At 42.1% G+C, this 122,731-nt stretch overlaps 1 protein-coding gene, 1 long non-coding RNA gene and 1 pseudogene across 5 annotated transcripts; 1 reads left to right on the forward strand and 2 right to left on the reverse strand.

Moving 5' to 3' along the window:
• Positions 1-2,644: 2,644 nt before the first annotated feature.
• Positions 2,645-3,654, reverse strand: LOC144313373 (transcription factor BTF3 pseudogene; annotated as a pseudogene).
• A 9,039-nt stretch (positions 3,655-12,693) lies between these two features.
• On the reverse strand, positions 12,694-87,267 carry LOC144313891 (uncharacterized). 3 transcript variants are annotated; one of them, XR_013379543.1, is made up of 6 exons: positions 87,053-87,267; positions 45,847-46,097; positions 27,115-27,186; positions 19,901-20,042; positions 14,722-14,806; positions 12,694-12,979 (listed from the first exon to the last, which is right to left on the reverse strand). It is a non-coding gene; the product is annotated as an uncharacterized LOC144313891 (long non-coding RNA). The 3 variants fall into 3 exon arrangements; XR_013379542.1 differs by lacking the exons at positions 45,847-46,097; positions 87,053-87,267 and adding an exon at positions 30,049-33,153; XR_013379541.1 differs by lacking the exons at positions 27,115-27,186; positions 45,847-46,097; positions 87,053-87,267 and adding an exon at positions 20,912-23,571.
• Positions 36,244-90,370, forward strand: IL2RA (interleukin 2 receptor subunit alpha). 2 transcript variants are annotated; one of them, XM_077897307.1, is made up of 8 exons: positions 36,244-36,639; positions 74,919-75,101; positions 77,233-77,343; positions 79,502-79,708; positions 81,449-81,529; positions 81,974-82,045; positions 83,119-83,185; positions 90,246-90,370. In XM_077897307.1, exons 1-8 carry the CDS (start codon positions 36,576-36,578, stop codon positions 90,319-90,321), a joined length of 861 nt encoding a protein of 286 aa, XP_077753433.1. In that variant the 5' UTR covers positions 36,244-36,575; the 3' UTR covers positions 90,322-90,370. The 2 variants fall into 2 exon arrangements, with proteins under 2 accessions (XP_077753433.1, XP_077753434.1); XM_077897308.1 differs by lacking the exon at positions 90,246-90,370 and adding an exon at positions 86,829-88,729 and having other exon boundaries at positions 36,251-36,639.
• The last annotated feature ends 32,361 nt before the right edge of the window (positions 90,371-122,731 follow it).

Consider the following 122,731-nt stretch of genomic DNA (forward strand, 5'->3'; position numbering starts at 1 on the left):
CGTGGGGAACCCAACGTGGGACTCGATCCTGGGACTCCAGGATCACGCCCTGAGCTGAAGGCAGATGCTCAACCACTGAGCCCCCCAGGAGTCCTGAGAAAACCAAATGTTATTAAGAAAATCATAAAGGGGGCGCCTGGCTGGCTCAGTCAGTAGGCATGTGACTCTTAATCTCAGGGTTATGAGTCTGAGCCCCACGTTGGGTGTAGAGATTACTTTTAATGACTAAATAAGTAAATAAGGAATAGAAAATAAATTTACAGCACTGTATTTATCAAAAAAAAAAGAACCCACGTGTACGTGGACCCCCGCAGTTCAAATCCGTGTTGTTTGAGATCAGGTGTATTAGCTCTTTTCCAGGGGACCCCTCATGAGGTGAAATGACTTTGTCATGAGCACAGTTAGCAGGTGGCACAGCCAGGAGGGGAGCATACACACCTGACTGCAAAGTGGGTGCTCCGTCTCAGTGGCACCAAGGGGAGAGGGAGGCTTGGCCAAGCTTTCAGGCCCACTCACGATGTGGTTCCTGGAAAACAGGAGGGGAAGTCGTTGATGAGACAGGATATGTTCATTGAACACTGAAGAAAGAACATGGCCTTATACCGAGTGCCTCTGATAGCGTCCGGCTCTCCCGCAAGCTGAGTGGGGAAGGGTCCTGAGAACAAAGACAGAGCCTGGGCTGGGTCTCTCCACCCCCAATCAAAGCAGGAGTGGGTGTGCAAAAGCCTGGGGCCTGCGGTGTAGACCCTCAGGACCCTCGGAGGGGAATCTGCTGTCTTCCAAGCCTCTATGTGCCACTCTGGTTTGTGGGCTGCGCGCTACACCCCCCCTTCTGCTTGGATCCTGCACATTGCCCAATCACTGCAACACGCATTGACAAGACAGCGTTGTGGTTTAAAGGCCACAGACATAATCCCCTCCCCTGGTTGAGAGTTTTCTAGTTTAATTCCAGGAGGAAATCTTTTTTTCCCTCATTGTCGAGTGTATTAGAAACTTCATTCTTCCTCCCGCTTCCTGTCAAAGGAAGCCAGTGTTACCTTTATTTCACAAACTGAGAATCAGAGGCTTCATGGGATGGAGGAGTACAGCTGGGGCCATGCAGCCAGCAGGCAGGATAAACGAATCATGGAGATTGGGAAGAGGGACGACACAAGAGGCTTGTGTTAGGGTGGAAGGTAGGGGCAGGGTTGGGAGGGCAGTCCAGGCTGGGGAGCAAACGTACCCAGTGACACCTGGTTTTTCTCCAGCAGTGCTCAGCAGGCAGGAGGGCAGAAAGTGGATGGTAGAGGAAACCTGCAGGGCAGGTGTTCTAGAAAGACAGGAGACAAGGGAGATGTTGGGCTGGCAGGGAATGCAGTAGCACACGGGACAAGAGAGATGGGGGAGGCCAAGACATGAGGAAATGGGGTGCTGGGTACACCAGAGGGAAACCAGCTGGTAAAATGGAAGTTTGATTGGAATTTTAATTTGATCAAAAATAATAATTCCTGGGGGGTGCCTGGGTAGTGCAGCTGGTTAAGCACCCCAATCTTGGTTTCTGCTCTGGTCATGATCTCGGGGTTGTGAGATGGAGCCCTGCATGGAGGGGGCTCCACGATGGGCAGGGAGTCTGCTTGAGGATTCTCTCCCTCTCCGCTCCCTCAACTTGAGCGCATGTGCATGTGGGCTTGCTCTCTCCTGCTCTCTCTTTCTCTCTAAAAAACATTAAAATAATAATAATCCCAGGGACTGGGTGTGTAGTGATCCTTTTGATCTACCACGGAGGGTGGTTTCTGTTGAAGCTTATATACCTCTAAGCAGTTTTGCCCATTTTGTAGAATTTTTTTCCCCCATACATTTTTTCCCCTCAAATCTCTACAGCGATTTCTGCTCTGCAAAATTTGTAACAGCAAAAATATAGAAACAAACTACATAGTCAATAATGAAGACTCAATAAATTCAATTATGTGGGGTGAAAATTTATATGGAAGGATCCCATTTTTGTCTTAAAAATAAGTATATTTGGAGAAAGCATCTAAGGGTTATTTGCCAATTTGAGTTTCTCCAGATATGCAGGGTCACAGCAGTTTGTTCTTTCTTTCTTTCTTTCTTTCTTTCTTTCTTTCTTTCTTTCTTTCTTTCTTTATTCTTTCTTTCTTTCTTTTTTCTTTTTCTCTTTCTCTCTTTTCATCTTCCTTTGCCATTTAAAATCTTTAATCAAATTTCATCAAAGATTACCAGCCATATTACATGCCACGATTAGCTTTCTATAAACAACTTTGCTTTCTGTGTACAAATCAATGTGCCAATGAAATAAAAGATAAAACCATGAGAGACTCCTAACTCTGGGAAAAGAACAAGGGGTAGTGGAAGGGGAGGTGGGTGGGGGGACGGGGTGACTGGGCGACGGGCACTGAGGGGGCACTTGACAGGATGAGCACTGGGGGTTATATTATATGTTGGTAAATCAAATTCCAATAAAAATATATTTTAAAAAGAAAAAGAAAAAATAAAAAGAATGATAGACGCGCGCGCGCGCACACACACACACACGCACACACACACAAGAACCTACCACTTCAGTTACACTCTCTGCCTTTAATCTACTTCTGCTTTTTCTCTCTGTTTTGTTGGTGGTGGTGGTTTATTTTGTTTCATCCTTACAACTACCTTTAATCTAAACATCTTTTGTGGGAGGATGTTTTTCCAGAGCAAGTGAAGAGAAAATATTCAAACTAGAACATTCAACGCCCCATGGAAAGTCATGCCCATGAATCTGGTTGGCTTGGTGAAGAACAAAGCTGAGGATGAGGGAAATCATTGCAGCTGGATAGAAAAGGCTTAGCCCTTACTTCCTGAAATGTTTGTTCTGCATATTTGGCTCTCAATAAGTGTATGTTGCATTGGATTTCCCTTCAATCAATCAATCAATCAATCAATCTGTATTCTAGGCAAAGAACTATACTAACCTTGTTCCAAACTTTATTCCCAGGTTTCTTTAGCATAGTTAGCTGCAAAGAATGTATTGTGAAGAAGCAAAAATTGGAAAGAGCTGCAGTGTCTCAGGGGCTTGGGCTTAAAAATATCAGAGATCTAGATTTCATCAGATCCATGAACAAAATTTTAAAAAGCAGTCATAACATAAAACAGCAGCTCCCAGTAACTTCTTCACGTTTTATCTTCTTCAGAAGTTGCGTCAATTCAGTTTGCTCCATTCTTGGAAGCTTCATCAAAATTCTCCACAAGATCTGGAACTCCATCCTCCTCCTCCTCGTCTCCAGTAGCAAGTGGTGCTTTTCCATCCATGGATTGTTTGGGCAGAGCTTCAGCGAAACTTCTGAGACCAGTCGGACCATCTGTACCAAGATGGTTTGAGATACTGGGTAGCATTTCTCAGGGTGGCCTGAGATGGTGAAAGTGTTCTCAGCCAGCGATGCCTCAACGTTAGCGTTGTTACCTTGGGTCACTGTCCCTTGGTTTGTGAACATATTCACCTCTTCAATACCAGAGATACTGTGTAACCCTACCTTCTTTAAGGGGAACTGAAGTTTTTCATCACCCACTGTAGCCAGTTCTGTGAACCACCTTCTTTTGGGGAGCAGTTCCTTTCCCAACACTGAGCACTTGTGCTTGCAGTTTGGCAAGTTTCTCCTGGTTCAGGGTAGTTTCTTTCATCTTGGTGGAGAGGAAATGGGATAGGGTGGCGGGGTGGGGAGGAGGGTTGGAGCTCCGGGTTCTCAGGGTGGACCCCCCTGAGATTAGGTGCACAGACGTGGGGATGTAAAATCAGTTCTTTATATTTTTTGCTAGTTTGTATGTTTTCCCAGTAAAAGATTTTACAGGTTTGTAGGACTTTCTGAGTTTAAAAACCATTTAAAAATATTTTTTATATATTTATTTATTTGAGAGAGATAGAAAGAGATCGCGCAGGGGGAGGAGCAGAGGAAGAGGGATAAGCAGACTCCTCACTGAGCAGGGAGCCCGAGGTGGGGCTGAGATCATGACCTGAGCCGAAACCAAGAATCAGGCGTTTAACAGCCTGGACCACCCAGGCAACCCTAAAAAAGCAATTTTAAATTCATTTTCTACCCACAGTTGTCCATTCTGCTTGTTTGACCAGATTTTCCAAAAACTTTTAATTGGGTTGATTAGTTGAAAACTAACCTTTTCAATAAGAAATTTACTATTTATTTATTTATTTGTAAATATTTTATATATTTATTCAAGAGAGACACACAGAGAGAGGCAAAGACACAGGCAGAGGGAGAAGCAGGTTCCCCACAGCGAGCCTGATGGGGGACTCGATCCCGGGACCCTGGAATCATGACCTGAGCTGAGGGCAGATGCTCAACCACTGAGCCACCCAGATGCCCCAAGAAATTTATTTTTTAAAAAAACATAGTTTTTGTGCATGTTTTATAACTTTCATGTGGATTTTTTTTTTGATACATATGCATTCATCTAAAACAGTCAATAAAACTATGACCTGTCAGGGTGCCTGGGTGGTTAAATCAGTTTATCTTTCGATTCTTGATTTTGGCTCAGGTCATGATCTCAGGGTTGTGGGATCAAGCTCCCCTCGTGTTCTATGCTCAGCATAGAGTCTGTTTGTCCTTCTCTTCCTCTCCTTCTCTCTCCCTCTCTCTAGCTCTAAAATAAATATAAATAAATACATTAAATAAATAAATAAATAAATAAATAAATAAAATCTTTAAAACAACAACAACAACCCAACTGTGAACTGTCGTTATCAGTTTCCAGCACTGAGTTTCCCACTCTTCAAGCAGCCAGAGCAAGAGCTTGATCTGTGAGCAAATGACTCCGTGGGGGTCTGTTATCTTTTCCATCATGTCGCTTGGTGCCATCCCCACAGTGCGTGGGCGGGAGCAAGGCTTGCTCCAGAACTTTGATCATGAGTACAGCTTTGACTGACAACCTTAATGTGGTCCTCAATGTGTGATCAGGTCATCAAAACCAGATCAGTGGCTTACGTGGCAGGATCGGGAAATGAATTTATCTGTGATCAGAGGGTTTCGAGGGATTAGTAACCCTTTCAAGTTATGCTCTTCCTCCGTGGAGAAAAGCAGTGCACAGAGGAGTGATGACAGCCCAGCACAGAGGTCAGACATCCACAGAACCATAGAGAGCCAGTCCTGACCTATGCTGGGAATTTTAACATAAATCATCTTTCTTTGATCTTGAAATACCGCTTGAGATGGGTGTTATGATGAACCTCCCAAAGAGGTCAAGTAATGTGCTCAAGTTATACAGTTAGTAGCTGGCTGCACTGTGGTGAGAGACCAGGTCTGTAGGACTCTGTTAGCATGCTTTTTATTAGAGCAAGCTGCCTCCTGACCAGGAGGCAATTTAACGAAGAACTGGACAGTGATGCTACACCAGATATGCCTCCGGTACTCTACAGTTTGTTACTCTACAGTTTAATCTCCACATTCCATTGGAACTTTCCCATTCTTCCCACTCTGACAGATGATGCCATTTATCAAGCGCTTTGTATGTAGGAGGCTCTGGGCTGAGTGATTTGCATATATCATCTAAATTTATTCTTCATAAGAGCCCTAGAAGGTCGCTATCATCAACCCCATTTACAGATGAAGAAATGGGAGCTGAGAGAAATTATTTGCCCGAGGTTCTAAATATAGGAACCCAGAGCTCCCTGATTCCAGAATCTGTTCTCTGAACCTCTATGCCTTACTCCACTAATCAAACATGCACAGAGCTCAAACTCACTCCAACATACCATGTCCATATAGAGAAAAATATTTTTAAGTCTGAGGTAACATTTTATTTCTAACTCTGCAGTAGGACTTAAAATTCTTGGATGCCTCCTTAGATTTTATTAAATCCCATCTTGGAATTTCTGAGCCCAGTTTCTTAGAAACTCATCCGAGATCAGTATTATGGTTCAGAAACTAGGAACTTTACCTAACTTTGAACATCAAAGCCAAGGCTGAATGAGCCCTCCAGTTTTAAAGGGAAAGGTGGAGTTGGCACTGCTTTTTGTCTTCTCAGATGTTTACCTAAAGCCGCAGATAGGATCAGAAGTAGAAGCAGAAGCTCCATCTTTAAGAAGAATGTATCTCTCTGACTCTGGACTCTGGGCAAGGGTTGCCAGATGGCAGGGAAAGAAAAACTGCACAAGATAAAGCTCCCTGCTGCCCAGTATGTCAAAAGAACACAGCTCTCGAGAGTAAGTGGCTTACACCAGTGAGTAACCCCAATATTTCTTTGTTTGAACCAGTAGAAATGAAATGCAGGAGCAGCAGAGGAAGTGGGGTGGCTGAGGAAAAGCCCTCTTGGAGGAAGCTTTCTGTAACTGAGGCAGGGTGGAGGGAAGAAACCACAACTGTGACTATCCTTGCAGCTGCCGACTGAGAGAAATAAAGTCAAAGAAAAGAACAGGCTCCAACGCGTACTCTCCATGCCTCAGAAGTTCTGCTACTCTGGACCATGACCCCAGCATCTTCCCTACCTGGGCCCCCTGCAAATGCCTTGTTTAAAAAGGACTCGACTCATCGAAATTTCGATAAAAATGGAAAATGTTCCCAGCACAGATCAATATAAAGTTAAACCAAGAAAAAAGGGAAGAAAAAATTACCCACAATAAATATTGTGACATCACAGGCGAGTCCTGGGACCAAATATATTACCATGAATTTTTAAAGCGTAACAAAGCACTGACCTCTGTAAATAAGAACCCAGAGCAGAGATTTCAGGGAAGATAGGATGGGGAAACGAGATATGAAACCTAGGCTGCTTGTGCTCAGGAAATTAGTGCAAAGGTTTCAGTGGAAATGGGACATCTGATAATAGGCCCAGCTGAAAACACAGCAAGCTGAGAAAAGGTAGCCAACCTGAGTGGATGCTAATGGAGTTGCAATTCTAATGTGCTCTCTGGGCGGATAGGAGTGGGACACCAGTGGAAGGGAATGTACTAGTTGCCGTGAGGGAGCAGGTGCTTGAGAAGTTCCAGGAAATAGGAGCTGTAACCACAGAGAGATGGGTGTGTCTAAGCCCATTTGAGCTACCAGCACAAAATACCCTACACTACTGCCTTACAGAGAACAGGAATTTATTTCCTATAGCTCTGGAGATTTCTAAGTCCAGGGTCAAGGTGCTGGCAGATTCGGAGTCTGATGGGGCCACTTCCTGGTTCATAGATGGCCATCTTCTCACTGGGTTCTCTCACGCAGAAGGGGTGAGTTTAGCTTTCTGGGGTCTTCTTTATGAGGACACTATCTCATTCATGAGGGCTCCACCCTTGTGACTCAGTCACCTCCTGAAGGCCCCACCTCCTAATATCATCACCTTTGGGGTTAGGATTCTAACATACGAATTTGGGGGTATGGAGGATACAAATCTCCAGACCATAGCAAATGGCTATTCCTGGGTTCCATTGATATTTTACAAAAAACAAATAAAAGTCCGGGGCATTTAATAAAGCCAAGCTTGAAAGCCAGGGAAATTCCCCACTAGCTTACAAAGGGGCTCTCCTTGTCTTCTGGTGACTAAGAGCGGGCACCTGGCTCTATTACAGGGCCCCCCATTGCTGTGAGGAAGCCTAGCTGGGCAGCCAGCAAGGGTACTACTCAGTTTGTACAATCAGAAAAAATGAAGGATGATTGACCAGGTGGCTGAGTGAAGTTTGTCCTCATAACAATTCATCATCCCTTGCCCAATTGCCAGACCTGAGCCACTTAGCCGACCCAGAACCCATCAACAGACGAGGAGGCTCATTCCTCAGGAAGAAGAGGACGCCTCTGCAAGTACACATAATAATAACTCTCCTGGGGATCCCTGGGTGGCGCAGCGGTTTGGCGCCTGCCTTTGGCCCAGGGCGCAATCCTGGAGACCCGGGATCGAATCCCACGTCGGGCTCCCGGTGCATGGAGCCTGCTTCTCCCTCTGCCTGTGTCTCTGCCTCTCTCTCTCTCTCTCTCTCTCCTGTGACTATCATAAATAAATAAAAATAAAAAAAAATAATTCTCCTGTCCTTCACCCAAGCGACCTGTGGCCCTTTTTAAAGCAACTGTACTAAGGAAAGAGAAATAACAAAAAACAAAACAAAACAAAACAAAACAACAATGTGACAATTGCTGTTGACGTGGATACCTGGATACCTGAAGGGTTACTACGGCTCCCTTGTGCAAGCTGGGGTATAAGAGAACAGACAATAAATGGAGTCCTGGCCAAAGTCCTCCTACATGGACCCACCTAGTGACACATTTTCCCAGTTTCTGAATGTGCAATTGACATTGACGTACTTCAGAACTGGCACAGTCTCCACCTTGGTTCCTTGGCCTATGCATAAGGGCAAGTATAGTGGGAAAGGTGGAAAGAATTTTCTGAAGCTCCCTCCTCTGGGGTCAAGATAGAATATAATACCATGCCCCAGAGAATGGGAAGGACAGCAAAGATGAGTGCCACGTTTAAGGATCTAAAGCAGGAGTTGATGAATATTTTTGGCTTTGCAGGCCATACGGTCTCTATCTAGCACAACCATTTGTCTTTGCTATAGTAGCACAAAGCAGCTTGGAAAATATGTCAACGAAATAATGTTTCTGAGTTTGAATAATGATTTACTTATAGACACTGAAACTTGTGTATCATATAATTTCCATGTGTCATAAAATATTATTCTTTTGATTTTTCCCCCAGCCATTTAAAAATGTAAAAACCATTCTTCTTCCTCTCTCTCTGCTATTTGCACTCTCTCTCTCTAAAAATAAATAAATAAAATCTTTTAAAAAAATAAATAAAAACCATTCTTAGCTTGCAGGGTGTACAAAACAGGCGGTAGGTCAGATTCTGCCCATAGGCCAAAATTTGGGGACCGCTGATCTAAATGATGCAGAGCAGTGGTCCTCATCATATTTCTATTAAATTCACCAGTCCGACTTCTGAAAACATCATACAGAGCCTGAAGAATAATAGTAAACTACCGTAAAGTCAACCGCATATAAGTTCCAGTTGCTGCTACCACAGTAAATATGGGATTTTTGCCAGAGCAGATTAAGGTGGCCTCAGGTACATAGCATGTGGCATTATGATTCGGCCAATGGGTTCTTTTCCATTCCAATCAGAACTAGTTATAGGAGACAACAATCTACATTCACAGTTTTGCCCTAGGGCCATGTTAACTCTCCCGCTTTCTGTTATAATTCATGGAGAGATCTGGATGGTTGAGACATCCTGCAGAACATCACATGGATATTTTGCTCATCAGGCCAGATGAGCAAGAAATGGCTAGCTTGCTGGAAGCCTTTGTAAGACACGTGAGCCACAGAGAGTGGGAGATAAACCCTAAAAATATTCTGGGGCATTCTATAGGTTTGGATGAATGTATAAGAACATCTATCTACCATTATGGTATCATACAGAGTGGGTTCACTGCCCTAAGGATCCTCTGTACCCTGCCGGTTTCATCCTGTTCCCCACCCCAACACCTGGCAACCACTGATGGTCCATTCGTTGCGCCTTTTCCAGAATGTTGTATTCCCAGAATCATACAGGATGGAGCCTTTTCATATTGGCCTTTTTCATTTAGTAATATGCATGTATAGGTTCTTCTATGTCTCTTCATGACTTATTAGCTCATTTCTTTTTAGTGCTGAATAATATATTCCATCGTCTGGATGCACTGCAGTTTGTCCATCTACCTATTGGAGAACATTTTTTTTGGTGGCTTCTAAGTTTTGGTGATTATGAATGAAGCTGCTATAAATATATTTTGTGTGCAGGTATTTGTGTGCACTTAGCTTTTCAACTCTTGTGGGTAATACCAAGGAATGCAATTGCTGCTTTGTATGACAAAAGTATACCTACATTTGTAAGTGTGGGTTTTGGCAGGCTGTGTCTTCCAAGGACGCGGTCCATTTTATCTAGGCTATAAAATTTGTGGGCATAGATTTTTTAATAGTACTCCTTTATCATCTGTTTAATGTTCATGTTGGTAGTCGTGTCTCCTTTCATTTCTGATATTAATATTTTTTTATCTTCTCTCTTTCTTTCTTAGTCTGGTTAGAGGCTTATTGATTTTATTGATCTTTTCAAAGAACCGTCTTTTGGTTTCACTGATTTCCTGTTTTCAACTTCATTGATTTCTGCTCTAATTCTTATCATTTTTTTTCCTTTCTGCTTATGTTAGTCTTAAGTCGCTCTTCTTTCTCGAGCGAAACTCTTACGTTTCGAAGGACTGCTTTCTTTGCATTTGCATTCCACAAATTTTGATAGGTTGTGTTTTCATTTTTATTTGGTTCAAAATATTTTGAAATTCCTCCTTTCAGCTATGTGCCATTTAGAAGTGTGTGGTTTAATCTCCACATATTTCGGGGAATTTCCAGTTATCTTTCTGTTATTGGTTTCTAGCTTAATTCCATTGTGGTGTAAGAGCAGCATTGTATGATTTCTTCTTTTTTTTTTTAATTTGCTAAGATGTATTTTATGCCTATCACATGATCTAACTTGAATGTTTTGTGTTAAGCTTGAGAAAATGGGTATTCTGCTCATGTTGAATGGTCTACATTACACCCAATTAATTGAAAGTGTTGCTAAGTTCAGCTGGGTGCCTGCTGAATTGGTCGATTTCTGAGAAAGGGGTGTGGAAGTCTATAACTGTCATAGTGGTTTCATCTATAAACCTTGTAGTTCTATTAATTTTTGGCTCACAGAGTTATGATGCTATGCTGTTGTTAGGGGCATACACGATAAAAATTGTTACATCTTCTTGAAGAATGGCCTCTTTCTCACCGTGTAATGCCTTTCTTTATGCTGATAACTTTCCTTACTTTGGAGTCTGCTCTGTCTGAATTAATACAGCTACTCCTGCTTTCTTTCGAATAGTGTTAGTGCATTTTTCTCCATCCATTGACTTCCAATCTGTATGTGTCCTTATATTTAAAGTGGGTTTCTGGGTGTTACGCTTTATGTTGACAAATTGAACTCCAATAAAAAAATAAAATAAAATAATGAAAAAATGAAAAAAAATAAATTCCATTAAAGTGACTAATTTGACAGCATATTTCACTGCTGTATAACTGATAAATAATTTGATGTAGTAATAGATGCTCCACCAATAATTGTTGAATAATAAAGAAATTAGTGATCAAGGTGAAAAAAATAAAGTGGGTTTCTTATAGGCAATATGAAGTTGGAAGACTTGATCTAATTTTTAAAACTTCAAAGACAGAGGTATCAGAAATATCTAGGAAGTAATAGAAGAGAGCTGAGTACTCTCACTTTTGAGTGCTCCTGGTGGGCAGGCAGTGAGTCCTTAAATTGCTTCTGGCGCTATTCAAATGGCCTGTACTGTTATTGCCATTTGAAGACAACGTGCACACATTACAACTATCCAGGATTTCATCATCATCAGTAGTACCTTATTTGCACTGTGTACATGACTCAGCTCTGGGCTGAATACAGAGAGGGAACTTGCAAGTGGATATAATGTATACAAAGGGGACAAAGGGATAGAGGAAGCCCAGGTGCATCACAAGGGTCACTGAGGTGGATATGCCATGACACACACAATACACCAAAATATACTCCAGACAGACTTCAGAGTTGCAGGAATGGGAACTAGCTGTGCTTTCATTTACTTTTCTGTCAAAAGAAAAGCCATATTTAGGTCAGTCAAAGTGAAGTTCTAAGGAGAACTGTGTCTAATTTAGGAAATACCACCATTTCAGATCATAACCTTGATGACCGTAAGACCTCTTCTACTTATAAGGATCTGCTTCTCTTTCCTTTTAAGGGACACAAAATGAGAGAAGGATCTATAAGAGAGACATTTGGAACGTAGGAGGATAAAGGCAAGGCCAACTAGTGGCCAGGCTACCTCCAGATGATTCCTCCAGTACCATCTGTAACCATCCTCATGCACAAAGGAGGCATGTGTTTTGGGCGGATAAAGCACTCTCCTCGGATAACAAAGTCTTGTTCTGTGGGGTCCCTTTAGGAAACTCTGAAGAGGGTCTTCCTTCTGGTACCACACTCTTTCAACAAGCAACCAAAAATTTATCAGACTGAATTTTTAAAAAATTCCATTCAAGTGAATTCCACTCAATTCTTACCCACACATTATCTTCATTGGGCACATGTTCCCAGGTTTCCCAGAGATTCATGGCAATTATGATGGTTTTACTTCTATGGGGGCTTGCATTCCCTTGTTAATATTCATTTCAAAAAGTAATTTATTTCCCTGCTCTAGGGATTTGTGTACTGGCCACATGCATACTATTTAGTATCTTACATAAAAATGTCTTTTGCAATAAAGATTTCAAGAAATTATCGCCTATTATATCTTGTATGTTTAATTACAAACTTGATGATAGATTATTGATTCTTTTCAGTGGTGTATTAATGATTTAAATTCTTTTTCTAGTCTAATAACTCCAAATAATGATTCCCCCTGTTACACTCTCATATTCTAAAGTGCATATTCTTAAGTCAGAGGATTGTTTCCAACAGCGAGCATGAAAATCAAGATGCAAAGTACAGAGGACACATTCAGGTGTGGTTAGAAAAATTATGAAAAAAAAAAGGAAAAAAATGATGAAGATGGTCTTGGGGAAAATGAAAAACCTTTTCTTCTGTTTCCCCAACCTCCTACCTTCTGCTACATTTCAAGGTAAGGTGACAGCTCTGAATAAACAGCGCAAACTGTATTTTCCCCATCATGTGAAAAGACCACAAGCATTAAAGAGGATGTCTTTATCAAAATATCTGTAATTGTGACCTTCAGAGAAACAGAACAAGAAGTACTGGTGAATTTCTTGTTTTTTTCATGGGTATCCCTCCTCCCTTCCTTTCATTTCCTTCATATCTAAGACTTCTTCCTGAAGCAAAAACATAGTTTCTATTACCAAAAAAAGTTGAAAAACAGAATTTAATCCATGTCCATCCACTGACTTCTCTCTTCTGTGATGGTTGGTCTTCCCTGCTCTAAGAAGAGACATTTTGTTTGCTGGACCTGAATATTATCCTAGAGAGAGAGAGAGAAAAAAAAAAGCAAATCTGAACCATATTTTTCAAACCTGATTGGGGTCATTCTCCTGTCAAAGGCCACAAATGACTCCTACACAACTCTGCTTTCTCATGTGAGAGAAGGGAATGAAATTGAACAGTCGTTACAGAGTCATACAGTCAGAGGGCTGAAAGAAACTATAGGCCCCATCGCCATATTCAATGCTTGGATCTTTTCTATGGTACCCACAACATCGAGATTTCACGGTGCTAATCAATTTACTCTCTTTCCCCTCCGGGTTCTGAACCTGTTGAGAAATAAAAGAAGTGTGATTTTGTGACTTAGGGTAAGAAATATATATCTGGTCTTCATCCCTATTTCTGGTATAGAGTTTCTAAAGCCTTTGGAATCTCCTAAGTGATGAGAGTGATCCGTCAATGCTGTTACATTAATGAGGTGTCTTTCTGAAAGCACCTGTTGATGGAGACTGGTAACCAGGGGAACCAACCATGTGATCTGAGGGTGGAAATTTTCAGTTCCCACTCCTCCCCTTGACCTCTAGAGAGAAGAGAGGGCCTGCAGGTTGAATTCAATCACCGATGGCTAATGATTTAACAACCACACCTCTGTAATGGAACTTTCATAAAAACCCAAAAGGACAGGGTTAAGAGAGCTCCCAGTTTGTGAACAGGTGGAGATTCAGGGAGAGGGGCACGCTCAGAGAGCATGTTAGCTCCACGCCCTTTCCCCATACCTTGCTCCGTGCATCTCTTCAATCTGCCTGTTTCTAAGTGTACATCCTTTAATAATAAATTGGTGATCTAGTAAGTAAAATATTTCCCTGGGTCCTGTGAGCCACTCTAGCAAATTAAACAAACTCAAGAAAGGCATCTTTGGAACCTGTGATCTATAGCCAGTCAGTCAGAAGTATAGGTAACAGCCTCGACTTGTAATGGGTATCCTGAGGTGGAGGGGGTTGTCAGAACCTCCAGTTTGTAGCCAGTTGGTCTGAAGTATAGGTAGCAGCCTGGGTTTGTGGTTGGTGTGTACAAGGCAGGGACGGGGGGTGGGGTCAGTCTCGCAGGACTGAACATTTAACCTGCCGGAGCTGACACTATCTCTGGGTTGGCAGGATCAGAATTGAGTTGAATTTGTAGGACACCCACCAGGTATCAGAGAATTGCTTATTGATGGAGAGAACCACCTAGCCCCATGCCCTCTGCATCGAAATTGATGACCAGAACACCTATAAGAAGGAACACAGGGACCAAAATATTAGCTTTACTAAGGTATAACTAGGTTGTAGTGGGTGGTAGGTCTAGGCCTAGGCCTTGTGATACACATGGGGAGGATTGGGTGTGTAAAACAGACTCCTGCCCAACCCTGTGAGGGAGAGGCCTGCCATGTACTGTTGAAGACAACATGCTACCTATTTTACACAGAAATATAGAACATAAACAGCCTCTACTAGACTCTTGACATTTGGCCAATCAGGAAATCATACCGCTCTCTTGAGGAAAAGGCAGTGACGTGGGGAGGAAAGAGAGTAATTTCCACCCAGTACTTCCAGGAGCCAGAAACAATATCCAGAAACTGTCTATACCTGGACAGTAGTGACTTCTAGAAAAATTCTTATGTGCAACAAAAATCCATATTGTTTTTTGCTTCTGCTTTATAGCACTTGTTCTATCTGAGAGTCTTTTTAGAATAAGACTAATTCCTCTTCCATGTAATAGCCCTTAGAAAGCTTTGAGACGTACCTTTAGACAGCATCATAGCTCATCTTCTCAGTTGAGCATTTCATTCAAATGAAAAACCGTTGGTTCACTCAGGCACCGTCTAGGTCTGCATATTAGATGTTTAAAGGTCACAATCATTTACAATGGACAAAAAGTAGACCAAATGGTAAAAAATAACTGAATATGCAAAGAAAACTTACTAAAAATAATAAACTATTATATTGAATGATGAAATACTAAAAATCTCTCATCAAAATCTAGGAATTGGACAGGTATGCCCACTCTTATCACTGTTGTTGATATCACTGTTGTTGATTGTCTTGGGAAATACTGACTACGCAGTCAGATGAGAAAATGAAATAAATGGTATGAATCTAGGAAATAAGACACAATAATTTTAATCTGCCCATGACATCATATCTTGCTAGTGAAATAACCATGACTTGTTAAAGATTTGTGAAACTGCTTTGCAATTTTCTTTATTAGCTCTTGCTGGATTCCAGAAAATGTTACTGTGTTAAGAGATGTTAGGTGTTATCCAACAATCTCTTCCTCTTAAAAATACAAAAAGCTATGTTCATGAACAACAACAACAACGACAACGACAACAACAACAATAACAAAACGAAAGCAAGGAGAATTAGGCTCTCTGTAGTCTCTGTACTATTAACTGTTCATGGCAAAGCTGTTGTGGCTGTACTTTGTCTTTTCTTTCAAATTTCAGCTCCATTTGGATTTTAGCTTTACTATGCTATTAAAAGGACCCGTGGCTCATCTTGCATTCACCGTTGCTTTTACCTTTCTATCATGCACTTTTGAAATCCTAGTTTTTCAGAATCTCATTTAAGTTATTTAATTTCCTCTCTCACTGGCATCATTACTTGCAATTATACTAGCAGAAATGAAATGTCTTGGCTTTCCATCTTTCTCAGGCCATCTTTCTACTCCAAGTCTTATGTTGCCTGATGCTGCCCGCCTTTTTGTGAACTCCTGCAACATTCTTTTCTAAAGGTAAATGTATGTGTCTGATTGCTTCCAGGCTTTCCCTTTATGGTTATCACAAATTCCAGGAAAATAAATAGGAATATGGTTATGCCCCCCCCACTCCAAATTCCTTCTATGTCTACTATTACTCATTTCTTTCTTCTTCTCCATTAGAATAATGTAGAGCCAAGATTCTCTAAGTGTAGTTCCCAGGATAATGCAAATTCTCCAGTCCTTGGACTGGAGATGAGGCCCATCGATCTGTGTTGTAACAAGCCCTCCAGGTGATTCTGATGCATTCTAAAGTTTGCAAATTGCTGACATAAAGGACCTAATTACATCATTTATCTCATTGAGCTTTTCTTTTTTTTGAATTGTGGAAACTCTAAAAGATATTCCTTTATCAGAATTATCTAACTTGGGACACCTGGGTGGCTCAGTGGTTGAGCGCCTTCTTTCAGCCCAGGGTGTGATCCTGGAGTCCCAGGATCGAGTCCCACATCAGGCTCCCTGCATGGAGCCTGCCTCTCTCTCTCTGTGTCTCTCATGAATACATAAATAGAATCTTTATTTTTTATTTTTTTTAGAATCTTTTAAAAAAAAGAATTATCTAAACTCCACATTCTGCAATTTATGTTAGGAATGTGGTTTTCTTAAATCTTCTCTCAAATTACTTCTTGGCTGCTTCTGTTTTCAAGGTGATAAATGTTCATGCAGATCTCTAACCTCTTGACATGTTATACTAGTCCTTCTCATCTCTCCAGAAGCCTGCTTCTTTGAATCAAGCATTTGATTCAATATTATTTTGAATGTTATATTCTAATCCTAAGTACCTATCAGTTGATCTTCAACAGTTGCTTCTGCATTCTTTACCAAGCCAACCAACTGTGTTAGATTTTCAAAAGGTCCTACTGTACACAGGGTTCCATGATGACATCTCGAGGCCCTGGGCCTACTGGGGAGTGGGGAGCTAGGGAAAGGCCTAGTGGGAGGCCTTGGGGTCCCCCACCTCCACTTCAACCAGAGTGACTCTGATTTTGTCAGTTTTATCATTGGCTTTACTCATTTAATACATTTGTTTCAAAAAGAGAGGAAAGTTTTCATGCTTTACAAAATATTTGACAGCGACTGGGTTAAATAAGTAGAATACTACATGCCTATCTAGAAATGCATAGATAGGGTACAGAGATGGGACAGATATCAAATGTCTGAAGTGACACCTGTCCTGTCATCACCATCATTATCAATCAGAAGGCACTCTCATTGCCATTCTTGATCTATAGCCACACGTAAAGAACTGCAGAGCAATATGGCTGTCATTAGTCTCATTCTTGGCCCTCTACTTTTCACTCCATCAGCCCAAGGAGTTAAATATTCCGATAAACATTTATTCCAATAATTTACTTATTTCAATAAGCATTTATTGAACAGTGACCACCCCCTTAAGTTAATCGCAGTCCCTGCAACTTGAGAAAGGGGCTCCAGACTTTGCTTTGCTTTCCACTAACATGATGCAACCAGTGTCCATTCTCTTCTTTCAAACTTCCCTCTGCAACAGTGTCAGAGCCTTGAAACAGGTTATGTGTATGAATGCCTCTTTTATTCAACAAAAATGTAGATCTTACGTTTCATACTGATGGGCTAGAGTGAGGAAGAAGTGTGCATAAACGAACAGGGGAACAAGTAATACAAAACAGGAAACAAATCATCACAGTGGGTTTTTGATGTATGTATAAATATATTATTTTGCAGCAGTTTGAATTCTCATCTATGTTTTTATCACAGTTATTCGGTTAGTTTAGGTTTTCTCTGCTCAAAATAATTGAAAGAAATATAGGCTTAGAGAAGTATGCTTTAAGACAGAAAGAAGCTAAGTTGAGATTGTAAAATTTCAGTAAAAATTCATCAAACAGACTCAAGAGTTGCTGATAACACCACATATGCTAATTATTTCATTCTTTCCATCCATATTCTTCCTTTTATATTTCTGGGTTGTCCTTATTCTTTTTTGCATGCCTACTCAGCCCAGACTCACTATCTTTGGGAACTATGCCCCCAACACACACACACACACACACACACACACACACACACACACACAAATGAATTCCTGTAGCCATAACCATATTATATGGCCATGGCGCTTTGGCACAGTTGGTTGGACCAGGAATGGACCTTTGCCCTTAAGGAAATTCAATTCATTGGCTGTGTATGGCCAGTCAGATGATCTCTGGTGGATGTGAATCAATGGATGAGAAGACTGAGTACTGATGGGCAGTCCTCTAATTCTGGACCATTAGACCGACAGTCCATACTTTCCTACAAAGTCACCAGTTCTTGAGGCTTAGTTCAGCTTTCCTTGGATTCTGTGATGTACCCAATATCTTTCCATAAATACTCTCCTTCTCTCTCTCTGTCTGTCTCTCTCTCTCTCCTCTTTCTGCTTACTTGACTGGATTTCTGTTATATGAAACTAAATATTCCATAAGACACTCTATCTTTGAGAAGGCCCCTACTGTTACTCTCAAACATCAAACCATATGCCCCCACTACTTCCAAAACTGTTTTTAAAAAAAGATTTACTTATTTTAGGGGAGAGAGAGAGCATATGTGAGTAGGAGGAGGGACAGAGGGACAGGAAGAGGGAAAGAGAATCCACAGGCAGACTCCCCACAGAGTGTGAGGCCCCACACAGGGCTTGATCCAAGAGTCATCTGCTTTAAGTGAATGAATCACCCAGGCGCCTCCTCTACTACCAAACTCTTAATCTCAAATCTTAGTAACCATTTAAACCATGCTTCTCAATGCAGGCTACAATTGAAAATTACTTGGAAATTTTATAAAACCTATCAGTGCCCCAGCCACATCCTACACTGGTTGAGTCTGAAACTCCAAGTGCAGGGCCTTGATATTAAAAATGACTTTAAGATTCCCCAGATAATTCTAAGAACCACCCAAGACGGCAAAACACTGGAATATGACAATAACCACCCATTCTGCCGATGTATCCAGTGAAGGTCATACTCACTGTAAACTTTATCTGGCTGTGATGTCTGTGCTAAGAAAATCAGATATAGAAACATCATTAAAAAAAACAACAGACAGGGAGCCTGGGTGGCTCAGTCAGTTGGGCATCTGCCTTCAGCTTGGGTCATGATCCCAGGGTCCCAGGATCAAGCCTCTCTTCAGGCTCCCTGCTCGGTGGGGAGTCTGCTTCTCCTTCTCTCTCTGCCTCCTCCCCCCGCTCATGCTTTGTCTCTCTCTCTCTCTCTCTCTCTCAAGTAAATAAATAAAATCTTCTTTAAAAATTATCAAGGTAATTCTTCCCTTTAAAGGAGATTTATTTCTCTTTCCAATATGGTATTTTTTACTGTTTTCTTAAATAACTGTTCTCTCTCAATTAAAAACATGTTTCAATTTATTCAGCAACCATTTAGAAAGTGAAAGCCACAGACTGGGAAAAATATTTGCCACCAGTATCTATATACCTGACATATATACATCTAACATAGATATATATCTGAGATATATATATATATATATATCAAATGATTCATTATTATGCAGAATATATAAAGAATTCATAATAATTATTTTTTTAAAAAAATACAAAACACCCAACTTTAAAAAATGGGCTAAAGATTTTAGACACCTGACAAAAGATATCCAAATAGCCAATAAATATATGAAAATATCCTCAATATTATTATTGCATTAGGAAAATGTAAATCAAAGCCACAATGAAATGTGAAATTAATAAAGTGATATGTGAAAGAATGAAGTAATTAGAATAGATGTTATTATTAACAATCATTAAATGCAAATTAAGCCCAGCAGAATATCTAAAATTAAAAAAGGCAGGGGTGCCTGGATGACTCAATCAGTTGAATGGCCTACTCTTGGTTTCATCTCAAGTCATGATCTCAATGTAGTGAGACTGAAGTGCATTTTGGGGCTCTGTTTGAAGCTTCTCTCCCTCTGTCCCTTCCTCCACTCATGTCCCTCTCTCTCTCTCTCTCTCAAATGAATAAATGAATCTTTAAAAATTAATAAAGTTGAAAAAGACAGACAGTACTGGGTGTTGGTGAGTATATGAGTATACAACCATTGCTAGCAGGAGTATAAAACAGTCAATTTGGAAAAGTGTTTGGCAGTTTCAAATAAAGGTAACATACACCTACCACATGACTTAATTATTCCACTTGCATGTACATACCCAAGATAATTGTATGTGTATCCACAAAAAGCTGTATACAAAGATGTTCCTAGGGGCTTTACTCATACTTCCTGGCAGTATTCAATTGTTTGGCAGTTTCATACAGTCAACATACACCAACCAACGACCCAGGAATTCACTCCTGCATATACCAGAGAGAACTGAGTGTAGGTGTTTACAAAAAAAAAAAAGTACAACAATTTTCACAGGAGATTTATTCATATAATCAAAACCTGAAAATAACCCCAAATGCTCATCAATAGAAGAGTGAATAAACATTTTGGTATATTTATATGATGGAATACTACACAGTAATACAAAAAGAAAAACCTACTGATATATGGGATGACATAAATGAATCTCAAAAACATCATGCTGAGTGAAAGAAGCCAATTCCCCTTCCTGCCAAAAAAATACACACTATATGGTTCCAGTTACATGAAGTGAAAAAACAAACAAAATTAGGGTATGGTTAATGAAATCAGAAAAGTGTTTTTTTTTTCTAGCAGAAAGGAGACATTGATTGGCAATAAGCAGAAGGACATTTCCTAGAGGGATGGAAATTCTATAACAATTGGGGTAGTGGTTACCAGAGTGTGTATGTGGCTTGAAATTCATCAGGCTACACATTTAAGACTTAACGAATTTTAATGTTACATGCACTGAAATTATACTCCAGTAAATACGTATTTAACAAATATTTACCAAGGTTCTGTTATGTGCCTGGACATGTACAAGGCATTTAGAATTCAAAGAGGAATGAGATAGGAAGGGTACTTCTCCCTAGAAGGGATGTTGGCATTTTAGGCAATGTATTGATAATAACCTTCTCTTTCTCTCCTGGGCTCACAATTAAAGAAAGTAAGGAAGGTAGGAAGGAAGAGAGAGAGAGACAGAAAGAGGGAGAGAGAAAGAAAGGAGAAAGAAAAAAGGAAGGAAGAAAGGAAAAAAAAGAGAAGGAAGAAGGAAGAAAGGAAAAAAGGAAAACAAAAAAGAAGGACAGGGACTTACCGGTATCAGAATGTCAACATTGTTACTGACATAAGGACTGGAGAAAATGCCTCTAGACTTATCATCCAAATTTACACATGAGTTGGCAGTCCTTGGACTCCCAAGAGTCCATCCAAGGAGAAGTTTGTGTCCAGAGATCAGACTTCCCAAGATTGCTAGCTTCACATCCTGACATTGTGACATGGATGGACTTTGAGGACATTGTGCCAAGGGAAGTAAGTCAGCCAGAGAAAGAAAAATATACTGAGTGATCTCACTTATATGTGAAATCTCAGAAACCTGAACTCCTAGAAACAGCAGAGCGGTGGTAACCAGAGGCTTGGGGGAAGGGGAAGTGGGGAGTTTTTTGGCCAAAGGGCACACACTTCTAGTCATAAGATGAATAAGTTTTGCGGATCCAATGAACAGCATGGTGATTATAGTTAATAATACTGTATTACATACTCAAAAGTTGCTACGTGAGAGATCTTAAGTGTTCTCACCACAGGGGGAAAAAAAAGGTAATTATGTGACACGATGAAGGTATTAGCTAACCGCACAGTGGTAATCATTTTTACAATATTTAAGTGCACCAAATTAACACGTTGTATGCCTTAAACTTACACAATGTGTATGTCAATTATATCTCAATAAAGCTGGGGGTAAAAAAAAAAAAAAAGATTCCTGGCTTCTCAAGATGGCTGCAGAGTAGACCCACTTCCCAAGACTGTTGGCTCAGGGAATGGTAATAGAACAAGAGTGAATCTCTAGTGCTTTTGAACTTGCAGTAGATTAGCTCCACTCAATTGAGAAACAGAGGCCAGTGGATGTCACCCACCAATCAGGTAGGTCAGTCCTCCTCCATGGAGAGGAGTAAGTCAGGAGTGGGAAGAGAGGCTGACTGCACAGTCCAGCAGAAGATCCTCCAAGTGAAAACATGAGGCCAGAGAAGGGCAGGATCACCCAACAACCCCCCAAAACAAGGAGATAGACATATAAACAAGCAAGCACAAAATGTTTTATAGATGATAACAACAAGTTCACAACACGTACGGAAGAGAATGGTGTACTCTATTGGGAGTGAAAGTCATAAAAACTTCAAAGAAGGAGAAAGACAAGCTGACTTTGAAAGACAAGAGGTGGAGGGCCTTCTCAGGCAGAGTTCTTCCAGAACATGAGAAGAGTCATGAAGATATGGCGTGGTGTGACACACCCAAAGAACTTTGGGGACTAGGTAGTTGGTGTAGCTGCTTGCTGAGAAGAGTGTGGCAAGAAATGAGGCTACATGACAAATGTCTTTGGAGGCTGGGCTAAGGATTTGGGGATTTATTTCCAAGTAATAGAGATGATCCTATAATGAGATTCCTATTTTTAGATGGTTGCATACAAGATGGAAGGTAAGTCTGAAGCTCAGGATTATAGTCAAGGAGAGAGACGCTGAGGATCTGACATCTCTGAAGGAGATGGAGAATCCAGGGAAATGACTGAAGGGAAAGATAGAGTTCAGCTTGCGAAGTGTTGAGTTTGAGAGATTTATAGGACCTGGGCAAGTCTCTCAAAGGCAGCCTGATGTATCGCTCTGTAGCTAAGGGGGAACACTGAGGCTGAATGTATAGATTTACAAGTGGTCCAAATGGCTACCGCTATGCCTAGACAGAGTGAAAATAGAAAGGCACTCCCCATCCAGGTGGAGGGTTCTCTATTTCTACCTGCCCTCTGTCTCATGAGTTGTGTTGTCTCTTGTGGGAAGACTTTACCTTCCCATCCCACTGGTGTCATGCTGGGCCATGTGACTTGCTTTGGCTGATGGAATGGAATGCATGCTGCACTCAGAAAGCTCTAGAAACTACTCTATGTTTCTGTAAACTCTCTTGCTTGATTCCTTGTGTCACAAGGTTGACACCTGCCAAACAGGGGCTGATTTTCTAATTGACATCTGCAAATGAAGAGGAACAAGACTGAGAAGAGTTCTAGTCTCCTCGCTGTCTGGAGTAGAGCAGACAGTGAGGCAGAGGTGTGCATGACCCTCAGCTAACATTTGGCATGGGTGAGATTTAAACTGTTTTTGTTGTAAGCCGTTGAAGATTTGGGTCATTTATTATTGCAGCAAAACTGGCTAATACCCATTCTCACCTCTCACATCTTCTTGAATCTACTACAATGTAAGTTCTAAGAAGGCACAGACATGATTTTGTTCACTATTGCTTTCCCTGAGCCCCCAAATGGTGACTGGCACATAGTAGTTGCTCAATAAAACCTGTTGACTGAGCTGTCTCCTCTAACATTCCTTGACTTCCCCTTTTTCTCAAGTGACAACCTTGTTTCTTTCATTTCACTGAGAAAATTAAGAAATCAGAAGACTCATCTTACCTCTCACCACTATATTTATCAGCAGACCTACCTCTGCCCCATTATTCACTATTTCCTACTTGTTATGGAAGCACTATCTATGCTGATATCTCAGGCTGGTTTTTTTTGTCAAAACATCAAATCCTCTGGTCTTTCTCTTACTCGAAAACATTGTGCCTACAATTCTCTCTCTCTTTCTCTCTCTCTCTCCCACATTTTCATCAGCATACTACTATACTATAATGACTTTCTTCTTAGAAAACAAAATCATTTTTAAAAAGTCAATAATTGCCAGGGTCTAGGGGGAAGGAAGGCATGAATAGGCAGAGCATAGGATTTTTAGGGCAGTGACACTACCCTGTATGATATTTTAATGGTATATACATATCATTATACATTTGTCCAAATCCCCAGAATTTACAACCCTGACAGTGAACCCTAATATTAACTATGGACTCTGAGTGAGGATGACATGTCATTGTAAGTTCATCAGTTGTAACAAATGTACCACTCTAGTGGAGGATGTTGATAGTGGAGGAGGTTGTGTGGGGGGGAAGTGGGCAAGGGGTAAATAGGACATCTCTGTACCTACTACTCAAGTTTTCTGTGAACCTAAAACCACTTCAAGAAATAAAATCCACAAAAAAATCAACTCACTAGCCCCCACAATGCCTTCCAGCTACTGGTTTATTCTTTGTTTTCCTTTAGAGCATGATTTTTCAAATGAGTTATCTATCAATAGATCTATGACAAAGGAAGCTAAAGCATACAATGAGGACAAGAAGTCTCTTCAAAAAATATTGTTGGGAAAACTGGTCAGGTACATACAAAAGAATGAAACTGGACCACTTTCTTACACCATACACAAAAATAAACTCAAATGGATTAAAGACCTAAACATAATACCTGAAATCATAAAACTCCTAAAAGAAAACACTTGGTTATCAGCCTTTGCAATATTTTTTTCTGGACCTGTCTCCTCAGGCAAAGAAACAAATCCAAAACTAAACATTTGGGACTATATCAACTAAAAACCTTTTGCACAGCAAAGGAGACCATCAATAAAATGAAAAGGCAACTTACTGAGAAAATATTTGGAAATGGTATATCCAATAAGAGGTTGATATCCAAAATATAAAAAGAACTCATACATTTCAACACCACAACAAAACAAAAACTAAATAATCTGATTAAAAATTAAAAGACCCAAATAGAAATTTTTCAAGGAAGACATACAAATGGCTAACAGACACATGAAAAGATGCTCAACATCACCAATCATCATGGAAATGCAAATTAAACCACAATGAAATATCACCTCACACTAGTCACTAGTATCAAAAGAAAGAGAACGAAAGAAAGAAAGAAAAGAAAAGAAAAGAAGGAAGGAAGGAAGGAAGGAAGGAAGGAAGGAAGGAAAGAAAGAAAGAAAGAAAGAAAGAAAGAAAGAAAGAAAGAAAGAAAGAAAGAACAAGCGTTGGTGAGGATATAGAGAAAAGAGAATCCTAAAAAAAAAAAAAAAGAGAGAGAATCCTTGTGCATTGTTAATGGGAATGTAACCTGGTGCAGTCACTGTGGAAAACAGTATTGAAGTCCCTCAAAAACTTAAAGATAGAAATATCATATAATCCAGTAATTCTACTTCTGGATAGTTACTCAAAGAAAACAAAAACACTAATTTGAAGGGATATATACACCCTCATGTGTATTGTAGTATTATTTACAATAGAAAGATACGGAAGCAACCTAAATATCCATCTATAGATGAATGGATAAAGAAGATACAGGGTGTGTGTGAGTGTGTGTGTGTGTTACATTTAATGGAACATTGCTCAGCCATTAAAAAGAATGACATCTTGCTGTTCACAAATGGATGGGCCTAGAGGATATTAAGTGAAATAAGTCACACAGAGAAAGAAAAACACCATATGATCCCACTCATAGGTGGAATCTAAAAAAAAATACAAAAACAAAAACAAAAGAAATGAACAAACAAACCAATGGGGGTGGGGAACAGAAACAGACTCACAAATATAGAGACCAAACTGGTGGTTGCCAGAGGGGAGGAGGTGGGGATAGGTGAAATAGGTGAAGGGGACTAAGAGGTACAAACTTCAAGTTACAAAAATAGTTATGGGGATGGAAAGCATGGCATAGGGAATACAGTCAATAATACTGCACTAACCTTGTACGATGGCAGATGGTGACCACGGTTATAGTAGTGAGCATTTTGTAATGTATAGAATTGTTGAATCACTATATTGTATGCCTCAAACTAATACAATATTGTATGCCAACTACAGTTCAAATTTTTTATCAAAAGTTGTTTATCTCTCACCTACACAACATTCACTTCAACACCAATTACCATGGCCAGAATAGAATTCTTGGCTTCACCCGTCCCTCATAACCCAGAGCCATCTTCCACTCATCTTGCCTCTCTTAGTAAATGGCGACATCTTTCACTGAGTATTCAAGCCAAAGATCTGAGTCATACTTGATTCTTCTATTTTCCTTATGTCCCTGACCCAATCTATCAAGCAAGTTCTGTGAGTGCTCCTTTGAAAATAGATACCCCAAATGGACACTTCTCACCAGTTCCACCGCTATCATGTCAGGCCAAGCCACCACAGTCTGTCCACTTGGACAACTGCAATAATCTGATCACTTTGCTCCTTCACTCTCGGCTTTCTCATAGCTTCCATCAATTCAGAATAATATCCCCAACTCCTGACCTGGTCTACAAATCCTTAAATGGTTCAGCCCCTCCCTACTTTTTTAATCTGCATCTCTTTCCTCTGTCCTCTGGCTTGTTCACTCACACTAGCCAGATTGTTGATCCTAGAACACCAAGCTCATGCTGCCACTGGGATCCTGTTCTTCTGAATATCTACATGGCTGTTCCCTTCACTTACCCAGGACTCTGGACAAGTGTCGCCTCTTCAGATGGGCTTTTCTTGACCTCCCCACCTCAAGTAGCATCCTGTCCAGTGCCATTCTGGCGTACTTTACTTACCTGTATTAGTTTTCTTTGTAACACCTACCCCATGAAACACTACACTATCTATTCGTTTGCTTGCTTATTGTCTATCTGCTTCACCAGAACTTAAGCACCACAATAACAGCAAAGATTTTCTGCTTTGTTTCTGCTATAATGCCAGTGCCATGTGGCTGGCACATAAATTGTAGTGGAAACAGAGTACCAAAAATGAGCTCATCAGAAGATGAAGAATTTCTTTCTTTGTATAAAACAGATAAGTTACCAACATGAGGAAATATTGGTAATAACAGGAGATGTGAGTTTTATCAGAAAAAGACAGAGAAGTGAGAAAAGTAGGATTTAGTCCTTGTTTACAGCATGGATGAAATCAACCTAATCTCAACAGATCTCAATATCTTCATTTATCAACAAGAAACAGAATATTCCACAACAGATTGGGGAGAAAAAAAAAGGAAATAACTCAAACAAAAAGTTTTGAGCTTTTTCAAGAAGAAATGTATTTCACCAATTCGAGGTATTGTTAATACCCCATCTGGTCATGACTGATGGAATAGATTTTTGGATTTCACGAATTTAACAACTTGCTAATGTCACTTCTATGTTTTTTCTTTGTTCTGTTTTAATCCTCCAGGTTCATATTGAATACAAAATTTGCCTATCATAAAATAATCCTCTTGCCCCCATGACCCAGAATGTCTTTGGTTTTGATTTTGCTTACCATTTTTCTTTATTTTTTGTTTTGTTTCATTTCCTTTTCTCAAGCTCTGAAACTAGAAGTTGCTAGAAATAATTGTAGGGAAAGTTGTGAGTTTTCATGAAAGGGTAAAGTTGCTCAGAACATTAAGTAAGCAAAATATTATTTCTCCATTCTTACCCGCTCAGTTTCTGGAGATCCATTGGCTCTTAAGGAGAGCAGGTCTAGAGCCAAAGAGAACACACTCTGTTCCTAAAACAAAGGAGCTTACATCAGAGGGCTAATTGCAACCAATTCTCTGGATTCATGCCTAAGGGATACTGACCATCTTTCTTACTAAAACTGAAGGTGTGAGTACCATCAAACCCTTTGTAGCCTATTGCATAATTGTGGACTCAGATACACACAATCAAATGATTTCTCCTCAAATCTAGTTCCTTAAAGTAAAACCTCTAATGAAAACCAGTTAAGGCTAATACCATATTGATCTTGTCTCCCAAACCAGAGCTCTAAAAGGACTCTCCACGTAATCATTCATTCAGCAGATACTTACTGAATACCTGTTATGCACAAAGTAGTACATGAGGCACTAGGAATAAAAAGGTGACTTAGAGGCATTTCCTGTCTTTAGAAACACGTAGAGGGGTGCCTGGGTGGCTCAATCGGTTAAGCATCTGGCTCTTGGTTTTAGCTCAGGTCATCATTTGGCAGTTGTAGGATCAAGCCCTGCATTGAGCTCTGTGCTCAGTGCGGAGTCTGCTTCAGATTCTCTCTCACTCTCCCTCTCTCTCTCTCTCTCAAAAAAAAATGAAATCTTTTTTTTAAAAAAGATAAAAAAAGGAACACATAGAGTCTGGTTGGAATGATCAGATGTTTCCAGAGACATGTAACACATTATAAATTTGGAAATGCCCTGAGAGTGATGGAATAGTGACACTATTTAAGGTATCTAGACATGACACCATCCCTAATTAATCGTGTGACTGTGGGTGTTTCATAGCTGCAACGATACTCAATGTCTTCATCTGTAAACTGGAAATTATGATAATGCACTGGCCTTATCCAGGTGCTGTGAAAAGGCAACGAATGAGATAATACATATGAAATTCTTAACACAGTGCTTGCCATGTAGTGTGTGTTTAATCAATGGCAGTGATTATCATGGCCACTGAGATGCAAAGGAGAGATGAGGATACATCTAGGATACAGGGAAAAGGTGAGATTTCCATTAGGAGGTAACATTTGAGCTGTATCTTAAAGAATCAGTTAGATTTGGACTTGGGCATTTAGCAGAGAGAACTAAGGAAAGAGGAAGTCGTGTTGCAGTAAGGTTAGTGAGCAGTTGATGATTTTTGTTTATTGCTCATTTGTCTGTAGCAAAGCCAGCAGGAAGGAGAATAGTGGAGAATTCCTGTTGAAGAGCTAGGTTAGGGCAGATTAGGAAGGATCTTGAAAGCCAGGCTGATGAATCTGGGCTTAATCCAAAGACATTATGGATTCCGAAGACTCTAGGTTTGGGGTAAAGGAAGGGAAAAATGACTACACTTCAAGAAAACTAAACTGGAAGCAATGGAGAAGAATGATGGAGGAGACAGCATGCCTCCTTCACATAAATCCCGACAGTCCCCTAGTTCTAATACAGCCCCAGGATCTGCTCCAGGCAGCCGTTAGTAATTGAGCAATGCTGGCGTGAAGGATGAGATGGAGGATTATCCATCCCTGAACTAGAGCCACGATGGAAGAGATGAGGGAGCTTTTGCTGGTATCCAGCTAGCAAATACACGTCTCAAATGGAAAGAGGGAAAAGGCACCTAACTTTCTGGCCATCTCTGTGAGATCCAACAGGACTAGTCCTCTGAAGCTGCAAAATGATGGCAGGGTCAACTTTCACCTGTTACAGATGGAGGGCTCAGTTTTTGATTCATTCAAACCAACTGTTCCCTCCCAGTATCTTAGAGGCAGGGCAATTCACAATAGTCAAATGGCTCCTTGGAAACCAGACATATGAGGAGGGTAGTTATTCGATTCACAGTGGATTTAGTTTTTCCATGGTGCCCCTGTGCCCCATCTAGTAAAATCTGGTGGAAATTACAAACTGTAGAAATTCAGCCCTCTATCACAATAACAGGATGCACCTGTAGATTTCATAGAATTAGCAGCAGCATTCTCTCAACACCAGTTTGAGAGAAATAAGACTTTGCATAGCACCAACTGGGGCAAAATCTGAAGTAGTATGACATACCTCTCAACGATGAAAGGTGTCACAGCAGAGCAGACTCCACATCTACCACCCACTCAACAAACGTGTGCTGAAGACCTCCACCCCCGGCTTCCCTTGTGTTGGTTGATTTGCTATTTGGGGGATTATCAATTTAACAAATGTGTTTGCAATTGGTTGGGGGCCTTTCTGCTCCCAACCCTATAATTACATTGTGGGCTCTTGGTGAGCAGGAACCCTAGTTTTCTTGGTCTTTGCATCTTTCCCTGGACTGAGTGCTTTGTTCCTGGGTTCTCAATCTGATTCCTTGAATTAAACCTTATTGAAGGATGCCCCCAAGAGCACGTATGCTGTATGGAAAAAACTAAATGGCGGGACCTTGAATGGAGATTTCAGGCCCGTATCTAGAAGATGAAGGTCAGAAAGGCCTGGGGCACCACAGACTTAGGAAAACAGCCTCTTCCTGAACCTAACAAAAACATGAGCTATGTAAACAATCGGCTCTCTGCAGCACCCCTGGTCATTTGACTGCCTAGAGTCCTCCTCTCTCTGGATTCTGACTCTGAGGCCACAGCTCTGCAAGCGTGCTCTGCTAGGAGTGTGAGATGAGAGAGTGGGGCCGCTTTCATGTGGTGCAGCTGGCAAAGGCAGGGCAGGCCTGCATGCTCAAAGGATCCCTGCAGAACCCCAGTCATTTCTCTTGTCAAGAGCTCATTTCTTTCTTTCTCTGAGTAGATTGTGAGCATCCTCAGAGCGAGTCTGAATTTCTTAGATTGTCCCCAGATCCTAGCACCATACTTTAATCGCAGGTTTGCAGGCAACATTTGCTGAGGGGTGACTTGACAGAAATGAAATTCCTTTATCTGAGTTTTGCCCTCTCCCTTCCTGAGACTCACCTGTTGACGTTAGTCCACTACGAAATGGTGAAGAGGAGAGCAGCAGGGGAGAAGAGGGAGAAATCCTGGGATTCCTGAGCTCATGGGCCTTCTCTCTTGCCCCTGGTTCACAGAGGAAGCTGTGTTCAGCATTTTAACACACCCTCAAAGTGAAGTTAACTCCAAAAGGCAGGAGCAAGAAATGGGAATTTTATTTATTTATTTATTTATTTATTTATTTATTTATTTATTTTTTTTTTTTTTTACTCAAGACTTTTGTGGAAGTGTTGGGGGAAGGGGTTAACATTGCAGAGCAAATTGCAAACTATTATTTGCCAATGATCTTAAAAATCCCTTTAAGCTCTCTATTATTTCCCCCAAAGTTCCCCTTAGTTTTTCCCTCTCTCCTCACCCCTTCTCTGTGCTCTCTGTCATCTCTACTTCTCCATTGCCAATTCACCATCTCTTTTTCCACTATAAAGCAATTTTTCTCACCCTTGACATGTCTAATGTGCATGCTCATGCCCACCCTATTGACTCTGCCTATTCTCTGTGGAGAACTGGTGACACCATCCTCCACAAATAGGAGTCAGCAAGCTGTGGTACCTCGTCCACCTATGAAGTTTACCATCCCTCACTGTTGTCACTTCTTTCTTATCTCTTTCTTCCTTATCTCATCCTTTCCCCTTACTTTTTATTTCTGCTCTCAAGCATTCAAGATGCAGCTCTTTTATCTCCTTTCAAAGGAGAATCTGTGCCACTTGGGACAAGGGTCTTTGTTGAAAGGACCAGCAAAATGACAAGCCATAATGGTAAATGAGGGGAAAATGAAAGAAGGTGACAGATTTCTCACCACATCTTTTCCCTTCACCTGCTCTTCCTTTACCCCCTTTCTCTGCATCGAGACTCTTAGAAATAGTTTCTGCTATAAGCTAACTATTCATTAGTAGGGTGATGGAAGAGATGCGGGAACCAAGGGTTTAGGATAGTCTGGATGATAAATGCCAAAAACAGAGTTCCTGTCTTCAAGGACCACCCAATATAGTGGGAATGAGAGAACAACCAAAAGTGAAGGACTAGCTCTTGTCCATTAATGGCACCACCTTTCTGCCCCTCACCTCATCTTAGCCTCAGGCACCTGGATTTAACCACCTGTTGTCTCCTCCCATCTGCCCTTGCTGGCCTCTTCATTCTGTGTCCACTAGCGTCTTCACCAGGGAACGTTCAAGGAAGGGAAAAGATGAGATCTAAATCAGTGAGTTTTTACTCTACCAAAGTTTACAACCGCCATTCTTTACTTCTTGCCCCTGTATACCAGGTAATAAAACTGCATTTTTCCTTTGCAAGATATCCTGACATCGTTCCTCCTTGCCATTCCTGTTTGTATCAGTTCATTCAGGTCCTTATTATTTCATGCCTGGGGAATATCATAGCATCTCGGTACACCCAGTCTCCCCTGCACCTTTAATCTCTCCTGTTTGCTGCCCCAGCTCAGGCATCGCTTGGATTGTGCCTGCCCTTGCTTTGATATCTTTAGGGATTAAAATTCAGATATCTTATATTGTCCATCATGGTCCACCTCAGTTTGAATCCAACTGATATTTCTACCCACAGCTTCCACTATCTGTCTACCTGGCTCTGCTTCTGGCCAACTGCAGACCATCCCTTGTTACCTAGGCATGTCCACCTACCAAGGCTGCACTTATTCCTCAAGGACCATTTTTAGACCTTTCTCCATCATAACAACCCACTAAATTTTCCCTTCCTGGCTTTCTGTTTTTCTTCTTATCATGACCATTTGTATTTATCATTTTTTACCATTAGAAAACCATCTCTCAAGCCTAAGATAAGGCAGACTGGATCAGAAATTTGCTGTCTGATGTAAGGAACAGTTTCTTCTGGGAAGTACCAAGCTTTTCTGGTAACAGGGTTGAGCAATTTCCTGATAAACTGAGACTCAACTTGCACAGTTGACCGTCTGTCCTGTGAGGAACTTAGCTGCCTTTAACCAAATGTTCCTTTCTTGGGCTGAATCTATCAATGTTATCTACACTTTCTTAAAAAGAAAAAAAAAAAGCAAAACAAAACCCTCTAGTAGAACAAAAATCTTTGAACTGGACTCACTGGAAATTACCTCCTTGCAGCAGGCTTGAGACAAAATTTTGACATGTACTCACAAAGAATTTATCTGTAATTGCTTTACCATATGCTAGTTATATTTTATGCATAATTGTCTTCACAAATAGCAGTATAACAGCATTTAAACAGTGCATTACAATACAGCATGGCAGGTACTATGACAGTGGTAGATAGGATTAGAAACGGCCTCCTGGAGGAAGTGATACTCAAGTGTCTTTCCGTCTCAATTATAAATTCATCAAGCACAACAGCTTTGGTATATAGAGCGTCAGTGTGAGATTATGTATAATTCATGACAAAATGGTTCTGTGACCTTCGCCTATCCCTGGATCTTCAGTCTCTGCATACTGCAGTGTGACATCAACTAGAAAGCTCAAGGTCAGGAAACAAGGGCTGAAAGTTCACTCAGTGCAAATTGTAAAAGTCAACTAAGTTCTTTGTTTTATATTAGTCCATCTAAATACTGAGAGTTGGTTGTCTTACTTTGTCAGAAAAATTGTGGGGGCTTTGTGATATAGTATTATCTTGAAACTTTCCGTTAACATGAATTTAAATATTTTATAAATACAATCAATTACTTAAAGGTATCTTTTTTTGTACTGCTTTTCTAGTGGACCTACTTGTTCCTTTGCTACTTGACCTTCACCATCTTGTTTCAAATGTCAAGATATGTTTATATGAAACTTTAACATTAGGAAGAAACTTCAAATTATGTCAGACAATGGAATCATTTAGCTAGACTTATGGTTTAAAGCAAAATGGCAGAACCTCCATATTTGGAAAAGATAAGGTAAAAGCATTTTTGCTTAGAAGCTCATAAAATGCTGTTTTTTCCCATTGGTGAGTTATGGTTGTTCTTACATGATTCGAAAATTGTTGAGCCATTCCTAAGCAAGCCTGCTGTCCAATGGGAAATCACTAATGCAGGAATGTGTGACGTTTGCTCTGTCCATTGAGCACAATTATATTAGTCAGGGTAAGTCAAGCTGCTGTAACAAAAGACCCCACAATGATGTGGCTTAATGTGAAAAAATGTTTACTTATATATAGCAGTTTGAGGTACATACACCTGGTCATATGTAGCTGTGTCCAGGCATTCAGTAGCCTGGTTGGAGCACAGTACTGGCATTTTCAATACCCAGCTTCCAAGATTACTCTGGTCACATCATTCCAGTCAGCAGGAAAGAAGAAATGCCAGGGTTTCCAGTAAAACTAATGAGGTGGAAGTCCAAAACATCATTTCCACTAACGTTTCTTGGCAAGAACTTCATCATAGAATCATAGCTATATGGGATGCTACGGAGTGTACTCTATTCATTTGCCCAAGAAGAAAGGAATAATGATTCTGGTGAACTGCTAGAGGTTTCCATCACACTGTCATGTTGTGGTTGTCAATTTAGTGGTCTCTGGTCTGTCATGTAACTTGAATTTTAATTTTATCATGTGTTTCTGATATTACTCAGTTTGGTGAATACCCAATATTTATACTGCAGAGTCAGTTCTGTGACTAAAATAATTTTACATGGTTTTCCAACTGGGACTGACATGAGCAAGTAACGAGTCCTAACATTCCCAAGAGAAAGTGAAAAAATGCAACCTGAAATTTCCTGAAAATGGAGAAGTGAGCTTCTAAAGGCAAATCAGCTGATAATTTTTTTCTGAGCAGTGTGTAATTTCGATGCTTCTCTCTCTCTGCCAACATACCAATGTAAGATAGGGTATAAGGATTGTCAAATGTGGCCTCTGATAGAGGATCTACCTAAGATCATGATTCCAACACTCCTCATAAAAATTACTATTATATGGTTTAAAAGACCCCCTGAATCGCTATTTTCATTTTAATAATTTGTATACCAGGCGCCTGGGTGGCTCAGTCGGTTGAGCAGCCGAGTTTTGGTTTCAGCTCGGGTCATGATCTTCATGATGAAGTTCTTGCCAAGAAACATTAGTGGAAATGATGTTTCGGACTTCCACCTCATTAGTTTTACTGGAAACCCTGGCATTTCTTCAGCTCCTGAGATCAAGCCCCACATCTGGCTCCAGGCTGAGTGTGTAGTCTGCTTGAGATTCTTTCTCTCTCTCTCTCCCTTTGCCCCTCTCCTCACTGGCACACACATGTGCTCACTCTCTCTCTCTTGAAATAAGTAAATCATTAAAAAAATATTTGTATACTTTTTTATAATAAAAGTGAAAAAAGATATTTAATATACTTTATTAATATTTTATTACTTTATTACTAATAAAATAAAATAGATTTAGCTCTCCTAATCATTATGAGGAGGAGCTGAGGGAGGTTCTGTTGTAAAGCAAAAAAAAATCATGCTTCAAATTTGGTTATTTTATAAAGAAATTAATTGATTTGTGAGATTAACTTTTGCTGTCTTCTTTAACCCAAATGTACCTTATGAGTCCTGGTTAGTATTTCTTTGATCCTCAAACAATTGGTAAACAAATATCATTAAGTTTAATTTTACTTTAATTCATAAAAGAAAAAGAAACTGACATAAAATTGAAGGTATTAGTAAACTAGGTATTTTTCACTTTCCATCAAGAAATGTTAATTCCTAAGACCTTTCTAGAGGTTAAGAAAAACATGAAGGTCACTAAAAATCTTGGAGGTAATTGTGGTTTTATTTGCTTCTTTATTACATAGATGCTTACTCTTTGAGCTTGTCTGGATTTCACATCCCGTGGCCCTATTTTCCTTTTACTACTTAATCTTGCTGCTAGCCACTAGCTTTCCTCTTTTCCTTCCTTTTTTTGAAAAATTCAGCCCTAAAATTTTCAGGCAGAGCAAAGCAAGGGAGACAAAAGCAGTTTCTGGTGGAAGGTGATACAGTAGCCCAGAATAGTGGTGGGGTCACAGCCCAAAGGTAGTGAAGAAGGTGTCTCCAAGGGGATGCTGTCTGGAATGAGGAGTCAGGGTCTAAGCAGAGTGGAACAGGGGTCCCTACAGGGAACAGCCCAGTGGGGGGAAGTCAGAACCTGATCACTAAAGTGATCACTAAAGTATCGACGGGCAATGGAACATCCCCCAGCAACTACTGTTACATAGTTTATTGGGAGGAGATTTTTTTATGGTACTTACAATTTTTCTCGAAGTTTGTTTCAAAATTATACAATAATAACTACAGCTAGCAAAAAGCTCCAGTTTAATCAGTGGGACAGGCTCTTGGGATAACAGGAATTGTCACACTCATGCATACAGTTGAAAATGTTTCCAGCAGTGAGATTAAGCCTGCTCTGGAATCAAAAAATAATCTTGTCACACTTTGATAAGTGTCTCCCTCCCAGAAAGAGATTGGTTGACTATTTTTCTCTGCAAACTCTGGTACTCAGCTTGGAAACTGCTCTTAGTTCATTTGCAGAATTCCAAGGCTCTCTTCAGAGGCAGTTGCTTTTCCAAGAGAATGTCAGGGGTAGAGATAATACATAGTAGAATCATGAACCGCCTTGGTTTGGCCAGATGGTTTCCTTTTGCTTGTTCCCGAATATTTTAAAAATTGTGTTTTACTATACCTAGATGATGGCTAATAGACATGAATTTCCAGATAGCAAAACACAGTCAACCATTTCATGAAAAGCAGACATAACTCTGATAATTAAACAGGGAAGAAAGATTTGATTTTGAAAAAAAAAAAAAAGAAAAGCCCAAGTTTAAAACTAAAGCCCACTTTTAGTACAACGCACAACCCTTTAAGAGAGGCAAAATATCTTGTAAAATGACAAATCACATTCAGGCACCTGGACATCGTGGTGAAATAATTATGGCTACTACTGAATATAGATCTCGGGAGACAATTCATGAATTCTGAGTATGAGTCAGTCTTCTGCATCCTTTTCAATTACCTGAATATTGAGGACCCCACCATGGTCCCCCATCTCATCATGTGGCACCTGCTGACTCCTCCAGGAGCTGCAGGTCTGGGGAGAACCTCAATTTCACAGTGATGTCATTTATGAAACACTAAAATGAGACCACTGCCAAGAAGTGCTTGCTCACCCTCTTTCAGCAGCAGGGGAATCTCCCTTTCCTTTTCTGGGTGAAGCTGAAAAAGGATTCATAAATGAAGTCCATCCTTCTCACTAACCCCAGCCCACACCTCCCAGCAATTGAACTTGAAAAAAAACCTGGTTAAAACCACTTCCTATATTTGAGAGTAAAGGGGGTTAGGCACAATTTCCTGGCTGAACAAAGCAGCCTAATACTTATAGAGAACAACTCCAGACTGTCATAGAGACTGGAGGGACCACAGCAAAGATGACACCCCGAACGGACTGATATCCTTTCATCTCCCATCCTCCCAGCATAATGAAATCAAGAGGCTGGTAGCAAACTCAGCCTTCTGCAAAGAAACACTTTCTCTTCACTGCCCTCAAGAAGGCAGCTTATCCCACGTGCCAGGAAGATGGAGCCATGTTTGCTGATGTGGGGAATCCTTACATTCATCACAGTATCTGGCTACACGACAGGTAAGAGCTCACGGGTGCCCTCAGAATCTTGGAATTCTAATGGATATTACCTCCTCCCATCCACAGAATTGTCTGCGGGCAGGCGGGCCGGCGGGGGGGTCACCTAAGTAGAAAGTGCAGACAAAGGGGTTGAATCTTGAAGTCTACCCCTTGTCCGTGACCCACCAGGGCCCCATGTTATGCTTCAATCATCCCTGACCTACAAACAGAGCTTGAAATGGTGGGATCTCCTGCCACTCAAAGTCTTTTGACTAACTCTGGGGTGAATAGAGTGCCATGATATTTGAATGTTAACAGGATACTAATGAGCAGATTCCTCAAGAAGTTTTCTCTTATTTTTCAATGTATTCAGTTTTTCATGGCTTCTAATCAGCTGTAAGATAACAATAAAAATCTACTAGGTATCTCTCTAAGACCAGGATAACGTCCTGAGATGTCAGTAACTAATATAGGAAACACTGGGATAATTTAAGATCCCAAAGGAACTGTATGCTGTTTTTTCACTGCCTCAGGAAATAATACCCAGGATTCTCCTTCATGTACAATGTCATAGAAATTTTAGAAAGCATAAGCATACTCACTTTCAGAACACTATTTTTTCTTATATTCTCATGTGTATATATGCATGTTATGTACACACATATGCAAATTTTGGATTTCATTCATCCTTTCAAATGGGTTTTATCAAAGATGTTTTTTTTTAACAAATAAGAAACCACTAACTTCTACCTCAAACCACCTTTCCTAATTGAGTGTGAATTTTCTAATAACGTCTTCCCTTGCTTACCCAGGAAGACAGATATCAAAGTCTATAATTTTATAGCCTTAATTTCTAGATGTATGATAATGCTAACTGGCCATAGGAAGATGTGTTAAGAAGTGAAACGTATTGATGCATATAAGGAGGATTACGTTGGGTTACGTTGGGCTGTGAACTGACCCAGGGGTAGGAATTTCTTCACTTTGGAGTTGAAAAGGGCATGACGGAAGGCTTATGAGATGATTTCTGTTTTAGCATGGTCTTTGCAAAGTGGAAGGATAGTCCAAGTTAGGACAGAAAAACCTTTACAATAAATCATGACCTATCTCTGGGAAACACATTTCAAGAAAACTTGTGTTATTGCTAGCCACTGGTGACTTATCTGAAGATATGAAACGTCTTGGTGGCAGTGTGACACGTGGAATATTACAAAGACTTTTCCATTCACTTGGGTCTCCAAAAATCTATTCAATACCTCTTAGTCCCTGTCTCAATACTGTAGGAAATATGAGAGTGAACAAGACAGTCTCAACCCTTAAGAGACATAACCTAGTAAGGGAGGGAAAGGCATGGGTATCATAACAGTACTACAGATTAGAATTTGATCAGATCTGTGTAAGCAGGACTAACAGAGAAGCTTCATGACAGGAGCATGCAAAAAGAGCCCTGAGAGACTAGTAAATTCCCCTAAGTAGACATTCCAGAAAGAAAGGTCTCTGTGAGCAAAGACACAGCAGAGCAGCAAGTGGTTTGCTGTGGCCCCAACACTGGATGGGCATGTGGGGACATTGAGGATCAAGTCTGGAAAGATAGGATGGGGCCAAATGAATGCTCCAAGGCCTTGGATAGCAAGTTATAAATTTTGCTTTCATTTGGTAGTCAATGACTGACTACCAGAAGATAAAAATGACTGTTTATAGAGTACCTCCTATGTGTCAGACATGTAAGTGTTATTTTAATCTTCATAACTACTTCGCAGGGTGGATATCACAAACTCACTGGATGAAGAACCCAAAACTCAGAAGTCACACAGACAGGCACAGAGTTGGGATTCAAACCCAGGGCTCCCTGACTTACTCTCTTTCCATTCATTGCATACACTTCTATGGAGGTGACTCTGGCATAGAGTGAAGAAGGATCAGGTGCAAGGCCCCTAAATAGTCCAGTCAAAAGGCAAATGAGGACCCAGGTGGTGAAAGAGAGTGAAGTGGTTGAGTTTCTGGGATTAACATATGGTTTAGGAAACACCTCAGGGTAAGAAAGAATCTCATCTCAGACTTTTTCCTCCAAGAGGAGGAACCCAGTCTTAAAATAAACAAGACTTTTTATTCCTCAAGGGGGAGGTCTCTAACGAAATCAAACAGACTGTCAACAGATACAATTTCTAGCTGATTCATAAGGCAGATTTTCATTCTGAAAATTTCCAAAGCCACCAATTAAAATTGTGATGGGTTGCAGAGGATGTATTAGTCAACTTAGGTGTTTTTATTCTCTATATTACTGGGTCCTGGGATGTGGTTAAAAAGAGAATTCTCCTGATGTTACCAACATGGCACGTTAGCAAAGGCACCTTTCTCAGAATTGTGGAAATTCTGAAAGCTTATCTATACTTTGATCATCTTTCTTTCATTCTAGGAATTCTGTGATCAAATCTTCACCCCCTAGACTGAAAAAAAAAAAAAAAAACCAAAAACCCAAAGTATGGAAACCCATTAAGATGATATTTTTGTCGAATTATCCCTTCTTGTAAAGATTACTGCCCACAGTGGAATTTCCCATCTTCTCATTTGTCATTAAAACCCAAAATGTTTGGGTTTTAATGTTTAAACTCTCCACACTTAATCATTCCACTTCTCTAGATCCCAAAGCATTATTATCATGGTTAATCTTGTTCATCTTTAAGATATGCCTTGGAGAGACAGGGCTTTGCTAATCTTAGAGAATATTTCATAGATCAGTTGCTACTTCCTTTAAAACAGCATGTCTTAAATAGGCAGTGCTGTATGTCACCTGCCCCTATGCTCCATTTTAGGTTTGAGAAAACCAAGGCACACAAAAAAAGTGACTTCACTCATGGTCAGAGGTACTAGTAAAGAATTGTTATTGATCTCTACAACTTGATTACTTGACCCCACTCATCTTAGATTTCTTATTTTATTATGAGATTTCCTTGGCTAAGTCTTGAGCATTCTGGATACTTCTTATAATGTCTTGTTAAAGTCATTCCTGTAACAGCTAGAGTCACCCTTGAGTCAGGCTATCCCTCAACACAGTGGCCATTCAAGTGAATTTCCCTGCTCCCCTCCTTGCCCAGGAGTCAGTAGAAACCTCAAAACTTAAGAATTCCCTTAGAAAGTAGGGTCTGTCACCTGAGGTCAGTGGAGAGAAGAATCAGGAGAAAACTGAACTTTGCAGGGAGATGAAAGTGGGTGAAGGCAGCTCCTCACAAATATTGTTGGAGGACTGAAGACAAGACATGAAGAGCACGACTTTTGACAAGTTGCTCTACCTCCCTGGGCCTCAGTTCCTCTCTGTAAAATGAGCAGGTTGATAGAAATGATTTTGAGACTCCTGTTGTTTTGTCAAAAATTCTTAAAAGGAAATAAAATAAGCTCTGCTTAAAAGGCATTTTCAAGCTGGGGTATTTTCAGATGAGAAAGTTTCCAGACTAAAGACATACACACAGGGTCTGGGTTAAAGAGACATTTAAGTGGCAGAGTACCAAAGCCTGACATCTCATTGCAGGTTATTTCCAACTCTTGAAAGGTACACCACTGCACTCAGGCACGACCCACTGCTTCCGTACATGCTGCAGTTGTGAGCATGAAGGCAAACACACCACCGAGTGCTGGTGAGGCACTCTACTGCTTGCCTGCTTCCTCAGGGAATCTTCATCCTCAAACAATTTCCTTGTTCCTCACAGGAGAGGTCTTACATGAGTGGGAAACTATTTCTCTTCTCTTTATTGCTGGCCATTGTCTGTGAGGAAAGGAAAGGTCTTCACTCAATTGATTGATTCAAAAGTTATAAGCCCTCCATCCCTGAAAATGTCCAAATTGAGGCCTTCTGGCTACTTCTAGAGGATGCCCTTGAGAGGTGCACATGCTGGCCAGGAAGAGGGACAGGGTGGCATTCTGGCCTCTTTCCAATCTTCCCCCATGGTTGTCCTCTATCTCCTTCCAATCTCTATGTTTTACTTCCCCTTCTAGAAGATGAAATTAAAGATATGTGATTTTCTTTTTTTTCAAGTACAAGAGCACACATGGGTGCATATTTTTGGCTTTAGGAGAAATAGCACAATCCAGTCCACTGTCTGCCCCCTGCCCCAAACTCTGGGCAGTGGTGAGAAACAGAAAAGAAAAGGGGATTGGAACAGGAAGGCAACTGAGACTGGGTGAGGGGAAGCCTCTGAAAAGGTAGAACTTGAACCATAGGTTTATTTGTGTTCAGCGAGCTTCTAGTGGCCAAACATTTGGAGTAAAAAGTTCCTCTGCCTCTTTCTTCTCCACAAAGTCATGGGCTCCCTTTCTCTGGAAGTGGTTAAGTGGAGCCTCAATGAGCAGTTGTCAGATATGGTGCAGAGATTTCCCAAACCAGGCAGGAAGCTGAAGTGAGAGCCTCTGATCCCTTTGGACTTAGAATCTGTGACTGCTTCTCTCCAGGCTAACAATAAGTGCCCACCCCGGCATCAGTGTGTGGTCCACCCGGGGGCCCTCAAAAGCTTCTTGGGAGATGGTCTCTAAACTTCCTAAGATCCTTGTCTTTTGTTCAGCTCTTCATCTAGGCGAGGTGAGGAAAGTTCAGAAACCCTTAAAGATCTTCCTCCTCACCTGTCTTCCTAATAATTAATTTCTTCAGGAAGTTATTCTTTGGTGGAGTCAGCCAGTGCCCCCCAGGTAGCATCAAGGGGGCCAAAAATAAATAAATAAATAAATAAATAAATAAATAAATAAATAAATAAATAAATAAATAAATAAAAGGCCTGGAGAACCTCACTGCATAAAGATCAACTCACTTGTCACTTCTATACATAGAGCCTGAACATTTCAACAGGGAGAACAATGTGACAGCAAGAGTCCATCTAGCTTTTCCATTCTTAATCTTTTTTGAATGGTGAGTCCTTGAGAAAATTTGATGAGATCTGTCTCCTTAGAAAAATGTACCTATACACACAAAATTTTGGAGCATAGTTATCTGGGTCGTAACCTTCCTGTAAACCAGGGTCACCCAGTAAGACCTCTGAATTGTTCTTTACCATAATAACACTCATAGTCATGAACAGAAAGAATGACACACAGAAAGTTACTCTCCCTGGTAGGAGAGCCGTAGCCGGCTTGGCAAAGTCAACTTAAGAGGTATGGTTGTACCTAGCGAGGACAGCAAGACAAGGGTGCTAAGGACAAACCAAAAATACTAGGCAAGCAAGAAGAATGAAGAGCCAGAACTAGAATCCAGGCCTCTTAGATTCCAGTCCACTATTCCTGCATGTGTTTACATGGGACACTCAGTGATATGCATCCATCCATCCATTCACTGGTTAGGATCATCAAGATGAAAGGGGGTGTGGTCCTTGCCCTCAAGCTGCTCATGGCTTAACACTGGAGATGAAACATCTGTTGGGCAGTTCCTTCTAGAAGACGGTCAAAGGAGAGCAAACAGTGTCTGCCGATGAGTCAATACCCATCGCTGAACCCCCGCCAGGCTTTCAAATAAGTCACCCACTTAGGGGCAAACAGTAATGTAATTGTCTCTAGGTATTTTCGGTATCTTCCACCCTAAGATTACTCAGATAGTTTTTGGCTATTTGACTTATCTTATGGTTACTCTTGGATTTGCATCCATCAATAAGAGAACACAAATCTCACTGAAAATTGTATTTACAGCAGCATTTCCCAGGGTATATTTGGGATGCTTCAACAAATGATATCCAAGCCTCACCCAGGACCAATTAAGACCAGTTAGGGTAGACTCTCTGAGGATGAGAACTGGACATAACAGTAACATTTTTTTTCTAAGTTCCTCAAGTGATTTAAGACACAGGATTAAAATCCACAGAATGACGATGTCCATGGTTGGTCTGATTCCATGATTTCATTTCTATTCACTAAGAATAGGTTCCTTAACATAGTACTTCCCGAAGTTTAATGTATTTACAATCACCCCTGGGAATATTGTTATGTAGCAGATTCTGATTCAGGATGTCTAGGGTGGGGACTGAGATTGTGGTTCAAACAGGCTCCCATGTGAAGCCCATGTTGTTGGTGCAGGGACCTCATTTTGAGTAGCACGGACCAAGGCAGAGCTTGCAACTAAAATGGGAAAACCAATTTGGGAAAGACACAAGATCAAATATTTCAAAGTAGTACACAGCAAAGTCAATGCATGCCATAGCGATCAAAATAGGGAGGGTAATATGCTTTCTGGAGAGTCTGGAAAGGCTCTAGGACATAACGACTCTGAATTTGTGCTTATGACTATCAGGACTTGGGGGAGAGGATAGTAATCTCTAACGATTTTGCTAAAGTTGTAGACGTGGGTCATGCCTTGTGAGTAATAGACTGAAAACTGAGGTCTTTATGAGGGCAATGAAATCAATGGCCCATATTTCATGTATAAACAGAAGCATTTGCGTGTGTGCTGAGTAAAATGAGGCTCAAATGGCTAGTGGTTCTCTGATGAAAACTAATACTTTTGCTCAGACAAAAAGCACCTGAGTCCTCCCCTCACTTTCATCCTCTAGGTGTCTACACATGTCAGTGGTGTCTGGTGGATTTCCTTCACACAATGAATCATTGGATCAGCATCACCAATACCATATGACAGCCCTGGTAATAGTCAGGAAGTCTGGGATCTAATTTCCCCACTAATTTTGCCCCTGACCTGGCTGCAGCTAACCACATACCATGAGGCTAGATTCTAGGGGTTTCCATCCTGACAACCCATCCCTATGCCCCCACGCCCCCAATTCATGGGGCTTTTGATCAGCAGCTCAACTGGATATCCACATATGGGACAATTTCAGACAGAAAACTCTAAGGCACCAGAATGTGGGCAGTATGGGTGGGGGGTGACCAGAAGTTCACCTCACTGGGAAGATGAAGGGAAGGAGTCAGGGGCCGATCTGAATGCCATCTGAATGCCTCTAAGCAAGCCTGCTCCACGGTGGAAGGCAGGTGGCAGGTTAATCAGATGTGCTTTCTGGAACCCCCATGGGCCTCCTGCCATACATGGTGAGAAAGTAGGCTGGTGCCAGGAGGCTAGGAGCAGTTGAGTGCTTTTCCCCAAAAGTAGAAGAAAAAGCAGCATCTTTATTTCTTTTTTTTAAGATTGTATCTATTTATTCATGAGAGACACACACACAGAGGCAGAGACACAGGCAGAGGAAGAAGCAGGCTCCATGCAAGGAGCCCGATGTGGGACTCGATCCCGGGACACCGGAATCACACCGTGAGCCAAAGGCAGGTGCTCAACCACTGAGCTACCCAGGTGCCCCGAGCAGCATTTTCTAAAGAACAAATAGAGGCAATTGGTTCCTTTCCCCAGAAAAGCATGAAGAATGGCCCGGTCTCCAGGACCTACTGCGGGAGAGAAGTGGGAGCAGGTGAGCGAAGCTGTAGGCTGGGGACAGCGGACCGCGGGGAGCAATGCGGCCCGCAGACCTCATACCAGTGCCTACTGCCTGCTTTCAGGCTCATCTGCCTTCAGCCTTGTTCCAAGAAACTTTTTCGACAGAGATCATATTACCAGGAGCCAACACTCACGGCCTGCACGCTCCCTTTCAGGTGTTCCCTGAAGGCAGAGCGTCACTTCAGTTAATCTCAGAATAAGTGGGCCCTATTATCATCCCCGGGTTATAGCCGGACACCGGAGCTCGTGCACGTTAAGTTGCCCAGTCATACAACTAGGGAAACTTGCGTTCCTTACTATTCTCCTAAACTGCTGCCAAGGTCAAAAATTCAAGCACCGTATTAATAAAGAAGTTTATTCTCGCTTTGTAAAAAGCTTAACTAAGGGCACCTGGGGGCGCTCAGTGATTGAGCATCTGCCTTCGGCTCAGGTCATGATCCCAGGGTCCTGGGATCGAGTCCTACATCGGGCTTCCTGCAGGGAGCCTGCTGCTCCCTCTGCCTATGTCTCTGCCTCTCTCTGTGTGTCTCTCATGAATAAATAAATAAAATCTTTAAATAAATAAATTTTTAAAAGCTGAACTAAGTATCTCTAAGGTATGGCCCACTGCTCCTGCCATTGTGTAGATTTCTGCATCTGTGCTCACAAAATCCAAATCCTGCCGCCGTGTCACTGCCCTGGCATCCACCCAAGGGACCCAAGTGACCTCTTAAGTCCCATCACTTCCTTGGAGTCTTAAATTCTCTGAATCCTGCTGTTCCCCTCCACGGCTCTTTCCACCACCACCACCACCCCGCCCCTCTGAGCAGCTTGGAGTGTCTTTCTTGCTTTTGACTGCTTCAAAGAAAGCACTTAAGTGGAGCCAAGTCTGCCCCGGCCGCCCACAAAATAGAGGAAATTCTGAGCACCTTCAGGCATGAGTCAACCCCACCATGTTCAGGAATCTCTGCCCACGGAATCACCCACTCTTTTCTGTTTGGGACCGAAATAGATACCTTCTTTAGAAGCCTCGCTGCTTTTGGTATTCTCGGCAAGAAAAAAAAAGAGAAAGAAAAAAAGGCAGGGATAAGGTGTATGCCCCTGAGGCGTGATGGTGGGAGTCTGCTCTGCTGTGGAGCGTTTCAGAGCTTAGAAAACATTGCCACCGAGGTGCAGTGGATAGACGGGCACGGGAGGGAAGCGGAAGGGTGGCAGGGGACAGTCTCCTCTGCGGCAGGACTTTCAGTGACCTGTTCATTCCTTTGCTTATTAATCATTCAGCAGGTAGTGCTTGAGCAACGACTATGTGTCAGATGAGGGGTTAGAGATGAATGTAGTAGCCCAGTCCGTGGCCTCCGGGAGTCCTCGCCCAGCGGGAGAGAGAGGCAGTGCAGAGAGCAGGGGCGCCTGGGGGGCTCAGGGGTTGAGTGTCTGCCTTCGGCCCAGGGCATGACCCCAGGGTCCCGGGGTTGAGTCCCACATCGGGCTCCCTGCCTGAAGCCTGCTTCTCCCTCTGCCTGTGTCTCTGCCTCTCTCTCTGTGTCTCTCGTAATAAATAAATATTATAAAAAAGAAGAAGAAGAACAAACCGATTGCCCCCAGGGCCCCCAGGCATTTCAGAAGCACCGTGTAGACAGTGCTGGCCAACCACCACATCCCCAGCTGTGTGTGAACAGGCCCCGAACCCTGGACATGCAGCAAGCACGGTCCTCTCCGAGAAAGAGATGAAGGGAACCGAATCCCTGCTTAGAAGCAAAGCCGAGGGGTTTCTCCATTGCAAAATGAAACGAGCCCCCGGGAGCAGACAGGCCCATCCCCTCGGGGAAAGATGGGTTTCTTACGATGCCAAGTAGAGGGCGGGGGGATCATTTCTGAGAGTTTTGCTTGACGCCCTGAAACTTAGCTTGACGTCAGCTTCTTCCTGTCTGGGAGCCGTGTGAGTTTCCCGGGAGTTTTGGGGGCGCTGACTTTGCAGGAGGCGCCGCAGCTGACAGCTGTCCTGGCCGCGGTGGCTTCCCCGCCTTGAACCCAGCTGAGCAGCCGTGTGGTGTCTGCTTCCGGCCCCTGTGGTAGTGACACCTCTGTTCAGAGCCTGATTTAGAATAAAAGGACCTTTGTAAAGAGAAAACTCCTTATTTTAAGTGGAAAGCAAAACAAACAACTACCAAAAAAAAAAAAAAAAAAAAGCCTTTATATAATGAAAGGCAGTTTCCTCCGACACCCAGCTGGCCCCCGGGGGAGCAGAGACCGCAAAGGGTAAGCGTGTCAGCCTGAAGCGAGCAGCTCGTGTCGTTCACGCTGGGGCTTTCACTGGCTGTCACCGCCTTTCACCCGGCGGCCCTGCAGTTTCACTTTCCGACTCCCAGGGTCTCGGCCGGCTCATAGCAGGTGTGTGCGATGAGCCGCGCTGGGCTGCACACCCCGCACCCGGCACCCCAGGCCAGCCCTGTGCGCGGGTGGGGGGGCACGATCGCTCCCATTTCCCAGGCCAGGGGTCTGAGGTGTTGAGGCCATGGGCCGGGCGGGCTGTGTGCAGCAGAGGAGCACCGGCACCAGGTCCCGGGCTTCCTGGCCAAGCCTCCAGGGCCCTCACTTTAGGTAGCCTTTCGTGCATCCCCAGATAGAGTCCCCTGAATGTCACTTTCGGGGGTGCCTCTTCCCTAGCCAAAGAGTTCCAATCCTTCCCTGCTGCCTCTGGGACACGGTCCATTAGGATCCTCTATACCCGGGAGCAGCTGCAGGCCCTCTGCTCACAGGACACCTCGCTGCATGCACCCCAGCCAGCAGTCCTGTTGTGCAAACGCAACTTCCCCACCAGGGTTTCAGAGCTCGGCTCCTGGGGCACCTTCCCTCTCACCAGAACAATCTTCCCCGTCTCATCTGCCGGCTTGGCCTTCTTCCCAACTGAAAGCATCTTGGGAGGGGAGGGGGTCATGACTTAGGGGGTCTTGAATGCAAAGCCTAGCTCGGACTTGGGTGACCCCGCTGGTCTTCAGAACTGTTGGTGAGTGCCATGGTCCGCAGGCCTAGCCACGGGTGTGCACCCGCTGACACAGGGCAGTAGGCGTGGGTGAGGAACCCGCGGGTGGTCTAGGAGGGCAGAGGATCGCCGAGCAGGCGGCAGGGGCCAGGGGGCATCCTCAAGGGAAAGGCTAGGGAGGCCCACGTGACTAGCACGAGTCGAGAAGACGGGAACCGAGTTGGAAGCGCAGCAGCATGAGCGAGGCCGAGACAAGCGGGTTCTGAGAGCGGCTCATAGTTGCACCAGACTCAGGGAGTTGAGGCGGGTGGTGGATGGGGAGCCTTCAGGGCGGCTGTGAGCTCGGACACAGAGCCCTGCCGAGCTCAGGCCGTTGGACGCATCCTGCAAGGAGCAGGCTACGACAGGGTGGTCGTCGCAGGCCAGGGAAAGACACGATCTGTGCGTTCCACAGTCTAGGTAAGACTCGCTGGCAGGTGGGTCCTTTAAACCTCCATGGGCCTCGGCTGCTGTGGGTGTAAAATGGGAATAACTGGGGCACCTGCCCCGCTCAACCGGTGGAGCGTTCGACTCTTGATCTCAGGGTTGTAAGTTCAAGCCCCACGTTGGGTAAAGAGAATACTTTATTTTTTTTAAGATTGATTGATTGATTGATTGATTGATTGATTATAGACATAAAGAGAGAGAGAGAGGCAGAGACACAGGAGGAGGGAGAAGCAGGCCTCATGCCGGGAGCCCAACGTGGGACTCAATCCCAGGACTCCAGGATCGCGCCCTGGGCCGAAGGCAGGTGCTAAACTGCTGAGCCACCCAGGGATCCCAAGAGAATACTTTAAAAAATAAAATCTTGGGGCGCCTGGGTGGCTCAGTTGGTGATGTGTCTGCCTTTGGCTCAAGTCATGATCCTGGGGTCCTAGGAAAAAGGTCCCACATCAGGTTCCCTGCTCAACAGGGAGTCTGCTTCTCCCTCTGCCCCTCCTCCCGTTCGCGCTCTCTCTCTTGCACACATGCATGCTCACTCTCTCCCTCTCTCTCTCTCAAATAAAAAAATAAAGTCTTTTAAAAAATAAAATCTTAAAATGAAATAAAATGGCATGGGAATATCACACCCCCATACCAGGTGCCCAAAAGGCTTGCAAGAGAGCCTGCCTAAGGTAACCGGGACATAGCAGGTGCTCAACAGACATGACTTGCTGGACTTCTCACCTGCAGAGTCCAAGGCCCAGCAGCTATGTCTGGATATCTCACAGGCTTCTCAAACTCAACAAATATACAACTTCCCCCACACACACCCTGCTCTCTCTCCTCTATTTCCCGTTTCAATGAAAAGCATCCCCAATGCACCCCCGCTTGACTCCAGCCCTCACCGCCTCTGAATGTGAGCAGCCTCTCCGGGCTCGCTCTCATCACCCCCGCCGGGATGCCTGCCACAGCCTTCCCCAGACTTGGATCAGATGTGGGACGAGGGCACTGGGGGACCGGGGGCTCCAGCGGCCGCAGGAACAGGGTGCAGCCAACACACGAAGGGAGGTCAGGCTGCCAGGCCCAAAAGCTGCCTTTGCCATCAGCGGGCCCTGCAAGTTCGGGAAGGTCACGGGGTCTTGTGTCTCACTCCCATCGTCTATAAAACTGAGACAGTAACTGCTTATCTAATAATTAATTAATGACTACGTGGCTTTGTTTGTAATCATGCTAATTATACTATAGTATTTTATATACCTTGATTCTTCGTTATATACTTACATTTGATTCTATTTTAATTCTAGTAATAGAAAAGAATAGTTGCGTTAATTATCACTAGTATTCGTAATAGCCGACGTCATAGGTGGCTGTGGAGATGAGGGAAGTCCACATGGATTGAGCGCCTAGAACAGTGCCGGGCGTGCAATAACTCTGAGACCAGGTATGCACCGTCTACGCACGCAAGCAGGTCGACAGAGAGCCCCCTTTGCGTCCTGACATTCTACAGCTTACCAAACAGCTGCCCTGTAGCAGAGTGACGAGTAACAGCTCTTCGACACTGTGCCGACTAAGCCATTTAACCCCAGGGGACAGCAAGCTCCCGACCTGCATCCAGTGCGTCCCTGAGTAGGGCCCAAGCATTGGCTCGAGCCAAGGAAGAGAGTCTATGGAGTTCATGCTTTAATTACCGCATCTTTGATGAGTCGCATTTGTCACTCTTTAGCATGAGGCATTCCCAGTGAATCATGGAGACAGACGTCAAGTTCCCGTGTCCCTGAAAAATGCAGCTGCCTCGGGTTTAAATTCCGTAAGAAGCCCAATATTAAAGCCCGCTGCGGGAGCATCACCTGTGGTCACACCTGGGAACTTTGGGGTATCTGCTGAAAAGAATAGCATCTGCTCACCCAAATGATCAGAGATTGTGGTTTTGTGTGTGAACTGAGAATTTAGGTAGGGCACAGGTGGTGCAGAGGCGACACTTGTCAGGGGGCCCCGGGGAACGGGGAAGACTGTGTGTCCCTCAGCACTCGCCAAGGGAGAGCGGCCCACTCTGAGTCCACAGATGAGGCCCCCAAAAGCCTTTCGGGGGAGTTTGCTATTCTGAGGCCAGTTCCTGCAGTACAGGCGAGGGCTTTTGGTATAATTAAGTGAACAATCTTTACCCCCAGCCTACACTGTGTGGTCCATCCCGTCATCCCACCCACACTGAAACGTCCTCTCCTTCTTCTGTCTGTGGGGTAGCACCCGTCAACATGTGGATTTGGGGAATGCTTTCATGCCGCTGTTTGTGGATACTAAGCCAGATGTAAGCAAGTCATGGTGGACAAGCAGGTGGGCTGCTGCCAAAGCACCTAGAACCCCAGGACTTAACGCAGCGCTTCCCCTTCAGTCACTTGGTGACAGGTGACCCACATTTCCATGAATGGATTGTCACTCTCTCGGAAGGGCTTTGGGCCCTGTCACCAACACATAGTGCATATGTCTTAGTCCATTCCAGCCGCTGTAACAAACACCATAGACTGGGGGGCTTATTAACAACAGAGCTTTGCTTCTTACAGTTCTGGAGGCTGGAAGTCTGAGATCAGGGGCCAGCGTGGTGGGATTCGGGTGAGCACCCGCCCCAGGGCTGCAGATAATGATCTCATCGTGTCCTTGGTGGTGGAGAGCAGAGAGAAGAAGCCAGCTCTTCCGCGGCCCTTATAAGGGCGCTAACCCCATCCATGAGGGCCCCACTCTCATGACCCCTCTCCTCCTAAAGGCCCCAGCTCCTGACACCATCACCCTGGGCAGTAGGGTTTCATCATGTGAATTTGGGGTGGGGTGCAAACATCTAGTCCAAACAGTATACACTATGTCTTGTTTCAAATTGGAGTGATTCTTGAGAGCAGGAAGGCAGAGTGTCCTCCGAGTGAGGACAAGAGGGACAGCTGGGACACAGGGTGGCTGCTGGCAACTTTGGATCCAGAGCCACGCGGGCTTCTGAGCATATGGATTCAGTGTGCCTGACACAATTAGGGCCTGTGTCAACACAGCTGGCCCTCACCTGACACCCGGGATGGGCTGTGGTCCCTCAGAGAAGCACCTCACTTCTGAAGGCTCCCTCATGTCCCGAGACCTTTTCCTTATTCCTTCTTTTTCTAGGTTTCCTTTCTGATCTTCAGTTTCCGCCAGCATCGTCCTTACCTGTCTGGTACTCTTTGAAATCTCAGTGGAAACTCTGCTGCTCTGTAGTTGAGAATCTCAATTCTATTTCGTGGAAGAGTCTCGGCAGCAGACTCTGGGTGGGATTCACCAATGTACCATGCTTCTACTAAAAATACTATCCGGTCCCAAGAAATAGGTTTCAAAGGTTTGAAGAAAAACTGCTTTTAGATTTCAAAGAACAAGAATCTATTTTCTAACCCCTTTTTGTTTTTCTTATCTGATGAGGCTTTAATTTTCATCAGGCTGACATTCTGTGGTGAGCGTGTGGTTAACTCTTTCATGTGCAGGAGCTTGTTGCCAACCCAGAAGGCTCCTGGGGCAGACGATAACCGCTCCCTGCCCATTTCACCTGCAGAGGCATTTGGGACTCCCAAACATGTCCCTGTTGATTCAGGGACAGCTGCTGGGAAGACTATTTTTGGTTCCCTGCCTCCTTCCTCCCTTCCAAGGTAAACAGAAAATTTACCACTTTCCCACCCCACCCCTGCTTCTTTTGTTTTCCCTTGGTAACAAATGTTCTGGAAGGCACCAGCTATCCTCCAAAGGGTCTTACCCTTGGAGTCACTCCTTCGTGGGGTGTGGGAACAGACTATTTGGCCCGCAGGGTCCAGCCAGACCTCAGAAACAGTGGGTCTGACAACACACAGGAGCCATAGATGATCAGTGCTCATGCTCACAACCGCAGGGTGTGCCCTTCTGCACTGAGATTTTTCTCCCTCAGAGCTCACAGCATCCCCTCTTGTACCCTCAGGGACCATGCACGTTTTCTTTGATGGCACTAACTTCTTTTAACCCTCTGCCCCCTGAGTTCCCAGCCCCATGACACCGAGCTTTGCTCCTGCCACGTTCCCCTCAGCATTTATGCCTGCCGAGCGAAGATGGATGTTTGTTTGCATGACTGACTGACTGAATGAATGAATGAATGGACAATATTGCCAATGCCAATAAGCCCACGCACTTATTCATTGCCTCCTGCTGCCCACGTTGATGAAATACTTTAAATAAATAATAGGTGATGTGGGCAGCCAACAACCACCAGAAATGACTGGAAGTATTCAAATTAAACTGGGGTGATCGGTTGGTGGTGAACAGGAAATTGACCGTGTTTTAAAATATTTGAAATCCATCATAACCTATTCATGTGAACATAGGTGAGAAGAAGGAAAGTCACAGTGAATTATCATAAACAGTTCTTAGAAGATGAATTCAAAGAAACTCCATTTCCTTGTTCTGACATAATCAAGGTTAAAGTAATTAACATTTTAAATATTTTTTTTCCCAGTTCACATAGTAACCTTATATATTTTACCATTTGGCCCTGAAAACAACACTGCTCGAGGGGTGATAATAGCAGCAATGAGGATTTATGGGGCATTTTATAGATTTAAGGTTCCTTCACTCGCATTATTTCCGCTGACACATTTCTGTTATTCATGCCCTTGCAACTCACACGCCAGCAAAACGTTCTACTCGTAGTTCCCTAAACACAACATTCCGTCTGCTGGGGTGACCTAGTCTGCTGAACCTGCGGGGTGAACCCTATTCACGCTTCACCAGTCAAGAGTAGCCTTCCTCCCTACCCGGCCCATGGACAGAGAACAATTCCCCATCAGGGGCACCATGTTGGGAGGCCCAGAAGACCAATGGGCACCAATGGTGAAAGCCAATGTTTCAGAGAAACTCCTTCAGCCACCTGCTGGTTGATCGGACTCCATCTCCAAACTAGATCCATGAAATTCTGTAGGTACTTCCCAACAAAAACTTGGTCCATATTCAACAAACTCACTTTCTGGATCAAAAACAAAACCCCATTTCTGGATTGCCTTGAGGGGAACTATTGTTGCAACCAGACATTAATCACAGAGGCGGAGAAGATACTAGTGCTCACCTCCAGGCTATTTATTACCCTCCTAGTGCAACGGGTTCTGTGATTTAGGTTGCTTTATTTGGCAACATTTTAAAGACATGTTGGAGGGGTGGAGAGATGGGAGGTAGAGATGCTACTGCTCTGACAGGTGAGTAGCTGGGGGTTTAGCAGAGTGTGAAGGTCATGGACGTGAGAGGAGATCATGTGCAGAAGGGATTACAGAGGCAGAAATAGTGACTCTTGGGAAGTGATTTGATACGGGGGCCAAGAAGGGGTGCAATTTATTTATTTCTTATAAAATTTTTAAAAAGATTTTATTTATTTATTCATGAGGGACACACAGAGAGAGGCAGAAACACAGGCAGAGAGAGAAGCAGGCTCCCTGCGGGGAATCCGATACAGGACTGGATCCCAGGACCCCGGGGTCACGACCTGAGCCAAAGGCAGACGCTCAATCGCTGAGCCACCCAGGCATCCCAGGGGTGGAATTTAAGGAGGATGCGGAAGTGTCAAGCTTCAGGTGACACAGATGATGGGAATGTAAGGATCACAAAGACAAATAAGGACAGGAAGAGAAACTGAGGACAGTTAATTTCAGTATTGAGGCATCCCAATAAAATACCCAACCAGTATTCCTCAGAGATGTCATGGTCATCAAAAACAAGTAGGACACTGTCCTGTAATCTTCATAGCCAAGAGGAGCTGGAGGAGATATGACAACTCAGTGAAATTAGGAATCCTGGATAAGACCCTGGAATAGGGCAGCCTGGGTGGCTCAGTGGTTGAGCACCGCCTTCAGCCCAGGGCCTGATCCTGGAGACCCGGGATCGAGTCCCACGTCGGGCTCCCTGCATGGAGCCTGCTTCTCCTTCTGCCTGTGTCTCTGCCTCTCTCTCTCTCTCTCTCTCTCTGTGTCTCTCGTGAGTAAATAAATAAAATCTTAAAAAAAAAAAAAAAAGACCCTGGACTAGGAAAAGAATAGTAGGGGAAAACTAAGGGAATCTGAGTAAAATGTAAATGTTAGTTAATAATAAAGTATCCATATTGGTTATTAGCGTGACAAATGTACCACACTAGGATGTTCAGAACAGGAAAAACTCAGGTCAGAGGACGTATAAAACCCGAGTAAAGTGAACATAGAGAAAGAAAGCCAAGGAGATGAGGAACCAGGGGGTCGTGATGTCTTATGATACCCTGAGTGAAGTATCAAGAAAGAAGAGCTAAAGGAACCATATGCTGAACAAACTTTGAGGAGGACAAGTGCCCCTGGGCTTGTCAGACTCCTAGCTTTTTTGGTGTGCTCTGAAAAAAAAAAAATCATTCCAGTGCAAGCAGAGGGCACAATAAACAGTTATGCAGTGAGCAGGCGGGGAGGCTGGAGGAACCACAAGGTGCGCAACTCCCGTGAGATACTGAATTCCGAGGGGAGGAAATAAAGATAGATCGCTGGGGAGGCCTTAGTACCTGGGATGCTTCCAGCTGAGGAGGTGACGATGAGACAGGGGAGGCCCGAGAGGGGGTCACTGGTGGGGCACAGCTCCAGGGGCAGCAGAGAGGAGGGGACCCGAAGCACACCATGTCAGCCTTAGGGACAAGAAGAATGTGTTTGATGCAGAAGGAAGAAGCTATGATGAGTACAAGGGGATGTGACGGGGAAATGGCGAGACAGGGCAAGAAAGTTGAGGAAGTTCAGAAATGAGGGGGCAAAGGAGAGAGTGAGTGAGAAAGGGCGATCAAGCAAGCACTTGATGTGGACAAACTGCCAGGGTCACTAAGGCTGGGCGGCCGTAGGAATCCAGAGGAACGTCGGATCTTCTGATTTCTGTGTCACTCTGCACACGCTGTTCACAAGAGAAACCTGCGCTTCCTTATCTATGAGCGAGATGCAATTCCTTCCCAAGGGATGTTATGAAAAATCCTGGGTAAGCTTGGAAAAAAAAAATCTGTGTGCTGAAAGATAACATCACAATTGTCAAGCTAGTAAATCTCGACCCCAGGATCCCCAAATTCTCATAGACTTCACCCAACTATCATGGACAGCCTCTGGCTCCAACGTCCCCCTTCTGGCCTCCCACAGGAGGTAGATAAGCTTAAGGTACTGTGAGATTTGACCAGGGATCTGGGAGGAAGTCTTCCCACTCCCTCTTCCAGACAGAGGGCACCTGAGGCGATGAGGGGACGGAGTGAGCCATCAGTGGAACAGGAAAAAGACTCAGGTCTCTGACACCCAGAGCTGACATTTAGAGGGTAGACCCAATGAGGACGGCAAGCTCTCAACTCGGGGTCATCATGCTCAATACCTTACATTTTAAAGTGAGGGCAAAATATTCTCTTCTTTAAGATGGTCACATTTCTTGCCTTACCGACGCTCATTTCTGTTGACTGCACCAGCACTCTCCTTGCCCCGGCCGGATTTCTCTGTCATCGATTTCCTGTCTTCCTTTCTCCACCTCTCCAAGTTGTCCAGTGCTACCGATCTTCCCATCTCTCCAGTCTGCCTATCTCCTCCGCTCCTTCCCATTCCCAAATTCCTCCTGGCTCTGACCCAGCCTATTAAAGTGATCTCCTAATTCCTTACTCCTCCAAAGTGTGAATGGGACAGCGTCAGAAAGCTCTGGGGGAAATGCAAATTCTCAGGCCCTGCCCCAGACCTGCTGGATCATTATTTGCATTTTAAGAAACTCCCCCTGGTGACTTGGGTGCAAAACTTTGAGAAGTGCTAGCCTAATTGTCTCCCACCTCTGTCTGCCCCACTGCTGCACCCAGCTAACCTCATGTTGTTATAGACCCAAGAGGTCTAAAAAAAGCTACACTTTTTTTCTTTTTTGAGAAGAGTGGGAATAGGGGGAATGAGAGAGAGAGAGAGAGAGAATCTTAAGCAGGCTCCATGCCCAGTGAAGAGCCTGATGCGGGGATCAATCTCAAGACCCTGAGATTATGACTCAAGCTGAAATCAAGAGTCAGACACATAACCAACTGAGCCGTGCAGGCGCCCCACTCTTGGTACCCTTGTTCTTCCTAAAGAAGGGGTCCAAGCACAGTTATCACTCTGTGCTTTGCATTAAAATCATATACCTGTCCTATCCTCTTTACTAAATTATAAAGACCATGGAGGCAGGGACCACAACTTTAATTTTTTCTAGTTATCCTCTGGGGTCACAAATACTTAGAAAATATTCATTGGATGAATAGTTCATAAGGGACCAAAGTTAATTCACATTATTAATTGTAAACAGAATGTCATTATCAAATAAAACAAAAGGGAAATATAATATGAGTCAAATATAAATATGCTCTAATAGTAGGTTATACTATATCTTTGTGATATTTTAGATCTTTGTAACTACTTATTTGTACTAATTATTTAATATCTGTAATTAATTATTTAATAATTAATATAAATATTAATATTTTAATATAATATCTATCTAGAATATAACTTCCATGAGGGAAGGGGCCTATCTTCAGCATTCACTCTAATCCCTGGGCCTCAGCAAGGGCCCAACACATGGTGGGCATTTTGTATGGTCTCCTACACCACATTATCAGTTGTAGAGCAGATGAGTCCTACCAATAATGCCCTTTGAAGTTAAAAATAGAGCTACCCTATGATCTAGCAATTGCACTACTTGGTATTTACCCAAAGAATACAAAAATACTAATTCAAAGGGATACATGCATCTTGATATTTATAGCATCATTATTTACAATAGCCAATCTATGGAAGCAGCCCAAGTGTCCATTGTTTGATGAACGTATAAAGAAGAGGTGGTGTATATACACAATGGAATATTACTCAGCCATAAAAAAGATTACAATCTTGCAGTTTATAATGATTTGGATAGAGTTAGAATGTATAATGCTAAGTCAGTCACAGAAAGACAAATATATGATTTCGCTCATGTGGAATTTAAGAAACAAAATTATGAAAGGGGAAAAGAGAGAGGCAAACCATGAAACAGACTCAACTATAGAGAAAAAACTGATGGTTATTAGAACAGAGGTGGGGGGGATGGGTTAAGTAGGGGATGGGGATTGAGGAGTGCACTTGTGATTAGCACAGAGCGTTGTATGGAAGTGATGAATCACTATATTGTACACCTGAAACCAATATTACACTGTATGCTAACTAACTGGAATTTAATAAAAACTTAAAAAATAATAATGTCCTTCAGAGAGTGATACTGTCCCAAATCTATAAAAAAACTGAATGCTATTAGTCACCTCTTTCCTGGGTTTCAAAGAAACGAGTTTCTTTTTTAAACAACCAGAAGTAATTCATTACCAGGCGGAAAAACTTTTCCTTCTTTTCCCATTTTTTCTATCACAATGTCTGGGTGTGGCTTCTTCCAGGAAAAGATCCCTTAAACAAGTTTTTCTTCTGCAGAGCTGGAGCAAATCATAGAGACAACCATCCTTTGATGCTAGGATAGAAAAATCTCTCCTTGTTTCTTGAGCTACTCTTAGTATGCTCTGGACACCTGTTGATCTTATGTAAACCTTTGTTTTGGTTTTGGTTTTATTTATTTACTTATTCATTCATCGTACATTAAAATCCAAAACTGAGTTAGTCATTAAAATCTAGGGTGCGCTGTCCTCATGGGTCTATACAACCTATACATGCCTCTCTACTGTTATTTTCCTTCTCCTTATTCTTACACTTCCATTTTCCCCATAAACATTATGTCCCTACATTCAACTCCTCTACTATCATGTAAATGTACAATGTGTGCTTAAAAAAAAAAGGTAGGTTCTGTTATTGTTGGAATATCTTTCTATAGTTTTCCATTATATTAACTTTGTTAGTCATGCTTATCAGTTTCTGTATATTCTTATTATTTTTTTTTTGTCTGCTTGATCTGTCAATCATATAAGAAGGCTTTGAGGGCAGCCCCGGTGGCTTAGTGGTTTAGCGCTGCCTTCAGCCCAGGGCCTGATCCTAGAGACCCAGGATCGAGTCCCACGTTGGGCTCCCAGCATGGAGCCTGCTTCTCCCTCTGCCTGTGTCTCTGCCTCTCTCTCTCTCTCTCTCTAATACATAAATAAAATCTTTTTTTAAAAAAAGAAGGCTTTGATAAATCTCTCACAATGTTGGATTTGTAAATTCATCCTGTTCTGTCAATATTTTCCTTATGAATTTTAAAGCTAAGCTATTAGGTACATATAAGTAAAAAAAATTGTTTCTAGATGTTTGCTTTGTATATTTTGAAGCTGTGTTATTGGGCACATACAAGTAAAGAATTATATTTTCTGGTCAATTGGACCTTTACCAAAGTTCTGGATTTCTACGAATAGCATTGCCTCAAAGTATGATACTAACTGATAAAACAATCTTTTGGATTGTGATTGTCCATTCTTTTAGTTTCAAACTTTCAGAGCTCTTATGCTTGAAGCATGTCTCTTAAAAACAAATGCATGTCAGTTCAATTTTTAAAAATTCTTTTTTTTTTTGTTTAATTGCAGAGTTAGTCTATTTACATTGGTTCTCATTGTTGATATATTTGGGTTGATTCCCACTATTTTATTTCCTTTATTTTGCTCTTCTATTTCTATGCATTTTTCCTCCCTTCCTTGGACTTAAAGTAGTTTTTATTCAATTCCACTCTTTTTCTTTACTAGTTTGTAAAGTATTCACTTGACTGCACATTTTCAAAATTTTGACATGAATCAAGATATTACAAAGTCCAAATTTAATCAATATCATAACCTTCCTCCCAAATAATAAATAACCTTTGAATGTTTTAACTCCAGTCAGCTTCCTGATTTTCAATATTTTAATTCTATCTTGATATCTTTTAGCCCAAAATAGACATTTTGTTTATTTTATGCAGCCAATATTGGTTTAAACTCACAAGTTTACCTTTACCTTTACTCACCATCCCTTCTTGCAACTTATACTTTCCTTCTGGACTCAATCCCTTTCTTTATGAAGTATAACATTAGAATAAAATAAGCTGGTAGCAACCAATCCAAATGCATTCGTAGTTATAATCAATGTAAATGGGCCAAACTCTGCAGTTAAAAAAATTAATAGAAATCCAAAGGTTGGTTAGTAGTGATAAAAGTTCAACACACCATATACACTTGTATGCACCCAATACTATGGCTTCAAAATACACAATACAAAAATTGACAAAGTTGTCAGCTTTTTAAGTTTCTCAATCTGGGCCTCCCAAATACCTAATTCATATTTCTGCTATATTCATATTCAATCCATCTGTTGGGTCCTTTCTATTCAGTCATTTTAGTCAATCTCTAGATGTTCTTATTCCTGCCTCATGTTTTCCATAGTCTCCCTCATCCCTTTTAGGCCATTAAAAGCTTATTAGAATTATTTTTTTCTGGTCTGTTGATTCTGCTTTGGCAAGTATAGGCTTCTCAGTTAGTTGCTCTTTCTTTTTAATGATGGCATTCCTCACCTATTCTCCCCTTTGAGATCCTTCTTCCTGGGGATATCAACCCAAATGTCCTAGGAGAAGGGGCAAGGGATGGGCCCCAGACATGGTCAGCTGGTGAGTTTGGGACTGGAAGGGGGCAAACCTTCTTCAGGCCAGAGAGGTCCACTGCCTCCCCCACCCCTGTTGGTCACACCACTATCCTCACCTTCAGGCAACCTCTCTGAAGACAAGGGCATTGATCTTCTCGAAGAGCTGTCGTTCTCCATAGTAATCACCTAGCCTCAGAGGTAAAGAGGAGAAGTGCAGGAAGAGAGAATGTCCAGGGACCAGTCAGTCCCCTGTGGCTGTCGCTGTCCCTTTGTCCACTTAACCATGCTTAAAGCTACCCTGGAGTAAGCCCACTCCCCACCGCTACTGGTAGCTGGCTGCTGATTCTCTGCCTTATAGAAGTGATAGAGAAGGAAGTATAAGGGAGAGAAGGACAATTAAAATCTTTGCCCCCCAAAGGTAGCTTCCTATCCTCCCCAATTTTGGCTGCCTCATACCTCATAACACACAAATAAACAGAAAGAAAGACCCAGCCACCTTCCATCATGTTTGTGCTAGTTCCTCAGATCTCTAAACAGCCCTCTGCTTCTATGACACTCCAGGTTGGAATCGCAAGAGGGAGCTGGACTTCCATGCTACTTTGCTACCATGTCTGGGAGCACAGATCTCTTTAAAAGGGCCAGAGATGTATTTATAACCTACATATATTATAGACAAGTCAGCTAAACCAAACACATAATAAAACAACAGATTTTTAAAAACAAATAACCTGACATAACTGAATCTTGGAACAAGTTCTGACCCTATGCCATTTCCAGCAAATGCAGAAGGATGTGATGTTCTAGAAGCTGCAAATATAACTAATATTCAGTACATCATAACCTATACATTTCTCAAAGTCTACAGGCATTTCTTGACATTGAACAGTAAGCCTGTCACTTCAAGGAAAACAACTCATAGTATTTATTGTGATAAATTTTCAGGTTTGATAATGATGCATGATACATTTTGATAAAATGATCAAATTTGAGCAAAATTAGAATTTTGGGAAACTTGTATCACCCTGATCTTGACCACTTTGTAATACTTAAAGATTTTTCTAATGAGATAAGAGGTGATATTAATAAATCTAACTTTTGGTTGTTGAATTATGAATGTGTCAATATTTAGAAGATCTGTGTAACTCAGCAAACCATTTTGTCCTAAATTACTAATGCATGGTATTATAAAATCAGGTATGAGCACAAAGTTCTAAGTTTAAGATAGACACGTGGATTTGGGCCTAATAGATCACTGATCTGCAACTAACAATGAAGAAACTATCCCCTGTTGAGTTAGCAACAAAGAATGTCCACCATTATCTGAAAAGGCTATTAAAATACTTTTCTGTTTTGTAACAGTAAGAGGCTAGGATTTTCTGTATATACTTCAATCAAAACAACAAGCAGTAGCTTAAATGTGAGAATCCACATTTAATCCAGACATTTTTAAAGTTTGCAAAAATGTAAAACAATACCACTATTCTGACCGCTTTTTATTGCTGTTGTTTTGGAAAATGTAGACTTTTTTAAATAAAAATTATTTGCTAGTGTGATGGCTTGTTATTGTTATTTTAAAATGAATTAATAAACATGCACTTTTAAACTTTCTGTTTTAATTTCTAATATGGTAAATAATGATTGATGCAACCCATCAAACACAAAAGCTTCTAGGCATCCTCAACAATTTCTGAGAGTGACTTTGTATCAGGGGTCCCAATACAAAAAGGCTTGAGAATCACTGCCCCAATCATCTTGTTTTTTTTTTAAATTCTTTATTTAAAATCAATTTAGTTAACATATACTGTGTTATTAGTTTCAGGGTAGAATTTAGTGATTTGTCAGTTGCATACAACACCCAGTGCTCATCACATTCCTCCTTAATGCCCATCCCCCAGTTACCCCATCCCTCTACCCTCCTCCCCTCCAGTGACCCTCAGTTTATTTCATAGAGTTAAAAGTCTCTAATGGTTTGCATCCTTCTCTGTTTTCATCTCATTTTACTTTTCCTTCCCTTCTCCTATGTTCTTCTGCTTCATTTCTTAAATTCCCCATATGAGTGAAATCATATGGTATTTGTCTTTCTCTGCCTTATTTCACTTAGCATGATAGCATTTAATTCCATTCATATCATTGCAAATGGCAAGATTTCATTCTTATGGCTGAGTAATATTCCATCGTGCGTATCTGTGTGTGTGTGTCTCTGTGTGTGTATTCATCTCCTCTTCTCTAACTATTCATCAACTCATGGACACTTGGGCTGCTTCCATATCATGGCTATTGTAGATAATGCTGCTATAAACATAGGGGTTGTATATTGTTTTTTAAAGACATAATGGCCATTGCACACTTCACAGACTATAGTGGAGTGTAAACAATATTTTTGGAAACCAAAAAATTTCACTGGACTTGATTTATTGCAATACTTGCTTTATTGCACTGGTCTGAATTGGACTGAACCTGTAATATCTTCGAGTTATGCCTGTAAAGGGTTAATACCTGTCATGCTGGGACTTCAGGACCCTCCAGAATCTTATAGTATCTCTTCCCATTGGTTCCTGACACCGCTATCCTGCTTCTTCAATATTTTGAGTCCTTCTCCTACAGAGAAACCGACTGCATTGTCCTCTGAGCATTCGTGGTGACCTAATGTCAATGAAAACCTTTTCTCTACACTTCTGTCCTCTTCATTGTTGTTTCTTCCTGACACATTTAAGTTTGATGTTTGATAGCCTTTTCTGAAAATAAAAGTGAGATTTTTTTTTTTAAGGCAGAAATGAGGGCCGCAATACTAGCCTTTCTTGTGATTCCTCTCCTACCACCTTGAGCTATGTGGTTTGGACAATCTACCGAACCCCCCCGGAACTCAATCTCCTGCCATGTAAAGTGGAGATGACAATATCTATCTAACAGGTTGTTGTGAGCTTTAAAGGTAATCTATACAAAGAAGCAACACACAGCAGCGCTCAGATATCATAGTTATTAATATATATTATGTATATAATGTATTTAAATATATATATATGTAATATATATATATATTATATATATATAGCCAAAATGGAGGATCTGAGTTCTCTGACTTCTTCAAAGATAATGATCTGAATTAAACCACAACATTTCGCAAGCACTTCCCAGTGACCCAGATAGTTTAGACATAGCTCTACTCTCAGCAAGAGAGAACCTTCCACCATTGGGTGTAAAGCATGCATATTCCTGAAGATTATAATTCTACATGATGCGAAAGCACTGACCTAAGAATCAGGGCTCTGTTGCCGGCTCTGTTGTCAGACTTGCAAAAACCTGAGGAATGATACATAGCTTCAGTTTCCTTATCTACAAAATGTGTGGGAGGACCTAAACAATCTTTAGGGTCTCTTTCAGCTCTCAGATTGTAGGATCCTATTAAGAGGAATAGTCAACATGTGCCTTGATATTTTATTTTGTACCAAAACACTTGCTTTCTGTAAGGCCCAAAATGCTGGATGGGTTTGCCAAGGAAGTTGGAGACTATCTTTGACATTAGGTACAATTTTTGGGATTTTTCTTAGATCTGACTTGGAGGTGAATGGCTTTGGGTCAAGAACCAGTATTTCTTTATCAGGCGCACGAGCTCTTTGTGTACTCTTATGTCCTTTATGTAAGCTTAGTAAATCATCATCCAGAAGTTTCTGTGCTTTGTCAATTTTTCTGGTGTTCATCCCCAATTTCTACTGTATAGATGGAGGAAAGAAAAACACAACCATGAAGCCATCTACTTCTCAGTTCTGGCGGAGCTGCGGGTAAACATCTCTTGACCTTGATTCGCCCACCAAGCAAAGAATCTTATCTCAGATTCTGTCCACATCCTTTTGAATCCTCTTTATTTTCCTTGCCTTTCATGTTGCTCACATGGGCCACAAGGGCCAGAAGCGTTCTCTTTCATTTTGAACAACATCAGAAAAGAAAAACAAATCACCTAGCCCACAACCGTTTTTCACCCACCCACCTTCCCTCCAGCCAAGTGAGTTTTCACTGCATCCTCTTAGATACTGAGTAAGGCTCATGGAAACAGAGTGCTTTGTAAACAGGTTCACTGGCACCCAAGACCAGCTCCCTGCCCACCATGGGACAGGTGGGTCCTTTGGAAAGGGGCAGATGGAGAGGGGAGATGTGGCAGTTGCTGCTACTGTGTGGTTGAGGTACCCGCAGCATCTGGGAGCTTGTCCGAAATCATCTTAGCCTCCACGCTTGCCCTATTAAATCCAAATGTATATTTTAATAAGACCCCCAGGTGACTTGTATGCACTTTAGCATTTGAGAACCACGCCCATAGACAACAAGGACAGTCCCAGTGTTTGTGGAGAATCCACTTTCGACATCACTCTCTCAGATCGAATGATGACTGCCGTGCAAACTTTAGTATTTCTGGCTCACTTGAGGGACACAAAAACATCAGCAGGAAACTCACTTTAGTTCTATTCCCCTTTAAAAAACAAAAGGTTAAAAGATAAAGGAGTAGATTAATACTGGTGGGGCGGAGCTGAGGGCATGTGGAGAAACAAAATAAAGGGAGTGTCACAATTCCAAACCCAAGTAGAAACCTCTGATCTGTATCTCTTGCTCCTATTCTTCTCACTGTGGGATGGGAGCCCCTTATGGGAAGAAAGTATCTCATTTCACCAAGTTTTTCATCTTTTATTTAAAACCCAAGCAGCAGAAGCTGCACAGGTGTCCTTCTGGGAATAGTGGTGGGTAGTTGATGGTATGATCTAATACTTGAGAGAACAGATGCCTGAGAGACCAAAAAGCCAGTTTGAACTCCTAAATCTGTTGCTGTGTGTCATTGGTTGTCATTCCTGTCCTCTATGACACGAGAACTACAAATGCCTAATCGTTCCCAGCCTACAGGGCACGGTAAGATGAAGTTGAGCCTCCAGCAATCTATTGGAGGGAAAACAAAAACAGAACAAAACAACAGCGAAAAGAGAAGAGTGTCCTAGGGCTCTTCACCCCGCCCCCTTCTCCCCAGACCTGTTTGGTGACACTGTCCAGAGGAAGTGGCTCTAGTTACTGTCCCTAATGTCAGCTGAAGAAGCCAAAAGCACACAAGGGGAGTTGCACTTCAGTTAAGTAGGAAAATCCTGGAGGCAGCAAATCTGCAAATATCCCATGGGAAGATGCCCCACGACACTGTTTCAGGGACAGTGATGAAGGTGAAGTATGAGAAGGAAGTGGAACATGTGAGATCCTGCCTGTGTCTTTCAAATTATCATTCATACCAAAACTCCAAAACAAGATGTGAAACACTTTCAATGTCAGAAGAGCTTGATGTAACTCCCTGTTAGTACATGGCAAAGGCCTTGGGATTTTCAGGGTTAATAATAGGTGTTATCTGCCTCTTTTCCCCTCTACCCACATAAAAGGTACAAGAGCTAAAAGGCAAGGCCATATGAATAATACACCTCTGAGCCTATATAGTAGGAGTCCCATCCTGGAAGCCCCATTTTCAAGCTCGGTGCATTAGTCCCCACTCCCCAACACCAAGTTAGTAATCCGAAATTCTTCCTCTACTCCACAGAAAGTAGACATCTGACTCCCAGAAGAGAAAATGACATCTAAATCCAGAATTATACCAATACTTAAAAATTACAGAGAGGAAACTATTTCCCTACCCACTTTCTAAAGAAAATTCTGAAAAGAAAGAAAGAAAAAGAAAGAAAGAAAGAAAGAAAGAAAGAAAGAAAGAAAGAAAGAAAGAAAGAGAGAGAAAGAAGGAAAAAGAGAGAGAGAAAGAAAGAAAGAAGAAAGAAAGAAAGAAAAAAGAAAGAAAGAAAGAAAGAAAGAAGAAAGAAAGAAAGAAAGAAAGAAAGAAAGAAAGAAAGAAGAAAGAAAGAAAGAAAGAAAGAAAGAAAGAAAGAAAGAAAGAAAGAAAGAAAGAAAGAAAGAAAGAAAGAAAGAAAAAGAAAATTCTGTGTCTGCCTCCTGAGCTTCCAGGCCCACTGTGGTGTGAGCCAGGGGAACGGGTAGAACTGGGAACATAGAACAATTTCTGTTAAAAAGTCAGAGCCGATGGAGAAGCAAGAAATGGATCTGGAAAGAGATACAAGGGTTAAAACAGAGAAAATCCCCCGTTAACTGAATTTCAAGAAAGAATATTCAGAATTTTTAGTGAGTAAAACCAGGGAATGAATGTGGTTGCCATGCTGTGTGGGAAGAGATTTTGTAAGTGATAATACAAGGAAAAAGTATTTAAAGACATTTTGCTGAGTCACATATGTAGAAATCTTCTTCTTTACTCCTGTGCAAGGCTTCAGAATAGACAGTGTTTTTGATTCTTCTTTTTTTTTTTTTTCCTAGATGTTGTACTGCTGTTTTTTTGTTTTCTGTTGTTGTTGTTTTTTAATGCTACCTAGGAGGGCTAAAAGTATCCCAGATTTACTCCAGTTAGATTAAAAAGAAGGAACGTTTCAGGGTTACATTTCCCACACTCTCATACCTCCCACTTCCTTCAGATAATATCTGGAACACCCTTGGCAAGGCACTCCAGAGGAGAAGATTATAGTCAAGCTCTTTACCTGTTCTTAGCTCTGGATCAGAGAAGGTTCAGTGCTTCTAAATTCCAGGAAAGATGCTTTTATGGAAATGAAGTCTGTGGGAGAAAGAAGTTCTGGAACTCCCCTCGTCCCCATATGATGGATGTCCTTAGATATTCAGGCAAATTTGGGATGACTCTGGGAACTTCCATGGTCTTATTTAGAAAAGCATACCGTCATGTAATTCAACAGTTTTTAAGGACACAAAGTTGCCTCAAAAGCAATTTGCCTTAAAAAAGATGTAGGTGTTTAGAAACATTCTCGGTTCATGATTAAGTTGTCAGATTCCGAATGCTTCTGAGGTCAATCCTTGATTAGTTGTGCTAATGAATAATTACGAGAGTTGCTAAGTATACTTCTTACTGATTTCCCTGAGGGCAGAGTGAGAGTGAAGTGCAGTTCTTAAGTGTACAATTTGATGAGTTTTCAAATATGTACACCCCTGTGATCAACATTTCCATCACTTCCTGCCTTCTTACAACCAGTCCCACTCACCACAAGCAACCACTACTCTGATTTCTTCGTGTATACTGTTTCCCGTCTTTTCGCAAGCTTCATACAAAGGGAATCAAACTGGATGTAAGATCTTGTGTATATCTTCTTTTGTTCAACACAATATTTTTGAGATTATTTAAAGCCACTACAAAGATTTTGTACAAGTCTTCTTCTAAACATATGCTTTCACTCTTCTTCAATAAATACCTTGGAGCGGAATAGCTGGATCATAGGGTAGGGAGGTAGCTAGTTACCTTCACTGAAAACAAAACAACTACCAGCTTTCCGAGGAAGGGTATCATTTTACACTCCCACCTCCTCTCCCACTTCTGTTGTTGTCAGTCTTACCTCTAATAACCTTTCTGGGTGGAATATTCCATGGTGCTTTCCAGTTTGCTTTTTTTTGATGTCTGATGATGTGGAGCATTCTTTCAAGTGCTTGTGGATAATCACCTGTCTTCTTTGGAGGAGTGACTTGTTCAAGTCTTTGTCCATCTATTTAGTGGGTTGTTTGCATTTTGGTATTGATTCATAGTTCTTTAGGTAACGTGGACACAAGGCCTTTTGTCAGAGGTATGTGCTGCAAACACCTGCTCCCAATCTATCACTTTTTAAAATTTTTTCTTAATATCTTAGGATGAGCGGAAGTTTTTAATTTGCTTTTCTTTTACAGTCGGTGTGTCTTGGGTCCTCTCTAGGAAATTGTGGCCTATTCCTAGTTTGCAGAGCTATTTGCCTTAGTTTGCTCTTAGAAGCTTTATAGTTTTAACTTTTATGTGTGTAACTATCATAGTTAAATCTAAGGTATGGATTTTTTTATGTTTATATATAAAATAAAATTAATTTCTGTATGTGGAGTAAGGTTTTTTTCCCCCATAAATGTATCCATTTTTTCCAGAGCATTTGTTGAGAAGATCTTCCTGTCTTCATTGAACTGCCCTGCATATTTATAAAACAATTAACTGAATGCACATGTGTGAGTCTATTTCTGGCTTTTCTATTCTGTTCCATTACTCTATTTGTCTATCCTTCTACCAGTATATACTGCCTTGGGTACTGCAGCTGTATAGAAAGTCTTGGTATCAGAAGATGTGAATTCTCCAAATTTGTACATTCTTTTTAAGATGGCCTTAGAAATGCTAGGTCTGTTGTGTTTTCAAAGAGGTTTTAGAATCAACTTGCCAAATTTCTATTAAAAAATGCATTGGATTTTTAAAAATTATGATTGTATTAAATTTGTTGATCAGTTTAAGGTAAACTGATGTCTTTTTTTTTGAGCTGATGTATTTTTTTAATGAATCTTTCAATCCATAAACATTGCACATTTCTACATTTATACAGTTTTTAAATTTATGTTGGCAATGTTTCAGTGTTTTCAGTTCAGAAGTCTTACAAGTTTTTGGAAAATATATTCATGAGTATTTCATTATTTTTGATACTATCATAAATGAAATTGTTTTAAAATTTTTTAATTTTCTAATTGCTTACAGTACATAGAAGTAACCACAAGTGATTTTTGTATATTGAGACTCTAGGTTTACCAAGTTGTAGTAGTTATTTTTCAGATTTTTTGATAATTTTCTATAAGCAATCAAGTCATCTGTGAATACTATTTATTTTGAAATCTACTTTCTGATATTAATGTAGCCACCCCAGCTTTCTTATGCATACTTCTGCTAATATATCTTTATATACATCTTATTTTCAATCTATCATTGTCTTTGTATTTAAAGTATGTTCTCTTATAGACAGCACAGAGTTGGGGGCCTGTTGTTTTTCCAGTCTGAAAGTTTCTTTTTTTAAAAGATTTTATTTATTTACTTATTTGAGAGAGAGACAGAGAGACAGAGAGAGAGAGAGAGCACAGAAGCAAGGGGAGGGACAGAGAGAGAAGCAGACTCCCTGCTGAGCAGGGAGCCCAATGTGGGGCTTGATCCCAGGACTCTGAGATCATGACCTGAGCTGAAAGCAGATGTTTAACTGACTAAGCCTCCTGGGCACCCCTGAAAGTTTCTTTTAATTTACGTGTTTACTTTATGTTTCAGAAAATTACTGATATGGTTGGCTTTAAGTCTGCCCTCTTGCTACCCTGTTTCCCAGGTGTTCCATTTGGTTTTGTATTCCTCAGTTCCTCCTTTTCTCTCTTAATTTTGGCTAACCAAAAAAAGTATTTTAATACTCTATTTTATGTCTTCTATTGCCATTTTAGCTACATACTTTGTATTATTATTTGGCAGTTTCTCTAAGCTTTTCAGTATGCATCCTTAACTTATCATGATCTCTTTAGACATAATATTGTATTATTCCATATATGATACAAAAGATTTATGATAGAAACATTCCACCTACCCCAACTTTTATACTGTAGTTATTTTATATTTTACATTTACATGTGCAATAAAACTCACCGTGCACAATTATTTTTATTTTAAATAGTTCTCTTTCAAAGAATTAAAAGATGATCTTTCCATTTATCTAAAAATTTACCAGCACTCCATTCCTTCCTGTAGATCTGTATTTCTAACTTGTAATATCCACATAGCCAGGAGAATTTCCTTCAGCATTGTCTTCTACAACACAGGTGTGCTGATAATAAGTTCTCTAAGCTTTCGTTTATCTGAAAATATATTAGTTTCATCCTCATTTTTTGAAAGATATTTTTTCTAGGTAGAATTCCAGACTTACGTTTTTTTTTTTTCTTTTTACAACTTTGAATATGTTCTGCCATTGTTTTCTGACTTCCATTATTGATGCTGAAGAGTTAGCCATTATTCACTGTTGGTCCATGTAGTAGTGTGTCCTTTTTCTCTGGCTACTTTTAAGATTTTCCAATTATCTTTAGTTTTCAGCAGTGTGGCTATGATGTATATAGGTATGGTTTTCTTTATATTTACCCTGGTTGGAGTCCACTGTTTGGAGCACCTTGGAACTGTAAGTCAATTTTTGTCATCAAATTTCAGACATTTTTGGCCATTATTTCTTCAAATATTTTTTCTTCTCCATTTTTACTCTCCTACTGCTTTGGGACTTCAATTAAATATGATAGACCATCTTATATTATCCCACAGGTCACTGAAGGTCTATTCAAATTTTTGTTTAAAATTTTTTTCTTGGGCAGTCCAGGTGGCTCAGCGGTTTAGTGCTGCCTTCAGCCCAGGGTGTGATCCTGAAGACCTGGGATTGAGTCCCACGTCAGGCTCCCTGCATGGATCCTGATTCTCCCTCTGCCTGTGACTCTGCCTATCTCTCTCTCTCTCTCTCTCTGTGTGTGTGTGTGTTTGTGTGTGTGTGTGTGTCTCATGAATAAATAAATAAAATTTAAAAAATAAAAATAAATTTTTTTCTCTGTCCTCGTCAGTTTGGATAATTTCTATTGATCTGTCTTCAAGGTGTGATGAAGCTCATTTCGGATATTGTAATTTTTAGTTCTAGAATTTTTATCTGGTTCTTTTTTATAGTTTTCATTTATCTTCTGAGATATCTTATTGGTTCACTCATTATGGCCGAATTAGTAGTTGACAATTTTTTTACTCAAAGAGCCAGAAAGCAAATATTTTCAGCTAACAGACCAAATAGTCTCTGTTGCAACCACTCAACTCTGCCTTTATAGCACAAAAGCAGCCACAAACAAAACGTAAATGAATGAGTATGGGTTTGTTCCCATAAAACTTTCTTTATAAAAATAAATGGCAGCCAGTTGTCTGCTAATTCCAAAATCTTGGTCATTTTAGGGTCTGTTCCAATTGATTCCTTTTTACAAATGGGTCACACTTTCCTATTTCTTAACATGTCCAGAATTTTAAAAAACTTGCCAGATATTATGAATTACACATTTTGGAGAGTCTGGAATATGTTGTTTTCCTTTAAGAGTTATTGAACTCTGTTCTTACAGGAGTTAAGTTGCTGGTTCCTCCTCCTATTTGTCAAGTTTGGTTTTAGTCTTTATAAAGGTGGGTCTGTTTGGGGGAGTATCCAAATTCCAGCCATGCCAGCATCCTAAAACTCTGATTTTTTCCCTCCTCAGGTCAGTGAGACCATGGCTCTGCTTGGGTTCCACTTTGGTTCTACCTGGCAGGAAAGTGGCCATGAAGGAATCCATGGCAATGGTGGGGTTCACTTCATGTTTCCCTCTTCTCGAATCATAACAGACATTGCTACCAAATGCCTGAAAACACTTTTTGCACATTTTGTCTTGTTTTAAAGTTGTTTTCAGCAGGGGGGGAGGGTAGGTTTTGGTACCAAAATTTTGTCATGGCTGGAAGCAGAAGTCCTCATTGCTTTTTTTTTCTTCCCTTCAATTATTTTATATAGCTCAGGGAATGTCCATTCCTCATAAGTTGCTCCTTTTTAAAAATTTGACTTTATGGATTAAGGTAATTTTAGGTTAACAACAAAACCAAACAAAAGCTACAGAGATTCTTCATATACTCCTGATTTCATTCATGCATAGCTTCCCACATTATCATATTATCAACATCCCCCACCAGATGGTACATTTGTTTCAGTTGATGAACCAACATTAACACATCATTATCACCCAGAGTCCACATTTTACATTAGGCTTCACTCTTGGTGTTGCACATTCTAAGGGTTTGGGCAAATGTATAGTGACATATATCCACCATTATAGTAACCTACAGAGTATTTTCACTGTCTCAAAAATCCTTTTACTCTGCCTATTATTCATCTTTCCCTCCTCCCTAACACTTGGCAACCAGGATCTTTTTACTGTCTCTATATTTTTATCTTTTCCAGAGTGTCATATATCTGGGATAACACAGTATGTAGCATTTGAAATTGGCTTCTTTGACTCAGGAATATGCATTTAAGTTTCCTCCATGTCTTTTCATGGCTTGATAGCTCACTTCTTTTTAGCACTGAATATTTTATTGCCTGGATGAACCACAGTTTACTTATCCATTCACCTACTGAAAGACAGCTAAACATAGCTTCCAAGTTTTGGCAATTATGAATAAAGCTACTAAAAACATCTGTGTGCAGATTTTTGTGTAGACATAACTTTTCGACTTCTTTGGGTAAATACCAAAAAGTGTGATTGCTGGATTGTACAGCAAGAGTGTGTTTAGTCTTGTAAGAAATTGTAAAACCCTCTTCCAAATAGGCTGTGCTATTTTACATTCCCACCAGCAATGTATGAATGTCCCTGTTGCCCCACGTCCTTGCCAGCATTTGGTGTTCTGGTTCTTGGCCATTTTTAAAAGGTATGTAGTGGTATCTTGTTGTTGTTTAGTTTGCACTTCCCTGATAACATATGACGTGGAGTACCTTTTCATGTGCTCATTTGCCATCTATATACCTTAGTGAGGTAGCTGTTCGAGTCTTTGGTCTGTTTTAAAAACCAGGTTGTTGGGGGCCTGGGTGGCTCAGTCAGTTAAAGCATCTGTCTTCAGCTTGTGTCCTTATCTGGGGGTCCTGGGATCAAGCCCCACATTGGACTCTGCTCAGTGATGAGTCTGATTCTCTGTCTCCCTCTGCCCCTCCCCTCTGTATTCTCATTCTGTGCTCTCTCTCAAATAAATATATAAAATCTTTTAAAACATTAATTTAAAAAATCAGATTGTTCACTTTCTAATTGAGATTCAATACTTCTTTGTATACTTTAGATAATAGCCCTTTAGCATATATACCTTTTGCAAATATTTTCTCCCAGTCTGTGGCTTGTTTTCACTGCCTTGGCAGTGTCTTTTGAGAGCAGACATTTTTTTCTTTTAATGAGGTTCACCTTCTCAGGTCTTTCTTTCACGGATTGTGCCTTTGGTGGGGGTGCATATAAAAAGTAATCATTAAATCCAAGGTCATCTAGACTTCTCTGATCTTCTAAAAGTTTTATAGTTTCATGTTTTACATTTAGGTCTGTGATCCATTTTGAGTTAATTTTTGTGAAGGATGTAAAGTCTGTGTCTGGATCCATTCCTTTCCATGTACATATCCAGTTGTTCCAGAACGATTTAATGAAAGGACTCCACTTGCTCCATGGTATTGCCTTTGGTTCCTTGCCAAAGATCTGTGACTATACTCATCTGGGTCTATTTCAGGACTCTCTCTTCTGTTACATTGGTCTATTTGTTTATTCTTTCACCAATACCACATTGTTTTGATTACAATCAAATCAATGATAGTAAATCTTGAAGTCAGGTAGTAGTGTAAGTCCTTCAACTTTGTTCTTCTTCAATATTGTGTTGGCTATTCTGGATTTTTCCCCTTCATATAAACTTTAGAATCATTTTAGAATCAGAATTGACATCCACACAATAAGTTACTGGGAGTTTTATTGGAAATGCATTAAATCTATAGATCAGGGATGCCTGGGTGTCTCAGAGGTTGAGTGTCTGCTTTTGGCTCAAGACCTGATCCCAGGGGGATCCCTGGGTGGTGCAGCGGTTTAGCGCCTGCCTTTGGCCCAGGGCACGATCCTGGAGACCCAGGATCGAATCCCACGTCGGGCTCCCGGTGCATGGAGCCTGCTTCTGTCTCTGCCTCTCTCTCTCTCTCTCTCTCTCTCTCTCTCTCTGTGACTATCATAAATGAAAAAAGAGAATCTTTAAAAAAAAAAAAAAAGACCTGATCCCAGGGTCTGGGGATCAAGTCCTGCATCAGGCTTCCCGCAGGGAGCCTGCTTCTCTCTCTGCCCATGTCTCTGCCTCTCTTTCTGTGTCTCTCATTAATATATTAAAAAAAAATCTTTTTTTAAATCTGTAGATCATGTTGAGAGGAAGTAATATAGTGGCAATATTGAATCTTCCTATCCATGAACGTGAAATATCTGTCCATTTATTGAGTTATTTGATTACTTTTGTCAGAGTTTTGTAGTCTTCCTCATATTGTCCTTATAGATATGTTGTTATAGTTATACCAAAGCACTTTATTGTGGTGCTGCTAATAGAAATGGTATTGTGTTATTAAGGTCAATTTCCATTTGTTCCGTGCTGGTATGTAGCAAAGCAATTGACTTTTGTATATTAGCTTTGTATCCTGTAACCATGCTAAAATTGCTTATTAGTGCCACAAGGGTTTTTGTCTTTTCTTTCAGCCTGTCTATGTAGACAATCATGTCATCTGCAGAAAACCAAAAAGTTTTATTTCTTCCTCATCTGTACATCTTTTATTTCCTTTTCTTTTCTAATTGCATTAGCTAGGACTTCTAGCACCATGTTGAAAAGTGGTGATGAGAGGGAAGGAATATCCTTGCCTTGTTCTTTAATTTTTTTATTATTATGCATATCTTGTCTTAGCAATAGGTTTACCTTCTGATACTTAAAACATAGGTGGGTACTGATATACAAGTACCAGTGAGTGGTACTGAGGATATGGACTGTAGAGAGAGATGACCTTTTGCAGAAGGATAAGGTTGAAGGTAAAATTCAGCCCAGCCTCCATCTGAGGTACCATTCTCCTTTCCTGAACAGAGGAAAAAAAGGAAGGAAGAAGAACAGGCATCTATTCTGTGTCTATTAAGTATGGGGTGCTCTGCAAGTTACCTTTGAATGTTATTTCATACAATCTTTAAAACAAACAATAAAATGATGATGATGATGATTATGCCCAGTTTACAGAAAAAGTGGGCAAAACTCAGGTAAGTAAAAGGAATGACACTATATACCTAGTAAGCTGGTAGAGCTAGGATCTAGAAGCCCATTTTTCTCCCCTTTCCACCATGCTACCTTTATTGCCTTATTATGATGATTATATGATTACCAGTATTTATTGAGTATATATGTTACATATTCCTTTACAGTCACTGGCCCTTTGAGCCATTCAAATTATTTCTATTTAGTTCCTTCCTGGTCAGAGGTGGAGTGAGCTGTCCACACTCTCCTCATCTTCTGTTATTCAGGAGATCAGGAGTATCCTGAGTCTTGGATGAGGGTAGCCTTCAGTATGGCAAGATGCTGGGCACAGTGTAAGGACAGAGAGAGTGATGACTAATAAGCAATCAGTAGACTATCATCTGTGAGCAATGAGTGAAGCAACCAGTCTGGATTTAGTGCCTATACTGGTGAATGGAGAGGCTGTCAGTGCTTTCTCAGATTTTCCTGCTTCTGTGATTCTTCCTATCCACTTTCTTTATCTAAACTGTGGCTTTTCCCTAAAAATCTAATCTCTTGAAGCAGGACTTATTGCAAGATACACAATGGATTCATTTTTCTCATTTGAGCAGTGCCTTTCCACCCACCTTAATAACTTGGGCATTTGGCCACTATTTCAGGTGTCCTTGGTGGGAAACCAGAGTCCATTTTGGAAGGGGCTGAGAAAAGGTCAAGTCTTTGTGGTATGAGAAGGAACTTGGTAAAGTCAGAGATGGGTAGGTGGGTGAAAAATACACATTTCTTACTCACATCCAGACTTTGGGTGAAGCACTTTATATATATTTCTCAAAAAGCAAAGCAAAGAATTTATTATAGAAATTCTGACAATCCTTATTTCCTGAAAAGTATTTCTCACAGATGCAATGTTGTCCCTCAATTAAACTTACATGGCTTTCCTCTCTTCCTTTTCTCATATCATTTGGTCCTCTTCTCTCTTTCCATACTTGCTCAGCATGAGGCATATTCAGAATAAAACCTCATTCATTTCTATTCATTTAGTTTGAATTATATTGTAATTTGGACAGGAACTTGATTGAAGTCAAATTTTGAACCATTTCTGATACAAAAGTTTCTAAAGGACAATGGCAACAGCCTAGGGTTCTCTCTGGGAAAATGTGGGGTACCCATAAACCTTTTAAATAAAGTGAAGAAATGTGTGATGAAATCATTACATGGTTAAGTATGTGAGTGTGTGACTGGAACCTCCTGAATTCCTAACATGCCTCTTTTTCTTTGCAGACCTCTGTGATGATGACCCACCAAACCTCAAACACGCCACATTCAAAGCTCTCACATACAAGACAGGCACGGTGTTAAATTGTGATTGTGAGAGGGGCTTCCGCAGAATAAGCAGCTACATGCATTGTACAGGAAACTCTAGCCATGCTTCCTGGGAAAACAAATGTCAATGCAAAAGTATATGTAAGTGTTTCCTTTTGTTTACCGAGGGAAATAGAAGAACTCTAACAAGAGGGAAAGAGCTTCAGCTTTTGTTCACTCAGCCCTATAGATGAAAACTGGGCAGCCCAAACTCTACAATAACTCATCTTAGTGGTTTCTGGAAAATAATTCACTAAACAAATGTTTAAGAAATACTTCCCAGTTCCAAGGAGTGATCTAGGCACTCGGGATACGCAGCACTCAAAGAACTTATATTCTGCAGGGAAAGAGGGTACGGATGTTATACTAATAATTACTGAACAATTAGAAAATAAGTCTAATTCATGGCAATGTGAATGCACTTATTGACACTAAAGTATACATTAAAATGATTAATATTGTTTTACACTACATATATCTTATCACAATTTTTAGAACTAAAAATTAAAAAGAATAGTCAGAATGCACCTATATAAAGAATAATAAAAATAATAGCAACCCCAGTGAGTATCTACCTGTAGGGCTGTATTAACTCTTTTGCATTTTGCTTTCCAAAGCTCACATCTCCTATCACCCGTATGCTGACTGGTGACATAGACCTATCCTAACTCTACCTCCAGCAACATGGCAGCGTGAAATCCCAACAACTCCCCATGGCTCCTCTGTCCCCTCTCCTCTTTAGTGTCCATCTCCACAACCCTAAGGAAGAAGGTCTGGACAGAAAAGTGGAGGCAGTGGGTGAGGCATTTCCTTCCCTGATGAGAGTAAAAAGGGAAAGGAAGCTCATGCCACTGAATTCCAGAGTCCTACCTATTACCGAAATTTTCACTCTGGCTGCCATGGGCTCTTTCAGGCATTTCTTTGGAGGTAAATATATGGTCAAGCAGGAAGTATTGTCAGTTCAGTGTCTTCCCAGCCCAGTGTCAGGAACTGACATTCCAGAGCATGAGGAATATTCCCCCAAACACCCCTGTCCCCCAAATATTGCTGTCTCTTGTTCCAGTCCTGCAAGACCCTGGCTGGGCTTGGGAAAATCAAGAAGAATAACAAGCCCGTAGGCAGGTCAGTCTGGTATGTGGCAAGACCCCAAATCTTCATTAGGGAAGCAGAAAGGAAGAGAAGGCTATTCCTTTCAAATTTCTTCATTTCTGGATTTCAAAACCTGGCTTGAGAGCCCTGTGGCCCTCAATGTTGAATGTGATTGTAATCGGTGATGGACTAAGGGTCCTGAACCTCATCGTTGCTGGTGAGGCTGAGCAGAGAAGGCCACTTGCTCAGAGACTGTGGGTGGGTCACCTCGCTGGAGTGGAATGTTGAGGGAATGACCCCCGACGGGCTTTCGAAACCTAAGTTGATCTACTTTTGCTGGTGTATGCTCTTCTTTGAGTCCTGAAAGCCCAATTTCTCTACCAGGTGTTTTGTCTACTCTGTGATAATGGAACACAGTGAAACGTGGTGGGTCCATTTGTCCTTTTGTTTCTTACCTCTGGAGATGGTGTCTGGGAGCCACCGTGAGTTTTGTTTCAGCCATGCCATGCATGGACTCCAAGGTCTGGAGATGGCTGCTCTGCTGAAGCATCCTGCTGCCTCTTTCCCCAGCAGAGCCTCCCCAGACTCTCAGCTAGAATCCCAAGCCCCTCGTGGCAGTGCCCATACTCAACTCCTTTGCCAAAGTCTTCACGGTAGAGAGGAGTATGGTAGGAGGTTTCTCTTGTCCTTGCTTTAAGATTGAGTCCCTTCAACTTACAGATTAACTGCTTTAGGGAGGTAAGGGGAGAGAGTGGGTTCTGTGTCACCTCATTCCTCACTGGATCATGCAAACACCCACGCACCAGGGTGGCAGGTGGATAGCCAGAATGGAGTCCCTTTTGGGGAGACACACAAACACCAGAAAAATCTTTCAGTTCTTTTAGAAACATGTAGTAGGCCACACACATCATGCACAGGAATACTCTCAGGCCAGTGCTGAGTCAGGCGTGAACAGTTGCTGCTGAGAGCACCCTAAGGACAGGGTGTGGTGTGGTTCCTCTTTGTAATTCCTGCACCCCGCTACTGCCTGGCATGTCACAGGCAGTGGAAAGGCACTCTTTTTGAATAAAAATGAGTACACAGAGAGGTTTTCTATTTTAAGCATATGTGAAGTTACTTGCTTCATTCTATCCATATTCTCTAGCCCCAGAGAACAGAAAAGGAAAAGTTACCACTAAACCTGAGGAACAGAAGGGAGAAAACCCCACAGAAATGCAGAGCCAAACGCCGCCCATGGACGAAGTTGACCTTGTAGGTAAGAGGTGAAGCTGAATGGCTGTCTGGCTGACTCCTAAGGGCCAACCCTTCTCTTGTAGGGATATTGTGTGTTCCGCAAAGTAGGAAGGTCTGTCCCACTATCCTCTTCTTTAAGGATATCAGGTAAACAGGAACTATTGTGTCATGGTCGTAAGCTGTAGTACAGCTCAGCATTTCAAGCCAACCTGGGCTCTGGACTTCCTTGGGTTTGGGAGCTGGCGGGATAGAATTGAGCTCAATTCAATTCAATTCACGTGAACTGAATTCCAAGGCATATGTTGGGACTAACTATGCCCAGCACCATAGCCAACTGTCTCTGCCCTCGAGGAAATGCTTGGTTTCACCCTTAAATACAAGACAATCAATGCCAGCAAAGCAATTTACTTAAAAATGTTTCTGATAAACAGGGCCCTAAACTACACTGTGCCATGTCGGTGAGTATGAAAGCTGCAGACAAGCACCTCCTAGCTAGTGGGCTGTGGGTGAGTGAGCACCGTGGCCACCCAGCTGCTGCCGTGGCTCTAAAATGAATCACGTTGAAGTCAGGTCCTCACATCAGGAAGAACTAGAGCCCGTTAGGAAAACCTGAGCTTTGGGGCGACCCACTCACCTTTATAGGACCCTATTGTCCTATGTTGATTTTACTACCTTACCAAAAAACTTTACCATCTTGTATATAATTTCTTTTGAATCCCACAACCCAGTGAGTCAGGGAGCAGGATCATGACTTCGATTTACTGAAGAAAATGAGACACAGAGAAGTTTAAAAGACTTGGCTAAATTTACATTTAGGAGTAAGACCTCAGGTCTCCTGAAATATACAAAGGATCTTTCTACTGATTACTTGTTTCAGATTAATTTTATTTGCAGCTTCCATTATTAAAAAAAAAAAAAGACGAATCCAGGGGCACTGTTTGCAATATGATGTTTTTATGTTGTTCCTCCAACCGTGGGCTGAATGGCATTTCAAAAACACATTCAATTGTTTGTTTTTCTCTCTTTTTCCCATATTCCTCTGAACAGTTATTTCAAAGTTTCTCAGAAGGTCAATGTTTGTTGTCCTTATTCAAGAGACAACCACTGGTTCTGGCCACAGATCTTCTTAACGGGATGTTTTCATTTGAAAGAAGCAAGCGTAATTTAAACAGGTTCAGACCACTATGGATTTTATTGGCTGTAAAAAGAAATTTTATTCTGAGACGAAAACACCAGTTCAGTCACGATTTGCAAGGTGTTACACTAGAGCAAAACACTTGGGGCAGGACCACTCTCAGCTTCCCGCTGGAGCTTCCGTCTGGAGCAGGGGGGTTATATGTAAGATACTTTGAAGGTCATATTGGGTATTCGGATCGTGGAAGGTCTGGAGGGTCAGAGCATAAGTGTAGCCTCATGTTTCTGGGGAGACAGGAACCATGGAGACATGTGGTTCCATATATCCAGATTTGGGGTGGGGTAGGGAATCCTGAAAATAGAGCAGGACATGATCACTGGGGTGAAAGGCCAGTCAGGCTTGGGTTTTCGTTGGGCGAGTGAGGGCACAGGGAATTTTCAGAGGTTGTGGCAGGGCTCACATTGAGCAGACCTTAGGTGTGGCTTGATGAGAGATCAGGTTCCATTTGCCCGAGATTCTCTCAGCCCTTCCTTCTTTCTGGCTTTGGCTTTATCTCCAGGCCTTCAGCCATGGCCCCAAGATGACCAGCAGCCACCACCCGAGGATGTGCCTCCTCACTTAGCAGTGGAGACCCAGGGTGGGCTTTGTATTTCACGGGCCCCAATGGGCTTGAGCCCACCCTTATCCCTCCACTTGAGAGCCCTTCCCACAGCTGTCCACTTATGAGAACCCTCGCCGTCACCACAAGCAACTGCTGGTTCCTCTGTGTCCCCACAGCAACTGTCTGTTCCTCAGAGATAACACTCAGCGCATTCTGTATCCAGATGTCTTCCTCATTCGATGGATTATCCACTCCCGCAGGAGTGACGGGGTCTGTGTGCCTTCCCACAAAGTGCTTGGCGAAGTTCCTGACACACGGACGTTCTCAGTACATACTGGTTGAATAAAAGAAAGAATGAATGAGGGGACAAAACAATAAGAACCCAGGCCCAGCCTCTAGGAAGAGACAACTCAATTCACTCAGAGCTTCCTTCCCCTCTTCCAGGTCACTGCAGGGAGCCTCCTCCCTGGGAACATGAAAACTCCAAGAGAATTTACCACTTTGTAGTGGGGCAGACACTTCACTACCAGTGCATGCAGGGATTCACAGCCCTCCACAGAGGTCCTGCCAAGAGCATCTGCAAAACCATCTTTGGGAAGACCAGATGGACGCAGCCCCCGCTCAAGTGCATAAGTGAAAGTCAGTTTCCAGGTATGGGGGCACCTTCTGAATCCACCACACTGCTTTTTCCATCGGGCTGACCGGAGTAGAATTCCTGACCCATAAGCAATGTGACTGCGGGCAAACCACTTCATCTCTGTGGGCCTCTGTCTTCTCTCATTCTAGAAAGTAGACTGGACAAACTAGGGTCTCTACCACCTAAGGTCCCGTGCACCCTGAGTGAGAACAAATAGCAGAAGGTGGAGGAGGAAGGAAGATCTCTCGAGTGTTCTAAAGCCCCCCAGATACTCAGATGCTGCCTCACTAGTGATAACGCTGCCCCTTCCCAGCAGATCCTAAAATTCGGCTTCTTCTAAACGACCAAGACTTCCTCTCATTCATTCTGGCCACCCGCACACTTCTAATTTGCTGCTATGCGACGTAAACTCATTATTTGTACAGTGCTCCACTGTTAGCATGCTCCCTCTCCTTGTGTAATCCCCACCTGAGCTTTGATAAAAGTGCAGGGAAGGGGCTTATTCAAGCACGCATGTGCACACATGCACACACACACACACTCATTCGCATGTATAGACAACGCACCTATGTTGAGGGTTTCATTCTGAAAGTGTATTACCATTTTTATAATAAAAAACCGCTCACATTTAAAAATAAGTGTTACAGGTTTCTTAGCTCACCACCTATTGGTTCTTAACCCTTCTGGGAGTTTCCCTGGGTGGAATCTGAAACCACCCCTACAGGTGGAGGAGCGCAGGGAGAGACCAAAGGGAGAGGCAGGCCACCGCTGGTAGGTGGCGGTTTTAATAAGCAAAGGGAACTTACTTATGAGGCTCGTGTTGGGGTGGCAGCAAGACGAAAGGAGCCCCGTGCTCGCCTGCCGGATCCTAACTGGACTGGGTCACATACACCCTGCAGGTGCTCTCCCCACCACATCACTAACTCAAGGCTGTGTCCTTGGAGCAGCCCCTGGGAGCAGGAAAGGCAAGCGGGACCCACATTCCAAGGACAGGGGACGAGGGGAGGAGGCTCTGAGTGCCTGGGTCCAGCCCGAGGGTCAGCTGGCATATATGTCTTTTTTTATTTTTTAAGATTTTATCTATTTATTCATGAGAGACACAGACAGAGAGAGAGAGGCAGAGACACAGGCAGAGGGAGAAGCAGGCTCCAGGCAGGGAGCCCGATGTGGGACTCGATCCCGGGTCCCAGGATCAGGCCCTGGGCTGAAGGCAGCGTAAACCGCTGGGCCACCCAGGCTGCCCTGAGTGTGTGTCTTTTTGATGACATTCCCCGACACCGCCGCTTCCCGCACCCCATGTCCTCCTCTGGGGCTCTTTGGGGGCCACTGAGCTTCCTTCCCACAGTGTGCCAGGGTGTGTGTGCTTCCCTGTGAAAGCGTGACAAGGCAGGGCAGTGTCCTGGGTAACTGGACGCCCCCACAGGGACAGGGAACCTGTCCTTCTGTGCCTTCCTACTTCCTCCCAGGTCTCCCTGGCATTTGTGTGACTATGACCTGTCTCTGAGCCACAGGTGGAAACCAGGGCGGAATAGGAGGCTCGGGGAGACGTGGCTCAGGACTCCAGAGCTGGGATCAGGGTCACAGTTCCCTCTCACCCAGCTTTGCGGGCGAGGTGACCCCTGATGGGGAGCCGCACGGTGCGGGGGCCCCCGACAATGTGACTCGCTGAGTGTGTGTGGGGTCAGCCGAGGCGGGCAGGCTGGGGTGCACTGAGACCCACGTCCCCCTCCATCATCACTCCCTGTCTCCCCCAGATGACGAAGAGCTTCAAGCAAGCACTGATGCTCCTGCCGGGAGGGACACTTCGTCTCCCTTCATAACGACAAGTACTCCAGGTAAGGCTACAATCTCTGGCCCTGAAACCATCATGCAGGGAACCAAGCGGTTTGCCTCGCGGAGCCCGGCCCGCAGCTGCGTCAGGGATGGGCAGGCCCAGACGACCTCCCGGCCCTCACATGTGTCAAACGCGGGGCGCCTGGGTGGCTCTGTCAGTTGGGCGACTGACTCTTGGTTTCGGCTCAGGTCTTGATCTCAGGGTCGTGAGATCGAGCCCGTGTGGCCTCCACATCCAGTGCAAAGGCTGCTTATGTTTCTCTCTCTCCCTCTGCCCTCCCTTCCCCCCCTGCTCACTCTCTTTCTCAAACAAGTAAGTTTTTTTATTTAAAAAAAAAAAAAAAGAACACAAAACATGTCAAAAGCAAGCGTCCGAAAGAGGAGAAGCCAGGCTGAGTGGTCATCAGCACACACCGAGCATATTCTCTCTCGTCTCTTCTGCACAGATTTCCACAAACACACAGAAGTGGCTACAACCATGGAGTCATTCATATTCACAACCGAGTATCAGATAGCAGGTGGGTCGGGGGCGCTTCCCCTGCTGACGACACCCAGACAGACTGGGGGTATGTTGCTGGCTGGGCCAGCGGGCCGGTGGGGTGGTTGATGAGTTAAAAATGCCCCCTCCTTACACTGCGTAGTAGTTACACAGTAGGAGACGAATCCGGGTGTTAGCCACATGGGCTCACAGTGGCCCCTAGAGTCAGCAGGGCGGGCCGCCTCAAACGAGCCCCAGGAAGCTCCTCCTGAGCCGATCCTAAATGACAAGGTATCCCATAAATGCTACAGGTGTTCTCTGGGAGGAGAGGAAAACAGGCTTAGAGCGTTAGAGAAAACTCCCGAGCCCCTCGAAACCGGGAGCTGAGGGTGGGGGCCCGGGAGGTGCCAGTGGAGGCCGCACACTTCCAGGCAGAGGGTAGGTCCCGGGGAGCTGGGGGACAGAACGGCGACCGCGGTCGCCACTGCCGTCTAGTGGACTGGCAGTTTGCCACGGGAGTGTTCCCACTGCAAAGAGAAATGGCGAGTAGGAGGCGTGCTGGTAGTCCTGCTTGGATATGTGCTCACATCAGCTCAGGGCCCCGTGTGCCCTAAACCTCCGCGGTTTGCGCGTCGGGCCAGGGTGCCAACTCCGTGTCACTGGAGCGGGTGCGGGGAGGCCCACGGTGAGCTGGGTGGCCGGCGGCGGCTCGGGGACCAGAGGCCCGCAGCTCTGGGGATGTGGAGACGCTTCCAGGGGACACTGTGTGGCATCTTTCCTTGTACTTCGATGCTCCTCTGACCCATCGCAGGCCACTGCAGCCTCCTTGCCTGAGGCCCCTGAACCTTTCTGAAGAGCGTGCAGGTCAGGTCACTTCCCTGGGAAAGAGCCAAGCCCCCTGAGGAAAGGCGCCCTTGTCCTTTCCCATCTCCCCAGGGCTCCAGGGGACCCCGGCCCGGGGGGCCTCCTAGGAAATCACATCCGGGCAGGAGCGGCGTTCTGTAAGGGAGGGGAGAAACCCCAGCGTTCCCCTCTTGGGGAGACCCTTGCTCCCGGGGGCATCGGCCACCCAGCCCAGCGGGCGCCCTTGCTGAACTGCTTCTCTGTTGACAGTGGCGAGCTGCGTCCTCCTGCTGATCAGCATCGTCCTGCTGAGTGGGCTCACCTGGCAGCGGAGAAGGTGAGTCCCCTGCTGTCACCAAACTGAGCCCAGGCCCAGGCCAACAGGTGGAGCCGTGCAGGAGGGGCTCCTGGGCAGAGATCGCGCTCCCAGCCCACCCCACTCTCCTGGTAGCCTGCAGCGCCTCAGGGCCTCTCGGGCCCACTGGCCAACGCACACATCCCCAAAGTGTCCCACGAGGACTAAAGCACAAGGGAAACGGGGAAAGCAAAGGAAACTAGCATTGCGTGAGCGCCTACTGTATGCCAGGCCTGATGCTTAGCTAATGAGCATTCTCACAACCTGATGTCTCAGAACATTTGAAATAGCTACAGGCTCCCCGAACTGGCAATGCAAACAGGATTGCATGGCCAAGGCCAAAACTACAACCCGAATCTAGAGCCCAAGACCCTCCTCCTCCCACCACTTGGCTAGAACAAAACCAACGGCACCATCCACCTGAGTTTATCTGCCTTGCGCTCCTCACCTACACCTACTGCAGACATTCAGACCAGAACCCCCTTGACAGGGTCGTGACCCGCCTGTGGCCTTAATTGCATTAATTCAGATTTTCAACCGTAGTTGCAGATTAGAACAACCAGGAGAGGTGGTATTTTTTTTTTTTTTTTAAACCAATGCTTACTCTCCAACCAGAATCCCCGACATCTAGGCCTCTTTTTTTTTTTTTTTTTCAGCTAAGATAAAATTCATCATTCTAACCATTTTAAAGTGCATGATTCAGTGATTTTGGGCAATGCTGTGTATATGCCAACCACCACCTCATTACACATTAGAACATTTCCATCTCCCCGAAAAGAGACCCTGTGCTCCGAATTCCCCATTTCCCCCATTCCCTGGAAACCACAAATCCAGTTCCCATCTCTATGGATTTGCCTGTTCTGGACATTTCATGTAAATGGAATCACACAGTATGTGAGCTTGCGTGGCTGAGACACTGGTATTTCACTGAAGCTCCCCAGATGCACTGAATACATACGCATTCAGTTTTGACAACTCTGCACTAGGGCCAGGGATTCTCAAACTTGAGGGGGCTTGTTAACCAGAATCTCCTGGATGGCTTGTTAAAACACGGACTTCCAGGTCTTACCTCCAGGGTTTCTGATTCAGCAGGTCTGGGGTGGAGCCTGAAAAATCCACATTTCTAACACATCCCCAGGTCATATTGATGCTACTGTTCCAGGCACCAACTTTGAGAACCATTGCCCTACACAGACAGTATTAAGGACCAAGAGAGAGTGAATTCATTTCACACACAGGCCAGTTTCTCCCTCCCTTTAGAGAGTGGAGTGTAGACCTACTGTGTCCCTCTCCTGACTGTTGAGGACATCCCTAAAGCCTTCCACCACCCCCCGCAAGTGTGCAGTCTAACCAGCCTTGATACAAACTTCCCAGGAAGATCCCAAGAAGACACAGATTCACCCCCCGTCCAAACCCAGAGTTCTTAGATCCTATTGTTAGCCCAGACAGAGGAAAACCAGCAGATTTCCTTTATCATTATATTGATCGTCAGGCCCACAATGTTCTCCTCATCTGCCTCATGTGAATTAAAAAGTGCAAATTATTGTGGTGCAGAGGATCAGCCCCTGAACGTTGTTATATTAGGAACTGCTCATATACACACCTGACAGTCTCCCAACTTCTCTGCAGGATTAGCTGATTCCTGAGATGTTATTTTAAGGTAATGCGAGATGAGCTATGTCAAGTACTCAGTGCATTGTGGGAACTTGACACATGGCCAATCCCTGACAAGATTTAATACCTATCAAGGAAATTTTCATTTGGTGGCTTAAAGATTAGAAGCCGTCAGACCCAAAGGGAGGAGGCTGTTTGGAAGTGGTTAACGTTTGGAACTTATGTTCTGACATAACGAACAGCCTGAAACTATGAGTTCCTATAAGTGCTCCCAGAATTAGTCTTCCTTCCAGGAGCCTCACTCTTACTTGGTCCTCAAACTAAGTCCTTCTGCCATCAGCTCTAGCTTGTGCAGAAAGCCTTCCTGGAATCTAATTTCATCTAATGGTGCCCTCTTGTGACCACACAAAAATCCTACATTTGACCTGTTTTTTGTTTTTGGACGAATTACTAGGAGCCAGTGATAAACAACAGCTGTTGGCTTACCCCGGCTCCTGACAGCCAAAATTTTCCTAAATTTTTAGGAATTTTGTGAACTGTTTTTAGGCACCGTCGTTATCAAAAATTCAGTATATAAACATAACTAAATAGATTATATTATAGTGAAAGGGAATATAAGGAAAGGGGGAAGAAATGTGTGGGAAATATCAGAAAGGGAGACAGAACGTAAAGACTGCTAACTCTGGGAAACGAACTAGGGGTGGTAGAAGGGGAGGAGGGCGGGGGGTGGGAGTGAATGGGTGACGGGCACTGGGTGTTATTCTGTATGTTAGTAAATTGAACACCAATAAAAAAAAAAATAGATTATATTAGAAATGGAGGTAATAGATGCTCAAAATTAACCACTAATTATTTTACTATTTTATTTGTTCCCAGGGTTAGTTTATATCTAGTTGTATCTGTATCGAGGAATTGCAATATGATGGTGTGCTACTGCATATTCCTTCCCAACTCTATAATAAGTTATGTCACATTGATGGCTCGAAACTGGGCATGTTGGGCGTTTTTACACCTGGAAATAAGCCAACTTTCTCAAAGGCTTTTAGAGTTGACAATGCCTAAGACCAGATAAAGGCAGGCAGGAGATGGCTGTTAAGGCGTGGGAGCATGGGGTGAGAAGGGGCATGACAATGTCTGGGGGAAGTCAAGAAGTTCTGAACACTAGGAGTTGAGGTGCATGGGCAGCAGTGACAGTGGTGCTATAGGGATGGACAGTGACCACGTTATGGAAGACCAGGTCATATGGAGGGACTTAGACCCTATCCTAAGGGCAACAGAAGCTTTCCCTTGGGACATAGAGTAGCACTGGCCCTTCGGACAGTCTGTCTACAACAGAGGCTAGTTTTAAGGGACAAAGTAACCATGGTGGCAGTTATGATGTAATAAATCCACAAGAGAGACAACATGAGCATGAGCTAGGTCAGTGGGTACACATTAAAAAGAGGAAAAGAATCAAGAAATACATAAATGGGGTTCAGATGAGCGGGATTTGCCAGCTGATTGGCAGTGAGAGTTAAGGAAGATAGATGGCCCAGAGATGACCCCAAATTTTTGACTATGACAATCTATGGAACCCCTTAGCCACTCTACACTAGGATGAAATGCAAACAGTAGAACACCTTTTAGAGGATCAACCCCTAAGCAGAACCCATGCTGCATTCACTGAGACCCACTCAGCCTCCACACCTGTGACCACCCAGCCCTGGAACTGACAAGGAAATGGAAGAGCTTCCTTGGGCTCTTTCTCAGATCTATTCAATGCACAGTGATTGAATCATTATGCTGTAGGAACCCTGGGGCAGCCAGTCTGGGCCTCTGGAGGCATGGGGAGGCCTTGGGGTCAGATTTCAGCATGTGAGAAGGTAACAGGATCCAGGGATGGAATTTTAAGTTAGCCAGTGAATAGAGGTTTATGATGAATGCTCTACCCACAATGGTTTAGGGTGGGGATCACATTTTTTTCTTGGTGAAGTATTACACCTATGACTGTGACTGAGCTATATCACTACAGGAGGAAGAGTAGAACAATCTAGAAAACCAAGAGTGGTAAGAAGCCAAGAAGAGCTCACAGAAGTCATGGAGCACAAGAAAAATCAAGGAAGTCAAATGCTCACCCAAGAGGCCTCTCCTAAGATCTTTTGGGTTTTGGAAAAGTCTGATGTCACATGCTGAAACACCAGGCAACTGCAACCTCATTACAAAACCAGCTCTATAGTATCAATGAGTGAACCCTACCTGCTTCTAAGCAGCAGTTCCAAGGTCATTGGAGGAACAGGAAGGAGCGGCCAGAAGTGTAGGTCTTATTTTCATGTCTACATGGTCACTCAAGCTTGAACAGCATGGCACTCTCTGCACACCATAGATGGTCTAAAGAGAAGTAGCTTCATGTTAATTTCATCCTAACTTCCCCGTTTAGAAATCCCAAGGAAAACTCTAGGACGAATGTAAATAGACACACACACACACACACACACACACATACACACTCCCTACCTATGTAATTGGACCCTGTCCCATGATCAACCCAGATCCTTTCCCAGCTTCTGGTTGATTAGCCCCTTCTCCCAACCACATTCCTTAATGAATGCCTTTTAAGTAGAACTCTGAACTGGCAACTCCAAACCTTTTCATCCTCAGTGCAGTCCTCTAAAACTAGCCCCTTCCCACTTAACCTTCGATTTGAATCTCTAAACAGAAGCCATTGCAGAGTAATCTTTGGGTTAACACTGGCAGAGGACAACCAAGCTTCTGTGGATCACAGAGCTTCTGTATTTAAAAGGATTTTACTGGAGGTATGCTGGGAAAAGAAGGGTTAACTAAGTCCCAGGTGATGAACTGTACCTAGTAAAATGCTCTACCTTGTACATTACTAATACATCCGTTTACGAGTTAGTCTCCGTGGGATTGCTATAAATGATGCTCTGGATTTGGTCTGCATGAATCTGAGGTTCACAGGCACATCATGTGCGAACACCTACGTTTCCTAATCAATGTCATAAAAGAACTGATAAGAGATCAAAACATTCAATGTTTATGGATGGAAGGAAAGAAGGACGTGGGGAGCAGGGAGAGAGATCACACTGGCAGGATGTAACATGGCAAAGGTCATCCATTAGCAGGCCTCAAACTGTTAGCAAAACAGTTAGCAGGTCAGATCACCTGGAGGCCCTGTTAGACCACAGCATGCTGGGCCCATCTCCAGGGTCTCCGAGTCAGCAGGTCTGGGGCCGGGCGGGGGGTATATACACTTGGAAGGAGTTCCAGGTGATGCTGCTGAGGCTGCTCTGGAGACCACACTTGGAGAACCACTGGATTCTACTTCTCTATGCCCACCCATTCTCAAAAATCACCTGAGTAAGGAGATTAAAGAAAGGTTTAAACCAGCCAGTTTTCATTTCTGAAAGGCCAGAAAAGTGTTATTTAAAAAGTGGGCGGGTGTCAGCAGGTCCATATCCAGATTAAAGTACGATTTTCTGCCCTTTCTCTGAGTAGTAACCAAGTATAATCCAGATTCCAGTGTCCCCATTCCATCCCTCCCCCAAGTATATGTTTTCTGAGTTGAGGGGCAACTCAGATAAGGAAAAAAAATTTTTTTAATGTTACTTATCTTGCGTAAAATTGAATTATCATTGCTCATTTTTTTGTTGGGGGAGACCTATTTTTTAGGGAGGAAATCAGATTTTTTAAATAATAATTAAGATGTTATTTACCTTTTTCACATTCATTCTAAGTGTATGAGTTTTCCAGAAACTACATGATATGTGATGATGTCATCACTCTGATGTTAGTTAATTACTGTTGTTTGTAAGAGAACTAATAAATAATATTTTTAAAATTTCTTGTTTTTAGTCTCTAAGTGTGATTAAATAGCACTAGCTATAACTACACAAATAAAAGCAGATAAAAGCTCTTTGGGATTCTCAATGCTCCTTTTTTTTCTTTCCCTTAGATACAGCAGTGGGGTGAGGGGTAGCCAGAAAAGGGAGCGGGAGAGAGCAAGAATCCTAAGCAGATTCCATGCTGCATGCTGGGACCCCAATGTCAGGGCTCAATCCCACGACCCTGAGATCATGACCTGAGTGAAAATCAAAAGTTAGACACTCAACCGACCGAGCCACCCAGAAGCCCCTCCTCAATACTTTTTAAGAAAGTACAGAGGTCCTGGCTAATAGTTAACAAACACATCATCATTGGTCATTCCAGAAATGTAAAACAAAACCACAATGAGATACCACTTCATATCCATTAAGGTGACTTTCAGCAAAAGGAAAATAACAAATATGGACAAGGATGTGGAGAAATAGGAATTCTTGTACATTGCTGGCGGAAATGTAACATGGTATGGACACCATGGAAAACAGATTGGTGGTTCCTCAAAACATTAAACATACAATTACCACATGATCCAGCAATTCCAAGAGAAACCCAAGGGACATGAAAACCTAGAAACTTGAACACGACTATTTATAACAGCATGACAGCCAAACATCCAAGAGGTGGCAACAACCCAAGTGCCCATCAGTGAATAAATCATGAGCAAATTGTGGTCTATCAATTCACTGCAATATTACTCAACCATAAAAATGAATAAAGTATTGATAAAGTATTGATACATGGTACAATGTGGATGAGCTTCAGAAACATTATTCTAAGTGAAAGAACCAGAACCCAGACATAAAAAGTCACATGCTGTGTGATTCCTTTTATATGATATGTCCTATGCAGATCCATAGTCAGAAGTATATTAGCGGTTAACCAGGGCTGGGAGAGTGATTATTTAACATTTTACACCTCAACCTTGTGAAAACACTAAATGCCACTGAGGTGTACACTTTTTATGGTTATGTGAATTTCACCTCAATTAAAAGAAACAAAAAGAGAGGTTCTGAGACCCAAATATTTGAGCATAGCTGGTTCCATTCATGATTCTCAAAGAACAGTCCTCAGCTCACAACAAAGGGCCAAGGTCTGCCTGCAGTTTTCATGGTGACTTACTTTTTAGTATTCTATTAAGTAAGCTATTATGAGACCCTGAATTTTTTTAAACTAAAATTACCATATTACTAAAGTTTCCTGAAGACTGATTCAGGATTCTATCGAGAATGTGAAATTTGCATAGCTTCCGGGAAGAATGCTATTATTGATAAACTGCTAGAATGATCTTGGGTTGGTTTTAGTTTTCAATTGCTGATACTCTTTCAACTAAATCATAAATTACCATCAGTACTTTTCACATAGGGGTAGTGTCTGATGGCCCTCAACACACACTCATCATAATCAATTTAATTTGTTTTGGGTTTTCTGACTTACTCATCATATGCAGTGATATATCTTTGCCTCAACTGTGTGGCTGGCTTATGATTTTCAAATAACTAGGCTTTAAAGCACAAGTGTGTTCTTGTTTAAAAGTAATTGTTATGACTTTCAGTTTCCAGTCTGACATAGAAAGAACTTGGAAGCCACTTTCTCCCCTCCTACCAACAAGAAAAGCCCCAAACAACTGAAAATCAATGACTCTTCAGAGAATTGAAATCTGGGCAGACCTTTACCCCCACATTGAAGAGACAGGTGGGTATGATGAATCAGAGTACTGGAGCAGAAGCCCAGAAGCAGACGCTGGACGAGTGCTAAAATGACGAATTGCTGGAGGATCAGTGTGGACAAGTCTAAGACCAAAAACTCAAGTCACAGGAGCCCTACCCTTTCATGAGTTTTACCTCTAGAAAGTGTCTGAGGTTCTCACGGTAAAGATCAGAGAAAAATCCCCTCATGGTTTCATAGCGGGGAGGGGGAAAGGAACCATTTTGAAATGATTTACCAAAGGCCTGTCCTCAGGAGAAACTATTTTCCTAACTATCTTGGGTTTTACTAGAACCTAACCAATCAGAGAGAACAGAAATACCCAATCTTGACCTTCCTCCCACAGACGAAAGGGAATTCTGTGACTCCAACTCCTCTAGCCATCTATCCTACCTGAGGGGTGCAAGGAAAGAAGTACTACCACAGGCTTCTCCCAGTCTTATGGGTTCAGATGAGGCCTCATGTCTGTACTGTGGACAGAGGATGTAAGGCGATGCTTATTTCCTTAAGCCTGAGCCATATTCCCCACGTCTAGAACCAAGAGTAGAACCAACTTCCCTCATTGGCTGCTTGGAGTGGACAGAAAAGTAAGACCCAAACAAAAAGTAGGTCATTACCAAGAGAAGGGAGAATAGAGGTAGGGAAGCAACCACGATTTTCTTTGTGCTTTTGCGTCCAGCCAGTATTATTCTACTAAGGAATAGCCTAAATGTTCACATCAGTCATACCACTATAAAGCTTAGGAAGGGCTAGGTCGGGGATCCCTGGGTGGCGCAGTGGCTTAGCGCCTGCCTTTGACCCAGGGTGGGATCCTGGAGACCCGGGATCGAATCCCACGTTGGGCTCCCAGTGCATGGAGCCCGCTTCTCCCTCTGCCTATGTCTCTGCCTCTGTGTGTGTGACTATTGTATAAATAAATAAATAAATATAAATAAATAAATTTTTAAAAAAAGGAAGGGCTAGGTCAAAGCTCGGTCATGGGAGCAAGAGAGAAAATGTGGACAACAGATTTGTAGCACATGGGAGTTTTTAAGGATGTAGAAAGGCTCTTTTGATGTTCTCCCACTGATGATGTGCTAGGCTGTGCAAGTGAAATGGAGACTCAGGATCTGAGCCACAGTACTAGAGGGCTGGAATGAATGGAGCAGAATGTTGAGTGCAGGTTGGTCAAGGTCATCAAGAAGATGTGATTGCCAGTTGACAAGTGATTGGAGGCTTCGCCCCTCCTCCTGTGTTCTTGGAATGTGGGTTCTGCTCCACATTCCCTCTCCCAGAGGCTGCTCCAAGGACACAGCCTTGGAGATATTGATGTAGTGTTGACAACATCTGCAAGAGGTACAGGACTGACCCAGTGAGGGCTTCTTTATAAACTTTTAGGATGCAGTAGGTAGGTGTGGGGGTCCACTCGTCTTGCTGCCACCCAAGCTACATCTTGTATGCAAATTCCCTTGCTTATTAAAACTGCCACCCATCAAACTGTAGTGACCTGTCTTTTCCTTCAATCTCCCCCTTTCCTCTTCCAACAGACGCTGGTTTCAGATTTCACTGGAGAAGCTGAAAGTGAAAGGTTGCAAACCAGCTGCTGGGGACTGGAGAATAGGGCCTTGGGAATGAGGCATCTCAGGGAAATCCTGGGTTAGCAGGTGACCTCTGTGTGGAGATGGGTGGCCTGTAAGTCAGATGCTTGTGTCCTGCCACATGAGTGTGGGATGGCCTGAAGACCCCAGCTGCTCTGAGGGGCTTGTTTGAGGAAGTACATGCTGCTCCTGGGCAGAGAAGAGAAGTGCAAGGCCTTGCAGTGGGCGGGCCTCTGCTGTGGGCAGTTCTGCTGGCCACTGATGCCCACCTGGAGGCTGAAGCTTGAGTCAGAAAGTTAGAACTATCCAGAAAGGACATGCTGGTATCCACTAGTCCACAGGCTTCGGCGGCTGGCAGATATGGTGGGAGAGCAGGATAATAAGTTAGAGGTCTTAGGGGCACCTGGGTGGCTCGGTCAGTTAAGCATCTGATGCTTGATCTTAGCTCAGGTCTTGATCTTGGGGTTGTCAGTTCAAGCCCGTTGTTGGGCTACTCACTGGATGTGAAGGCCACTCAAAAAAAAGAAAAAAAAGTTACAGGTCTCATCATGCTGTTTTTACAAAGCTGGGAGGGCTCCCAATGCTTTGGATTAAGATCTGGGCACTTGTGACAAAGCCTGAGTAGGACGTTAAGAGATGGAGTCGTGATAAGAATGAAGAGGAGGCTATTATGGTAATTGATGAGAAAATGGATAAAATGTACCATGCCTTCTGACCCATCATATGTGAAATAACATTTTAAATTCCAAGGACCCCAAAACTCCTAGGGGGAAAACTTGCATTCTTTCTCTTTCTCTTGATACTGTAAATCTCATCAAGTCCTTGAAATGTAAACACCCCTAGAGATAAACAAAACATTGCTCACAGAGATTGAAGACACAAAAGGGACGGGGGAGGCATGCTTTTTAAAATAGAGAATGCTGTAGGAGTTCCCTTGCCCAGAATCCAGTCCACAGCCTTCAAAAGATCACAAATATCAGTAAAACGCTTTAGCTGTGGGAGTGGGTACATGATTCACAGCTCGAGATTGGGAATGAACGCTGAGTGGATATAGAAAGTTGGAGGTCTATGGGAAAGAAATTTTGAAAAAGGCATGTTATATGTCGTCGAGCTATGATTAAAATAGACTTACGTAAGGTAAAAAAACAACAACAGAGTTTTACTATCGAAAGTACTGGTACAAAATTAGAATTTACTTTCCTCTGTGTTAAAGGAAGAAAGTTTTCTTAGATTATTGGTTTGCTCTTAATAAGAAATTGCAAACAAAGGTTTTTCTCTACCTCTGATGGAACCTGCCTGGAAAATACAGATTCTGTGTTTTGTACTTATCAGGTCTTTGATTACTCAAGAAACTAAGTTTCCTCTGTTTAAAAAAAAAAAAAAAACACGTTGTTTACAGCTCTGTAACTTTTGTTACCTGTTAAATTTCATGGGAAGTATTGTCAAATAAGAAATGATGCTAGGGACGCCTGGGTGGCTCAGCAGTTGAGCGTCTGCCTTTGGCTCAGGGTGTGATCCTGGAGTCCCAGGATCCAGTTCCATATCAGGCTCTCTGCTAGAGGCTTGCTTCTGTCTCTGCCTATGTCTCTGCCTTTCTCTTTCTCTCTCTCATGAATAAATAAATAAATCTTTAAAAAAGAAAAATAAAAAGAAAGAAATGATGCTAAACTTTCTTATAGGGTGTATTAGTATTAATTCCCCAAATTCTAATATGTCCTAGTATAATAGTATCAGTCATATTTTTTAAATGTATGTCAGAGAAATAACCAAATCCCCTTGTCACTTGCATTATAATGACCTCTCTTCAGATCCATAACCATGGCCATTTGTAAGTCTTTTGTCATTTGCAGCTATTGTTTTATCTGATGCTTTAGCCAAAAACATTCCTGCAAAAGGGCTTCATCTTCAAGGATATTCATGGGAAAGACTCTGACAGATTTCTAGTAGATAAGATCAATTTGCCTTCATGTGGGAGAGATAATAATAAACTTTTCCAGCATTCCCCCAAGGCCATCTGTACAGCTCAACAATATGCCATGGGATGGTACCAGGGACCTGTTCCCACATCAGTGAAATGGGTCCATTATATGGATGATATATGCCCCTGCTGCCCACCCTGTAGGCTTTGTGCAGCATCTATAGAGGATGGGCAGTGAACCCACAGAAAATTCAAGACCCAGATACTACATTAAGGTTTTGGGTGTCGTCTGGCCAGGTAAAACACCTGTTGTTCCAAAAGCTATGATTAATAAGGTGTAAGCTTCTCCAACTCCTAAGAACATGAAAGAAGTGCAAAGCTGTGTAGAGATTTGGGGGGTTTAGAGGACTTTAATTCCCCATTTGGCACAGTGTTCCTGTCCCTTATGCTGCCTGGCAAAGACAGGGTACATGTGGGACTGGGGGGTCAGAATAGCAGCAACCTCCAGAAGGCAAAAACACTAGTAAAACAGATAACAGCTCTGGGCATCTTCTAAGCAGGGCTGCCATTTGTGTTAGAGGTGTTCATGACTCTAGAAGACATGGGTCAGGCATTGCAGCAGGGACCACAGAAGGAGAGAGTACTTTTGGGACTTTGGTCCCAGCCCTGGAAGAGGATAGAAAGCTGATGTACCCCTATAGAACACTAGCTCCTACTGGTGTCCACAGCACCCCTCCAGGTGGGGCCTCTCACACAGCAGCCAGTACAGCAGCCAGAGGGCTGAGCTCAGAGTGGACTGGCTGGTGACCACCCATAAGCCCTGGCTATTGGCCCTTTGCACTGACAGCAGGGCTGCTCTAAAGCAATTAACTCTGTGTCTAGGACAATGGGAAGCAGAAGGGTGGGTGATCATGAATATGTCTTGTGGGGCCAGAATGTATGTGGAAAGACATTTGGGTCCATCTGCAAGAGCCTAAGGCATCCTGACTACTTTTCATGCCCCAGTTAATAAGCCCCCACAATAAGCCCCCTAATAAGCTAGACCCAGCAATCAGGAAACTGATGCATTAGCTTGGGTATGAGCACTAGCTACTGACCATTCTGTAGATACATCAGATTGGGTGCATAGAAAGAGTGGTCACTGCAGTGTCCAAGTAATACAACTTATTGCAAAAAATTTCAGAATGCTCTTAATGTGTCTTGGTTCATGCAGTAGCAGCATGTCCTATTTGTTCTAAACAATGCCAAAGGCAACAACAAAAGAATCTAGATCAAACTCCTGGGGAAGATGGCAAAGGAGGAGGATCCTAGGCTCACCTCATCCCATGGATGCACCTAAATAACACTCATATAATTGTAAATAATCTGGAAAATGATTAAAAGGCCAGCAGAACAAACTCTTCTACAGCTACATGTAGAGAAGAGGCCACATCAAAAAGTGTAGGAAGCATAGACATGTGGTCGGATCCAAACAGACCCAAAGGACCATCTACAAGAGTCAAGGATGCTGTGGGTGCAGAGAGGGGAGAGAAGCAGACTCCACAACAGGCACCCAAGGCACATGGGGACCAGCACTGTGGAGACAAATCCCCATAACATTAGGCTTTGAAAACCAGACAGGCCTAACTTTGTGAATTCTTTTTTTTTTTTTTTTTAATTCATGAAGGACAGAGAGAGAGAGAGAGAAGCAGAGACACAGGCAGAGGGAGAAGCAGGCTCCATGCAGGGAGCCTGACGTGGAACTCAGTCCTGGATCTCCAGGGTCAGGCCCTGGACCAACGGCAGCACCAAACCGCTGAGCCACCCAGGCTGCCCCTAACTTCGTGAATTCTTACAATCAGTGGGACTTAACACCTAGAACTTTAAAAATCAGCAGGCTCAACTCTGAGAGAGCCAGAGGGTGATAGGAAACTGAGTCCCCACCCCTACCCTTAAAGAGGTAGCACACACAAAAAAATAGCCCTGTTAAGATACAGCATAGAAACAGCAGTTCTAAAAATGCCTGGGCTATATGGAAAGGAGATTTATTTACTAATTTCAGAGCATGTGCTAGAAAGGCAGGGATCTTTGGGAGACTTTTCCAAGAGGAAAAGAGCTAGAGGGTACCATTTCCATCCCCCACCCCCACCCCAACCTAGATACCAGGGACACCTGGGGTAACAGCACAGTACAAACACTGTCCACTTGGCTTGCCAACAGCATGCCCCACCTCCACATTCTTCTGCAGACCCACCCCCTTCATCCCAGCCTGGGCAGGATTTTCCTGTGCAGCTGCAGGGCTCTCCCACAGCAGACTAGACCTGTGAGGACCTTGCTAGCACCACATGCCCCACCCCCATGTTTCTCAGAGGACCTGCCTCCACCAACATGCCCTTGGAAGGAGTCCATCCAAGTTGGACTACAAGCCTGGCAGTGTGCAAGCAGCCCCAACAGGGGCGAGCACCACTCCAAAGTGATCCTAGCCCCAGGGAGAAGGGAAGACAATCACACCCACTAATCCAACTGCAGCCCTAACAGTGGGCTGGAGGAAGACATCTGATCTGACTATAATCCCCACCCACCAGTGAAAGCTTCTTAGGTAACAACGCAGGGAGAATGGCCTGCAGCTTTGTGCTACCACAGCTCTGGTAAATGATTGGTTTGACTAAACTTAAGCCCAAGATGGCCTCAGACTGGCCCACTAACAACAGGGACCAAACCCTGCTCACAAAAGGCAAAGGAAACCATTGTAGAAACCTGGACTGAAGGCAAATGTGGCTCAGCCACAATAGTAGTGTGCAAACAACACACATAGGAGACACTCTTAAAAGTCCCAGGTCCAGGTGAACAGGGGATATTGCACTGCAGGACATTAAAGGACCTCTTTTTCATAAGGCCACTACTTTCAAGAGCAGAAGACATAGCTGACTTTCTAACAGAAACAGAGACAGAGGGTTATGGGGAGACAGGAAAATATGTCCCAAATGAAAGAAGAGGAGAAAATCACAGCAAAAGAGCTAAATGAAACACAGATAAGTAATATATTTTAATATGTATGATAGAGATTTTAAAGTAATGGTCACAAAGATACTCACTAAACTTGAGAAAAGAGTGGAGGACCTCAGTGAGACCCTTAACAAAGAGATAAAAAAGAACCAACCAGAGATGAAACACACAATAACTGAAATTAAAAATACACTAGAGGGAATAAATAGTAGGCTACAGGAAGCAGAAGAAAGGATCAACAATGAAGGAAAAAATAATGGAAAGCCATAAAACTGAACAGGAGAGAGAGAAAAAGTAATAAGAATGAATGAAAATAGATTAAAGGAACCTGGCAATACCATCAAGCATAAAGACATTCACATTACAGGGCCCCAGAAAGAGAAGAGAGAGAAAAGGAGTCGGATAATTTATTTGAAGAAATAATAGCTGAAAATTTCCTGAATCTGGGGAAGGAAGCAGAAATCCAGATCCAAGGGGCAAAGAGAGCCCCCAATAAAATCCACCCAGTGAGGTCCACACCAAGACACATAGTATTTAAAATGGCACAAAGTAGTTAACAAAGAGAGAATTTGTAAAGCAGCAAAAGAAAACAGTTACATACAAAGGAAACACCATAAGGCTATCAGCAGATTTTTCAGCAGAAACTTTGCAGGTCAGAAGAGAGTGGCATGATAGATTCAAAGTGCTGAAAGAAAAAAAAACCCTGAAACCAAGCATATTCTATCCAGACAAGCTACAATTCAGAAAAGAAGGAGAGATAAGAGTTTCCCAGACAAACAAAAGTTAAAGGAATTCATCACCACTAATCCAGCCTCACAAGAAATGTTAAAGGGGATTCTTTGAATGGTAAGGAAAGACCATAAGCAGGAGTAAGAAAAGTAGGTGGCACAAAAGCAGAAAAATTAAGTGTATCTATAAAAAAAAATCAAAGTATTCATAAATAAAAGCATGTAAAGTATGACATCATACATCTAAAATGTAGGGGGTGGGGGAATAAAAATGTAGTGCTTCTAGAATGGGTTTGAACTTAAGCAACCAATTGGTATATGCATAAGATGTTGTATATGAACCTAATGGGAATCACAAATCGAAAACCAATAATAAGTATTAAAAAAATGAGAGAAAGGAGTCCAAGTAGATTAGAAAGCCAGAAACTATCAAAGAAGAGAACAAGAGAAGAAAGGAATATTAAAGAACTACAAACAAACTTAAAACAAGTATAACAAAATGGTAATAAATACATATCTATCGATAGTACTTTGAATATACACAGACTACATGCCCTAATCAAAAGACACAGGGTGATGGAAAGGATAAAAAAAAAAATTAAGACCCAGCTGTATGCTGTCTACAAAAGACTGTTTTTCAGACCTAAAGACACATGAAGATTGAAAGTGAAGGGATAGAAAAGCATTTATTATGCAAACATAAGGGAAAAGAACCCTGGGGTACCCATACTTATACAGGACAAAATAGACTTCAGAACAAAGGCTATATAACAAGAGACAAAGAGGGACACAAAAGCAATCTGCTAATTTAATGAAATCTACATCAGAATACCAATAGCATTTTACTTTTTTTTCTTTTTTTGACAGAGAGAGGCCACCAGGGGAAGGGCAGAGGGAGAGGGAGAGAGAGAATCCCTAAGCAGACTCCACACATTCAGCGTGGAGCCTGACATGGACTCAATTTCATGACCCTGAAATCATGACCTAAGCTGAAATCAAGAGTCACCTGCTTAACCAACTGAGCCACTTAGGTACCCTCAAGAGCATTCTTCACAGAACTAGAAAAAACAATCCTAAAATTTGTATCAAACTACAAAAGACCCTGAATAGCCAAAGCAATCTTGGAAAAGAAAAACAAAATTGGAGGTACCACAATATATTTCAAGATATACTACAAAGCTATAGCAATCAAAACAGTATAGTGTTGGCACAAAAACAGACACATAGGTCAATGGCACAGGATAGAGAGCTCAGAAATAAACCCATAATTATATGGTCAGTTAATCTTCAAAAAAGGAGGCAAGACTATGCAATAGGAAAAGGACAGTCTCTTCAACAAATGATGTTGAGAAAACTGGACAGATAGATGAAAAGAATGAAACTGGACCACTTTCTTACACCGTGCACAAAAATAAACTCAAAATGGATTAAGAACCTAAATGTGATACCTGAAACCCATAAAAATCCTAGAAGACTGCACAGGCAGTAATTTCTCTGAGGTTGGCCATAGCAAACTTTTCTATATATGTTTCTTGAGGCAAGGGAAATAAAAGCAAAAATATACTATTAAGACTACATCAAAATAAAAAGCTTCTTCACAGCAGAGCAAACAATCAACAAAACTAAAAGATAAACTACTGAATGGGAGAAGATATTTGCAAATGACATATCCAATAAAGGGTTAGTATCCAAAATATATAAAACTTATACAACTCAACACCAAAAAACCAAATAACCCAATTTAAAAATGGGCAGAAGACCATTTCTCCAAAGAAGACATAGAGATGGCCAACAGACACATGAAAAGATGCTCAACATCACTCACCATCAGGGAAATGCAAATCAAACCACAATGAGATATCACTTCACACCTGTCAGAATGGCTAAAATCAAAATCACAAGAAGCAAGTATTGATGAGGATGTAGAGAAAAAGGAACACTTGTGCACTGTTGGTGGGAATGCAAACAAATGTAGCCACTATGGAAAACGGTATGCAGGTTCCTCAAAAAAATCAAAAATACCAAAAATACCTTATGAGGGCAGCCCAGGTGGCTCAGCAGTTTAGCGCCTGCCTTCAGCCCAGGGCGTGATCCTGGAGTCCCGGGATCGAGTCCCACATCGGGCTTCCTGGATGGAGCCTGCTTCTCCCTCTGCCTGTGTCTCTGCCTCTTTCTCTGTGTCTCTCCTGAGTAAATAAATAAAATATGAAAAAAAAGAGAACATAACTTTAAAAAAAAAAAGAATTACCCTATGGTCCAGTAATTCCACTACTGGGAATTTACCCACAAAATATGAAAACACTAATTAGAAAATATATATGCACCCTCATGTTTATTGCAGTATTATTTACAACAACCAAATTATGAAAGCAGCCTAGTGTCCATTGATAGATAAATCGATAAAGAAAGTGTGGTGGTATTAATAGATGAGTCAAATAAGTGACAGGGATTAAGAATAAACTTATGGTTAGCACTAATAATTTACAGAATTGTTGAATTACTATAGTGTACACCTGAAACTAATATAATGCTGTATGTTAAGTATGCTGGAATTTTTTTAAATGTGGGGTACCTGGGTGGCTCTATTAACCACCAAACTCTTGATCTTAGCTCAGGTCTTGATATCAGTGTTGTGAGTTCAAGCCCTATAATGGGCTCCACACTGGGCATGGAGTCTACTTAAAAAAAAAAAAAGAAGAAGAAGAAGTGACGTGTATTGTGTGCCACCTCTCCAGAATGGACGTTTAAGAGATAGCACATGCCTTGCCACAGAAAGTTTCCAAATAGAAGTTTCTCTGTCAGCCTGGATTGCAGTGTGAAATCCCAGAGCAGAGTTTTAAGCAAACTGTCATCAAGGTAGCTTGAATAAGAAACGAACTTGTGTTGTTACAAGCCACTAATATGTAAGGGCTGTTTGTCGCTGGAGCCTAACCTGCCTGATTCTGACGGATTCAGTACAGAAAATGTAGCTTCTGTATTTAATCCACAACAAATCAGGCCCCACCCACTAGTTGGCAGGAATAGTAAAATGAAGTAAACAAAACAACCTCTCCAATTTAAACAGTCTCTGTAGGCAATGTTGTCTCTATTTAATAAAAATGCTCAGTGTCTCAAATATCCTTGTTCTCTCTCTGCTTCTTGCCCAAGATGGTAGTGTGGAGAGGGGTGGGGAGAAGTAAGGCTCATTCAACTTCATGGCCATGGGAAAGAGTCCGGGTCCTCAAAATCCATCCTCTGCTTTCTCCAGACCCCAATACTGATCGCTCAGCTAGAATTTTCAGCTGCAGCTGCAATGGTCATAAATTGCACCCCCAACTTTTTTCAGATCTAACCACCACACCTGATAGCTCTTCCCTGCTGATCCAGATTTATCTCAGGCTTCAGAGGCCATTCTGGGGGGTCTGAGACCCACCTAATCCATCTAGGCTTCCCTCCCTACACTTAGCCCGCTGGAAAGCTTCCCAGCCAGACTTGCAATGATTATCTGGGTCCCAACTACAGAGTCTTTTCCCTCCTGAACACACTGCAGCCCAGGAGGCTGCATGGCTGTGCTTCACGATGCTGTGGGGACAGATCAAGAGGTACATTTTACACAAGTCACCACTGCACAAAGCAGCTGTCCTTCTTTCCACAGACTCCCATACATCTGACCCCATCACGCACCTCCCTCCCTCTCTCTTTCTGTCTCACCATCTCCTGGGGAAAGAGAGGGGTAGATACTCCCCCACCCTCACCACCAGTTCATGGTGTCCGGACTTCATATATAAAACTCTATAAAGCTAGCAACCAAACCTAGCAAAATGCTAGACAGGGCATTGAAGATAATTCTTTCTCAAGGATATAACTTGGCCAAAAAGCCTATGTAATCTTTTGTTCCAAAATCCTATTTTGGGTTAGTTTGTGAAGCACATGAGAAACAGTATTTAATGCAATCCTGGGAAGCTCAAACCTACTCTGTCACTAACTAGTGACCTTGGAAAATTTACATAACCTCCCTGATATTCCACATCTTTGTTGGTAAAATGTGGCTATTAATTTCTTTAATGACTGAATGAAATGCTTATATGCAAAAAAATGTAATATTTTTGACATCTAGAAAGTAATAAATGGTGGCTATAAAAATTATCATCATCATTAGTGACGGCAATAATGAATCAAGATCGGCTGTTTAAAGGCTTGAATCTACTTCTACCATATAACTCAGCAATTTTACTCCTAGAACAATTTTAAGAAAAATATACATATATATACTATATATATAAATTTATATAGGCATAAACATACATACACATATATAATATATAGGTATGCACACATAATTTATATATATACATATACAATATATAAATTTATATGTATATACACATACACAATACATACACACACAAAGTGTCCATACAAAAATGTTTATAGCAACTATATTCATAATCGCCCAAAATTGGAAACAACTCCATGTCCATCAACAAACAAGAGAAAGATGAACAGATTGTATATTTCAACAATGGAATCCTCCCCCACAATAAAAAAGAAACAAACTACTTATATACACAAGATAAACCTCAAAAAAACATTATGCTGAGCAAAAGAAGCCAGACTTAGAAGACCACACATGGTTCTATTTATATGATTTCAGAACAAGCGAAATTATGATTTAAAAAAATCAGAATAGTGGTTGCAGGGAAGGGAGTACTGGGGGAATTGACTGGGAAGAGACACCAGGGATCTTTCTGGGGTGATGGAAATGTCCTATGACTTGATAAGGGTTTAGGTGTGTGCATTTGTCAAAATTCATTATATAAAGTCAATGTCAACTAAAAATGTTAATCCTATGCTGGATATCAGAAACTATCAGTAGTTTTTCACTCAATCCAAGATGATATCAATTGTAAGACTCATCATTATTTTATGTACAAGAAGAGAAAGAGTAAAAACACTAAAACCATGACACATTGTAGGCTGTAAAATGCATGTTTAGAAATGGTAAAAATGGCAAAATGTACATTTTAGAATCAATGACCTTTGGTCGCTTAGTCTTTTCTTTGCATTTCTCCTATAACAAACCTAAACTCTCATCTTCCCACTCCCCACAAAACATGTGGATACCCCAGGCCAACAACAATAAAGATCGTGGTCTCAGAAGACAAACCAGGAAAGCACATTAATTATTTTCTAGATACTATTCTTGTCAAACAGGCATATTGACCCATAATTCTTAAGTTGTCTAAGTTCAAAGTCCTTAATGAATGGTTAAATGATACAAGATTTTTCTTTTTTTCTTTTTCTTTTGGTTAAAGAAGCAGGAACACACCTGTCTTGACTTTAGGTCAAAATTGTCATCCTCACTGCAACTCCATGACATTTAGATTCTACTTGCAGTGATCTCTTGAGTGGGTTTCCTTTCTGCAATGGAAGTCTCCTGGTTACAATAGCTTATAAAGAGCTTATCTGGAAGGAGTTTGGAACTCAAAATTCATTTTTCCCCCATATTTAGCAGTGTGCCTGGGGAAGCGGAATTTAAATTTATTTAAGCTCTGGACCCAATCTCTTCTCTGTCTGGATGGATATTGCTGTTTGCCTTAGAAGAGAAGGTCTCCTCCCCATTTTGAGTCGTTGTACCTTTGTTACCCAAATATGAAGCAAAGTGACAACTCTGGCCCTGGTAAAGTTTGTGACAAGACCTGTAATCAATTGGGAAAGGCTACCCTCCCAACCCATTCAGCTTGTAGAATTGCAAATAAAAAGTACATTTCCTTAAAAAAAAAAAAAAAAAAAGATCTTTATGTTTGTGAGAGAGAGAGAGAGCAGGGGGAGGGGCAGAGGGAGAAGCAGATTCTTGGCTGAGCAGGAGGCCAGATGCGGGCTTGATCCCAGGACCCCAGGATCATGACCTGAGCAGAAGACAGACAGATGCTTAACCAACTGGGCCACCCACGCTCCTGGAAAGTTTCTAAGGGAGCTTCCCAGAGAGAGGAAGCTGACACTCAGATGCTTTCTCCTTTGAAGTCCAGTGTGTGTAGAACTTCTCTAATATGTTAAGATAATCCCATAAGAAGTAGCCCATGGAAATAGACGCCACAAGCTCCAAGACACCACGAGGGAACAGGCATCTGTACCAGTGACCCATGTCCCGAACTAATCCTCAGATATTTGTGGGGTTGGCTGGACCTAGCTCAGCAAACGAGGCAGTCACTTTGGTAAACATGCATTACGAGTTGTGTCAATGTCCAGCCTGGAGAATAGAAACCTTTCTCTGTATTTCAGACATAGGAGATTTGATACAAGGTGTTGGTTGCAAAAGTTTTGGAATGGTTAGCAGGACAAAAGGTGGGGTGACCTATGGTTCAGCTACTGTCCCTAGAGTTGGAGTTAAAAAAGGTACTCTCCAGAGCCCAGGCACACACACAGGCCACTACTGCTACTCCATTGCTGTTAGGGCCACCCCTGCTGATCGGGGGGGTGGGGTGGGTGCCTGGAATTCTATGTTCTTTCTGAATCGGTTGCCAGGAGCAAAACAGCTTACGCATTCTTTCTATTTACGATCTTGTGCCACTGGGCGAAACCTAATTGGACTCAGTTGGCAAGGGAGGTTATGAAATGAAGTTTTCAGGCTTCAAGCTCAAGCAGTATAAGAGAGAGTATGGATGGACGACGATGGAGCTTAGTGCCAAATGTCAACGTCATGACAGTAATGGACAGAGATGACCTTGGACAGATCAGATCACGTTGCAATTATTTTTGACAGTGACATTATATAAGATCAGAAGCAACAGAAGTAGGGGACTAATTAAATGCCTCTCAAATTCTCTGCCTCTGCAGCATAAGAAATACAGCCAATGGTCTTGTAATAACATTGTGTGGTGACAGAGGGCAGCTACATGTGTGAGAAGAGCATAAACTATAAACTTGTCAAATCACTATGTTGTACACCTGTGCAAACTATACTAAAAAAAATTGTTTTAATTCTCTACCTCTGGGTTTTGTATGCAAAACCCACTGCCTTGGAACTAAATCCCTGGTGGTCTTGGAAAATTTCCTGGAATCAGGAAGTGGGGAGGTCTCAAGAAATAGTTACCTGATTTCCTTCAGGGATGGGCAGTGGAAGTTGGATGATGACATTAGAAAAATAAGCTTAAGCACACTGCACACTCAGATTATTTTTTAAAAAGATTTATTTATTTATTTATGATAGACATAGAGAGAGAGAGGCAGAGACACAGGCAGAGGGAGAAGCAAGCTCCATGCCGGGAGCCCGATGTGGGACTCGATCCCAGGACTCCAGGACCGCGCCCCAGGCAAAAGGCAGATGCTAAACCGCTGAGCCACCCAGGGATCCCTGCACACTCAGATTAAAACCCTACTTAGATTTCTAGTCCACTGCTTTTAACCTACCCAGTGGCAAAAATGTTGTATACCTCATTTTCAAAAGGATTTAAATAAAAATAAACCAATACTGGTATACTATTAATCATTTAATTATCCCTATCCCCAAACCGTCTTTACTTATCTACGGCCTTGGTGCAATTAGGAAAAACAGACTTTATGAGAGAAAGATGAGGTGGTAATACATATTTTTCTGGAGACTCTAAAGGGGAATTCTGGAAACCTCTGAGGATATTGGAGATTGTGAAAAAATCTTTTATTATGTCAATCATAATTACAAATTATTTTGCTATCATTTCAATATGTGTGCCTAAACTCTGGCTGTTGTAGGCAGAATAATGGCCCCCCAAATACGTCGGCATCCTAATTCCTGGAACCTGTAAGTAAATATGGTATCTTACAAGGCAAATGAGAATTGAGTTTGTAGATGCAAATAGAGTCGCTTAATCAGCTGACCTCAAAACGGCAAGTTTGCCCATGCGGACCCAATGTAATCATGAGGGTCTTAAAAATTGAGAGAGGAAGGAAAGAGGAGTCATGGGGAAATGTGATGATGGAAGAATGACCAGACAGACGCAGCGTTGCTGGCTTTGAAGGTGAGGCCGTTGGACCACCAGCCGAGGAACACGGGCAGCCTCTGTAAGCTGGAAAAGATAAGCCAATGGATTCTCCCCCTGGAGCTCTGGCAATACCTTGATCTGGGCCAGTGAGACTGGTGTTTGACTTCTAACCTCCAAAGCAATGAGATAATAAATTTGTGTTTGTTTAAAGCCACACAGCTTGTAGTCATGTGTCACGGCAGCAAGAGAAAATGAATATACACCAGTTCTCCTGGCTGTTCTTCAATTCCTCTCTCCTCTACTAAAGGTAATATGTTGTGGCTGCTAAGCAGGCACAGGATAAATACTCTGTGTCAAAACTTGGGACGCCTGGGTGGCTCAGCGGTTGAGCCTCTGCCTTCTTTCTAAAATAATAATAATCATCATCAATAATAATAAATGTACTAGGACAAGAGGAAGCTCCTGGTCTGTAAAGTGGAGGTTTAGATGGCCTCTGAAGAGTTGATCAACGTGTGTACTGCCCTACAACCTGAAATAGCTTTCTTTAAAAGATTAAGTTCTTTTTTTTTGTATATTTTTTATTGGAGTTTGACTGCCAACATATAGCATAACACCCAGTGCTCAATCCCATCAAGTGCCCCCCTCAGTGCCTGTCACCCAGTCACGCCATTCCCCCACCCACCTCCCTTTCTACCACCCCTTTTTCGTTTCCCAGAGTTGGGAGTCTCTCATGTTGTCACCCTCATTGATATTTCCCACTCATTTTCTCTCCTTTCCCTTTTATTCCCTTTCACTATTTTTTATATTTCCCAAATGAATGAGACCATATGTTTGTCCTTCTCTGACTGACTTATTTCACTCAGCATCATACCCTCCAGGTCCATCCACATTGAAGCAAATGGTGGGTATTTGTCGTTTCTAATGGCTGAGGAATATTCCACTGTATACATAGACCGCATCTTCTTTATCCATTCATCTTTCAGTGGACACCGAGGTTCCTTCCACAGTTTGGCTACCGTGGACATTGCTGCTATAAACATCGGGGTGCAGGTGTCCCGGCGTTTCACTGTATTTGTATCTTTGGGGTAAATCCCCAGCAGGGCAATTGCTGGGTCATAGGGCAGGTCTATTTTTAATTCTTTGAGGAACCTCCACACAGTTTTCCAGAGTGGCTGCACCAGTTCACATTCCCACCCACAGTGTAAGAGGGTTCCCCTTTCTCCACATCCTCTCCAACATTTGTTGTTTCCTGTCTTGTTAATATTCCCCATTCTCACTGGTGTGAGGTGGGATCTCATTGTGGTTTTGATTTGTATTTCCCTGACGGCCAGTGATGCGGAGCATTTTCTCATGTGCTTGGTGGTCACATGTAGGTCTTTTTTGGTGAAATTTCTGTTCATGTCTTTTGCCCATTTCATGATTAGGTTGTTTATTTCTTTGCTGTTGAGTTTAATAAGTTCTTTATAGATCTTGGATACTAGCCCTTTATCTGATACGTCATTTGCAAATATCTTCTCCCGTTCTGTAGGTTGCCTTTTAGTTTTGTTGACTGTTTCTTTTGCTGTGCAGAAGCTTTTTATCCTCATGAAGTCCCAATAATTCATTTTTGCTTTTGTTTCCCTTGCCTTCATAGATGTATCCTGCAAGAAGTTGCTGTGGCCAAGTTCAAAAAGGGTGTTGCCTGTGTTCTCCTCTAGGATTTTGATGGATTCTTGTCTCACATTTAGATCTTTCATCCATTTTGAGTTTATCTTTATATATGGTGTAAGAGAATGGTCTAGTTTCATTCTTCTGCACGTGGCTGTCCAATTTTCCAAGCACCATTTATTGGAGAGACTGTCCTTTTTCCAGTGGATAGTCTTTTCCTGCTTTGTCAAATATTAGTTGACCACAGAGTTGAAGGCCCATTTTTGACACAAAATCAATGCCCAGAAATCAGTGGCATTTCTATACACTAACAATGAGACTGAAGAAAGAGAAATTAAGGAGTCAATCCCATTTACAATTGTACCCAAAAAGTATAAGATACCTAGGAATAAACCTAACCAAAGAGGTAAAGGACCTATACCCTAAAAACTATAGAACACTTCTGAAAGAAATTGAGGAAGACACAAAGATATGGAAAAATATTCCATGCTCATGGATTGTAAGAATTAATATTGTGAAAATGTCAATACTACCCAGGGCAATTTACACGTTTAATGCAATCCCTATCAAAATACCATGGACTTTCTTCAGAGAATTGGAACAAATAATCTTAAGATTTGTGTGGAATCAGAAAAGACCCCGAATAGCCAGGGGATTATTGAAAAAGAAAACCAGAGCCGGGGGCATCACAATGCCGGATTTCAGTTTGTACTACAAAGCTGTGGTCATCAAAACAGTGTGGTACTGGCACAAAAGATTAAGTTCTAATGAACAATTAGAAGTAAAATAAAAATTAGGGGTCTCTGGGTGGCTGAGTCAATTGAATGTCTGACTCTTGGTTTCAGCTCAGGTTGTGATCTTGGGGTCATGGGATTGAGCCCCATGTCAGGGCTTCACACTCATCAGGGGGTGTGCTTGAGATTCTCCCTCTCCCTCATCCCCATCCACCTGCTCATGTGCTTTCTCTGTGTGTCTCTCAAATAAATCTTAAAAAAAAAAAAAAAGTAAAGAAAAATTGGGTACTATCAACAATAGCATCAAAAAGCATCAAATATTCTGGGACAAATTTCCCCAAGCAGTGAACCTAGTTTCAGGTAACAGGATTACATTAAACAGGATTAAATTACATTAGAACAATTTGAGGAAATTTGATATCTCAGGAGTATTGAGTCTTCCATTCCATGAATGTGGTATATCTCTCCATTTATTTAGATTCTTCGTGTATCTCAGTAAAATTTAGTAGTTTTCAGTTTACAGGTTGTATTAGTCTTCTATTTGCTGCTGTAAGATATTATGACAACCTTGGTGGCTTAAAACAACACAAATTAATTACCTGGAGTTCTGCAAGTCAGAAGCCGGAAGGGAATCTTATAGAGCCAAAATCAAGGCTCAAAAGAGTTGCATTCCTTCTGGAGGCCCCTGAGGGAAATCTATTCCCTGTCTTCCAGCATCTGGAGGCTGCTGGTATTCCTGAGCTCATGTCCACGTCATTCTGACCTCTGGAAGCATCAATATACCTGACTTCTCAAATTCTGGTCCTCTTGCCTCCCTCTTATTATGACCCAGCGGGCCCACCTGTATCATTCAGAATAATTTCTCCACCTCAACATCTTTAACTTAATCACATCTACAAAGTCCCAAATTGTTGCTCTTAATATTTCTAATGAAATATGACCTGAGCAAAAGGCAGATGCTCAACCACTGAGCCACCCAGGCACCCCTCTATTGATTTTGTTTCAATCTCAATGATCCGTTGATATATTTATTATTTCCTTCATTCTGCTTATTTTTATTCTTATTTGCTCTATTTTTTTATACTTCCTTTAGGTGGAACTTGAGAAATCAATTGGAGATCCTTCTTTCTCTTTAATACAGGCACTTTACGTGATAAGCTTTCCTGTGAGCTCCACATCAGCTGTATCCCATACATTTTGAAATGTTGTATGAATATGTTCATGTTCAATATGTTCATGTATAACATATGTTCATATGTTACATGAATATCATGTAGTTACATATTTCTATTTCATCTTGTAACTTCTTCCTTGACTCATAGAGTATTTAGAAATATTTTGCTGAATTTCCAAATATTTCAGACAGTTCCAGGTATTTTTCTGTTAATAATTTCCACCTTAATTATGTTGTGGTCAGAGAATACAGTTTATATGGTATGAATCCTCTTACATTTATTAAAGTTAAGAATAGAATCTTATTTTTTCTGACCCAGAAGATGACATCTGTTGGTGGAATGTCCCATTGCATTTGTAAAGAATGTGTTTCTTTACACATTGCTCTTGTTTCTTTACAATGCTCTTGTTGAATGGAGCATTCTATCAGTATCAATTAGGTCTAGTTGGTTGGTAGTGTTTTCAATCTTCTATTACCTTAATATTGATTTTTTGGTTTAGTTGTTCTATCAATTAGTGAGAGAGGAGAGATGGACTGCATTCCAATTATTATAGATTGGTTTATTCCTCCTGTCAATTCTTTCAGTTGCTAATGTGTTTTGAAACTCTGGTATTACTTTCACATTTAAGACTGCAGTGTCTTCTTGAATAATTTACCCTGTTAGTACATAATGTCCTTCTTTATCCCTCATACTATTCTTTATTCTTTGTTCAAAATCTACTCCATCTGATATTAATATAGCTCCAGTTTTCTTTGATTAGTATCAGGGTGGTGTGCTTTTTTCCATTGTTTTAACTTTGTATCTTTGTATTGTATCTTTCTATTTAAACTGGGTTTCTACTGGTATAATATAGTTGGGTTTTGCTTTTTAAATAGAATCTGACAACCTCTTCTAATTTATTGGGTTGCTTAACCCTTTTATATTTAATTATCAACATGGTTGAGTTTACACCTATCCTCTTGCGTGTTTTCTATTTGTCCCATGTCCTCCTGGTTACTTTTTCTCACTTCCTGCCTTTTTCTTATAATACATCATTACTATTTTTGCTTTAGAGAGTCAATTATCCTTTAAAGAGAATAAAAAATCAGAAATAAGCATTTTCTTTTTTTTCTTTTTTTTTTTTTAGAAATAAGCATTTTCCATGTTTGCCCACATTTTTACCATTTCCAGCACTCTTCATTCCTATGTGTAGATCAAAATTTCTTTCTAATCTCATATTCTATCTGCCTGAAAATATACAAGCACATCTTGTTTTATTGTACTTTGCTTTATTGCACTTTGCAGATACTGCCTTTTCTTTTTTTTTTTTTTTAAGATTGATGGTGTGCAGCAACCATGGGTTGAGCAAGCCCATCACTGCCATCTTTCCAAAAGCATTTGCTCATTTCACATCTCTGTGTTGCCTTTCTGTAATTCTTGCAATATTTCAAACTTCTCATTATTATTATATTTGTCATGGTGCTCTGTGATCACTGATCTTTGATGTTACCACTGCAATTATTTTGGGGGTGCACAAACTACACCCATATATGACAGCAAATGTAATTGGTAAATGTGTGTTCTGATTACTCCACTGACCAGCCATTCTTCCATCGCTCTCTCTCCCTCTTCTTGGGCCTCCTTATTCCCCGAGACACAACAATATGGAAATTAGGACAATTAATAATCCTACAATGGGGGCACCAGCGTGACTCAGTGGTTGAGCATCTGCCATTGGCTCAGGGCATGATCCCAGGGTCTTGGAATCAAGTTTAGCATCAGGCTCTCCCTGAGAGGAGCCTGCTTCTCCCTCTGCCTAAGTCTCTGCCTCTCTCTGTCTCTCATGAGTAAATAAATAAAATATTTTTAAAAAACACACCCTACAATGGCCTCTAAATGTTTAAGGGAAAGGAAGAATCACATAAATCAAAAGCTAGGGGGGCACCTGGGTGTGCAGTTAGGTGTCCAACTCTTCTTTTCTGCTCAGGTCTTGATCTCACAGGTTGTGAGACTGAGCTCAGTACTCAGTGCAGAGTCTGCTTGGGATTTTCTCTCCTCCCTCTGCCCCTCTTGCTCGTGCTTGCTTTCTCTTTCTCTCTCACTTTCATTCTCTTTCAAAAATAAGTAACTAAATCTCAAAAAAAAAAAAAAGAGTTAGAAACTGTTGTATGAGTGTATCTGAGTTAGGAGTACAGACAATTGAGTGAGCAAGTATATCCAGCTAACCAGATAGTGGCCTTCAAAAGCTACTAAGATCTGATCTAGAAATGGAATGTTTTAGGCCACTGATAGAATCAGATGTTTCCTCAGAGCCCTAAATCATAAAATATTATAAATTGGGCTAGGCAGGTAACATGACTAGTCAGAATTTGTCCCTAAACTTGAACTCACCAGGTTAAATGAATGACCAATGTTAATATGCCTTTATAGAGAGACTAATTAGAATAATCTTCTATACATTTATAAGATTTAAATGCTCTTGCAATTGTATCATAAATTTAATCATTTATTAAATTTCTGTATAATAATAACAGGCTTCCTATCCTTTAAAAATACAGCATAATTGTATGTGTTTCATAAATGAAATACAATATTTATTTTAAACCAATAAAGGATAGTAAAGATGTGAGGATAGGCTTAACAGTACATTAAAATGGATAAGAACAAAGAATATATTATATATTTTTCCTTCCATTGAAGAAACAAAAATAAGGAAGATTTATAAGGGAAAAAAGGCAAGACTATCTGAAATGTAGTTTCTCTTTTTAGGTGTGTTGTTAAGATGACATTTAGTTGTTAGTAAGACAAAACCCAAAAACAACAATGACAAATAAGATAGATATTTAATATCTCTTTCAAATTCAAGAAGTTCAAAGGAAGATGGTTCAGGCTGGTTTGGTCTCACTAGTGTCAGGGACCTGGATTTTCTATCTTGTTTCTACTATTTGGGTGGCCTGTGGCTTGCATTATCAGGAATAGTCATGGTCCAATATGACTGCTGGAGCTGCAGTCATTATGTCTACATTCAGCTAGCAAGGAGGAGGAACAGTAAAAAATGGCACATCCTCTCCTCTTAAGGTTGTTCAAAATGAGTCACAAGATATAAAAAGCATGTCTCTGTTGTTTTCAAATTTCTTTTGCAACTGAAACAGCAAACAAAAATTGTCTATTGGTTTTGGAAGAGTGTGTTAAGAGGGTGCCTGGAACATATGAACTGTCTTTTAGTTATGCAACAGTCTTGCCTAACTAGCTTCCCACTCTACTAGAATGCTAGACTTTAAATCTCATTGGTTAACTCTTCTGGAAACAGTTTCATTTTATTTTTTTCTTTCTTTCTTTCTTTCTTCTTTCTTTCTTTCTTTCTTTCTTTCTTTCTTTCTTTCTTTCTTCTTTCTTTCTTCTTTTTCTTTCTTTCTTTCTTTCTTTTCTCTTTCTTTCTTTCTTTCTTCTTTCTCTTTCTTTCTTTCTTTCTTTCTTTCTTTCTTTCTTTCATTCTTTTTCTTTCTTTCTTCTTTCTTTTTTGTGACATTTTCAATTGAGAAGCCTGTTCACTTTAGGTATATTATTTATTTAAATAGCTATGTTACACTAGAAATTTCCCTAATAAAATGGTCAAAGTAAACTCACTGGCAAGCATATCTGCAAAACTATATTACTGCCATGTTTCAATTTTTAAAAAATTGTCCATGAATTAAAAGCTTTGTTTTTAAAACAAGATATTTAACCTTTTCTTGAGAATTTTTAAATTTAATTTTTAAAGTTGATAACTTAATGTTTTAAAATTTTTAAAAGGAGATTAATATTCTAAAGATATAAAAAACATACACAACTTAATATAAAAAAAAACAACTTGATTAAAAAATGGGCAGAAGACACGAATAGACACTTTTCCAAAGAAATCCAGACAGCCAACAGGGACATGAAAAGATGCTCAACATGACTTACTACCAGGGAAATACAAATCAAAACCACAATAACACCTAACATCTGTTTGGCTAAAATCAACATACAAGAACAACAGATGTTGGCAAGGATGTGGAGAAAGGGGAACTCTCTTACATCGTTGGTGGGAATGCAAGATGGTGCAGCCTCTGCGGAAAACAGTACAGAGGTCCTTCAAAAATTAAAACCAGAACTACCAGAATTCCAGCAATTCCATTTCCAGGTGTTTATGGGAAGAAAATGAAAACACCAATTCACAGAGATTTATGGACTCCTATGCTCATAGCAGCATCATTTACAATAGTGAAGATATATAAACAACCTAAGTGTCCAATAAACTGTGGTATACGTATACAATGGAATATTACTCAGCCATAAAAAAAGATTGTGCCATTTGCGACAACATGAATGGGACTCAAGGGTATTATGCTAAGTCAGACAAAGTCAGACAAAGACAAAGACCATATAATTTAACTTATATGAGGAACCTAAAAAAAAAACAAAACAAGCAAATAACCAAAACGAAATAGAAACAGACTCACAGATATAGGAAATAAACTGTTGGTTACCAGAGGGGAGAGGAGTGGAGAGATGGGAAAAATAGGTGAAGGGGGTTGATTAAAAGGTACAGACTTCTGGTTATAAAATAAAATAGGGGCATGTAATGTATGCAAAGGGAATATGCTCAATATTAAGATAACTTTGTATGGTGACAGGTGGTAACTAGACTTATCATGGGGATCATTTCATAATCTATGAAAAATATCAAATCGCTTTGATGTACACCTGAAACAAATAGGATCTTTGTATGTCAATTATGCTTTAAGGAAAAAAAGGACAGGAACCTTGTGGCTCAGTCAGTTAAGCGTCCAACTTGATTTTGGCTCAGGTCATGATCTCAGGGTCGTGAGATCCAGCACTACGTCTTGTTCCCTGCTGGGCTTGGAGCCCGCTTGGGATTCTCTCTTCCTTTCTCTCTGCCCCTCTCCCCCTCTAAAAATAGTAATAATTTAAAAAACCTTAAGAAAAAGGAAAAAGAAAGGTAAAAATAAAGGTATACATTGAGGCATCCACCCCTTATCCCCATCTCCCATCTATTCAGTTAACACCTCTGTAGGGAAGAATGTGCGTTGCTCTCTTGTGTGCTTTTCCATTGTGTTACTGAATATGTGTGTGATCACAGGTAAATATATTCTTATTTTCTCCATCCTAACATAAGAGGTAGCGTACTGTACAAACCTTTGCATGTTGTTTGTTCATGAGTTTTGTTAAAATGTTTCTTAGGGATCTTTCACACGAGTATACAAGAAAGCAAAATTTTAAGGGCACCTGGGTGGCTCAGTTAAGCATCTGCCTTCAGCTCAGGTCATGATCTCGGAGTCCTGGGATCAAGTCCTAAGTCAGGCTCTCTGCTCAGCGGGGAGTCTGCTTCTCCCTCTCTCTCTGTGCTCCTCCCCTCAGCTCTTGCTCTCTCTCACATGCACGTCCTCCCATTCTCTCTCTCTCAGATAAATGAATAAAATCTTTAAAAAAAAGAGAGGGGGGGAGCTAATTTTTTAAAATAACTGCATGGTATTCTCTTTATGCATGCTACATTATTCATCCAATCATTTCTCTGTTGATGGACATTTGGGTTATTTCCATTCTTCACAATTAAGATGCTTTTTAACACATTGTTTATGACATAGCTGGAGACATCACTTGAGGGAAAAGAGAGAAGGAAATGACTCTAACTACAACTCTAACCCCAGAGAAATAAATACAATAATTTCAAGTTCATAAATAGCTTATATTTCAACTCAAAATCTCTAAGTTCTCACATTTAAAAAATTACGATATCTATAAAATATTACTCCTTACAGACATTTTATTCTTAGCAGGTTAGGTCAAGGATTCTTTTGAAAAAGCTGATGAAAATCATGGATCCTTTCTGCAAAAAGTACACACGCAAAAAAAAAGAAACAAAAACAAAAACCCATAACTTTGCAAAATGTTCCAAAAGATTGGGTTACCCATTGTGATTGGTCATAGATCTAAGATTTAAAAATTCATGACTCAAACTCATTCCAGTAAACTACCATTTCTGATTCTTAGCATAGTGAAGGAAGAGAAATGTTTTCATTTTTTTTTTTTTTTCAGAGAGAGAGGCAGGAAGAAGCAGAAGGGAGTGAGAGAATCTTAAGCAGACTCCACACCCAGCATGAAGCCTGATGCAGGGCTGGATCTCACAACCCTGAGATCAAGACCTGAGCCGAAATCAAGAGTTGGTTGCTTAACTGAGCCACCCAGGTGCCCCGGGAAACTTTTAATAGTTGTCTGAATAAAAATATCACTACAAAAAAAAATATATCACTACATATTAGATGTTGCAAAGCCTGTGGGTGGGCTTTGTTTGGCCTGCATGGTGTTTTGATTTTCTTTTTTTCTAAAACAACAATCACTATTTGTAAACTGGAAGATTTACAAAAGAATCAATATTTTTAAAGTTTCTTCAAAAATTGAAAATCTGAGCCCAGGTGGCTTGGCAGTTTAGCACCACTTTCAGCCCAGGGTGTGATTCTGGAGACCTGGGATCAAGTCCCACGTCGGGCTCCCTGCAAGGAGCCTGCTTCTCCCTCTGCCTGTGTCTCTGCCTCTCTCTCTGTGTGTCTGTTATAAATAAATAAATATCTTTTTAAAAAATTGAAAATCTGGTGGTACTGGCCACACATTGCTCCCTTACAGTCTACAAGCGCTTTCTTCCCACCCTCTCTTGTCTCCTACCACCAGCCCTGGTGTCTGGTCCATCTAGGCATCTGGGTTTGAGGTTCCCAGATAAATCTCAGGTTTGCTATCTTAAAAGCCTCAAGTTCTCTCCTTTTCTTCCCTGGTTTTATCCTAGTTATTTAAGGGCTAAACCAAAAAAACAAAGTTGAAAGCAAGAAAGTCTTTAAAGGTTTTTCTCTCTTTTTCCAAGTTCTCTTCAGCAGGAGATGAGATAAGGAAGGTAGGCAAGGGCTTGGGAGCAAAAGAGAAAGGGCAGACCATTTTTTTTTGTAAAGAGGAAGGAAGAATCCATGGGTGAAGGACAAGTTGGGCTCCCAGGAAGATGAGGGTCAGTGAGGCATGCTTGTGGTGTCATTGGGAGTGGAACGTGAAGCCACTTCATCTTGGGGTGGTTCGCTTTACGAGTTTATCATCTCAGTCGGGTGCAGTCTCGCTGTAGGAAGTGATAGCAGAAGTGGGAATGTTGGTTCCAGCGGTTGGAACTTATGCAGGGTGGAGTTAATAAATTACCATCTGCTCATGGGCGTCCCCATCTATCTTCTTGGTCCTCTGGCATCCTGCCCTGACAGATGGCTCTGGCTTAGTATCATGGAGAGTTCCAGTATTTCTCTCAATGCTCTCAACTCCTAACTTGCACTTAACAGTTTTAGCTGACAACTTTCTCTATAATCATCTTAGGTAGTTGACAAAGAATAATAAGAATAATCTTAAGTAGTTGACAAATATATATATATATATATATATATAGGTCTGGGGACGCCTGGGAGACTCAGTGGTTGAACATCTGCCTTTGGCTCACGGCATGATCTCGGGGTCCTGGGATCAAGTCCCTCATCGGGCTCCCCTGCAGGGAGCCTGCTTCTCCCTCTGCCTGTGTCTCTGCCTCTCTGTGTGTGTCTCTCATGAATAAATAAATAAAATCTTTAAAAAAGAAAAGAAAAGAAAAATAGGTCTGGGTCAATAACATTAGAAAGCCCCAGTAAAAAACACAATATGCCAAGAGATCATTACAACGCAGTGTGATAAATGGCATGCACAGAGAGGGGCCGGCCCCAGACGTGGAAAGGGGATCAAGGATTGTTTTCTGAGGGAAATTCTTGAGCAGTTTTTTAAAGGACAGGCAAATTGAAGTAGATGTGGAGTCAAGTATTCCCAGCACAAAGGCTCAATCAACATCCTTGCTACTAGAGAATCAAGTAGTAATAAGATACATGATATGAGGAAGAGGAAGAGGGGACCAGATCAGGAATCTTCCGCTCATCACCACAACCTCGAGTTTGGATTTCATACTGAGGTCAGTGGGGAGCCACTGAAGGATGGGGAAATGATGAAATTTAATCTCTGTGTTTGAATTTTTAAATGTTTCTTCCCTTCTTTCCTTATTTTGTAGATTACTGCAGGAGCCCTCTCACTGGGCTTCTGCCCAGGGATCCTTGCTTCCACCAGCCCCCAGTCTATTCTCAACACAGGAGCCAGAATGATCCTTTAAGAAAGGAAGACCAAATGCTTTGCTCCCCTTCTTAAAACCATACAATGGCTCCCCACATCATGGAGGGTAAAAGCCAAGACAGAAAGGGAGCTCCTTGCAGACTTGTTCCATGCAACCTCCGATCTCTTCTAATACGCAGCCCTTGCTCACTGTCCTCTAGCCAGTCCCTGGAATTCACCAAGCTTACTGCTTCTGCCTTAGGACCTCTGCATGGGCTGTCTACCCCATCTGGAATATTCTCTCTTCACCTCACTAAATGCCCTCGTCTCCTTCATGTCTTGGCTCAAATGTCATGTTCTCAATGAGAATATATTTAGAGCTGCATCTTCCGCATAAAACATTCTTGGTCCACCTTATCCTATTCTTTTTCTATGTAGTATTTTAACAATGTTCCATATCATTTCCTTATTTCCTATTCAAAATAATATGTCTTTACTGATGTGCATAGTAATAAGCAATCAATTACTTTGTCTTAAAAGACTATTGTTACTTTATATCCATCAAGACAGGCCACAGGGCTGTGGTTTCCAATAGTGTTTTTGTATTGAATTTCTTTCTTTTCTTTCTGACTTTTTTCTTTTATACTTTTTAGATTCCATATATAAGAGATCATACGTTATTTGTATCTATATTATTTCACTAAGCAATTTGTAGCTGCATTATTTCAGTAAGCATATGCCCTTGCGATGCCACAAATGGCAAGATTTTTATGGCTCTTTTTATGGCTAAGTAACATTCCTCTGTGTATGTGTGTGTGTGTGAGGTAATTTCCTTATCCATTCATCCATCGATGGACACTTAGGTTGTTTACATATCTTGGCTATTATAAATAATGTTTCAGTGAACATGGGAGGACAAATATCTTTTCCAGTTAGTGTTTTTGTTTTCTTTGGATAAATACCCAGAAGTGGGACTGCTGGATCTTATGGTACTTCCCAGATGCTCCTGGTACTTCTATTTTTAATTTTTAAAAGAAACTTCACACTGTTCTCCACTACTAATTGCACCAATTTACATTCCCAGAAACTGTGCACAAGGGTTCCTACTCTTCCACATCCTCACCATCACTTGTTATTTCTTGTCTTTTGATAATAGCTATTCTGAAAACAAAAATAGCTATTCCGACGGGTGTGAGGTAATATCTCGTTACAGTTTTGAGATTTCAGCATCATAATTCTCACCCATATGCTTAAAGGCAGATATCCATAGGACTTGCGCAGGAGAAGTGCAGACAGACAAGGTATGACCAAAATAACAGGTGGCAAACAGTGTCTTTTAACAAGAGGAAGTGGGGGGTATAATTCAGTTTTTCTTGAAGACTCAAAAGATGTTTGAGAATTATTCAATACTGCTGTTTTATCTGCATGACATCCATTCACTGTTGTCTTTTCTGTGTGTACAAGTGCTAAGAAAAGAGATACCTGGCCAATAAAATGCAGAATCATAGAGAATATGGCTTCAAACTCAGCTAAAAAGTAATACCAAGACAACTGTGAGTTCAAAAACAGAACAGCTTTAAATAGTTGTTTAACTCACTCTACTCTGACATGTTTAAATATTTAAAAATCAAAATCCATTTTGTAGCATAATTTTTTCAACTACAAAAGTGATCACATTATGGTTATGAGACTCTAAATTAATATAACTGGGTGAGCTATCAAGAAAAGAACTAACTTCTTGTGGATTTTTGCTCCCAAGAATCATCACAAAAAAGAAAGTAAGGGGTGATTTTTCCCCAAGAACAGTCAAGTTTTTAGTATTCTAGAATTTGTGGCTCTCCCTCCTGGGGATGCAATTTACAGATTGCTTATTTGCTTGGTGTTTGTTTATTTGATTGGGAGGCTAACCCAAATAAGTCTTTTCTGGAGGAGGACCTTGACTAATTGAGATAATTATCAGGCACTGACATCAGGAGTGGCCAAGAACATACAGGTCACAGTCCCCCTCCCTATTCTTCCTGAGTCCTGGTGAGACCCAAGGGAAAGGAAGAGAACCATTTGCCATTGGCGGGGAGGTGTTGTTGGGAGACTGATACCAAATTTTTGTTGATCTTGGCAGGTAGACGCTCTGAGCCAGATAAAACCATGACTTACAAAAATAAGGACACGTGGTTGTTTTATATTTTGAATACTGAGAAGCAATTCTCTCTTACATCTGTAGTTTTTTGTTCTTGTTTTCTGCTCTTGAGCAAAACTCCTACAGGGAGAGTAGTTTCTTTCATCTCCTCCACCTCATTTCCACCAACCTTGGTTTCCCCAGGGTAGCTGCAGCAGCTGGATGCCCTTACGCTGGTCCCGTGGTTCCTAAGTCAACATCTCCCAAAGCCAAGCACGCTATCACTTGGTGAGCACTCAAAATGCATTCCCCCCCCCCCCAGGTCTGAGGACTGATTGTGCTGACTTCCTAAGCGGTTCCATGAGTCTTCTCGTTGTCCTTTGGGAATCTCTAAATTACCACATGACCCAACAATTCCACTATTAGGTACACAACCCGCCCCCCCAAATGAAAACATGTTGACCCAAAAGCGTGTATATGAATGTCCACATATATGACAAAACTCCATAGAACTAAACACACACACACACAAATGCATGGGAAAAACTGACAAAACCTAAATAAGGTCCCTGCATTGCATTAATGTCCTTCTCCAGGTTGTGCTACTGTACTTAATTATGCATTACAGCCCCCAAATGAAACTAACTCAAATATCCACAAACCGATAAATAAACAAAATATGTAATATTTATCTAATGGAGTATGTTCAGTCATAAAAAGGAGAGAGGTACTGATATGTGCTACAACATGGACAAAACTTGAAAACGTTATGCTGAGGGAAATCAGACACAGAAGGACATATTTTGTGATTACCTTTTCTTTTAATATTTTATTTGTTTACTTAGAGAGAGAGAGAGAGAGAGCATGAGGAAGGGGGTAGAGGCAGAGGGAGAAACAGACTCTCTGCTGAGCAGGGAGCCTGACCTGGAGCTCTATCCCAGGACCCTGAGATCACGATCTGAGCCAAAGGCAGACTAGACTCTTCACCGACTGAGCCACCCAGGTGCCCCTATGATTACCTTTATAGGAATTATTCAAAACAGGCAAATCCACAGAGATAGAAGTAGATTAGATGTTAACAAGGGCTGGGAGAACAGAAACTGGAAGTGACTACTAAGAGGCACTGGGTTTCTTTTGGAAGTGATGGAAATATTCTGGAATTAGATAGTGCTGATGGTTGGGCAATATGGTGATTATACTAATGACCACTGAATTAACACTAAAAAATGGTGAATTTTGTGTTATATGAATTTAAAAGTTTAAGATTCTAATATAGCAAGAAAGAAAAAGAGAGAGAGAAGAATCCATCAGCCTTGAGCCATAGCTCTCTCCTTCTTGGTGACACAATCTGACATATTACCCTCCAGCTCCAAGGATCTGCTGTCTACCACCCCCCCGCCCCCACAGAGGACAGCCCACAGCACTGTCCTTTCTGACCACACAGCATTGTTCTCAACTCCAGCTCTGCTCAGAGTGACGGCTGCTGGCCAAGTTCCCCAGCCCTCTATGGACACGCTGTTCTGGAGCTCGCCAAGGCACTGCCACCTGTATTACCCCTGAAGTGTAGACACTGCACCCCAGGCCTCCAGCCATTCTAGAGTCAATTCAATTTCCTTTAGCCTGAGAATATAGGTCCTGAACTTCGTTTTACAGAAATAAAGATACCATATTGCCACAGGTGGAAGTGTGTCAATCCCCAAAGTCTAACCCCCCAGTACTTTATTGGATATAATGTTTTTACAGAAGTCATCAAGTGAAAATGAGGTTATCTAGATTAGGGTAGGTGGGTCCTAATCCAATAATCATTATAAAAAGGAGAAATTTTGGAGACGGACACACACAGAAGAAAGATGGCGTGAAGATGCACAGGGAGAAGGCAGCCATGTGCCTGGAGTGATGCATCTACTAGCCTAGGAACATCAGGAATTGCCATCAAACACCAGAATCTCGAAGATGCAAGGAAGGATCTGCCCCTAGAGCCTTCCAAGAGAGCGAGGCCCTGCCAACACTCCTGGCCTCCAGAACTGTGAGAGAATCCATTCCTGTTGTCTTAAGCCAACTAGTTGTGGTACTTTGTTACAGCAACTCTAGGAAACTAATACACATAGAAAAGCACAGGGTTGTCGCAGCATGGATGGCACAGATGCCTACGTTTAAAAACAGAACCCGCCAGTGCTACTCATAAATGGAACAAACCACCCATAGGACAACCCGAAGGGATCCCCAGGGGATTAATTACACTGTGAGAAAAAAGTCCACCTCTAAGGGTTACAGACTCTACGGTTCCATTTATAAGCGCTCTTCACGTGACAAAATCCTAGAGATGGAGCAAAGATCCCTGGTTGCCAGGGCGTGGAGAGAAGGTGAGAGAGGAAGGCGGCTGTGGCTGCAACAGAGGAGGAGGAGTCCCGCCTTGTGACCGGGACTGCTCTGTGCCTTGAGGCGCTGTGACAAACCCGTCCAGGACTAAAGGCACACGCGCACGGATGCGTGGAAAGTCGGCAAAAGATGAATAAGTCCTGTGGATGGTGTTAAGGTCAATTTCCTGTTTGTGATACTGTATTACAGTCATACCAGATGCTCCCACACGGGGGGTGGGGGGGGGGGGGAGACAGACTGCCGCCCAGGGACCACTCACTCGTCTCTTGCCTCATTTCGCTCCTGCTCCTATAACCGGGATCTCTGTGCCATCGGGAGCTTTTTTTTAATAACGTCAGGCTTCAGGTTAGGAAGGAGGGAAGGAGGGAAGGAGGGAAGGAAGGAAGGAAGGAAGGAAGGAAGGAAGGAAGGAAGGAAGGAGGGAAGGAGGGAGGGTGTGAGGGAGGGAGGAGAGAAGGAGGGAAGGAAGGAGGGAGGGAGGAAAGAAGGAGGGAGAGAGGGAGGGAGAGAGGGAGGAGGGAGGGAAGGAAGGAAGGAGGGAGGGAGGGGAGGAGGAAGGAGGGAGGGAGGAAGGAAGGTAGGAAGGAGGGCGGGAGGAGAGAAAGGGAGAGAGGGAGGGAGGGAGGGGAGGAGCAGCCCACCTGCAGAGAGGCAGCCAGCCGGCAGGGTGGGAGCACGGGCTGCGCCGGGGCGGGGGTGACGCGGTCCGGCCCCTCATCCTTCTCCCTCCCGCGCCCCCTTCACACCCTGCACCTTCCTCGGGGAGGAGCGACGCACCGGCCGGGACGAGCCGAGCGGGGGTGACGCGGCGGGGCCCGGGGCAGGTGGCTCTGGCGGCAGGTGCCCCGAGCGGCCACACCGCGGCGACAGCTCCGCGGCCACCCAGGCCCGGGGGACCCGCGCCGCCCAGGTCACTCGGCCTTCGTCCCGGCGGCGCGGGGACACCTGCACAGCGAGGTCGGAGCGACCGCGGCCTGGAGGAGCGGCGGGGAGGAGCGCGCGGGCGCGGCTCGACTCAGG

Source organism: Canis aureus, chromosome 5, assembly GCF_053574225.1.
Source record: "Canis aureus isolate CA01 chromosome 5, VMU_Caureus_v.1.0, whole genome shotgun sequence".
NCBI classification, from domain to species: Eukaryota; Metazoa; Chordata; class Mammalia; order Carnivora; family Canidae; genus Canis; species Canis aureus.

Excerpts from the sequence above, each read along its gene's own strand:
- IL2RA (XM_077897307.1), top strand. The coding sequence starts at position 36,576 with ATGGAGCCATGTTTGCTGATGTGGGGAATCCTTACATTCATCACAGTA. Across the intron at positions 79,709-81,448 it reads AAGTGAAAGTCAGTTTCCAG|ATGACGAAGAGCTTCAAGCA; the intron begins GTATGGGGGCAC and ends TGTCTCCCCCAG. Across the intron at positions 83,186-90,245 it reads CTCACCTGGCAGCGGAGAAG|TTTCCAGTCTGACATAGAAA; the intron begins GTGAGTCCCCTG and ends TATGACTTTCAG.